The sequence below is a fragment of the Pelodiscus sinensis genome, chromosome 15, assembly GCF_052426305.1.
Source record: "Pelodiscus sinensis isolate ZL-2025 chromosome 15, ASM5242630v1, whole genome shotgun sequence".
Lineage (NCBI taxonomy): Eukaryota > Metazoa > Chordata > Testudines > Trionychidae > Pelodiscus > Pelodiscus sinensis.
The window spans coordinates 34,035,685-34,179,863 of NC_143066.1; the positions used below are offsets into that span (position 1 = coordinate 34,035,685).

At 49.9% G+C, this 144,179-nt stretch overlaps 1 protein-coding gene across 1 annotated transcript; it reads right to left on the reverse strand.

The window, feature by feature from the left end:
* Positions 1 to 28,015: 28,015 nt before the first annotated feature.
* Positions 28,016 to 91,557, reverse strand: LOC102453786 (ATP-sensitive inward rectifier potassium channel 12). The gene is made up of 2 exons (XM_075899693.2): positions 90,698 to 91,557; positions 28,016 to 34,558 (listed from the first exon to the last, which is right to left on the reverse strand). Exons 1-2 carry the CDS (start codon positions 90,707 to 90,709, stop codon positions 33,098 to 33,100), a joined length of 1,473 nt encoding a protein of 490 aa, XP_075755808.1. The 5' UTR covers positions 90,710 to 91,557; the 3' UTR covers positions 28,016 to 33,097.
* Between the last annotated feature and the right edge of the window lie 52,622 nt (positions 91,558 to 144,179).

Below are 144,179 nucleotides of genomic sequence, written 5' to 3' on the forward strand. Positions count from 1 at the left end.
ACGCTGGGGGGAGGGGGAGAGCCGCTTCCTTTCCCTGTGAATATAGCTGTGCCTTAGAGGGTCAGTACATCCCGCCTCACAACTGGTGCTTTCCAGCTGATTAGGCCTCAGTGTCCAGTTCTGGGCACCACATTTCAAGAAAGATGTGGAGAAATTGGAGAAGGTCCAGAGAAGAGCAACAAGAATGATTAAAGGTCTAGAGAACAGGACCTATGAAGGAAGGCTGAAAGAATTGGGCTTGTTTAGCTTGGAAAAGAGAAGACTGAAGGGGGACATGATTGCGGTTTTCAGTTATCTAAAAAGGTGTCACGAGGAGGGAGAAATCTTGTTCTTCTTGGCCTCTGAGGATAGAACAAGAAGCAATGGGCTTAAACTGCAGCAAAGGAGGTTTAGGTTGGACATTAGGAAAAATTTCCTAGCTGTCAGGGTGGTTAAACACTGGAATAAATTGCCCAGGGGGGTTGTGGAGTCTCCATCTCTGCAGATATTTAAGAGTAGGTTAGATAAATGTCTATCAACGATGGTCTAGACCAGGGTTTCCCAACCTATGGGTCGGGACCCAAATATGGGTCGCCATTACATTTCAAAAGGGTCGCCAAGTATCTCCCCAGGTGGCTCTGCCCCCTCGCCTTCCCCCTTTTTTGAATTGCCTTGGGGCACCAAGTCTTCCTGAATTGTCAAAATAGGTCCCCATCTGGAAAAGGTTGGGAACCACTGGTCTAGACAGTAGTGGGTCCTGCCATGAGGGCAGGGGTCTGGACTCGATGACCTCTTGAGGTCCCTTCCAGTCCTAGGATTCTTTGATTCTGTGATGTCACCAAAACCACAGGGAGGATGTGGAACATGAAGAACAGGGTATAAAAGGCCTGAGCAGTAATGAGTGAAGGGCTGTTGACCCTGATCCAGCCTTTCCGCTCTGGGGTGTGAGGTTCCAATCCTCACCCAGGTCACAAGTGAAGTGAATTTGCTGGATCTCATCCTAGCCCTCTGCAGGGATTGTCATTTCCTGGGAACTATATGAGTGTTTGTAATGAGGGTCCATGTCTGCTCAGGAGGAAGCCAGGGCTGAATTAGTAGAGGGATACGATCAGGTGCATTGCCAGATCTGGAAGGGCCTGGTAGCATAGGTGCTCCAGGCCAGGATTGAATCAAGGAGCATGGCAAAGCTGAGGTTCAGGAGGGGCACAGCACTGTACTGAGAGAACGGCATCGAAACCTTCCATGGCATCTGCCCATGCTGCCATTGTGAGGAAAGAGAACAGCGTGGCTTCAGAGTCGGCCCACTGCACCTAGGAGGTGCTGAGTGAATTAACCACTTTTCTCTCTCCTTGTTTACACCAACCGAGAAGTTTGCCTGCCTCCAGGCCTTTCACTAGGTCTCTCAAGCGATCTGTCTCTGGAGGCTGGAGAAGTAGGTGGAGGCAGAAAGAAAAATCCATTTGGGATCCCCCTGATATTTCCAAGGCTGCTGGAGATTAATGTAGAATTATAGAACTAGAAGGGACCTCGAAAGTTCATCTAGTTCAGTCCCCTGCCTTCACCGCAGGACCGAGCACCATCTGGATCAGTGTTTCTCAACCTTTTTTTTATAAAGTACCCCCTTTAAAAAAAATTATAAATACTCCCAGTACGTACAGTTTTCAGACACACAATTTTTTTTTTAACCATTGCAGCACATTTGTTTAAACAATTTAATCATAGCCTGGCGGGCAATTAAATGTTTGGGTGTAAAAAGTACAAAAGTAATAAAGCGCTGTAAAACTTAAAACAAAAATTCAGTTTTCTCCAAATTTCAGTTGTATTGATGTACCCCTGGGTACTCATACCACTGGTTGAGAAACACAGATCTAGATAATCCCTGACAGGTGTCTGTCTAAAGATCTCTGATGATGGAGACCCCACAACCTCCCTAGGCAATTTAGTCCCGTGTTTAACCACCCTGACAATTAGGAAGTTTTTCCTAATGTCCAACCTAAACCTCCCTTGCTGCAATTCAAGCCCATTGCTTCTTGTCCCATCCTCAGAAGTTAAGGAGAGCAATTTTTTCCCCTCCTCGTAACAACCTTTTGCATACTTGACAACTGTTATATCCCCTCTCAGTCTTCTCCAGACTAAACAAATCAATTTTTTTTATTCTTCCTCATTAGTCATGTTTTCTAGGCCTTTAATCATTTTTGTTGTTCTTCTTTGGACTTCCTCCAATTTGTCCACATCTTTCCTGAAATGGGGCACCCAGAACTGGACACAGTACTCCAGTTGAGGCCTAATCAGTGTGGAGTAGCGCAGAAGCATTACTTCCTGTGCCTTGCTGGTATAAGTAGGCATAGCCTCAAAGGGGGAGGATTTGACATACTTTTCTGAGGCAAACTTTCGACTGAGCAACAGAGCAGCCTTGGTTTAACATTGTGAGGTTTTCTCAGGAGCCAGAGAAATTGGTATGGACAGAAACATCAAGTATGCCTACTGCAGGGGTGTCCAAACTTTTTTCAAAGAGGGCCAGATTTGATGAAGTGAACATGCGTGAGGGCCGACCATTTTGCCTGACATTCTTTGAACCATTAAAATTAAATGCAAATTAACTATTTTATGCAAAGTTTATTGCAAACAGCATACTTTTCATTTCGTCACATGGATGACAAATCTAAACAGGTGTTAAATCACTCTGCCTTTCATATCTGAAGGCCAGATGAAAAAAAAAATCCAGGAAGCTGAAATATATGTCAGGAACATTGTAAAGTACATTACATATTATTGGTAATAAAGGTTGTCTGTCAACTTTTAAGTTCAAAAAATATGAACAGGAACATAACACCAAGTATACATGTTGTCCAAATATATTTATAATTGATTTAGACCAACTGACATTAACTGAGATTTTACAATGTATTCATCTCAATACATATGGATTCGTTGGGGGCCATAAAAGATAGATATTGCCAAATTACCCGGGGGGGGGGGGCGTATTAAATCGGAACACGGGCCGCAATTGGCCCGCGGGCCGGACTTTGGACATGCCTGGCCTACTGCCATTGCTCTAGGATGAGTCCCAAGAGACCTGTCATTAGGTCCACTAAAGATGGAAAACCTGGCCCATTCAGATGTGCTTTTCCCCTGTGGACATGACATCATCTATGTGGCCACAAATACTCTTAACTCCCTGTCCCAACATCTATCTTAGGTATTTCTAATGTATTCATCCGTGTAGGATCAAGGCTCTGAGTATTATAATAAGACAAACCATATAGAAACCTGGTGCTTGGTTTCTTGCTCATAGAATCAACATTAAAGCTAGTTAGAAAATGGACATTTTTCCATAGTAAATTTTGACAGAAAGAAAAAATTCATTTTCATCGAAATTTCAGCAGAAAATTTCTATTTCTCTTGGAAAAACCGGAAAAACTTTAGTTTTTGGCAAGTATTTGTAGCTGAAAACAAAAAGTATTGGGGCCAAAACCTGGAGAAAAAAAGCCTACCCAGCTTTTGCCGAACGTATTTGGGTTTTCTGCTTTTCTGAAGAAAAATTGATTATTTCCAAGGTAAGCCTGTGTGAAAATGTTCACTCCATGCAAAACACAGTTTTCTCTCAAAAAATAGTGCAAATGGAAATGTTTGACCATAGTCAGTATGTACTTCCTGCACCCTTGGAGGGCGAGCTATGGTTTCATCAGGGAAGAAAACTGAGAGACACAGCAAGAGGAATATGTCACCCATCAGTCATTCTGAACTAGAATTATCCGCACTAGAACAATGAACTCAGCACAGCCTTTGCCTGCCAGAATGGCTCTGCTGCAGTTTTGTAAGTTGGCGTGGAGAGCAGCCAGGCAACTGTGGGCGATCCTTTCTGAAGCACGCTGCCCTTCCTGATACAGTGTGCTCCCACCAAGGATAGAATTACCAGCAGGGCAGCCCTGGTGTAGTGTGCCTGTCTTTTCAGGGACATAGGAAATTGAGATGGATGCAATCGTTGGCCCATCAAGTCCTTTTCTTTCTTTTGGCAGGACCTGCCCAGACGTGAACTGTCGGGAGCAGGATTTCCTGCTTGATAGACCTCAGTCAGCAATAACTTGTCAATGGCACCTCGATTTGGGTTTCACTTGTCCTATATGTATTAGTGTCACTTTTCCAGCAGACCCCCTGAGTAAGACGTGTGTGGGTGGGGGGCTGGCTCAGCAATCCTGGAAGGGGCGGAGCCAAGCATGGAATGGGCGGGGCTGAGGGCAGCCAGCCCTTAATGCTGCCTGGAGTATGGCGTGCCCCTCTTACTCTTAGCACTGCCCAGAGCACATGGCATGGCACTCCGGCAGCAATTTGAAGGGCCCAGGACTCCAGACCCTGGGGCAATTGCCTTTCCCCCCCCGTTGGAGGGCCTGGCCACTAGGCAGGGCAAATGGATTCCTCAGACCTGGCTTTGACACTGGACCCAGCAGCCACAAATATTTCTGTCTGAGTTTAGTGCTGGGCTGAACCATTTGAACTCAGAGTGGCTGCCTCCACGGAGCCTGGAACCCCATCACAGAGGAGAGGAGGGAACGTTAGGTCAGGGGGGGTGGGTGGGGAGAGGGAATGGAGGAGTGGAGTGCGTAAGTGATGGAACACAAGGGGTTCTGCTGCCCCCCCCCATTTGAAGTGGTTCCCATTGTACACAGGGTTTGCTCTTTGGTTCAGTGTCTCCCAGCACTCCTGGAGGAGCGACTCAGCGAGCAGCGGGTGATGGGAGACTTGGGGTGAAGAGGCAGAGCAGGGATGGGAAGGAGTGGAACAAGGGCAGGAACTGGAGGGAAGAGGCTGAGCAGAGCAGGAAGAGATTGGGACCATCAGGGCAGAACACAGTGGGGCCACAGCTCAGGCATCTGTGCTCTCGAAGGCGGCAGAGCGGTGGTGGGGCCCCAAAGGGAGGTGCACTGCATGCTGTTTGAAGAGGCTTAGCCTTCCCTGGTCTAATATACACCACTGCCCATGCCAGAGATAGTTCGCACTGAGGAAGGAAAGGGGTAAATTAATGACAGGACAATCAACTGGAGTTTGCCTTAGAGCTGGTCTCGTCCCTGGGAAATTCTGACATTTTCCTTCCAAATCAGAATGAGAAGTTGAAGTATCAAAACTTGTTTGCAGAAAGAAACACCCTGAAAAATTTTGATTTGGAAACCGACGTTTGGGTTTTTGACATTTTTGACTGAAACAACCCCCCCCCAAACATTTTCAAATGCACATTTGTCTTTCCAAACTGGTGATTTAAGCCAAAATAGTTCATTTTGCTCCACCACTGCAATGTGGGAAAAAAATGACATTCAAAAGCATTGTCGGTCAAAACGTCAATTCCGATTGTCACTTGGCAATGCAAAATGTGATTTCATTTTGAAACGTCGATTCAAAACAAAAGAAATCTCCATGGGAAATAAAAAAAATAAATGTTCCCTTAGAACCAACAATTTCCGGTGGGAAATCTCAATTCTGAGGAAACAACCTTGGAAAAAAACAATTCTCAGTTGAAAAATGCCAACCCGCTTTGAGCTCACTCAACTCTGGCTGCTCCCGACTTAATGGAGTGCTCGTCACTAGCTGTGAGGTGGGGGCCACTTTGACAAAAACCTTCAGTGGGCGAGCCACCTCAACTACTAACTTAGCACACTGCTTACTACTCCTTAAAGAGGTGATATTACAGAGCCACTTGTGAAACTAAAACCAAGTCTACTTGTACAATACAATGATACGCCTTTTATAAAATAATAACCAGGAAAATATACAGAATTGAAAAGGCACCTAGGCAAGTGAACTTTTTAAGAGCAGGATAAGCACAACAGGATGAGCAAAAGTGTGGGGGATGGGGGCAGGGGTGCAGAAGAGGGCTCATAGCTGGGACAGAGGGTTGGGCTGTGGGAGGAGGTGAAGGCTCTGATTGGCAGTGCAAGCTCTGGGGTGGGCCTGGGGATGAGGAGTTTGTGGTGCAGGCAGGCTGCCCTGGGGCTGGGTCCAGAGCACTCCCTGCAGCTCCCTGCCTGCTGGCAACAGTTAGCTCTGGGGAAAGGGCCTTTTTCCTCTGCTGGCAGGCAGCATGGAGTTCCAGTGGAAGGAAGGGCCCCTCTCTCCTCTCTGACAGCAGGGAGCTCCGGGGCTAGCGGAGAGGCTGCAACCGCACAGCTTAGTGGGAACTGGAGCCGCACTTCGGGTCAATGGGAACCGCCACTCGCTCATGGACCGTACAATGAAGGACACCGATTTAGTGAAAGGCAGTATGACAAAGTTCATGCCACTCCAAAAATCACTCGTGTGCACAGTCCTCAGCTGGTATAAACTGGCTAAGTTCTATTGCCATTCAGTGGAGCTCTGCTGATCTGACCTAGCTGAAGAGCTGCTCTCCCCCGCCCCTCGTTTACAAGGAGGTCTGGTCCCTACAAAGCAGAGTGTGGCAGGACAGGCGTGGGACAACAGTGAAAGGAGGGTGAAGAATGGCACTGGAGCATGAGGAATCAGGAGAGGCGTGGGGGAGGGGGGCAGTATGGCTCTGGAATATTATCCCAGGCTTGCACAGTGAGCAATCACTGGTAAATACCTTCCTTTCCAGGTGGAGGAGACAGCTGGCACTTGGACCCTGAGGCTACGAAAAGGCAGGAGGATGCTTTTCAAAGCCTCTTTAAAATGTAATCAAGGGGTAGGGAGGTGGGGGTGGGGGGCAGCAGGAGGGGAGGAGCAAACACAGTTGTTTTAAGTCCTGTTTGGATAATACGCTCTTCAAAGCAGGGACCCTGTCTTACTCTTTTGGTACCCCCTCCAGTTATAATGAGCAGCTAACATTAGGTGCCAAATACTCTGTTGGATTGGCCTTATTATCCTGCACACTTCCAGGGGGCGGAAGGTGTCAGCTGCATGGCCCCTCTGGTCTCTGTCATTGGTTTCTGTTGTTCTCTGTGGTCCAGTTTCACTTAGAAGAGAGCAGCCTCCGGGACCAGTTACTCCAGGAACCAATAGACCAAAATACTCTGTTCCAAAAGCCGTTGGCCAACAGGGACCAGATGAAAGTTCCAACTGGAATTTCCCCCGGGGCAGGCAGAAGGCACCTGCTGAGCTACTCAGATACAGTCCAGAAGAGGACATAGGGCATGTGCATCTCTGCACCAGGCACATCTCACAAGCCAGCTGTTGCACTCTACATGGACATGCTGTGGACCAACCTGGTGCATTCATCAGTGCAGCAGGAGAGTTTTGTCTTGGGAATCCTCCATGCCACCCACCATGACACAGTCTATGGCCTCAGAGGGGTGCCGTGTTAGTCTGCATCTGCAAAACCAAGGAGTCCCGTGGCACCTTAGAGATTGACCAATTTATTAGGGCATAAACTTTTGTGGGCAAAACCCACTTCATCAGATGAAGTGGAGTGGAAATTACAGAGGCAGGGATATTTATAGATATAGATCTAGATAGTTATAGATAACTCAAACGCAAGCAATTACTTGTTAAGTGTAAGACCGGTGTTTTTACAGTCTATGGGGTCACTCAGTTCATTTATCCCATTGGGATGTGCCCTGCCTTTAGGAAGTCCCAAGAAGTAGAGGGTCGCAGCTGGCTCAGCCAGCCTTGGAGGATGCAGACCTGCCGCATCAAACGTCCCAGAAGAAGGGTTTCTTCTTGCTGAAAAGCTGCTTAGCCGCTTATGGAAACAATAAAAGTAGCATTATCTTCAGTGGCGAGGCAGATGGTTTGGATGATTACTTTGACTCTTAAGCTGGATTTGAGCTACAGATATTTTGATTTTTAGCATTTTTTGGCTGCCCAGACTGCGGCATCATAATCCCCAGATCCAAGTTCCCTATAAATCCAGTTCTCTTTGACTTGGAGCCTCGCCATAGGATGCCCTGCTGGGCACGGCACCAAGATCTGTGTGGCCCTGGGGATGGGTGAGCCTGTAGCAGACTGGTAGGGCTGTGCGTTACGTCCTACCATCACCAAGTGGATAGCCAAGCATGCCCACACTTAGCCTTACACTCAAGGTTGGCCCTTAATTCACACGTGGGTCTTTTGTGTTTGTGACATTCTGCCTTTTCTAGAATTCCGCTTAAGGTTCTACTGGGGCACAATTAATCTGTCCTAAACTGATGGGTGGTGGTGCTGTCAAAGAGCTCTGGCTGAATTTTTCATGCTGGCCTATGGGATCCCTAGAAGAGAAAATGTGCAGGAGTGTTTTGGGATCAAAGGTATTGCATAAATGCACCGGTAGCATTCCCCGAGGCATGAACGGCTGCCTCCATTGTCTTTGAGAAGTGCTTGTTTTAGTCTTTTGTCCCAATCCTTAGGAGGCCTGGACTTCCCCTTGCCATATGAGTGGTGTTCTGAGCTTGAAAAGCTCCTCCTGTCTCCTGCTGATACCATTTAGCTTGTTCTCGCCTTCGCCCCCTCACAGCATCATTATGGCATTGCCTTATGGAGCGATTTTTCCAGAGGAAGTCTTGCTCGTTCAGAACATGGCATTGGGACAGGTTCCCACCAGCCCAGCTCCTCATACACAGCACTGGCTGCTCGGAGATCTATACATTCATTTTAACCTCCAGGCTGCTACCTGGTGAAAGCCCTGATGCGTATAACCTTGAATGCTCAGCTCTAGGCTCTCTTCTCCCCAGAGCACCAGGAGTAGCAAGTTATTAACTGCTCCGAAATACCAGCAGAAGATGGCAGGTGCCAAAGCATTTGTCTCTTGCAGCCCTGCGGCTCTGATGTTCAGGATGACCAAGCACATCTGTATGTAGAATGAAAAACGGGACAGTTTCTACTGCGTTTCAGAGGCCTTAAAAGCACCCGCTCTGAACACCCCAAACTTTGATGGGAGCGGGAAAGGGTGAGTGAGGCTCTTTCAGAATTTGGCTATGGCAAGTGGCCCCTTTCCCTGCAATTCCCTCTCAGATTAACCCCTCCTCTCCCAACATACACATTCTGTGGTCTGAGCCCCGCTCTGTGAAGTGCAGCTGTCGGCAGGGAAAAGCGACTTTGTCAGAACAGGAGCCAACTCTCCCGTTCTCCCCGCAGTGCGCTGGTGGCGACTTTTCTTCACTTTTGCCGGTTAACATGGGCGTTTGCCTTTCCCAGCATTGCTGGCTCAGCTTCAGCCCTGGGAAACTGAGCTGTGTCCATTGCACTCCCGAGGGGAGAGGATGCAGCCCTCAGGGACTCAGCCACCAGTTCACCAAAGGCGTATCAAGCTCATGGCTTGGAAGTTAGGGAGGCCCTGTGGGGCTGACACTGGTAGGCGGGGTGTTTTTGTGGGGAAGTGTGAGGAATGCTGGGATACCTGAGGGGCATCTGGGCCTGACGAGTCCCTGTGTGCCCCCAGAACACCAGCAGATTGCAGTTAATTGCACCAGGATCACACTGAGAATCCTCAGATCCCCCAGCATTCCTGGAGACTCTCTGGGCATGTCTAAACTCAGAAATTATTTCAAAATAACTTATCATATATATAGTAGCCCGATGTCTGTGACTCTGTTATGCTGAAACTCTGGCTGTTCCCTCTGGGCGGCGCTGTTGCCTCCCGCTGTGGCGCTCAGCTGACTCCTGTGCCACTCAGCCGGGCCACGGCGTGGGAGCAAGCAGTGCAAGCAGCCGTTTGGGGTCCACGCTCCCCGTGCATCCCCGACGGAGACAGAGGAGAGCAGAGAAAGAGAGAGAGGAAGGAGGGGGACAAGATAAAGAAAGAGATGGAGAGAGAGGCAGAAGGCGGAGGAGAGCTGAGAGAGAGAGGAGGAGGCAGTAGGAGGAGGAGAAAGAGAGAAAGAGACATGGGGCGAGAGACTGGAGGCTCAGGAGAGAAGACCGACGTGGAGAAGAGACCTGAAAATCCCATCTTATGACGGGCTAATTGGCTAGTTTAAAAATAATAACTCCCAAATTACCAACAGGCAGTCCCCGGGTTACGTACAAGATAGGGACTGTAGGTTTGTTCTTAAGTTGAATCTGTATGTAAGTCGGAACTGGTTCCAGATTCAGCCGCTGCTGAAACTGAGCAGTGGCTGACTACAGGAAGCCGGAGGCAGAGTTGCCCTGCCCTGGGCTTCCTGGAATCAGCCGCTGATCAGTTTCAACAGCGGCTGAATTTGGACGCCTGGGACAGAGCAGCTGAGGCGTTGCCGGGTAGGTCCCCGCAGCGCTGCACCTCAGCGCTGCGGGGACCAACCCGGCAGCACCCCAGCTGCTCTGCCCCAGGTGTCCCCAAGTCAGCCGCTGCTGAAACTGTTCAGCGGCTGATTCCAGGAAGCCAGGGCAGAGCAACTCTGCCTCTGGCTTCCTGTAGTCAGCCGCTGCTCAGTTTCAGCAGCAGCTGACTTGGGGATGCCTGGGGCAGAGCAGCTGGGGTGCTGCCAGGTTGGTCCAGTAGCGCTGAGGAGCGGCGCTGCGGGACCAACCCGGCAGCGCCCCAGCTGCTCTACCCCTGGCATCGTTGGCGAGAAAAGCCTGGTCTGCTGGGGGGGGGGGGTGGACTAGCTGCGCCCTCCCCCCCAGCAGAGCAGGGATACGCGGGTGGCGGGACGCGCCGCGGTCCCACCCGCATCCTCCGGGGCTTTGCACCGCGTCTCCCTGGTCTGCTGGGGGGGCTCCCCCCAGCAGACCAGGGAGACGCGGAGCAAAGCTGCGGAGCATGCGGGCAGCGGGACAGCCCAGACGCGCCGTGGCTGTCCCGCTGCCGGCATGCTCCGAGGCTTTGCTCCCTGTCTCCCTGGTCTGCTGGGGGGGGGGCTCCCCCCACAGCAGACCAGGGAGACGCGGAGCAGCTTTTCTCAGCGTCCCGCTGCTCCCGTCCTCTGGGGCAAGAAAAGCCCCATTCATAACTGCGGATCCGACATAAGTCGGATCCGCGTAACTCGGGGACTGCCTGTATTTCAAAATAGCGTGTCCACACTACAGGGAAGCCTCAAAATTAGTCCAAGGCAGGCTCCCTTAATTACTAAGATGAGGTGGACGCATTACCTCAACTTAGAGCCCTAAGAAGCACTGGGGAGTAATTACTCTGAACAACTCTGGGGAGTAGTTATTTTGAAATAGCAGCAGTGGAGCATCCACACGACCGCTATTTCGAAATAAGCGTTATTCCCTGTGGACAGCAGGAGTTATTATTTCGAAATAACCAGCCCGTTATTTTGAAATAACTGGCTTGTTAGTGTGAACACGCAGCTTATTATTTCAGAATAAGGGTAGCTATTTTGAAATAACTCCCTAGTATAGACCAGGGCCCTAGGACCTACTGTCTATGGCTTTAACCCTTACCGGCAATTAAAGTTAACTGATTGGCTGGGATGTCCAGAAAAGGGTAGTACCATCTACACTACAGAGGTATTTTTCGGAAAAACGGCTGTTTTTCAAAAAAAACCTTCACTTGTGTCCACACTGCAATCACGTTCTTTCGGAAAAAAAATCGAAAGGACAGAGTAGTTTTTCCGACATTGGTAAACCTCTTTCTACGAGGAAGAAGCCTTTTTTTTGAAAGACCTCTTTTGGAAAAAGGTATGTATGGACAGGGAAGAGGGAGTTCTTTCAAAAGAAGAAGAAAGAGGAAAAAGCACAGGTGCCCTGGAGGCCACTCCATCCATAGTAATCACAGCTGAAATGCATTCATTATGGATGCTATCTGTCGAAAAAGCAGAGCGCTTTTTCAATGCGCTTTGGCAGTGTGGACACTCTCTTTGGCTATGTCTAGATTGCAGGCTTCTTTCAAAAGAGGCTCTTTCGAAAGCATCTTTCGAACGAGAAATCCGCTTTTTCGAAAGAGAGCACCCAGCGAGTCTGGATGCTCTCTTTGAAGACGGCCTCTTTACATTGAAAACGCCTTCTTTCGAAAGAGGAACTTTCGAAAAGGCGTTCTTCCTCGTAAATTGAGGTTTACCGCCATCGAAAGAAAAGCCGCGTTCTTTCGAAATAATTTCGAAATAACGCAGCTTGAGTCTGGACGCAGGGGAAGTTCTTTCGAAAAAGGCTACTTTTTTCGAAAGAACCCCTGAGTCTGGACACGGCCTTTCAGAAGAAGTTTTTTCAGAAGATCTCTTCCAGAAAAGCTTCTTCCAAAAGAAGGCTGCAGTCTAGATGTAGCTCCAGTAAGCTATGCTGATGTTCCCCTGGGAACATATGGGGCCAAACTGGTGTGCCATATTCCATGTTTGGGGGCTAGGCATCTAGGGATGAGTGCACCTTGCAAGTCATCTAAGAGAGAGGCACATACACAACAGAGTGTTCTATAAGCCAGTCTGTGTGTTACAGTGTATGGTTAATTACCAGGCCTGTCACGTTGAATAAAGCTCCTCTCCCAACTTGCCGCAGTCAGGGCAGGGGCTGGAGGCAGGTGCGAGTCCCAAGCCTCCCCAAGTCCAGACTTCTGCAGACCCACAGGGCGCTGAGTGCTGCTGCTTTTTCGCCGGAGAGGGAAACCATCCAAACCCAGCCAGGCAGAGGGTCCTGGGCTTCCAGTTGCCTTGGGCAAGAAAACGATTATTGAATCATTTGAATGTGTACAAATGTCTCCGTAATTTAGCAAAGTTCATTAAAATGCCAGCCTCACGCAGGGCATTGTGTTTAACCTTGGTGCTCTCTTAATTACCAGTCTCGTCTTTGCCTGGGGTGATGGGAGATGCAGCATCTGCTGCAGCTGCTTGGGTCGAGTGCCAGCCCGTTTCTGCTGCTTGATTTTTCCTATACCCACTCTGCTTCCCGTGCATTCGGTGGCAGGCCTGGCACATAGTGCCCTGGAATAGCATTAAGGCAGTCTGAGTGCTGATCCCCAGCTGGGACACTGATATATTGAAGGGCCGGGGGCATGTCACTTAGCCTCGCTGTGCCTCAGTTTCCCTGACTGTGGTGAGGCTCAGTTTATTAATATCTGTAAATTACTTTGATACCCTGAGTGGGAAGAAGCTAGAGATGTACGAGTTATGGTTGTAGTTAGTTCCTCCCCAGTTTCAATCTCAAATATACCTGCTCAGCGTCCTCACGCTTTGGGCTCAATCCCGCCAACAGCAGGGGGCTCCAAGAGACCTTGTTTGCATATAAACTCCTTCACTGCATAGGCTGGGGAAGGGTTTTCATGTAGATATCTCCCTCCATGGAGTGCCCACCTCCCTGCAAACTGTCCGCATGGGACCACCACTCCCCACCACCCGGGAGGGGCAATGTGAGCTCGCCTCAGACACTGGCTGGTCCTTTCCTGATCAGCCAACATGTGTGGCTGCAGAGCAACAGAAAGCTCACTGCTCTGGCACCCCATCTCTCTGGAAGCTGAGCCTATGAGCCCTGCGGTGCACCAAACCCTGCCATCTTTGGAAGCCTAAGGTAAGCCAGCACAGCCATGCAAGGGACCCGCCACCTCCCAGCCCCTTTACCCAGCCCCCAACGCCCAAGGGTTTTGGGTCGGTCTCTTAGCCCAGTGCCTGTTGCTGCACTTCCATGGGACAGGTTCACCCCAACCCTGTAATCACACAGCACCTAGGGTCTTCCAGGCAGGCTTCCAGCCCTCTCGCAATCCACCACGAATGTCCCGTTCAGCCTCCAGTTGCCCAGCGGCATCATCTTTCCAGTCAGTAAGGGGCCTGGCACATAGGCCTCTACCCAGGACTGGCCGCTGCTTGGTGCAGTCCCTCAACCAAGACAATGGGGATGGGGGACCTAGCCCGTCACTGCTACCCTGTATTGTTTATGCACCATTGTGCATCTCCCATAGTGAAACAAGCCTAAATGCTCCCCAGCCTGTCATTAAAGCCTTGCTCAGCTCATTGCAGCTCTCAGCTTGGTGGTGCGGTAGGGGCTTCTGCCAAGCAGGACGGCTGAAGCCCCTAAACCCAGCTTGCAGCAGTTGCATCCTGGCTCTCAAAACGGTGAAGACTGGTCGTAATGTGGCTTGGAAGGCCGGTAAGTTTGGTCACCCCTGGCCTGTGGCATCAAATGCCTCCAAGACCAGGACCATGGACAGGAAAGGCTGCTACTGGCGAGAACAAGTGCTCAAGGGGAGCTGCTCCCCAGCTGCTGAAATTGTATCAGCCATCTTCATTCCTGTCCAGAGAGGGGCTGGGACTGAAACACAGGCTGCCAACATGGAATCATAGAACACTAAAACTGGAAGGGGCCTCGAAAGGTCATCAGGTCCCGCCCTGCCCTCACGACTGGACCAAGCGCCAACTAGATCATCCCTGACAGGTGTCTGTCTAACCTGCTCTTAAATATCTCCAGTGATGGAGATTTCGCAATTTATTCCAGTGCTTAACCACTCTGACAGGCAGTTTTTCCTAATGTCCAGCTGTGTGTGTGCATGCGCACACATGCAGGTGTCTGTGCAGTAAAAGAAGAATGGAAGGTTTGCCTCAAACCCCCCTTTCCCCCCCCCCCGACATCTGGGTGGCAGGTGGTGAGCCTATTGGGAATGGTAAATGATTTCTGCTGAATTACTAAAGCAGGTGGGTCATTATCCCACCTGGGAGTGGCTACCTAAACAGCATAGTCCTAGGATGTAGGCTGAGCAAGGAGCAGCTTGGTGCAGGGAGGAGGACTGTGCCAAACTTGATATTATCTTATTAATAATCATAAATATTTGTTAGTGTCTTTGTTAATAAAACTGCCCAGCAGGAAGCAGCTGAGTTCTGACTCTACACCATGTCTGAACCTTATTAGAGTCAGTTGGGATCCTCTGCTCACAAGATAGCAATTTTCAAGTACCTAAAATGTGGTTAGAAGGAGGAGGGAGAAAAATGATTCTCTTTAACTGATGATAGAACAAGAAGCAACGGGCTTAAATTGCAGCAAAGCAGGTGTAGGTTGGACAGTAGGAAAAACTTCCTCCCTGTCAGGGTGGTTAAATACTGGAATAAATTGCCTAGGGAGGTTGTGGAATCTCCATCACTGGAGATATTTAAGAGCAGATTAGACAGACACCTGTCAGGGATGATCTAGAATGGTGCTTGGTCCTGACATGAGCACAGGGGACTAGACTAGATGATCTCTTCCAGTTCTAGTGTTCTATGAAGATGTTATGGGTATTTGGGAAGCTATACAGACAGGCTACGTCTAGACTAAATCCCTTTTTCGTAAAAGAGATGTAAATTAGACGTATCGCAATTGCTAATGAAGCGGGGATTTAAATCTCCCGTGCTTCATTAGCATAAAAATGGCTGCCGCTTTTTTTCAGCACAGAGCTTTGCTAGAGAAAAGCGCCAGTCTAGACGCTGATCTTTTGGAAAATAAAGCCTTTTCCGAAAGATCCGTTATCCCTTATTTCAAGAGGTATAAGGGATCTTTTGGAAAAGGGTTCATTTTCCGAAAGATCAGCGTCTAGACTGGTGCTTTTCCCTGGCAAAGCTCCGTGCCGAAAAAAAGCGGCAGCCATTTTTATGCTAATGAAGCGCGGGAGATTTAAATCCCTGCTTCACTAGCAATTGCGATACCTCTAATTTACATCCCTTTTACGAAAAAGGGATGTAGTCTAGACGTAGGCACAGAGTTTGGGGAGTTTTCCTTTTTTACACGGTGGTCTTTCCGGTGTGGTGTTTTTACAGATGTACATGCAGCAATTTGAATGGGTCAGGGGTATGGCTGATGGATAAGATAGTTTTCATTTAACAAGATGCCGGCTGAATGTCAAGTACTGGAGTGGATCTCAAAGGATCTGTGTTCTGTTCCTGACTGCCATTGTGGATCAAACCCACTCCCCTTCTCTGCATTTTAGTGCCCCCATCTGTAAAATGAGGATAATGAGACCGTTTATAAAGCGTTTTGAGATCATGGATCAAACGTGCTAGAGAAATGTGCAACACTGTGGCTGTATTTTGACCATGTGATGAGCTGGATTTTGACTCTTTTGGAAGCACGTGATAGAATCGGAAGGTGTTTATGCAAGTATTTTTGTAGGCTTTCACACAATGAAATCAACATTATAGTGTTCATTAAAACCAGCGTAGCACCTTTATCTACCAGTACCCAGCCTTCAAACAAAACGCACAGCACCAGGCACTTCATTCATATTAGAATTGGTTTTATTAATTAAATCTCCATAGCATTAAAATAAAACTTCCCAAAAAACAAGGATCATCTTTGTGTTTACATGTACGTCGTAAACCGGGCAAAAGAGGAAGACTTCTACAGAGGTCAAAGGTCAACCAATCATCCCTTTAAGAGAAATAAACATCCATTTTCTCAGGTACAGTCATAAACTTCTGTGCTGGTGGACACTGTGAACCAACAAAGTGGGAGGGTGTTAATGAAAGAGCGTAGAAAGGGAGGAAGGATGGAAACTAAGGGGGATTAAGTGTGGATGCAATTAAAATCTGAGTTCCATAATCATGGACCAGGGTGGGAAAGGGGCTTTCCTGGAGGATGCCCCCACCATAGGTCTGAAGATGTGAAGCAACCCCCTCTCTCTCCTTAAAATAATGAAACACAAAACCAAAACAATAATAATTTAAGGGTAAGGTGAGGGGTAATTTTATGGTACTCTGTGAACCATATTACAGCCGAACCCCTGAATGTCCTTCCAGGGCACGTATATCAGGAGGACCTGACTAGACACAGAGGGCTGACAGCTTCCCTGATGGTTCTAAGGACACTAGAAAACTCAGCTGCAAGAGGTGCCAGCGCTCGTAGAGCCATAGAAGAGGAGAAGGTGCGGAGCAGAGTTTGCAGTGCACAAAACATCCCTAGCGCCAAAGACGCACAACCACGGCCCTTTCCCCGAGGCTCTCCACCCTGCGAGGCTTGGTGACTCATTGCTCCGTTCCGAGGCCAGCAGGAGGAAGGGGACAGCTAGTGGGTGCAATCTGCGGGACGAAGAGATGTTCTCAAGGCCAGGTGGAAGGAGAGAGAAATGAAATGAAAAGCCACTGCTTGCTGGGCAATCTGGAAGCCTATGGAGCGACGGAGACTTGGGATGTGTGCCACAGAGACCATTCCCTTCCCCTCTCCCCTTCGTGGAGGAGTGACTCTATAGCCAATATACAGCAAGTTTAATGCCATGCTTTCTCTAATACAGCCAGTGACAAAAGGTGCCTCATGGCAGCCTTAGCCACAAGGCAACTGAAGTCAAACACTGAAAGAGTGTCCACTTTTCTAATCTTAAGACCTCCCTATCAACCTCCCCTCCCCCACCTTAAAAATTATAGTACCCAAGCAGTGGCATGTAGGACTAAGCTAGTCAGGACCCCGATAGACAGGACAGTTACAAAGTAGAAACATTTTTCTCTTTATAAACAGTTTGCTTAAAAATAAAACAGCCGTTGAGTGCTGCTCGTATGGTCTGATCCTGGAACCTCATCTTTGGTGTGGTTATTTCCCTCACTGCGCCACAACACGCTCTAGTGGTTGGCACACCAGGGAGCGAGGAGCTGCTGAGTTCACATCTCAGCTCTGACACTCATATCCCCCGTGGCCTTGTGCAAATTACTTACTCCTCCCTCCCCCCGCTTCAGTTTCTCTCCTCTGTAAAATGGGGGCTACTTGTCTACCCCACAGGCATGTTGTGAGAATTTATTAGTTGGTGTTTGTAAAGTGCTTGGAAGATGAAAGTGGATCTGAAAGTGCGAAACAGGCAAGGCAAATGCAGATATGCCCGTTAAGAAAAATACAAGGAGAAAACAGCTGTCTGTGCACAGACATTCATTTACCAGCATAACGAACTTGGCAGTTTATATTCTTCCCTTTCTAAAAGGAAAAGCTAAAAACTCGAAAGGGCATTGAGTCCACTTGGCGAAGTAGAGGACAACAATTTACAAGTGACACAGGACCAACATTCTGTCTTCCTCCATGATAACTGAGTGGTGACTATTTCACAGGTCTTCTCTTGCAAGGGACACTGGCAAGGCAAATTTGGCCCAACTTAAATTTTTACAAAACTTAAGACCAGTAGAAATATTTGCATTTTTTTAAAGTATTGAAACAGAGCCAGATGTTATTAACAAAGGAAAGATTCCCCTGCAGGACAGGAGACCCAAACCTTGCAGCCTTTTGCTGATTCGTAGAGATGTATCAGCAAAATGACTAAAAACTGACAAGAAACAAAGTGAAACTGACTTATCTGTTTTCTCTATCCAAGCTACATTAAATGTGAGCGTTGAGCAAAGAATTTAAAAGGTGAGAATTAAATTAGATGTTTAAAAACCTTCCCCCTTGACTAATCCACAGGGCTATTATTGATAGAGAAAAGGGACTTTTTCAAGGAAAAACAATATTGAAGTTTTTACCCTTACAGTGACCCATTAGCAACAAATGCAAGAAAAACCCTTAATTATGTCCCAGTTATACTGAAGTGCTTCTTAACATGGGATGAAGAAATTAAAGCAGCCAGATTTTTATTATCATTGTAAAGAACTCTAGTCACCTGATTTGCCTCTTAAATACACCAGTGCAAATTGAGAGTAACAGCACAGTTGTGCCAGGGTAAAACTAATGCAAAGAAATGGAGACTTAAGCTCTGGCTGTTTTTCTTGACTTTGGTTGTGCAGGCAGAAGGGGAGGAGAGCGAGAGGGAAAAAAAGAAAGACAGAGAGGTTCCACCTTAATGCAAGACGAAAAACCAAATTGACAGCAGAAGCTGAGAGAAGCTGATGAGGTGTTGCTATGGTTACCTCATGTGAGACATGCCTTGAACATCCCAGAGGTATCATACCCTAGGGTAGGTACAAAGAGTCTCACACAACAGGTTGTTCGGGCCTTCTCAGAAGGCATTGCAAATACATAAATAAATAGGGTTGGGGCCCAAAGGAAAGCTCTGGTTCGTGTTCTCCATGAAACATCTGCATCCAGTACTCAAGCAACATTCAACCTGTCTCCAGGCTGGACAAAGGGAGCCAGTCTCAAGGCAAGGAGAAATTCCTGGCCCTCCTGTTCTCCCCTCAAAAGGGCAATGTTACTATTTATATTATTATTTAGCTGAGGACACTTCTGTCAGAGAAATGCTGGTGGTCATATCGCACCGTTCCGCATGCCTGGTGGTTAGGCCAGATTCTTGTCTCAGTCACATACTGGTGCAACCACATGTGTCAGTGGAGTCACTCCAGATTCACACTGGTGTCACTGAGAGAAGTATCCGGCTTTCGCATGCACTCCATCCCCAGCTTCCCTTCCGGGAGGACCAGTGAGGAAATTCAGTCGTGGATTTCCTCATGGGATTCTTTCCACAAAGATTCCCCCCGTCCCTCCAGTTGACCTTGGTCTAGTTGGGGCATTTCCTGAGTGGCTTTGGCTGGTGCATTAATTCCAAGGGTCACAATATGGGCTCGAATGATCATTCCCACAGAAAGAGCGACTGGTTACGAAAATGGAGGTTAAAGCGAACGATCTCCTTGCTGGATTCTGCCATCCTGCCCTGCAGTTCATTGTAGACGCTGAGCTCTCTTGGGTCAGCCTGTTCGTTTTAAACACATGCCTCATCCACTTTCTCAGCCTTTGAGCAAACTGGGCGTGAGAAAAAGCAAGGCAAGATAAGCTGCAGTTTAACCCTTCCCGTCCCAGACCCTGGTGTAAACCCAGGACCATACCTTAGCACAGGAGTGGACAATAAAACTGCAGTGGTTCACCAGTTAGCCCCTGGTAGTCCTCTACTGCTATATTTACCTGCGCCTCCACAGGTACCGGTGATTGCCGATCCCCTTGGCTGGGAATGGCGATCTGTAGTCAGCTGAAGCTGTGATAGGTGCAGGAAAATACAGAGATATGGAGGCCCACTAGGGGATAACCCTGACAGACTGGACCGTCCAGCCTGCGGGCCTGTGTTTACCCACCTCTGCCATAGCAACATGTCCTTGGGAAGTCAGGACTATGGTAAGGTCTATTCCTGGGATCATGAGAGTGTCTTTCACTGGGCATAACCCTCATGTCCTGGAAGTAATATACAATATCAACTGTATTAGCGAGTAATGGTTACTTTGCCTGCCAGCCCTGCTACCAACAACAATATTGATCTGAACGCCAGCCTATCTGAATCTCACTGTGGATGGGAGCCAGAATCCACTGAAGACAACGGAAAGACTCCTGTCTCTGTGCCAGGCTTCTGGGGTCCTTTGTTCTACCTGCACCAAGAGAGGTGCATGAATAAATAGCACCAGGCATCTGAAGCTGGACTGTGATCGAGGCGGAAAGGTGCTTGGGTAAGGTGGTGATTAATAGAAAAGGGATAAAATGTCTCTGCCTAGTCAGCACTTAAGCAGCCAAACAAGCCTTGATTGTTACAAAGGTTTTTCTGGTGGTGTAATAAATAGACCCAAGCTTGCCCTGTAACATCCATTTATAATTTGATCAGCCATGTAATTAGATTCTTAACTCTCAAAACTTGCTGAGGGTTCACTGGATTGAACACAGATGCTTCCTACAAGCATATTTAACAAACCTCAGCATTTATAACAGCTAATTGGCATCTATTTACTTGCTGAGGTCATGGGGCCTGGCAAGTTGGATGTGGTGAAAGAAGCTCTTTTTGTCCACTCACTCCTGAGCGTCAGTTGGGGAACAGGTTGTTTCCTACAGAACAAGGAGCCCATCTTTTTTCAAAGGCTCAGTCTTATCCTTTCCCCCATGTTTTATAAGACATCTACCCTCCCAGGAATATCCGCTAACATCTGTACTGAGAAAACAAAAAAGAACCAGGAAAAAAAAAAAAAAAAAAAAAAAAAGGATTCAGCGAACGTAACGGATCACTTGCTGGAGGATTCTCTGCATGTTGGGGTCTTTAAAGCATCGTTTGAGGACTTCAGTATCTGAGATATAGCTGAGAGGATTATTGCAGGAGTGGGTGGGTGAGATTCTGTGGCCTGCATTGTGCAGGGGGTCAGAGTAGATGATCATAATGGTCCCTTCTTCCCTTAGGCTGTGTCTAGACTGGCAAGTTTTTCCGGAAAATCAGCCGCTTTTCTGGAAAAACTTGCAAGCTGTCTACACTGGCCGCTTGAGTTTCTGGAAAAGCACTGACGATCTACTGTAAAATCATCAGTGCTTTTCCAGAAAAACTATGCTGCTCCCATTCGGGCAAAAGTCTTTTTCCGAAAGACTTTTGCGCAAAAGGGCCAATACTGTTTTCCACAAAAAAGTCCCAATCGCGAAAATGGCGATCGGGGCTTTTTTGCGGAAAAGCGCGTCTAGATTGGCCACGGACGCTTTTCCGCAAAAAGTGCTTTTCCGGAAAAGCATCCTGCCAATCTAGACGCGCTTTTCCAAAAATGCTTTTAACGGAAAACTTTTCCGTTAAAAGCATTTCCAGAAAATCATGCCAGTGTAGATGTAGCCTTAAAGTCTATAAAGTCTATGAATAGCTGCAAAAGATATGCATGGACCTGTCAGTCCCACAACAACCTTTGAACCAAATGTACACACACGCGCACACACACACACATCTGCTGTGGAAATGTGCAACTGAACATGCAAATTGAGTGCCCCTCTCGTTAAACCAACTTCCCTATCTTCTAGGACTCCAAACCAGTGCCTAGATGTGCCGTGATCTAGCTTTTGCCTCTGCTCTCTCTACATTCATCTTTCAACTGGTGCATCCGCCTTGAAAAATGGAGCCTGTGTTTAACCCAGAAATGTAGAATTGAAGGGAAAGGCAAAGCATGTCCTGGCAACTCATTTGCTTCCACAGGTAAGTCACCTCCATACTTCGGAGACACCTGCTGCTCCAACCAGATGCAAGGAGATGTTTGGCTGCAAAAGCATAAGCTTTCCTGGTTCCCATGATCTTACGTATTTGGAGTTACATTTGGATCGTGCAAGTGACTTTGTTATTAATTAAGATTAAATAGCGAAGGACATGTTCAGAGATGGGCCTGAGGGCTCTTGGGAGTGGATGGTTTTGATTGGAGCCTGAAATCTTCTGTTTATCCATAGAACAGGTGCAGCATTGGCAAGAGTTCTGCAAGTGTCTCCCCTTGCGGGATGCAGCCATTTCCTTTACACACATTCTTTCACAGATTAGATCACCTAATCTGAGCCCCTAGCTATCCCAGGACACTACATTTCACCCAGTTACCCATGCACACAGCACATAGTCAATCTGTGGAACTCCTTGCCTGAGGAGGTTTTGAAGGCTAGGACTATAATAGGGTTTAAAAGAGAACTAGATACATTCATGGAGGTTAAGTCCATAAATGGCTGTTAGCCAGTATGAGTAAGGAATGGTGTCCCTAGCCTCTGTTTGTCAGAGGGTGGAGATGGATGGCAGGAGAGAGATCGCTTGGTCATTACCTGCTCGATTCACTCCCTCTGGGACACCTGGCATTGGCCACTGTTGGCAGACAGGGTACTAGGCTGGATGGTCCTTTGGTCTGACCCAGTGTGGCTGTTCTTATGTTCTTATGCACCGAGCCCATTGGCTACAGTTTCTCTTCCAGAAAGACAGTCAGTGTTGACATGAAGACATCCAGAGATGGGGATCCACAACTTCCCTTGGCATCTTTTTCCACTGGGTCTTCACTCTCACTGTTACAAATTTGTGTGGGCTTTCAAATCTGAATGTGTCTGGTTTCCACTGCCAGCCATTGGTTCTCCTGATACTTCTTTCCACTACATTAAAGATCCTTATAGGACCCAGAATTTTCTCCCTAGAAGGTTGGTTAAAGGCTGCCATCACGTCACCTTTCAATCTTCTTTTTAAATAAGCCAAACAATTTGAGTGCTTTGCATCTGTCACGGTAAGGCATTTCCCCCAGCCCTTAAATTTGTATTCTTGGTCTTTTTGCAGAGGTGATCAAAAGGTTGCTGATTGAAGCCAGCTGTTGGCCATGGTCTTTGTGATGCCAAGAATACTCTACTAAGAAACAGAACTGAAACCACCAAACAGCCGTCTAAGGATGTCGACCTCTAGTCTGCTTGGGAAAGACTCTAGATCAACTCAGCAACTACAAAGCCACCTGGCCCCCAAAAAACTCACGTGCAAGAATTAAGAGGAAAACAAGAATGGCTGATTCCGTATTTCTGTGTCTACCATGCAATAAATCTCTGCATGATTTACTTTCTGGCATATTTCCCTCCTGTTGCTAAAAGATCTTGGGAGCTGTCATGTGAGCTCAAGTCTATGCACTGTGTCATCTAACGTCCTTTTGTGGGAGCAGTGCACTTTGAAATTAGCTCCCACTGGAATTCAAGGCCATTTTGGACAAATGATCCCTCAGTGTTACCATGTGAGACAATGAGTATTGTTGCTTTGGAGAGACTTTTGGATAGTGCCATGGACTCTGCTGTCTTTACTGCTGGGCTAGTTTTGTCTTGGCTTGATACGGGTTTCCCAGTCTCCTCTCCGCTTCCTCATCTTTTCCTCTTACTACAAGACCTAGTCTATTGTAGGTTCTCTTGGGTGTGTTTCAGTAGCGTCCCTTTGCTGGCATTGTGCTTCCCTTCTGATTCTTCCTATGTGCCCTTCCCTGTGTCTGCTGAAAGCGAGGGAGAATTTTAACCTCCCAGCATGATGGAAAGAGGAGTTGAGTGAAACTCCTTTCCCTGATGTTTTGTAGGGCCCATTGCTGGTCTCACTTTATTTCTGCAAGGACATGACCTCATTGATATCAAATGAGTTGCTCCTGCCTTTCTAAGAAGCTTTAAAAGCCTAGATCCCCATACCCCGAAAATTATCTCATCCGCTTCCTGTCATCGAAGCTTGACAATGCTCCTTCCCACCCCAAATACAGCCACTTGGAATTTTGCTGGTTCAGTCAAGCCAGGAAGTAGACAGATCTGTGCAGCTCGGGTTGTGTTTCGTGAGCATAAGCAAGCTGACTTTAATCTCTCAGCTGCTCCCTTATGTACTGGATCCAGCACTTCTGAACACCAAGTTTCCAGTAAAAGATCAGTGCTTCAAACAATCCCTGGGCTTTCTGCTCCTACAGAGAGGATACAAGGAGGCTCCCCACAGACGGGCTAAGATTTCTTCCTTCTTTGCTCTTACTGACCTGATGCTCTTCGGGTAAATGCCCTATGAATCAGAATCACTTGCCCCGATCTGTGCTCAATGTCTGACCAAGTTTGCCACACATTCAAATTATGTGTGTGACCAATGATAAGGTAATAAAATATATTTAAAATATGATACAACCAATTTCTTATGATCTTTAAAATATACATCATGACTTAATATATTTTAAATAGATCAAAATTCATTTATTACATATTTAGATTACTTTCTCTATGTTATTTTATATCTTTTGGATACTTTTATATTTATATATATTTAAAAGAACATGAAAACAGACCCGTTATGTTGCATGAAATACACTTTACTTATCTATGTATATTGTTACATATATAGAGCTCTGTGCAGATACATTTGTATCCGTATCCACATCCATATCCACAAAACTGAGCTGTTGATACAGATACAAATTTTGGATAAAGCAGATATCCACAGATGTGTAGGGTTCTAGATAAAAAATTTGTATCCATCTCCGTATCTACAAAAATGAGCTGTGGATATCTGTATCTACGTACATGAATGTGGACGTAAAAGCAGATTTCCATGAGTTTGCAGGGCTCTACATATATATCTCAGATATACGTGCATGAAACACGTCACTAACAGTGCTGGCGGAAACGAGACAGGTACTTCTTTACCCATTGTCTGCAAAAACAATCCTTTGAGAATGGACTTTATCGGCACTTAATTTTGTTCTCCAGGAATCAAATGCTCTCTGGTAACTGACCTACCTGACTATACTGATTCCCCAGTGCCTGATACTTTGTCTACTTAGTGCTTGTCAACACGGTGCGGCAATACGCACTGGTGAGGTGTGAATTCTAAAGCACACCAATGTGTTGCACACTAAATGGCCTGAGTAGATTCTGTGGGTATGCCCTGAAAGTTTCCAAATGTGCATTAACACAGTATTGTTGAACCTGTGTTATCTTAGTGTCCTGGGGGGGGAACATTTGCTGTGTGCCAGCATCACATGTGTCAGTTAGGCTACGTCTAGGCTACATCCCTTTTTTGGAAAAGGGATGTAAATTAGACGTATCGCAATTGCTAATGATTTAAATCTCCCACGCTTCATTAGCATAAAAATGGCTGCCGCTTTTTTTCGGCACAGAGCTTTGTCGGAGAAAAGCGCCAGTCTAGACGTTGATCTTTCGAAAAATAAAGCCTTTTCTGAAAGATCCCTTATCCTTATTTCATAGAGGGATAAGCACTTGCGATACCTCTAATTTACATCCCTTTTACGAAAAAGGGATGTAGTCTAGATGTAGCCTTAGTGTGTAACATGGTGTGATTTACAATTCAGATCCCTCTAGTACGCATTACCACACTGTGTAGACAAGTCCCTACACCTCAACTGCATCCAGGTCAGAATGGTGGGATTGTTCCCTCTCTTTGCACTAGTGAGAGTGACTCCACAGGGCTCAGGTGTGAATCACGGCACTCGAGACTCAGTTCCAGATTCCATTGTCAACTGGAGACCATTAAAGCACCAGCCAAAGGCAGCAAGGTCTGGAGGAAACTTCCACTTGGCTTTTCACACCCAAGCATATGGACAGTGGAGAAACAGCAAAGTCAAAGACAGTGAAGATATTTTCAGAACAGAGGCTCGTGAAATACAACCAGTTCTCTCTGTGCATCACCAATCTGCTCTTTGTCTGAGCAAAACCTCCACAGAGAAGAGGAAAATGATTCATGAGGGACCAAATCAGGCACTGTCGTCATTGACATCAGCTTGAGAAAGCGTAAGGGCTTCAGGAGCTGGCCGTAGGGTCTGATTCACACGTAGGATGTATGCATAGGCATACCCACAGGAATAAGCAATGCACTTAAGCATGCACCTAACTTTAAGCACGTGCTAATGTGCTTTGCCAAACAGGAGACTCAAAGAGGATTCTGCACAAATGGGCCTAAAAGCAAATATCCAGATCTAAATACACCTGACATTTTGGAGAATTTGGGGTTCCCTAGATCAGTGGTTTTCAAACTATGGATCGTGACCCAGTACTGGGTCACACAATGTCAGACACTGGGTCACTTTGCTGGAGGGAGACCCGGTGACAAGTGGGGGTGCTAAGGCAAGTGTCCTGCCTGTCTTGGCACTGTGGATCATGCTGCATCCCAGAGGTGGCCAGCAGCAGGTCTGGCTCGAGGCATGGGGCTCTGTGTGCTGCCCCTATCCTGAGCACCGGCTCCACACTCCCATTGGCCAATTCCCAGCCCATGGGAGCTGGGGAGAATCCGTGCCTGTGGGTGAAAGCAGCATGCAGAGATACTTGTGCACCTCTGCCTAGCAGCCAGATCTGCTGCTGGCTCCTTCCAGGGCACAGTGTGGTCCATGGTGCCAGAAGAGGCAGGAAGCTGCCTTAGAACCCCCGCCGCACCCTTGAGTAGGAGCCACTGGAGGTAAGCACCACGAGCACCAACCCCTGCCCCAGCCCTCAGGCCCCCGACACATCCAGAGCCCCCTCATGCACTCTACACCCCTCATTCCTGGCTCCTCCCACAGCCCACACTCTAGTCAAAAAATAGAATTATGCTGAGTCACGAGCATCTACAATTTCCTTCAACTGAGTCATAAGAAAAATAGTTTGGAAACCACTGCCTTAGATCCAAAGCCCAATCCATATTTCATGGCGGTGGCCAGGTCTACATTAGGCGGCAATGTCGAACTAAGGTACACAACTTCAGCTACGTGAATAGCATAGCTAGAATCAGCGTACCTTAAATCGAATTACCGCAGCACCTCCACTGCTGAGGGTTGGTGGAAGAAACTCTCCCATCACCTGCCCTTACTTTTCTCAGTCTGGTGGAGTACCATAATTGATGGGAGTGCAATCAGCAGTCCTTTTAGTAGGTCTTTACTAGACCCACTAAATCAATCCTTGAGCGATCAATCCCCACAGTGCCAATCCCTTGGAAAGTGTAGACAAGGCTTCAGCTTTAATTCTACAGCTGGACAAGCCACATCCCAGCATCCCTGAATTGCAAGAGGTTTCAGAATTGGTTTTAGGTAGAAATGTGCAGTTGGGGCCTAACTCGGTTATATGTGCTCTTTAAATGCAGCCCTCCAATCAGTGCTCCCTTTTGGCAGTGCAAGGAGAAGAGGCACAACTCTTTTGGTCTTCAGCACAAGTGAAAAGAAAAGAGCAGGGAAGCTTAAAAATAAACACATTTGTTCTGCCTTATTAAAGATAGAAAAGGTGGCTTTGAATTCATCTCCTACAAAAGGTATGAAGGTCAAGCAGGCACCGAATCTCGAAAGGTTACAGGTAAGTGATTGTCCCAGCCTTACAGACTAAGTGCACTAGAGTAAATAAGAAGCAGCTAAGGCGTATCACGACAGTTTCCATTCCCTGGGTGCAAACAGCAGCAGAATTATCCTGTATGCCTGATCATTTGGAGAAAGCTGGGCCAAGTCCCCCAGAAACTAGCCTGGGAGGGAAGGGAGACTTTCTGCCCACCCCGGGTGGGAGTGAAGGGGATTCGATTTCCCCGCATTGCAGGCTGAGCTGCCGTTGTTCCGCAAAGCCTCAGGCTGTAGCTATGTTTGAGGAGGCTCCTGAACCCGGGCCCTTAGAGGCCAGTTTCTGCTTTCACTTATGCAAACTGCTTGACACCACTGAGGCTGCATCAGCAGAAATGGCAGCAGGATCGGGCTCAGCCTGCCCATTAAACGGATTCCTTTCCAAAGCAGCTGTTGCTTATATGAGTTTGCTCTAGTCCTGACTCAGGGGAGGGGAGTTAATTGTATACAGAAGGGCTGGCAGAGAGGATGGGGTGGGTCTTTTCCATCTCTGACGTCAACAATTCTCAGGCTGTGTCTAGAATACACCTCTCTGTCAACAGAGAGATGTAGATAAGGCATATCAAAATGGCTAATGAAGCAGGGATTTAAATATACCGTGCTTCATTAGCATAAACATGGCCACCGCTTTTTTTCTAAATTGAGCTTTTTCTAAAAAAATGGCAGTCTAGACGTGGATCTGTTGAAAATAAATCCTTTTTCGACAGATCTGGTAAACCTTATTTTTTGAGGAATACAGGGGATCTGTCGAAAAAGGGTTTATTTTTGACTGATCTACGTCTAGACTGACTTTTTTTTCCGAAAAAGCTCTGTTTAAAAAAAAAAAGTGGCAGCCATGTTTATGCTAATGAAGAGTGGGATATTTAAATCCCTGCTTCATTAGCAATTCGACGTGCTTGATTTGCATCCCTCTGTCAACAGAGGGATGCAGTCTAGACTGCAGGCTTCTTGCACAAGAAGCTGTTTTCAGAAGAGATTTTCTGCAAAAACTTCTTGCAAAAGAGAGTGTCCACATTGCAAAAGCACATCGACAAAGAGATGCACTTTTTCGAAAGAGAGAGTCCAGACTGCCTGGACGCTATCTCTCATGTAAGCAGTGATTGCTATGGACAGAATGGCCACCAGGGCACCTGTGCTTTTTCCTCTTCCCTCTTCTTCCAAAAAAACTCCCTCTTCCCCATCCATACACGCCATTTTGTGAAAGAGCTCATTCGCAAAAAGGCGTTCTTCCTTGTAGAATGAGGATTACCAATTGCGCAAAAACCCCTCTGCTCCTTTGATTTACTGTTGAAAGAACACATTTGCAGTTGATTATGAAGGTCCCCAACTCATCTCTGAACTCGGGAAATTAAACACAAACAAAATTACCTCACACCCAAAAGAAACACAAAGATCTTGGCAATGCCCGGTCATGTGGAGAATCCTGTTTTGCTTGGCCTGTCAAGAAATCCCTGAGTTGGGCTGAGATTTGTGTGGAGTCCAGGGTGAAGACCACCCGGCCTGAACTTGATGGAGTACCTCTTCACGTGGCAAATTCTGCCCGCTACACCCGTGTAAATCACAGTAACTCCATTTGGTGGCTCCAGACCTATTCCACCTGAGCCCTTCGGTGTGAGGTCACAACTCTTTCAGAGGCCATGCCTTTTAAAGGCAACCACGCCCCCTTCATTAATGGCTTGGCCGCCCCCACTCCTACACGCATGGCTGTCAACAGGTACAATGGACATGAAGAGTGCACTTAGAGTGCCCTTTCGTAGCCTTCTCATTGCATTACAGGCTTTTTGCCGGTCCTCTTTGCAAATGTCAGACTTTGTTTGGCTTATTTTCTTTCTGAATGCTTGTGTTTTGATGTGACACTATTATTTGTTAGCCTAGAGGAAACTGTAGGGACATCCTCATATTGCTCCCTGATAGTTGTAAAAAGCCTGATCAACTATAGCAATCACAGTTAGACAAAAAAAAATTCTATCAATAATGTAACAGCACGTTCCATCTCTAGAACTATACATTATATATAACATTACTCTCCAGAGCTAGCTCTTCACTAGCAAGATGTTTGGGGAAGGGGGCGTGTGAACAAGACTGAGGAAAAGTCTTTGAAATTCAATTCACTAGGGCTGCATGGGTTTCCACAAGCTCGTTCACATCCTCCTATGCAGTAGTTTAAAAATACATATGTATATATTATTCTGATCTCCCAGGTGGGAACTGTACAATTATATAATATTTCTTAAAAGCAATAATTTACGTAAAGACATCTCTATTTTTTCTCTCTTTTCAGTTGTATGTACAAATATTTACCGTGATATAGATTACGAAATGAACCCTACAGCAGCAAAGTTGTGCATCTTTTTTTTTCCCAAAAGAGCCTAAAGCCACCTCAAACAGCATTTTAGAAAAAATAAAAATAAAAATAAATAAATAATACCCACAAGATGGCTGCTTGTCCTCTATCCTTCTTCCTCCCACTCCTGCCCCCTGCATCCTCACCGACGTTGTCCAAGAAGCAGGCACCCAAACTGTCCCTCAAATCAAAGAAAGGAATTTGGGATGGTTCAGCTGGAACCAGGCAGGGAACAGGGTGGGATCACATCTGCCTTTTCTGCCCTAGAAACACAAAAAAGTTATGCCCGGACCATCGGGCTTCCTGGGGAGGTGTGACGATGTCTCTATGCAGACATGCCCATCTCTAGTTGTGTGACCATACAGTCTGGTTGCACAAGGGACAAATTCTCAGCTCCGACCATTTTCAGGGCACTGGACAGACACTGCCCATCCTGCATTGGCAGGCACCGCCACCGAGTTCCCTGGATATCAGTTTTGAAACCTCCAGGAATACGTCCAACCCAAACTGGCAGCCCCTACCCCCTGCAGCATCAGACAGAGACATGTGAAATACTTAATCCTTCCAATCACCCCATGGAAGCGCCCTGATGTTACGGGTGGAACGAGGGAGACCTATTAAGAGACTTGCTCAAGGCCATTTGTCTAGTCCTTTGCAGAGCCGGGATTAGGATTCAGGACGCCCCATGTGCTAAGCCAGCTGGAAATAGTCGCAGCAGTGCTGACATTTGCCAAGGAGAAGCAGATGCTTCCCCGCGCCCCCCCCCCCCCATAGTGCAGGACTGCACATCATTTAGAGGAAGCCAAAAATAAAGTAGCCCCTTAAGAGAGCAGTGTGGAGCTTTCAGCCACTGCTGGAAAGGCAAACGGTTGCTGGAAATGGTGCTAGGACAACGTGGAGGAAAAACTCCCCGGAGAGGGAACCGCTGTGGTTTGGTGACCCCTCCTGTGCTTTTGAGCTCATTGTTACTGTTCAAGCTGCATTCTAGCCAGTGCTTAGAAGGCAGCAGTATGGGAGGACACGTGCCACACGCTGGCTTGGGGAAGATGGGAGTTCTCTCAAGGGACATAGATGATATGAGCACAGGACTAATCCTATCTCCGACACCGGCTCCTTCAATGGCCTTGAGCAAGTCTTTTCGCCTCTCCATGCCACCGAGGACAACAATACTTAACTCCTCCCATGCATGGGAGCAAGCTCTGGTCACTACTGCTTGCAATGCCCTGGAAAGATAACGAGAGCTGAAGGTGGGTAATAAACAAGGACCACATCTCAGGACACCCACTTTCATTCCCTCTTTCACTGATTCAGAAGCTACAGCAAATGACCTGGCTCATGGTTCTGAACAGCCACTGTTAGAGAGAATAAAAGCTGCCCAACCGTGTGTCATAGGCACTATACTGCCACTAGATCTTAGCAGCGGTGAAAGTAACTTAAAATGTCTTACAGGTGCTGTCCTATTGCAACCCGGGTCTCGGCCAGCTCTTTAAATAGCGCCCTGCTGGCTTTTGCTGCAGCTCAGCCAGCTCTTGCCAGAGCTGTGCACCAGAGCGCACCTGCTTCCTTTCACCTCTGGATCTTAGTGTTTCTCCTGTTGCTGAAGTAGCAGGAATCTGTGCTTTTTAGAGCAGGAGATTCTGAGCTCTACACTAGCTGTCCCGGGGAAGTTTGCTACGTAGGAAAGTGACAGCTGGCCACATGAATCTTAGGCCACTGGGACACAGATAATGGTAGGTTACCGGCAATGCTTTCATTCTGATTCGAGATGGATCTTTTCTCTGCACAGTGCTAGAGTGTCCCGATGTCCTTTCCCAGTGGGAACAAAAGCTTCCCTGCAAACACAGGCTTGATCTTTTGTGCCTGGTGGAATAGCAAACAGCTAGGAATCAATAATAGCCTGTAACGTGTGCAGTGTGGGCCCTGTTTATTACATATGATCTGTTCTGTGCTCTTGCCGCATGGCTGCACCCATATGGAGTGACACATGACATGCCGTAAGGCTGGAGGAAGAGCACTTGACTAGAAAGCCATTCAAAGCTGGAATTCTGGTGCCGGGGAAAAGCAGTAGAGAGCTGAACAATTTTGCATCTCTAAGGCATGGGACCCCTGCTCTGAGCACAGACGAGGTTTGAGTCAGCGAAAGTGGTGGTTTGCTTTTTTGGCCTCTGCACATAGTGCTGTCCAATGCCAGCCCAATTCATCAATTAGAAATGTGCTCCAGGGCAGAATACTTGCTCCTACAAGGGAAGGCAACTAACTCATTATAAATTTGGCTCCAGGCAAAAATACCAAACAAAAAAAATATTGCCCATAGGTTTTCATGTTCAAAACAACTGAATTTTTCAGTAGGGTGTGTGTGGATCAGATTGATTGGAAAAAATGGGCAGTCCCTGACTCCTAGAGCTTCCATTCAATTAATTACAAAACTTAAAAATTCTGTATGGTCCCACTGGATATACAGCACCAGCTCCACAGTGGGCATAAATTGACTGCGGTGTGACTCAGAACAGAATGTGTCCTCCTTAGCCACTTAACGGAACCCAGCTGATTTACCCCAAAGGAGCCTCCAGCTCATTTAAACCAAAGGCGCAAAAGACAAAATAGCAGTGCTCAAAGCGCTGACCCAGCAGATACGCACAGCCCCACTCCCCGCCTCCACCAGACATGTTTCCATCGCATGCTAAGGATCGTTATTATGGTTTGTCTATCCCAGAATCTAGCATTCCCTGTTCATGGCTATGTTGCCAGTAATTGTGCTCGGTGCTTTTGCTGGCCCTGGGCTTCAGCCATTCAGTGCTACAAGCTTTGCCCGCCAAAAACCAGGAGGCAGGTCTGGAGTCCGCTGAGCACCCTCACATGACTCATGTGGTTTCCCCATTGCCTTGTTTGTTTAAACAAAAATATTGACTCACGCGTCGAATGTGAGATGATTCTATGAGGATGATGATTGGTAAGCTGTCTCCTGAGCACTAAGTTGACAAAGTAAAACCTCATTTCCCTTCCCCTAAATTAAAAAAAACTTTACGTTACAAGGTTTCAAGTGTTGTTCTTGTGCAAGTGAATCACAACTCCTGCCAGAAATATATATAATTTCTCTGTTCAGTTTAAAACAAAACCAAAACAAAAAAAGAGGATTTGTTTCCTGATATTTCCTCCTTTTGAACCTCTCAAAGCTTGGCTCCATGAAAACGCTTTCATTTCCACGGAGTGAAAGAAAACCAAACCACCATCTCTCTGCGTGCAAAGAAGATACTCCAGCATGGCCCACCCATGGCGTTCCCCCTTATCAGTGCCGCCATATTGAATTTGCTTCTGGTACATTTTCTAATTTGCTTTATCAACACTGGAAGTTCAAAACATGTTGTGGCTGGCTGTGGTTTCCTATCACAGACCGTTCAGTGGTTATTGCAATGAAACTTAAAACTACAAACAATACTAATTTCTCAAGCATTCCTATGGCACTTGCATTGTTCTGCATAATTTGAGCAGGCGGTAGGGGAAAAGATGAGAGGAAAAATACCCTCAGAACAGTTAGCGAAGGGGCCATGGGTCATATTTCTGACTCCCTTCTATACGACCTCTGATCCAGTGCTATCGTGGCCTGGAGCCTGTCAAATTCATGCCTGTTGTCCGGGTTCAGGCCATCCAGACCCCTGCTGTCATCGTCCTCTTCCTCCTCCTCTTCCTCGTCGCGGCTCATGAAGGCAAGCTCATTCTCGTAGCAGAAGGAATTGGTGCTAGGAAGCAGGAATTTGTTCTCCACCAAGTCCTTAGCACTGCAGCGCGGGGTGGATGGCACCTCGTAGGTTTTGTGGAAGTGCGAATAGTCTACTTTGTATTGGTTTTTCTCCTCAAACAAGACGGGTTCGAAGCGGTGACCCCACAGGATCTCGCTTGCCAAGTAGGAGCTCCGCGCTTGTGTTGTCATGGCAGTGGCTTCCACCATCCCTTCAAGGATCACCACAATTTCAAAGTCATCTGTTTCCAGGTCCTGGCGGCTAATTCCAAACAGAGGGCTTTCCTCGTTGATCTCATGAAGAATGGTGATTGGAGACACCAAGAAAATACGGTCCAAGCCTTTGTCAAACCCAACGTCGATGTCTATTTGATCGAGGGGGATATACTCCCCCTCTTCGGTGATTCTGGGCTTAATTAACTGCGCTCTTACATGGGCTTCTACAATGTGGCTTTTTCGAAGGTTCCCAACTCTCCACATCAGGCAGAGTTTCCCATCTCTCATGGCCACGACGGCGTTACGGCTGAAAAGTAATGTCTGGGCCCTTTTCTTGGGCCTGGCCATTTTTGCCATGATTGCCCCAATCATGAACGAGTCGATTATACACCCCACGATGGACTGCACCACCACCACGAAGACGGCTAGCGGGCACTCCTCCGTCACGCAGCGGAATCCATAGCCAATCGTCGTTTGGGTTTCAATGGAGAACAGAAAGGCTGCCACAAAGCCGTTTACTTGAAGAACGCATGGCTTGAAGTCCTCGTCCCCAGCCGGGTTTTCTAGGTCTCCATGGACAAGTGCAATGAGCCAGAAAATCAACCCAAACAGTAGCCAGGACACCAGAAAGGCCAGGGAGAAGAGCAACAACATGTATCGCCAGCGGATGTCGACACACGTTGTGAACATGTCAGCGATGTATCTTTGTGGCTTGTCATCCATGTTGGTGAATTCCACATTGCACTGCCCGTTCTTCTTCACAAACCTGTTCCGACATTTCCTCCGGGTGTGAATCTTACCATTCCCAAAACCGTTGATTCCTGGCATGGTGGTCAACCGCAGCCCGTCTTCCTCGGAGGACACAATGCTGTACGGGTTGACTCTGCCTGTACTCATTCCCGAGTCAAGCATGTAGAGAACGTGAAGGGTCTGACTCCTTCGGATGTTCCCCTCCCCCACCCCGGCCCCCCTCCCCCCCAAATTCTGCGGTTGCAGAAGAGAAGTCCAAGGCTGCAAAGTCTTTGCTGCTACTTCACCAAACAGATCCAGTGAGAGACTCTGCAATGAGAAAACAAAGATACACGTTACCGTTTGGACACAGAACCTGAACGTGACAAAATGGAAGCAAACGTGCAGCGGCACTGTCCCAAACACCACGTGCTCCTCCCCAGCAGTGACTGCATTCTGGTAGTGGGTGAAGTGACTTACTTTATCTCCAAGGGGTCTTCTGGGCCTTACCTAGTGAATTAAGAATGACACTCAGAGATCCAACAGACTGCTTCCTTGTAGTGCCTATGTGAGCACCGTCACTGGGAAGACATATGAGCGTCTAAGCCAGCCAAACAGACAGAGACGGGTCTGCTTGCATGCAGGTTCTGGAGAGAGGCTCTTTCCCTCAGGCACTCTCTGTTTTCACACAGGAGCCTCTGGGGTTAGGGGAGCGGAGAGAGGAAAAGGAGAGGGAAGCACAAAGGCATTTGCCCATCCGTGCACGCAGATATTAATATTAATACATAATATTAATAAATAATCTCTAGCTCATGCTGTTGATCAGTCGATCTCCGAGTGATCTGGAAGGGAAGTCAGCATCGCACCCCTATTGTACAGTTGGGTAGTGAAGTGACTTGCCCAGGTTACCCAGCAGCCTAGACACAGATAGAAGCTGGCTCTCCTGAGGACTAGACTAGTGCAGAGGGGTACTTGAGGAGCTTCCCAGCTCATGGGCCCGGCAGCTCTGGGCCCAGCACCCGCTCCCATGAGGTCAAAGGAATAGGCAGGGAGCTGCCTGCACCTGCCTCGTAGCCCCAGCAATTGCGGGAGGGGGAGTTGCTGGCCCCCACTGACATGCAGGTGGTCTGAGCAGACCTCAGCGAGTCGGTGGGTATTAGCTCCATGGAGCAAAGTCTAATCCTGCCAGGGGCCGAGCGCCTCGATCCCCCAGGGGAGGCAGAGACTGGATCAGGCCCGGGAGGAGCTTGCAAAGTTTGGGGGTGGATGGCTCGTCCGTAAACCAGACAGGCAGCCAGCAATGGGGCAGCACCATTCACAAAATCACTGGGAGCTGTTCGCTCTCCAGCTAATCCGCAACACGGACGTGCCACGCTGGATCAGTGCATGGAGCCACTTAGTGCAGCCCCTGCCCTCGGCAGGGGCCAGGACTGGCTGGGCAGTATTGTACATGGAGGGGGCATCCTTCCTGACACCCCCATTCCCTCCAGGCACCCCAGTGCCCAGCTGGCGCCCTGGGACAGGCACAATGTCCAGGATAGTGTTTCTCTCACAGGGCTGGCTAAAGCAATCGATCCAGTCGATTCCTGCAATCAGTCCTGGTGCCGGGGGATACAGTGTAGCAAGCACACCCTTTCCCATCACATTGCAGGCTGGGGATTGGCCGGCTGGCCCGGCATCATAGTGTAGAGGAGCGGTGCCAGACACAAGCTGCCTGTGGCTACATCGACCCATCTGGCAAGGATACAAGGATTTCCGCTGAAAGGCATTTTGCGGTGTCCAGTTTTGGACCCCAGATTTGCCAAAGAAACACGGCACCATGCCTCTGCCGTGCCATCCACCTGCAGATCCTCAGGGAGCCCACACGGGCTTTTCAGGGGTGGGGAGCAGTTCAGGAATGTGAACAGTAAATGAGAATCACCGGCCACTCAGGAGAGATTCCATCGCCACCCAGCTGACTAGCAGAGCGCCCCCAGCTATGTGTTTTGTTTCAACTGGTGGTGCACATTGACACATGCCTTGGTGCACATAAAATTATTCCACCCATGGATGGAAAAAATCTGCACATGGATGGAAAAGATGAGCGGAAACAGTGAGAACCCTCGCAATGCCGACCGAGGCACCAGAGGAGTGTTATCAAGATGCTTTTTCAAAAAAGAATCTTCCACCTAAATAACAGCACCTAGAGTTTTGCACCTTCCAGAAGTTCTGTTATTACACCTATTGTACAGATGGGGGAAACTAAGGCAGCCACACCAAAGTCACCAAGAGAGCCTGTCAGTGGATGGGATTAGAACCCAGGAGCACCCAAGCCCTATACTTACAACACACCATGGGGAAATCTGACTATGCCACTAAAATAATTCCCTACAATATAACGGTTCTGATATGCCTCTCACTTACACCAGTGTAACTCCAGTGACTTGCCTGTAGCTAATGAACTCCCAGTCTAGCCCTCATGTCCACTAAATTGCAGAGAGACAGTGAGGTCATGTAACTGAGGAGAGAATCTGGCCCAGCATTTTCCTCCTTCACACAGTAAAACAGCACATTGCAGCTTCCATCAGACAGGGAACATGTAATCCCATTCACTGTCTCCCTTCTTGCCTGCGCACTGGGCATGGGATATGGAAAACGTGGGCTAGGAATGCCTGGTCAACCATCCCTATGTAGGGTTAGGTTAGTTACAGAGATAAGAGTATTGCTTCCTGAAAGACAGGCCCACCAGCAGGGGGCAAAGGGAACAATTGCCCCAGGCCTCGGTGATTCAAAAGGACCTGGCCACTGATCCCTTTAAATCGCCACAGGAGCGCTGTGTAGCGTGCTCCAGGCAACTGTGAAGGCTGGGCAAGGCTGAGGGATGACTGCTCGAGCCCCGCCCTTTCTGCCTGAGGCCCCACCTCTTCCTGGAGCACCAGGGTCCTCCCTACTTTGCCCCTGTGGCCTGGGGAGGCTGCCTTGCACTCCTGCTGAAAGATATGTGTTTAATGGCATTACTTAAAAGCTGGCATTCCTCAACCCTGTGAAAGCTGAGTCACCACCCAGGAAAATGAAACCAATCACACCCATATACACACCCTTTAGCACCCTCATGTAGTTTTAAATGCCTACCTAAATGGAGTGGTCACTCAGAGTAGATCAGATAGATTTTCCCAGTCTGAGCTGTCTTCTCTTCACTTACAGGTTGTGATGAGCAGGGAGATAATTAAGGAGGGTGATGTTCAAAGCATCATCATAGGCATCTAAAGCCAGATCTCTACTAGACCCCGAAGGTTGGCTTAAGGTACGCAACTCCATCTGCGTAAATAACATAGCTGAATTAACATACCTTAAACCAATCTTTGTGCCGTCTTCCCAGTGGGAGGCTGATGGGAGCAAGGAGAGCCAAAACCGACTTGGGGTGCCCTCAGCATTCCGTTTAGCAGGTCTTTACTAGACCCCCTAAATGGAACGCCAGAAGATCGATCTCTGGCTCATAAATATAGAAGTGATTACGTTATTACCCACTGAAATGAACATGGTAGCTCACACTACACAGCGACTGCATCAGGCTTTCTTCAGACTGAAGCAGACACCACGTTGGTTGCACCTGGGTCATGTTTTCCAAGTTATTTTCTCAACCATAGCAGCTAGAATTCCTTTTTTTCTAAATGAAAACTGAGTCCCTGGAGAGCAAAGGAGACACTTGTCTGTGCCCCTCAGGGTATGTCTACACTACCCTCCTAATTCGAACTAGGAGGGTAATGTAGGCATACCGCACTTGCAAATGAAGCCCGGGATTTGAATTTCCCGGGCTTCATTTGCATGAAGCCGGCCGGCGCCATTTTTAAATGCCGGCAGTTCGAACCCCGTGCCGCGCGGCTACACGCGGCATGGAGTAGCTAGTTCGGATTAGGCTTCCTAATCCGAACTAGCTGTACTCCTCATTCCACGAGGAGTACAGCTAGTTTGGATTAGGAAGCCTAATCCGAACTAGCTACTCCGTGCCGCGTGTAGCCGCGTGGCACGGGGTTCGAACTGCCGGCATTTAAAAATGGCGCCGGCCGGCTTCATGCAAATGAAGCCCGGGAAATTCAAATCCCGGGCTTCATTTGCAAGTGCGGTATGCCTACATTACCCTCCTAGTTCGAATTAGGAGGGTAGTGTAGACATACCCTCTGTGAGTATGATATGACTCCCCTTGGGGGATACACCCCACACTTTAGGAAATGCTGGAGTAGATACTTGTTATACCAGGCAATAAGGATTTTTACCAACAGGGAATGTCAATTAGGCCAATACATTTAGCTATTGCTGCTCTATTTACTAATCATTTATACATTTCAGAAGCTATGAAAATCATAGAAAACTCCATGCTAAGACTAACAGGCTGTGTCTACACTGGCGCGATCCCGTGCAAAAATGGCCGATCTTGCGCAAAAACTTGCTTCCTGTCTACACTGGCCGCATGTTCTTGCGCAAGTAAACTGATGTTCTAATGTATAAAATCAAGGCTTCTTGCACCAGAACTCTGACGCTCCTGCTCAGGAATAAGCCCTCTTCCAGAAAAGGCCAGTGTAGACAGGCAACATGAATTTGTTGCGCAAGAAAGCCCTATGGTTAAAATGGCCATCAGAGCTTTCTTGCACAAGACAGCGTCTACACTGGCATGGATGCTCTTGCGCAAAAGCACATCTCTTGCGCAAAAGAACATGGCAGTGTAGATGCTCTCTTCCGGGAGAGTTTTTGCAGAACTCTTCCGCAAAAGAGTTTTTTGCGTGAGAACGTGCCAGTGTAGACATAGCCATAGAGAATTGTTAATAACATTTCAGAAAGTGGGCCTGCCAATGTAACAATTTCATGGAAGTCCTGCAATGGAAAATCAGACTCTGTTGTCAACTTCTTCTCAGAAAGAGAAATGGCCTCCAGACAAGCAGGGATAAGCCATTAAAAAATTAGTCAAAGATGCTCATAAAGGGAGGGGAAAAACATCAGGCTGAACAATACCAAGACTTCAGTATTGCAGCTAGTGGTATAATTAAACCACAGCTAAATAAAGGAAAGTAAAATGGATCTGAATTGGGTTTATTATACCAAGTGCCCCCACAGTTCTGATTAGCTGTGGTTAGTACTTTATTTAGCTTGGGTGGTTTTATTTATAAAGGAGATTGAACAAAATGTCCCTGTAAAGTGGATCGCTTTTTACGTTTTGCCATGGGAGCCCCGTGTTTGCACACGTGACGCAGGCAGGGAAATTGATTGTGGCCGTCATTTTTCTAAACGGCTCCGTGCCTGCAGATCAGGGCCAGGTTTTCAAACCAGCAGCTGATCTCTTTTGAAAATCTGGCCTTGTATGTTACCCTGGGAGCTGCTGTGGACGAACACATTCGAAAATCCAGCCACATATTTTGGTACCTAATTGGAAACTGAGCGTTTTTGTCAATTTGGCCCTAGTTTTGGGGAGAGCTGCCACATCTGAGGGATAAGAAAAAACTGGACCTCCAGGAGAATCCAGAGGCTGTAAAACTGGACAGCTGGCAGGGTGTACTCAGCCCCCAAACAGGTTTCCTGGAAGCTGTTATCTCTGATTTTTTTCATGGTGTAAATCCTAATTTCAATGGCGTTACTCCTGGGGAGTAAAGTTAAGCTAATGAGCAGGGGTTTGCCGATTCAGGCCTTCAATTGTAAATTCCTAAAAGCAGTGTCTTTTGCATGGTGCTGAGCTACTGTTAGTGCTCAGGAAATGAAACAGACTCATAATATTAACGCCAAGAGAGAATAAACGTTCGCTCCCTCACAGAGCTATTGAGGTTGAATGCAGAAATGTTTGCTTACAAGTTTAAATCAAGTTATAGACCCACCTTACAGCTCCTTGCTTCTGCCACTTTGCACCAAACACCCTCCTCACCCCCATGGCTGGGCTGAATCCAAGGGTCTCCAACAATCTGCGAACAGTCCCGCTAATTTTATATTTTTGGAACGGGAGCAAATGTTACACTGCACTTATCCTCCAGCGCTGTCGGAGACTGTGTTCAGTGAAAGGAGATCATTAGCTAGGTTTGGCTGAGCCTGCTTAGGGGATTGACTGCCATACCCTGCATTGTATCTACTGGAAGTCGAAGAGGGTTTCTACATTCCTGAGGGCTGGGAATTAGGAAGCCTACAATGAACTTGGCTTCTGACATGGTGGCACCAGCCCTGAGTCTCCTCTCGCTTGCACAGGGGAACAGTAAATCAGAGATAACACTGGTGCACTCGGGGATGTACAAGGGACTTGCCATCCAAGTGCACCCCCTCGTGGCATGACCCAGGGATGCATCAGCACTGCCTCAGTTTCCCCCCATTCTCTTCAGCCCACCTGAACCATAAATGTGGCTTAACTCTTCAGCCAAGACACTGCAAGGAGGCTGGCTGGCCTCAGCTTTCAGCCCCCTTCTTTCCTCATAAAGCTGTAGCAGCCTGTGTTAATGCCCAGCTGCAGGTTCCTGGGTCTCAATCCAGCTGTGCAGAGCCAGGCCCTGCCTCTGACAAAGGGCCACCACTCCACACCCGCCTCTGGACCCACCACACAGGAACAGCCTCTTTGCTCTCCTCCCCAGTCTGTCTTCCTTCCTTTTAGATCCACCTCCCAGTCATGGCATCCTGCTGGTGTAGCAGGATGGGGTTAACTGGGCCCAAGACTGTGCCTTAACTCCTTTCTTTCCGGTGTGGCCGTAGCCCCGAACCCAAAAATGGTTCCTCACCCCGGCATACATCTTGGGTTTGGCTGGAAGCCAGACGCTGCGTCTGGCTGATGCGTTCTGAGTAACTCAACATGGGGAGGAGCAGGAGTGGGAGCCCCCAAGCCACGCGCTGACGGACGAATGAAAGCAGAAAGCAGAGGAGCTGAGAGACAATGGCCAACCTTTGGCAATTAAGATGTGATCCTTCGGCAGCCAGCCAGGGCGCTGCCTACCCCGTGCCAATGGGACTACTTCCACCTGAATAGTTCCCTCCCTCCACCGCTCCGTGTTTGCACACTTCCACTCAATTAATGGCAGATGGGAGCAGGCCAGGCCCCGATGAGCTCAGGAAGATAAATGACTCTCAGCAGGCCATAGGGACAGGCAGGCGCTTCTCCTAGCTAGCGAGGAAGCGGGTTGATTACAGCAGCAACAAGGATAAAACATAATCCCGGGCGCGAGCAGCTCCTCGCTGTGTGTCGCTCTGCCCTCCCCGCGCTCCAGCAAAGGGCTCTGGCTCGCCCGGCCTATCACAGGAGCTGCGCACCCAAGAACCAGGATTGAATTATCCCCCCAGCAGCCCTGTGTGGCAGGGGAATGCAGAGACACGGGGGGAACTAAAGATGTTTAGAGGTAGCTCTACTCCCAGGATGGAAGCGCGACTGGAATTCCATTAGGCGCCTATCGGTATCTATAGGCACTTCAACAAATACCTTTAAAAATCTGAGCCTTAGTGGTCTGCCCAGGTCACCGCAATCTGGCAGACATGGTGTCAGAGCTGGTCCTCACTCTGAGACTCCGAGTGCAGAAGGTGGGGGGCCCACGAGAGACCTTAAAAATATACCTTGCCTCTACAGGATCTGCTTACAGAAACTCCCTAGAGTCACAAATGCACTGACTTTTGGGGGGTAGCTGCCACCATCAAAGGGTTTTATCCCTAAAAACAGGGGGCGGACACTTGAATCCCCCTCAGGGGTACCCCAAGCTCGTTTACCACAAGAGAGCTTGAAAAACAAAAGAAGAGAAAAACAAACTCCCGTCTCCGGTGCTGGCCAGCACTCCTCCTATCCATCACACATGGAAATTGGACCCAGCTCTTCTGAATCCCAGGCCAACACCCTAACCACTACACCATCCTTCCTCTTGCTGGCCCATTGCCAATACCCCAGAATGTCACTTCAGCTCTACCCCTCTTCAGCCCCCTGGAAATACATGGCGTGGAATTACCACCGTGGCTCTGGACTGGGGTGGCCGCTACGACATTTGGATTCCTCCAGAATTGTCTGCAGCAATGGGTTCATAAAAGATCAACAAAAACGATTAGGAGTATGGAGCAGCTGCCATAATAAGGAGAAACTTAAAAAACAACAAATCGTCTGCCAGCACTTTAAAGACTAACAAAACAAGTAGGTGGTATCATGAGCTTTCGTGGGCACAGCCCACTTCTTCAGATGACGGGAGTGTGGGAAGTCCAGAACCAAGAGTAATTAAGGGAAGGGGGAGAGGGGAGGAAAAAAATTGGAGGGGGCAGGGAAGAAGACATTGGGTAGATAAGTTTCAAAGGGATAGCCGAGCCAGTCTGTAACAGGAAAAACTTAAAAACGGCAGGGTTTTGCCTACGAAAGCACCGCCCAGAGGGAACAACCAGCATTTCAGGCAACAGCGCCGCCCAGAGGGAACAGCCAGCATTTCAGGCAACAGCGCGGCCCAGAGGGAACAGCCAGCATTTCAGGCAACAGCGCGGCCCAGAGGGAACAGCCAGCATTTCAGGAAACAGCGCCGCCCAGAGGGAACAGCCAGCATTTCAGGAAACAGCGCCGCCCAGAGGGAACAGCCAGCATTTCAGGAAACAGCGCCGCCCAGAGGGAACAGCCAGGATTTCGGCGTTACAGACTCTCAGACACTGGGCTACTATATATATGATAAGGAAAAACTAATAAGACCGGGACATTTCATCTTAGAAAAGAGGAGACTCAGGGGGGATATGATAGAGGGCTATAAAATCATGGCTGGTGTGGAGAAGGTAAATAAGGAAAAGTTATTTACTTGCTCCCATAACACAAGAACAAGGGGGCATCAAGTGAAATGAACAGGTAGAAGGTTTAAAATGAACAAAACAAAGTATTTCTTCATTTGGCGCACAGTCAACCTGTGGAACTCCTTGCCAGAGGATGTTGTGAAGACAAGGATTTTAACAGGGTTCAGAAAAGAGCTAGATAAATTCATGAAGAATAGGCCCATAAATGGCTATTAGCCAGGATGGGTAGGAATGATGTCACTGGCCTCTGTTTGTCAGAAACTGGGAATGGGAGACAGGGGAGGGATCACCTGATGATTGCCTGCTCTGTTCATTCCCTCTTGGGCACCTGGCATTGGCCACTGTCAGCAGACAGGACACTGGGCTAGATGGCCCTTTGGTCTCACCCAGTATGGCCATTCTGATGTTGACAAGCTCAGCAGATAAGTCAGTTACCCAAAAGGGTTGGTGTTTGTTCCAAGACCAGCTAGCCCTCCTGCTCCATCCTTACTACAGCTCCCCGGCACTTAGCTAGTGCCTTTCCACCTCTGCCAGGGGTGAGCGTTTCTACCCCCATTTCACAGGCAGGGCCACTGACCAACTTGCCCACGGGCACACTGCAAACCAGCGGCTAGGAACGGACACTAGGTCTCCTGATCAAGCCTCTTGCGTAAATCACAAACTGCCCAACTGGCTGTTTTCCTCTGGATGGGGCAGGAGGAAAGTTACACCTGAGATACCCCTCCTGCTCGCAGATGCGGCTTGGGCGCGGCAGGGCCTTGGCTCTGTCCCCACCAGGCACTTTGAAAAGCCTTTCACTAGGCAGGAAACCCGTCTGTTCCCTCCGCCCGCAGCCCCACTGCTCGCTGTGCTCAGAGGCTGCATTCGAGCACAGAGGGAGAGCGGATGGCGGGACGGGAGCAGACACCAGCGGCGGAGTACATGTCTGAAATCAGCCGGAGCAGAGGCGGGGCGGGGGTGTGTGGGCAGGGCTAGTAGGAACAGCTGTGCTCTCTAGAGTTGCTGAAGCACAGGGGAAATGTCCCTACATTAGCCTTTTGCTGGGATGTTTTCACATAGGCTGCTGGGACGAGATTTCATAGAATCATAGAATCCCAGGGCTGGAAGAGACCTCAGGAGTCGAGTTCAGCCTCCTGCCCAAAGCAGGACCAATCCCAACTCAATCAACCCAGCCAGGGCTTTGTCCAGCCAGACTTAAAAAACCTCTAGGGATGGAGATTCCACCCCCTCCCTAGGTAACTCATTCCAGTGCTTCCCCACCCTCCTAGGGAAATAGTTTTTCCTAATATCCAACCTAACCCTCCCCCACTGCAACTTGAGACCATTGCTCCTTGTTCTGCCATCTGTCACCACTGAGAACAGCCTCTCTCCATCCTCTTTGGAACCTCCCTTCAGGAAGTTGAAGGCTGCCATCAAATCTCCCCCCTCACTCTTCTATCAAATCCCCCCCCCCCCGCTTCTCTTCTGCAGACTAAACAAACCCAAATCCCTCAGTCTCTCCTCATAAGTCATGCGCTCCAGCCCCCTAATCATTATGGTTGCCCTTCGCTAGACCCTCTCCAATGCATCCACATCCTTTCAATAGGAGGGCCCTAGAACCGGACACAGTACTCCAGGGCTACGTCTAGACTGGAATGATTTTCCGGAAATGCTTTTAACGGAAAAGTTTTCCGTTAAAAGCATTTTCAGAACAGAGCGTCTAGATTGGCATAGACACTTTTCCACTAAAGCACTTTTTGCGGAAAAGCATCCGTGCCAATCTAGACGCGCTTTTCCGGAAAAAAGCCCCGATCGCCATTTTCGCAATCGGGGCTTTTTTGCGGAAAACAAATCTGAGCTGTCTACACTGGCCCTTTTGCGCAAAAGTTTTGCCCAAAAGGACTTTTGCTCGAATGGGAGCAGCATAGTATTTCCGCAAGAAACACTGACAATCTTACATGAGATCGTCAGTGCTTTTGTGGAAATTCAAGTGGCCAGTGTAGACAGCTGGCAAGTTTTTCTGGAAAAGTGGCTGATTTTCCGGAAAAACTGGCCAGTCTAGACACAGCCCAGGTGTGGCCTCACCAATGCCCAATAAAGGGGAATGATCACGTTAGTGGTGCCCATCTCCCACAAACCCACCTAGCTCCCCATTTGATCTGAGTGGGGTGTCCCTTGCCCCACACTGGCTGGCTGCCTACGCCACATGCAAGATCCCAAAACGATGCCACAAGAAGGGCCAGGGGACAGAAGGAGATTAGCTAATACCCACTGCTGCTGACAGCCTGTTAAAAGTAAGGGCTCCCTTCTCTGCTCCGGGTCCCAACACTGCGTAGCCATGGTTACCCATCCCAGGGCACCCCTCGGCTCTGCTTGCAGGCCAGGAGAGACACAGGGAGTTTTAATTGAATTTCTAGATTATCCCCGAGAGGAGTAATCGCCTTAAACTCAACCGCTTGTCAATTCCCTGAACCTACTGTCCTTGTGCCGGGGAAGGGATTTAGCCTGGGGGAGGGGAGATTTCCCAGCTGGGCAATGCCACCAGTGACCAGTCCTCTAGGATTCAGGCCTGAGGCAAGGCTCAGCAAAAGCAGCGTCTTTGCCTGGAAGAAAGGTTCCATTCCTGGAGGTCCCAGATCTTAATAGGGAGTTAATGCTTTGCAGCTGTGCTCTTCCCAGGGGATTTGCCAGCTGATGGCTCGGGGAGGCAGCTCTTGTTAATTTCACTGGTAACCAGGGTTGCTCCACACCTGCAGCTCAGACCAGGCGAGAATGGCACCTGGGAGAAGGGTTGTTCTGGTTTCAGGAGGTAATTAGTCACCTGCTCTGTGCTGTCCCTACAGCCCTTTGGGGTGTTGTCAGGCATCAAGTAAGGAACAGGCCCTGGTCTAGGCTGAGCTCCATGTTCCAGAAAGAGCAAGGTCTCCCCTAAATCCAGGACCTGCCCCGCATGGATTCAATCTGTTCAATAACAAAATAAAAGAGGATTCAAAAAACCTGAGCAGGCCAGTTCTAGGTAGATCAGCCCCTTTCCTGGATGGAAAAGAAAACCTGGTTGCACAGAAATCCCTGCCATGCCCAGTTGCAGGAAAACACCATATATGGAAGGGTCCGTCTGCAGACACTGTGACCTCCCGGATCAACGGCAAGACTAGAACACAGTCCCCTCCCCATCAGCTAGATCGGCGGTTTTCAAACTTTTTTTCTCATGACCCAGCTGAAGAAAATCATTGATGCTTCTGACCCAAAATAATTTGACTAGGGTGGGGGCTCCGGCGTGGGGCTGAGGGTGAGAGGTTTGGGGCATAGGAGGAGGCGGCTCCGGCTTTGGGGAGGGTCTGGGTTGGGGTAGGAGGAGCTTTCCTAAAACGGCTCCCAGTCAGCAGTGCCGCGGGGGTGTGAAGGCAGCTTCCTGCCTCTCCTGCACCCTCGAAGCAGCCAGCAGCAGGTTCCCAGCCAATGAGAGTGCAGAACTAGTGCTCGGGGCGGGAGCAGTGCACGGAGACCTGTGCGCTCTCCCCCCCACCCAGGAGCTGGGCCTGCTGCCTACCGCCCCGGGGCACAGCACAGTCTGTGGTGCCAGGACAGGCAGGGAGCTGCCTTAGCATCCCCGCTGATCTCCCTGCAGCAACAAGACCCAGTGCCTGACATTGCACGCCCCTCGTTTGAAAGCCACAGAGCTAGAGAGCCTGTGCAAGGTTCATCGCTATTAGGGTTCTCAGCTGGGAAGGGACACGCTCACCCTGACCCTGGGCAGTGCAATGTTTCTCAGCTGGCGGGTCGCCCTGTTTGGCGACCAGCAAGGCCACAAGATGTTGGAAATGTCCTAATCTGAAGCAAAGCAATTCTTGTGCTCCCGCTCCCGGGGCACCTTTCCTCTGCCCCCCATCCACCGGTCCACACCCACTCACAAATCAGGGCTAAGCCTGCCCAGTTGATTTGCGGGTGGGTGTGGACCGGTGGATGGGGGGCAGGGGAAAGGTGCCCCGGGAGCAGGAGCACAAGAGTTGCTTTGCTTCAGATTAGGACATTTCCAACATCTCATGGCCTTGCTGATCGCCAAACAGGGCGACCCGCCAGCTGAGAAACATTGCACTGCCCAGGGTCAGGGTGAGCGCGTGCCTCACGGCATGGAAGTGGGGCATTTTCCCTCTTCAGCCAGGCACGTGGATAACAGCCTCAGGGAGGATTCTGCTCCAGGCCTTTGGTTCCCGGCCTTCGTAAGCAGATTTGTTCTGTGTCCGTCAGCGTTCGGGGCTGGTTCCCATTCCACCCCCCAGCCTCATTCCACCCCCCAGCCTCATCTCTGGGGGCGACTGTCTGTCTGGTGATCTGTGGTCCGACCACCCCCCAGTTCCTTCCCTCTCCAGGCATAGCTAAATCATGTGCCGGGGCACCGGGCTAGTTTGAGGCTGCCTCTGCTTTCTGGGGTATCACAGATAGAGGAGCTGTAGCACGTGGCCTTCCCTGCTTTCTGCTCATTTCCACTGCACGCTGCCTTTGGCTGGCCTCAGTGGCCTTCTCATCCATGTGTCCCTCCAGCCCTGGGTCTGAAATAGCTGCCTGAGTTCCCTCTTTGCTCTCCACCATCGGTCACTGGATTGGCTGGTGTCATTGCCCAAGGCCTTGGAAACGCTCCCGGAATTGACGCGGGTTCTCATCAGAGGACAGTTTGTTCCGCTTCTGCACGTGGAGGGACTTCCCAGAACCCTGCTGAAACTCATGCTCTGCCCTTTTGGTGCCCCTACCTTCCTATTCCCGAGGGGATCTGCAGGCAGCTACAGAACACCGGGAAAGCAACGGGAAAGGCAGGAGAAAAGGCCAAATAGCTCCATGTCAGTTTTATCCCTTGCAGAGAATGGGATGCCTCGAGCAGGGTGATGGCACAGGACCGTGATGGAGTCAGCCATCCAACATCATCAAATGACTGAGCAGCAGCGGCACCCAGAATCCAAACAAAGCTGCAGATCAATGGGGCTAAACTCATCTCAAAGATTCTGTGCCGTGAATATTGCCAGCCCCTCTGGGATTGGATTAAACGGGTGGAGGCAAAAGTCCCAAGCAGAAGTTGGGAGCTGAAGTTGCTATTGCAGTGCAGGGACAAAGCTCTTCCAATGCACCCCACTCCTGCACCTCAGCACCCTCTGCTGTTCCAGGCCTGCCAATGCACCCCACTCCTGCACCTCAGCACCCCCTGCTGTTGCAACTCTGTCATTGCACCCCACTCCTGTACTGTAGCACTTCCTGTTGGTGCAGTTCTGCCAATGCACCTCCACTACCGCACTGCAGCACCTCCTGTTGGTGCAGTTCTGCCAATGCACCCTCACTCCAGCTCTGCAGTGCCCCCTGCTGTCCCAGACCTGCCAATGCACCCCACTCCAACACTGCTGCATCCCCCGCTGTTCTAGTCCTAACTGCTGCCAGTTAGTGAACTTAGTGATCCTCTTTCCTTTTTCAAAGGCAGTGAATTCTATGTAAGGCCACCCTGTCTGAAAGAGCCTGGTTAGTTTTGTTCCAACCCAATGGTTTAGGCACTAACTTAGGACACCTGGGTTCAAGTCTCCTGCTCTGCCTGTGTAACCTCAGGTATGTCATTTTGCTGCTCTGTGCCTCGGTTTCTCCATCTGTACAATGGGAATGGGCTCACAGGGGTTTAGTGGGATGTGAAAATTGAAAATCCTTTTGTGCGCTGCTGATGAAAGCACAGTTTGACAGTGAGGTACTTTACTTGTTTGTTTCATGCCCATTCTCGCCACACTTAAAAATATGTGAAGAAATGGGACTTGCACTTTCTGAAAACGCAACCAGTGGGCAGAGCCCATGCCTGGAAAATGTCATCTTGAACGCTGAGTGCTTCACAAAGTTACCATGCGTGCAAAGAGAACGGGCACGTCTGTAAGGGAAAGTGACTGCCAGCCGTAGTGGGTGGAGCAGAGAGCAGACTGTGGCTGGGCAAGGCAACACACTGTGCTGCAGACACAAAATGCAGGTGCAGTCAGAAAGGGGGATGCTTAGTTAGCCCCAAGATTCAGCATGAGGTAGCAGTACCACCAATGAGTGATGGCAAATTGCTACCTCCCTAAGGTCCAGCCTATGGGGAGAGACGCTCAGTGGTTTGAGTATTGGCCTGCTAAACCCAGGGTTGTAAGCTTAATCCTTGAGGAGGGCCATTTAAGGATCTGGGGTAAATCTGTCAGAGATGGTACTTGGTCCTGCTGTGAGGGTAGGGAACTGGACTGGGTGACTTCTCAAGGTCCCTTTCAGCTCTAGGAGATAGGTAGGTATTGCATGACCCTGTTCCTGGAGCTCAACCCTCCCAAAAGCATTCTTCCCCACTCCCTCCCAATGCCCTTTCCCTCCCCAAAGGAAGGGAGAAGCTGAAATGAGATCAACCTGTTATTCTCCCAGGCGCAGGGAAGGCATCTGCACCCTCTTTTAGACCTCTAGAGCCACAAGGAGGTTCAAATCCCAGCATAGTTCGCTCATTGTATAGATCAGGACCTCAACACCGTGGCCCCTAGAGTCCTGGAAAATTATGTGCAATGTAGGTTGTAAGCTGTTTGGGGGAAGGGATCCACTTTTGGGTCTGTGTTTGTGCAGCACCTGGCACAATGGGGGACTTGTTCCATGACTCAGTTTCCTATGGTTTAGCAGTTTGTCCCTGCTACAGCCACAATTAAGGTTCCTATATTGCATTCTAGAGGGCCCAGGTTGGATCCTAAGTGCTACAAAATGGTATCTGTTGGCGTTACTCTGCCAGTTTCCCATGCTTGGCCATGTCTTCAGTTGGGGGAAGATGGACGCTGCCATGATCGATCTTCTGGAGTTTGATTTAGCAGGTCTAGTAAAGACCACTAAATCAAACTCAAAGAGTGCCCCCATTAGCAGGTATTCCTGCTCCTGCGAGGAATAAGGGAAGTCAAAGGGAGTGTTTGCTCCCATTGGCCTCCCACTGTGGGGTTAGTGAGGAAATTTTTAAGGTATGTCAACTCCAGCAACATAATTAATATAGCTGGAGTCACTTATCTTAATTCGACCTTCCCCTTTAGTGTAGACCTAGCCTAAGAGGATGGATTTTTTAATTGGCCACATGCAAAGGAGTTAGGGCACCAGGAGGCAATAGATTTGCCAAGTTGTCAGAACAGGGGATGATGCAAACCCTGTGACTAGTGCTCTCTCTAATTTTTTCCAGACACATGTGGAATAAATTTTATATGCACTAGGCATGTGTGGATGTGCACCACCAGTCGAAACACCCGCTGCTGGCTGTGGCTGCTGTGCTAATCAGCAGGGCAGCATTTGAATTTCTCTTGGGCGGCCACCCAAGTGCTCAGCTTACAGGGAACACTATGACCATACCCCTGCTCTCTAGCTTGCCTGAGGAAAGGCCAGAGACTAAATGCTGCTGCTAGTTCTCACTCAAGGTACACCGTAGAGAAAGAAAGGAAGAGCAAGCATGTTCAAGTACAGGCCAAACCAACCGGTCAGTTTTGGAACCAGTTCTGTTCAATATCTTCATCAACAAGTTAATAAGTGTACTCTCCAACATCTAAGTTTGCAGATGATACCAAACTGGGAGGGGTTGCAAGTGCTTTGCCGGACAGGATCATGATTCAAAATCATCTTGTCAAACTGGAGAAATGGTCTGAGGCAGGATGAAGTTTAATAAGGACAAATGCAAAGTGTTCCACTTAGGAAGAAACAATCAGTTTCACACATACTGCATGGGACAGGTCTGTCTAGGAAGGAGTACTGCAGAAAGGGATCTAGGGGTCACAGTGGACCACAAGCTAAATATGAGTCAACAATGCGACATTGCTACAAAAAACAAACACAAAAAACCCCCATGATTCTGGGATGCATTAACAGGAGTGTTGTGAGCAAGACACGAGAAGTGATTCTTCTGCTCTACTCTGTGCGGATTAGGCTTCAATTGGAGTATTGTGTCTAGTTCTGGGCACTACAGTTCAAGAAAGATGTGGAGAAATTGGAGAGGATCCAGAGAAGAGAAATAAAAATTATTAAAGGCCTGGAAAACATGACCTAGGAGGGAAGACTAAAAGAATCAGGTTTGTTTAGTTTGGAAAAGAGAAGACTTAGAGGGAACATGATAGCAGCTTTCAAGTACCTAAAAGAGTGTTTCAAGGAGGAGGGAGAAAAGTTATTCTCCTTGAACTCGGAAGATAGGACAAGAAGCGATGGGCTTAAATTGCAGCAAGGAAGGTGTAGGTTGGACATTAGGAAAAAACTTCCAAACTGTCAGGGTGGTTAAACACTGGAATAAATTGCCTAGGGAGGTTGTGGACTCTCCATCACTGGAGATATTTAAGAGCAGATTAGATAGACACCTGTCAGGGATGATCTAGATGGTGCTTGGTCCTGACATGAGGGCAGTGGACTCGATTTGATGATCTGCCGAGGTCCTTTCCAGTTCTAGGGTTCTAGCCATCTGTGATTCTATAATCCAACATTGACAGTCCCCTTCTGAGGTTCTGTAGCCAAGATCAAGAGCTGAATTGCCCAGTCCAGCTGAGCAGCAAGTCTCCTGGAGCTTCTGGCCTGGACTGAAGCAGAATGCTCAAGGGATTCAGAGACCCACGGACATTAAAGCCCAAAGGGACCAGGTGCAAGGAGGGGCCCCACACGCAGCACACTGAAGAGGAGGGGAAATTTACACCTCCCCCCATGACAGCTTATTAGCTACTTTCCAAGAATTACCTGCAACTTTGACCCAGCGGTAGCAGGATGGAAAAGACTCCCTGGAAGACTTAAAACATGATGGCTGGATGGAATCGACAGAGACCCATCCCTCACAAGCATCCTGCCCCGTAACAAGCCAGGTTTGGCTCTGGACAGAGCATCACGGAGGTGCCTCATGAGCTGTTCAAGAGAACTAGCCGCTCCAGTGCCCAGACTGGGGCTGTGCACACCTTGGCCTTAGATGAGGATCGAGCCCTTTGAATCTGGGATTTAATGGCCATTTGGGCTGTGAGGAGAGACAAAGCACCAGGAATTTCCCCTCACTTTGCATGGGGGAGGGGTCACCCCAATCCTTTTCAGGGGCTCACTTCCTTCGCTGTTTAAAAATGTGGCAGCCAAAACACAGAATGAAGGGCCACCGTCCCACAAATCGTTGCAGGGTGATGCTGCCACTGCTGCTGAGGAAATTTCATGCACTGTGCAAACCCCCCATCCAACCCATGGGACCTGCCAGCCCTGGCTGGGAACCCTCAATGCACCTGTAACTCTCCGCAAGTTCCCTTCCTCTCGCTCACCCCAGCATAAACTGAGCTCCCCTTGGCAGGGTGAACCCTCCTCCCCGGGGCGATGTGCCAGGCCAGGCAGTTGCCGCTTCATTGCTGCGCCTGGTTGTTATGAAAAGAGCTTTGCTGGGTTGGCTCGTGGCAGGAGCTGGGAAGATCTGGGCTCCATCCTGCCCCCGGATCATATCCGCCTCATTTTATTGACACAGCGGAACATTTCCTGAAGGAGGGGGCGGGGCGGGGTATTAGCGAGTTCAAGCCAAGAGGAACTGCTTTATCGGATGGTTTTATTGCTTAACGAGGGGAGTTACATAACTCCGGGGCTTGCGCTCCCCCCTCTGGGACCAAGCAATTAATCCTTCCTAATTCACTGCCCTCGGCGACCTGCAGCTGGAAAGAACGCCAGGCAATGCAACTCACTACCAGCTACACCAGGCCCTGGCCAGGGGTTCTGGGGACACCTCCAGCAGGAAAAAGCAAGATCTCTTTCATGCCTACAAAGCCCACCCAGCTAGACGGGCTCTCATTCTAAAGTGTGCTAAGAACTCGGATTCATGTCACTGGTAGCACATAGTCATTCTACCATAACCATGCCCAAAAGAGCAACCATGGGCAGTGGATGAAAGTCCATCCGGGGAAGGCAAACCCCAGCCCTGCCCTGCCCTGTCCCGCTCCTGGAGCCAAGCCCTGCCCACCCCCAACCCAATACTTCCTGGCCACATGGAAGGTTAGGCTTTCAGTAGCCGGGAAAGTTGGCCCTAGCCTTCCCCAGGGAAGCCCTCAGCCTTTGGCAGTCGGGCATGTAGGCAGTTTTGGGAAGGCTGTGCCTTCCCTTGCCTACATTACCAGCCGCCCATGAGAGCAACCCTACAATAACAAATCTGTGTGCACACCCATGAGAACAGCCTTCCAGCAGCAGTCGAACCAGTGCCAAATACTCTCGATTCCTGCTTGCGATTCCCTTGTTTATGCATCTGAGGATTAAATTAGCCCTTCCGATCCCCTTCCTCAAATCTTTTTCAGAATCACAGCTTCCTAGCAACATTGCGCTCTAGTCTTTTTCTTCTGTGGGAGGATTTTTTCCGCACACGTGCAGAATAAATTTTATGTGCACCAAGGCATGTGCACCATCAGTAGAAACAAAAAACTTAGCTGTGGGCATTCTGCAACTCAGCTGGGCAGCATTTGAATCTCCTGAGCAGTTCCCACACATGCCCAGCTTATAGGGAACTCTGCTTCCCAGGATAGAGTCCCCTGGCCTCTAAGTAAAACCTACATATTCTTTGTTTCTAGGTATATACATATACAGCTACCCTAATTAAAACATGTTCTATTGGCTTGCATGCTGCTTGCCAAATGATCCAGATCGCTATGCATCAGGGACCTGCCCTCTGCATTACTCACCACTTCCCCCCATTTTTGTGTCATCTGCAAACTATATCAAACTATGGCTAAAAAAGTTTAATAGCTTAGAATCAGGAATGGATCTTTAAACATGCTGCAAACACACCTGCTTTATGATAATTTCCTGTTTATGATTACATTTTGAGACCTGTCAGCTAGTCAGCTTTTAATCGGTTTAATGTGGGCTATGTTAATTTGACATTGTTCTAGCTTTTTAAATCAAAATATCATGTGATACCAAGTCAAAGGCCTTTCAGAAGTCTGTCACCTTAACTCCATTTCTTTTATCAACCAAACTTGTAATCTCACAAGAAAAAGAAATCAAGTTAGTTTGAAAGGGACTATTTTCCATAAACCCAGGCTGATTGGCATTGATTATTTTACCCTCTTTATTTCGTTATTAATCAAATTGTGGAGCAGCTGCTCCATTATCTTGCCTGGAATTGATATGAGACTGACAGGCCTATCTGGTCACCCTGTTTACCCTTTTAAAAATATTGATACAACATTCGCTTTCTTTGAGTCTTTCCTAGTTTTCCAAGACTTATTGAAAAATCAGCATCAATGGTCCAATGAGTTCTTCAGCCAACTCTTTTAAAATGCTTGAATGTGAGTTATTAAGACTTGCTGATTTAAACGTGTCTTAACTTAGCAGCTACTGTTGAACCTCCTCCCAAGATGCCAGTGGAATGGAAAGAATGTTATCCTATGGTAAGACTTCATCATAGGCTTTCTTTCCAAATACAGAACAGAAATATTTACTCAACACGTCTGCCTTTTCGGCGCTGTTATAGATAATTCTGGTAAGGAACCAATATCATTGTTGGGTTTATTTCTGTTCTTTTGACCTGACTCGTGGCCTGTGTGCAGGCCACGACCTCACACAACCTCCCAAGTTGGTGTCGGGCAATGAAATTCTAATGTTTGGAAAATTCCTGCTGCTGTTGTACCATCATCGCATCGCACCCTATACATACATACACACACACAGTGTATCTAAAGTACAATGTGCCAGCACACAGGGAGCTGACTCAGGTTTCCATAGCGATGATCAAACACTAATGCTCTGAGGACTCATTCTAGAAATGTTTCATTTTAATCCAGACTCCACAAGCCAGTAACAAGGCTTGAGAAGCCCCGGAGAGACCTGCCTTGGTGTCCTAGCTGCTCAGTCCTACCCCAGACCTTCTGACCACTACCAGCCTGACCAGGGCCTCTCACCACAGACACCAACTGCCCCCATCGCCATAGCTAGTCCCCTCTATTTCCACACCCAGCACTATCTCTGGCCTTCCCCCTCCTCCCCGCCCCCCAGCCATAAAACCAGTGATGGCTTCCTCTCCCAACAACCTCCTTTGCCTCAGCTCCCTCACCTTCCCCATACACCTTCTGCCCTGCCCCACAAGGACCCACAATGCCCTGCCCCATAAGGACCCCACCCAACCCGCCCTCCACCTCAGGGTGGCGTGAGTTACTCACTTCCCCAACTTTGGCCAAAGTGACAGAGTAGCAGAGATGCTCCTCTGGAGGTTTGATCACCACGGCAACCTGAAGCAGCCGTCTCTAGGAGGCCAGCTTTTTGCCTTTCACTCAGTTTGGTGATGCAGGGACTCACAGAGCTGCGATAGCAGTGCTCTAAAGCAGTGTTTCCCAACCTTTTTTTTATAAAGTACCCCTTTTTCAAACCAAAAATTATAAGTACCCCCAGTACTTACAGTTTTCAGACACACTATTTTTTTTCTACCATTGCAACACATTTGTTTGAACAACTTAATCGTAGCCAAGCGGGTGATGAAATTTTTGGGTGTAAAAAGTACAAAAATAATAAAGTGCTGTAAGACTTAAAACAAAAATTCAGTTTTCTACAAATTTCAGTTGATGTACACCCCAGACTTCTCTCGAGTACCCCTAAGAGTACTCGTACCACTGGTTAAGAAATACTGGTCTAAAGACTCAAGAAGAGAAACAAACAAAAAAAACCCAAAAGGCAAGAGAAACTTTTGGTCATACTCTGAAACTGCCGCCAGATAAGTCGCCCATTCCTACTAATAAGTCGTCCATTCCGACCCAACTGGGAGCCAACCAACCACACAGTATTAAAAACCCTTAAGTACAATCACTTGCTCCTGGCAGTATTTAGATGAGGCGTTAGAATCAACACTACCACTGCAGGACAGAAGGCTGGTGGTAAAGTGAGTTCTGATACAATCATCTCACCAAGTGCTATATACTATTTGTAAAAACAAACACACAGAAATCCTGCCACTTAACCAGGGGATCCAACTTGGTTAGTGGTTTCAGGCAGTGGCTTCTTTCTGATAAATTTCTCATTCTGAAAAAGGTTTTGGAGGAAAACAAAAGTTTGAAATGGTGGTCCCCCTTCGACCTGTTTGCAACACACATTTCCTTAGAATCACAGAATCATAAAATACTAAGACTGGAAGGGACCTCGAGAGGTCATCGAGTCCAGTCCCCTGCCCTCATGGCAGGACCAAATACTGTCTAGACCATGCCTGATAGACATTTATCTAACCTGCTCTTAAATATCTCCAGAGATGGAGAATCCACAACCTCCCTGGGCAATTTATTCCAGTGTTTAACCACCCTGACAATTAGGAACTTTTTCCTAATGTCCAGCCTAAACCTCCCATGCTGCAGTTTAAGCCCATTGCTTCTTGTTCTATCCCCAGAGGCTAAGATGAACAAGTTTTCTCCCTCCTCATGACACCCTTTTAGGTACCTGAAAATGGCTATCATGTCCCCCCTCAATCTTCTCTTTTCTAAACTAAACAAACCGTTTGTTTGTTTGTTTGTTTGTTTGTTTGTTTGTTTGTTTGTTTGTAACAACTTTTCAGCTAGAAATTTGAGCTAGGGATAGTTTAATTATTTTTAATTAAAAAGGTTGAACTCAAAACAAAACACTTCAAATTTCCACAAGGAAACTTTTCACTTGACCCGAACTGAATTTTTATGTATTTACTTCGGATTCTCAGTAGGCAACGTTGTTTTGAGAGAGTGACTTTTGGGCCCATTTCAGAAATTCTTCTCAGAAGTTTTCCGAGGCTGAGAAAATCATTTCCCATGCAGCAGCAGCCATGGCGGGCGCGAGGACAGCTTGCCCTGCCAATGCTTTGCTCTGTGGAGGACAAAGCCTGCGTCTCCAGAACTTCCAAAGCCACCCTTTCCCCCAGCATCCTTCCCCGTGTATGCCTGGCTAGTGGAGCTCTTCTCAATGGGCTGAGCCAGTGCAAGAGGGCGAGAGAGACCAGGGATCTGGCACCGCTTTGCTTTTCAGCGAGACGGCCGCTGTCAGCAGGCGGCTCCAACCTGCCAGTTCCAATTTAAAACATTCCCTGCTCAATTACAAAGACAATTTGCAGTTTGCACGTGGGCGAGACGCTGTCCTCACTGTGGGGGCACTCGGCAGGCTGTGCTGTGGATGGGGAGGGAAGCATTTCACAGGGAGCCTGGGGCCAAATGGATCAGGGCCCAGGGACGGGGGCGGGGGGGACTGGGCGCCCTAGAACACAGGAACAGCCCTGTGTGGGCTGGGGGCATGGGCTATATAGCCTGGGTGAGACTTCTTATCTCATCTCTCTGCAACTTCTGCAGGAATTGCTCTTCTCGTGGTGGGGTCTTGGAAGCTGATTCCTCTCATACCAGAGGGATTTTGTTTTTTTGACAGAGGGGCTGATTTCCACTCCACTGATCTAGAAATGTATGATACAGAAATACGCTGTAAGAGAAAAGGAGCAGGAATCTCCTCAGGCTACTGGGTTTCCCTGTCTCCCCATCTTCGGATGTATGGATGGAAGTTGCTCAATGACTCGGGATGTGGGCAAAGCCCAGAACAGTGTGAGAAGGATCAGCTGGTGGTTGGAGCACTGAGGGGGGAGGTGGGTTCTATTCCTAGCTCTACTGGTGACTTTGGGCAAGTTGAGCCCTGCTCTGTGCCTCAGTTTCCCCAGCAGGGATAACAGCACTGGCCTGCCTCATGGAGTTAACCAGTGTTGTAGGGGAGGAGCATTGGCTAAGGGCAGGCTGTCCTTAGGAAAGGCTGCTGGTTTCAGAGTACGTCTACACTACAGAGGAAGATCGAAGCTGTCAATGCTAGTAACCCTGCTTTCATGAGGAGTAAGAGAAGTCGAAGGAAGAGTGTTCTTCCTTTGACTTCCTGCAGTGTTAAGCCGAGTTAAGCTGCTTCGACTTCAGCTTCACAATTAACGTAGCTGAAGTTGGGTATCTTAATTCGACTCTGTCCCATCGTGTAGTGTCTCTCACCCAGAGAGAGCACAGCAGCTCTTCCTGAAGAGCTTCCCCCCACACACACACCCCATTTGCAGCGTGAATTTTTAGCATGAAGAAAGGACTGGGCCCGAGAAGCAGCAGCCTGGGAATTCCAGTCCCAGGCCATGCAGCTGTGGCTGTTGCACCCTGCGAGTTTGTACACGCACTTGTGGGCTGCAGTCAAACATTTACGTCAGCCATCAAGGAGCCACGTGGCTGGCACTGTGGTGCCAGGATACTCGGCGGCAGGCAGGGGCAGGTCAGGGGGCAGGTTGCGAACAGGCAATGATTCTCTGTGGCGTTCCCCTGCTTCTCCTCCCTGGTTCTCCCCTGCTTCTCCTCCCAGAGAGGCTGGCTGGGGAGCTGTGGGAAGGACAATCCCTCCAGCTCCAGTAGATAAACACAGATGTCTCCTGAAATGCTGCAGCCACGCTCAGCAAAACGGGGCCAGCTTGCTCCTCCCCCGCCCTCAAGGATGCTTGGGAAGCTGGTTGTCATTGTAGGGGCTGGGGGTGGCTTCTACCTGAGGGACATTAGGATCTCCAGGAGAGCTATCCGGGGTGGTCCCCTAGGCCTAGCTGCTGTTCTCTGCATTGCCGGATGGGAGATCCCTGTTTAGGTCTCAGTCTAGTTTCTTGCTCCAGGGGCTAGCAGCCTTATGAAGCCAGCGTGCATCAAAACCAGGCACCCAGGCAGAGCTTAGCCAGGACTCTCATGAGCAACTCCTCTAGTCAAATAAAGGGCCGTGTTAGCCGCTGCAGCTCGTCCGAGGCTGAGTGGAGGCATGCAGATGAGCGGGAGGGAAACAGAGGAAGGAATGAGGAGAGGTGGCGGCACAAGCAAAGCAAAAGGCAGATGGGAGTGAGCACCCTGTCCACTGCAAGCACTGTCACTGATCTGCCGCGTAGCTGTCGCATGCATTTGTTCCTCCTGCATGTCTCTGGGCACACACGCTCCTGACCGGCTGTGCTGTGCGTTCTACCTGTACCATGCAATTCCATTGGCTGCATGGGCAGCAGTCCAATTCCCCAATCTATGCCCTGCCTATGCACAGGCGGCCGTGATTGCTGCAGGCTTTTCCTTCTGTGCTGTCCATCCCTGAGATTGGGGGAAGGCTCCTCTCCTTTGCTTATCGGGTCCTTGGAGTCCTTTCCTGCAGCAGCTGAAAAAAATTGCCAGTTTCCCCACCCGGTCATCGACAATTAAACACTTTCACTCAAAACAAATCTAGCAGTGCCAGTTGGTGCAGTGTCCCTGTGCCTGTGAACCACAGAATGAGACCCCCGTGGCCACCCTCCAGAGAGAAGGGCTTGCGTGGAGCATACAGAAACAGCGACTGCCTCCCGCCTGGCTGGCCAGCAGAAGTAGAACTGCGCTTTGAAACTCTCACCACAGGGCCCCTCGCCAGCGGGCTGGAACGAGCCCTTGGCCACAGGGGACGTCAAACTCTCGCAGCTTTTCTGCACACAAACTGGGAAAGAACTGGGAGCTGCCGTTCCCAAACACAGAGGCTGGGGTCATGGAAGCGAGAGGAGATTCGTCCGCTGCCGTTCTAGCATTAGGGCTTGCAACCCAGCGAGGCTGTAGCCACGGCACAGCGGCACGATGCTCTGTCTAGCAGAGGGCAGTGGCGATGCAGACAAGCCAACCAGTCAATTACAGTGCCTGGGAGAGGTTAAAAACAGACTCCCCAGGCAGCTGCCGAGGGGAGACACATACACAGAACACCTGGCATCTATGGAAAGCGGCAAACAGGCAGTTTGGAGGAGAGCTCTTCAAGCAATGCAGCGCCCGCCCCTCCTCGCCGCACATGCAATCTGTTCCCTGTCAGAGCACACAGGGAGCTGGGTACAGCCGCCGGCCCTGGGCAAGGAGCATACACCCATGCTGACGTGACCCACTGCTGCAGCTCTTCTTTCAGCAGGCCTGTAGGCCAACTTGTCCTTGCTCCTGCTGGTTCTAGTCCAGCCCGATGCATGTACATGGCTGGCCAGAATCTGGGCCTACGTCCCAAAGAATGGAAAGCAACAGAGGGGAATATAGAAGAGTGTTATTCCGCTACCAGAGAGCCTGATCTGTAGGCTGGTACTGAGCTCCCACCGTTCCCGCTGAAGCCTATTACTACCCTGCAAGATTGGGCTTCTACTTATACCAATCCCTTGCTGCTAACAAAGTCTTCTCCAGCTAGCAATGAACTTATTCCTGAGGGAAGTCCCTGAGGTCCAAAATAGAACACACAGGCCCAAGTCAATGTTAGAGCCAGTTCCACTGGTCCAAATCCCAACCCTCTGAGAGCTGAGGCATTTTCAGTGTCACATGATAATTGACAAAGAATAGACGCTCCAGGGTTCTGCTTTGTCCCCATCCCTCCCCATCATAACCAAAGCAGCTCTTAGACAGAGACAAAACAAGTAAATACGGTCATGGTGGAGCCAAGATGTTCTGTGATTGAAACAATTATTCTGGAGTCTCTGGAGCAACGCCAGGAAAGAAGGTGGCTGCCTGAGACTTAGAAAGATTTTTTTTGAACCTAGGAAAATGAAATAGCGGGCAACAAATTTCTCCCCATGCCCTGCCCCTCCGGCCCTTCCCCAAGCAGCGCAAGGAAGAAGCTGAAAGCCAGCACTCCCAAAAGCAGAGAAGTATATCCAAATGGTGAAAAGCTGGTGGGGGTTATATGGGGTTGAAGGAAGAGATCCTAGAGGTGCTTCAAAATTTGATGAGACTTTAATGAAGTGAGCAGAGCTGGTTGCAAAATGGAGTTTCCATCACTCGGGAAATTCCAAATTTTGGGTTTGTCTCCAATGAGGGATGAAAAGTCCAAAATTATGGCTTTTTTAAACAAATGAAATATTCAGAACATACTTTCTTTTGAACATATTGCTAAGAGTGAAATTATTATATTAATTATATTATAGTATATTATTAGTCAAAATAATGATGCTGAAATTAAATGTTCAGATAATTCCCTGCCGTTTTTGACGCAATCAGTATGTTCGCATGAAATGGTTCATTTTTGCAAAATGAGCATTTTCCAATTGTAAACTTCCATCAGAAAGTTTTTAACCAGCTGTAATAAGGCGTGAATAGCCACCGGCCAGATTCTGATGGCCCCATGTACTGTGACTAGCACCTTCCTCCATGATTACTCCCACTGATATCAAATGGAAACCGGAGCCCCAGTGGAGTTAGTCATTATTGCTCGGCCTGAATAAGGGGATCAGAATTATGCCTTTGGCTTTCACCCTGTTATAAATAACCCGATACAAAGGAAACAAATGATCTTTAGCAAACAAAAATCATTAGCTGCAAAAAACCCAATTCTGACACTGTTCTCAGGCTGAGCAGCATCATTGATTCCAAGGGGGCTACATGCTGGCACCCAGCATGGGCTAAACATAACAGAATCTGGCCCAGAGTTTGCATTTCTTCAAAGAGCATGTGGCACTGATCAAGAGGCAGAGTCTGGGCAGTGTTAACAATGTCTAATGTGTATGCAGCAAGAGCTCAAGGAGCATCATTCATCCTAAGTCATTAAAAGGCACCCACAGGGAGTCAAATTAACAGGAAGTTTCCAGGAGAGCCAGCGTATTATTGTCCAAGCACAGAGAATTCTACGTCATTTCCATTCTGTCCTCCCAACACAGATGAAGCCTTTGTGTCAATTCCTAGGGAAGAGGAGAGTCACAAACAGAATCACAGTCAATTCATAGGTTCCATGTTATGCAAACTGGAGTTAATTACAAAGTGTGCATCTGTCTCTGGCGCAGCAATACACAAGTTAAAGGCCAAGCACAGCTCTTGGATGGGTGGCCCCAGGGAGAACTGTGTATGGGCATGAGAGGTAACATCTGACTCCATGCAAAGATTAGAGTTCAGAATCTACAGTCCTCACTAGAGCCCTTGGGATGAGGTATCAGCTGCTCAGACCAAGGCTCTGGCCCTAAAAGCACATGTCCTCAGCAAAGAAACACCCAAGGGAGACCCAGAGAAATGCGCGGAGCTCACGCACATGCTTAGAGTTTTGCTGTGACTGTAGACCAGCGATGGGCAACCTAGGCTAATGAGCGGGCCGCATGAGTGTCCCTCCTTCATCTCAGTGGGTCACAAGATTGTCGTAACCAAGACAGTTTTGCTAATTGCGCTCGCGTACCTAGAACTGGCAGGGTGTGCCAGCTGAACTGTAGCAGCGCTTTGTTTGGATGCACAGGGAGAGCCTGACTCTCACAGCCAACGTTGTGTGCAATCAACATGCACCTCACTCCACGTACGCTTCCTTTTCATGCGTGTCACTTTAGTAAGACTGGTAGGGAAAAAATACACGGGCAGAAACCTGTCTGGCAACCCTGCGCACAGGCAATGGTGAACAAAATGTCTCGTGGGCCCCACACAGAACCCCATACATGACCCTCAGGCTGCAGGTTTCCCTCTACTGTTGTAGGCAAAGCAAGAGGTGGTGCATGAAATGCACTGATCCCAGGAAGCTCGGAGACTCAGACATGCACCTCTGATGCACAATTCTCACCCTGCTTCCTAGGGGGATGGGCGAGGGAGAGGGGGCAGCAATTTGCAGCTGGCCTATGTCAGTCCAGCTTCTCTGCCCAGCGAGTAGGGGCAAGAGACAAGGCTCTGTCCAGTCTCCACACAGTTTCTTCCCTGTCTCCACCCCCTCTCTGCCCACCTGCTTCTAGGAGAGTGCTGCATACTCTACGTCAGGCATGTCCAAAGTCCGGCCCGCGGGCCAACTGCGGCCCGTGTTCCGGTTTAATACGGCCCCACAGGTAATTTGCAATATCTATCTTTTATGGCCCCCAACGAATCCATATGTATTGAGATGAATACATTGTAAAATCTCAGTTAATGTCAGTTGGTCTAAATCAGTTATAAATATATTTGGACACAACATATATACTTGGTGTTATGTTCCTGTTCATATTTTTTGAACTTAAAAGTTGACAGACAACCTTTATTACCAATAATATGTAATGTACTTTACAATGTTCCTGACATATTTCAGCTTCCTGGATTTTTTTTTCATCTGGCCTTCAGATATGAAAGGCAGAGTGATTTAACACCTGTTTAGATTTGTCATCCATGTGACGAAATGAAAAGTATGCCGTTTGCAATAAACTTTGCATAAAATAGTTAATTTGCATTTAATTTTAATGATTCAAAGAATGTCAGGCAAAATGGTCGGCCCTCACGCATGTTCACTTCATCAAATCTGGCCCTCTTTGAAAAAAGTTTGGACACCCCTGCTCTACGTGAATGTAGGCATAGACCCACCTACTCCTAAATGCCAAAACCCAAAGTCTGGGTAGCAGGCATAGAGCCCTAAGATGGAACATAGGCAGGGTAGCCATCCAAAGAGCAGCCCAACGACTAACAGACACGTAAGAGGAAGCCTATCATGGGAACTGTACAGTTCCCGGTTCCATGCTCCTTTTTCAAAACATATTCCAATATACCAGCACCCCTGCAGGACCTGCATTCCCGCGCATCCTTCTTGGATGGTTGAAGAATGAGACAAATGCAACCAGACTGAGAACCAATAGCACAAGCAGGCTTGCCTGGGAGTGGCTTATTGTGTGATCGATATCTAGCATGCAGGAAACCTTCCATAATGCAATAGAAAATTACAGAGCAACCCATATGTAAGGCCAGTGTTACTCACAATCTGTAAACTCAGAAAAACAGCAGGAAAAATAGCCTTTATCCTATCATAAAGATGGATTGCAAAATCTTAGCAAATGTAATAGACAGCAGGTCATAACCCATGAGGCTGGAGTGATTCACCCTAATCAGGTAAGATGTATTCAAACTAGACTATTATTTATCGCATAGAAGAACTTGAAGCAAGCAGGCCAGAATTTTCTCCACTGATCAGTGGATAGCTATTAACCCTAAGGAAAGAGATTCCAAGGGTTAAGTGAGCAAAATAGCAGCAGTGTGCCCTGCTTAGAAGGCAGCATTCCTTCCGGCAGTTCTTACAGCTCTGGCTCTAGACTAATGAATTCAAGAGACAACAACAATTTCAGACACACTTCTTCTCTGACCCTTTTTACTAGTGTTACTACAAGTAGCACCACAGACAATGGTAACTGTGAGGGATTTAAAAGGAAAATATTGTTTTCTGTTATTTCAGATGGTATCTCTGACATCAGTGGAAAGTCAGTTTCCCTGGTTCCCTTGCATAATCCATCAATTAGTCAGTTTCCCTTTTTACTCGTGGGGAATTTATTATTGAAGTTGAGCAACTAATGTAGAACCAATCATTCATGTGACAAATTTTTTCTTTCTTTCTTTTTTGTGTGTGTGCATGCTCTTGAATTCCTTGCGAGCCAACCACAATTTTCTCGAAAGATATTCTGAACTGAACATTATTTACTGGATATCTTTGGACCTTTGGGAGATGTCTATGGTGAGTGTTTGATCTTTGAAATTCCATGCTGAGCATGATTTGATCAGGATAGCTGACATGTTTCTGATACCTGATGAGATAAGCTCAAAGTCTTAGAATCTGGTATCCGGTGTGACTATTTGGGTTTATTATTAATTATGATGATGATGATGATGATTTTATTTTGTATAGTGGTTGTGTGCATGGGAGGCCCAACCCTGCACCAGGATCCCACTATACTAGGTGCCACATAAACACTGCACAAACAGACACTACCTGTCCGAATTTTCTTCACTAATCACTTAACCTTCAGTGTTCCTATAAACATTCCTGCCTGGCAAACTCGCTTGGTAGAATATTCAGAGGGGAGTGGGCAAAGGCAGAGCAAACTGGCTTTGAAATCCCAAGCCCTATTTGTGGCATTACGATTTGATATTTGCCCTGCTCTGATGATCCTCTGCTGAATATGGTGGAGACTTCACATGGCACCTTAGCTTCCCTCCCCGCAACCTAAGACAGAGGACAAAATTCATCCCTGTGCTGAGAACAAGGCCTATACAGTACTTGTGCATCACTTAAGCCCTCTTTGGAGGACTGCCTGCTGACTCTTTGCACAATGGTCAGTTTCGCCCAGAAATACTTTTTCCAAGGACACAAGAAAAGCTGGCTCTGTACCCGGAGGGAACGGCAAACCCAATGAGATTTGAATCAAACTTTGCAATAGACAGCATGCAAGTGGGTTTGAAATTAAAGCCAGGATCTCCTCGGCCCACGGGGTGGATCAGTGATCATGTCGCACTCATGGTCAGTAGCTGGCCGCAGCCAGGCAAGCTGATGATCCAACCAGCCGATTAAATTCAGCGGTGAATCTTGGTCATGTGCCACCTGCGGCACATTGTGCATATACTATGAAGAAGTGTTCCTAAAGACAGTGGCACGTGCCCTGTGCCTCTCACACAAGCAAAGAACTCAAAACACTTCCTCTTGCTACTGAAGTCTCCAAATCTCTGGGGATTCTTTGAAACGCAAGTCAGAAAAAGCTGATGGAGGCAAGTCCCCACGTTCTCCCCTTGCCTCCATTCAGCTTTCTAGGTGAGATTGTCATTGGGTACAGGAGGAAAACAATTAACTTGAGTGACCCTGTAGTGCCAGGAGCAAGCTGCTAAGTTAGTGGCAGCGGCATGGGCTGCATTCACAGCTTCCCACCAGAAAGGACTCTCAGGTCTGCTCCTGCCCCGTTCTGTTGACATTATCATGAATTTACATGCTGCAGGCCACAGACCAGATGAATCTGGGGAGCTGGGACAGAAACTGTGTTAATTCAACTTCAAGCATGCAGGCCCCTGCAGCTTGAGCTGAAGGAGATCTTCTGTAGGTGGCAGCAGTAGTAGAACCCTTATCCTCTGGATGGAACAACCCCTGGCCAGTTCATCGTCATACACACGTTGCAACATCAGCTGCTGCTGGATCCGGCTCTTGTGCTTTGCTCCTTCTCAATACTCTTGTTCCCTGGCTCACTCCGATCTAATAGGCTTTGGGTGGCAAAGAGTAGCTTGCAGGGGCCTGTTCAGGCATCTAGCGCTGGTCTGGCAAGTTGCAGGATATTTTCTCCACAAATTCGTGGCCCTTCGGCTGCACTCAGGAGCGGCCCTAGATGATCTGCTGGCAATTGGTGCCGTAGGCGAAACATGCGATCGGCACCCCGCCTCCAAAGCCCTCAACGGCCATCATCTTGGTGCCCTAGGCGACTGCCTAGTTCGCCTGTATGGATGGGCCACCACTGTCTGCACTGGGTACGTCTAAACTACATGCCTCTGTCGCCACAAGGAATAACGGGGCTGCCGACAAAGGGCTTTGATGTCAACAGGGGGAACGTCCAGACTAGTGCGCGAGCCGACAAACAGCTGATCAGCTGTTTGTCGGCTCAGCGCGGCAGCCATGTAAATGTAAATGAAGCCGCGCTCATTTAAATCGCGGCTTCATTTGCCTTTGCTGATCTGTCTAATTTACATGCCTCTGCCGACAGAGGCATGTAGTCTAGACACAGCCACTGTGTCTCCTCTGCTGAGATCACGCTGACCTTTCAGTTCCGCTTTGCAGGCTTGCCACAAATATCCCCGGCATTAGCTGAGAGGTTAAAGAGAGAGGAACTTCCCTACACCAATTCCCTGAGGCGCTCAGGTGAGCGAGCCTACCCCCAGCCTCTAGCAGAGCAGGTCTGGGGACTGCCTAACCCCACCTAATCCAGGTAGCCACTCAGCCTTCCCCTCCCCACCATTGGGAGAAGGCCAGAGGGCTCTCGTGTCAGCCTGGAGGATGCTTGTCCTTGGCAGAGAACCTCTTAGGTGAGGTTCTCTCACCCTCCCTCCGGCCATATGTCTCCTGGGGAGAAGACCTTTCAGCAGAGACATGAAGCGAGACCAGGAGATCCCTCCTGTTGCCTGGCGGAGGAGAAATAGGGGTGAGAAGAGGCAATGGCGGTGGGACCCAAAGGGGTGAGAGCTCCTGGGAGCTGCAGGCAGTTCTCAGGGGGCTTGAGGGCAGAGCTGGAGAGGGATTCTGCTGCAATGCTGTCGTTAGGATAGTTCCTGAGAGAGTGCTGTGTAAACCACCATGACCCCTCCGTCCCAGTGCTTTCTCTCTCGCCTGTTAGGGCTTCTAACTAACAACAGATTGCTCCTTTCCCTATTCAAACCCCAATTCATTGGCGGTGAGGGGCTTTACCGCAATTTACAGATAGGGGAAACTGAGGCACATGCCTGCAGCCCACTGGCAGAGCTCGGGCGAGGACTGGGGTGTTCCTATAGCCCAACAGGATGGCCATCCCTCAGAGCATGCTTGCCCTTCTCTTACTGCCCTGTGATGTATGTATAGAGACACTGCCTAAATCTGACGAGGCATCTTCCTGTGGGACCAGTTTAATGAGGTGGGCATGGCCCATTGATCAGACCTGCAGAGGCACCAGAGAATGGAAGGAAAGCCGGGCAGTGCCTTCCTCTCTCGGCCATTGCCAATACTTCTCTGAGAACTCATCCTCGGCCCCCGCATTCGTTCTCCAGTCAGTCACTCGCCTGCATGGCCAGTGAGAAGTCTGTGTGAGCAAACTGAACAATCACTTTGCCTCCCTAGGAATGCCTAGGTGCCTGCCCTGCTGCGGCCGGCTGCTCTCCATCTAGTCCCTCAGATCTAGGTACTCATGTCACAAAAAGCAAGCCATCATCCCACAGCCATTCATTCAGTGCTGCCTTTGACAGCAGACTGGGGGGAGGGCCATGGACCACCCTGGGCCACTAGGCCTGAATTCCCCTCATCCATAAGGAGCAGGTGTTGTTATAAAGAAACACCTGGTTTGGGAGCTGCTGCAGCCAACTCCTTAAAAAGGGGTGATTTCCTCGGTTGTACAGGCAAAATTCGTCCGGTTTTATTTGCGAATTGGTGACGATCCCCTCCCGGTGCAAAGGCTCTAGAAACGAATGTTCACAGAGAACAAAAGGGAACATTTAATGCCCTACGGAAGCAGGAAGGGCCATTCTTAGAGCGGTTCCAGGTGACTGAGCTCGGAGCTCCATTAGTCTTTGTTGGAAACCCACCAACCTCTCGTCTTGCACTGAATTGCTTTCTCTTTTCATTGCATAATTCCACTTTCTCTAGAGAACTGAGCCGGTGGCAACACATTTTCTCCAGCATTATAAATCTCCTGCAAAGAATTTTTTTCTTTTTAATCCATCAGATGAGAGTTGCTGTATTGCTCATGAACCAGGGGGAGAAAGGGGAGAAGAGGAAGGGAAGGGAATCTAACCTCCAAACTCACCCCACTTCCAAAAGAAACCCACAGCCTGATCTCAGGTGCCTCTCCCAAGTTCATTAAATCTCCCAGTTTGCTTGTGGGTGTTTGACAGAGAGCTGCTTCTCAGTTGACAAAATGATTACAGGGTTTTGAGACAATAAGTTGCATGCATATTCCTCCCTGCATTTCAAACAGGATCCGGTGGCTAAAACAGCTGCACTTTCAGGGGTTGCAATGGTGTGTGTATGCAGAGGGCGGGGCGGGGGGGGGGGGGGGGGGAGGAATGGAAGAAGGAGGCAAATGAAGAAAGAAGTAGTGTTACCTGCTTGAAAAGAATTGTGTGTGAGCATGCATCAGTGGGGTATGTGTAGGCAACTGAGGATGTGCATGTGATTGTATCGGTGAGCAAGTGGCTAGAGAAAAGGCGATGCTTTAATGCATGTGGGGCCAGCAGAGATGTAGTGATCTCTTAGTGAGAGCATCAGTCTTAAGTGAGACTAAGGGCGTGTGGGTCTGAATGTACCAGTGTGTGGCTATAGGAGAGCAAAGATCTGAGTATGTGAGGGCAACAAAGTACGTGTGTGTGTGAGAGTGAGAGTGTGTGCGTGTGTGTGTGGGGGGGTGTATTCCTTATCACAATATAAAAAGCAAATCATATATTTGGAGCAAGACATTCAGCAACTAGTGAGCTCGCCCAAATGCCTGGAGACAGCGGGTGGTGGGAGAGGGGAGGATCACTTTGAATCCAAACTCAATCTGTTGGAGAAAACTTGGCCCACTGCTCCGTGAGCTGGAAATAGAAGCCATGTGAGTGAGCATGTGCAGCGCTGTCTGCGGCCTCGGGGAAAGAGCTTCCTTCCTGTTGTGTGGAGAGGGACACGCTCCATTGCACGGTACGTTGGCCCCCCCCCCCCCTTCATTTGTTTGTAGGCCTGACCCATGGTGGTATTGGAACAACGCTAGCAATATCCAGCTTCAGCCTGAGCTGCAATAGGCCCGGGGACATGACATTTGGCTGCAGATCCAGCCAGACGGTACCACACCATTCAGCAGAAAAGGACCTGGGGATTACAGTGGATGAGAGGCTGGATATGAGTCAACACATCCAAGAAGCCAAGAAGGCTAATGGCATATTAGGGTGCGTTAGGAGGAGCATTGCCAGCAGATCTAGAGAAGTGATTATTCCCCTTTATTCTGCACTGATGAGGCCACATCTGGAGTCCTGCATCCAGTTCTGGGCCTTCCATTACAGAAAGGAGAGGGTCCCGTGGAAGGCAACAAAAATTATTAGGGGGCTGAAGCACATGACCTACCAGGAGAGGCTAAAGGATTTGGGCTTGTTTAGTCTGCAGAAGAGAAGAGTGAGGGGGGATTTGGTAGCAGCCGCCCTGAAGAGGGGTTCCAAAGAGGATGGAGAGAGGCTGTTCTCAGTGGTGACAAATGGCAGAACGAGGAGCAATGGTCTCAAGTTGCAGTGGGGGAAGTCTAGTTTGGCCTAGGAGGGCGGTGAAGCACTGGGATGGGTTACCTAGGGAGGGGGTGGAGTCTCCATCCCTAGAGGTTTTTAAGTCCCGGCTTGACAAAGCCCTGGCTGGGATGATTTAGGCGGGGTTGGTCTTGCTTTGATCAGGGGGTTGGACTCAATGACTCCTGAGGTCTCTTCCAGCTCTAGGATTCTATGAACATTGGGCAGGTTGGACCCTTGTAGACATAGCTGAAACTTGGTGAATTTCAGCTCAGGAGAGGAGTTTGAATTCCGGAGAAATGAGCACAAGTAGACATCCACACACATGTATACCCACACGGGGCAGATATAGTCATGCACGTGGAAATGCATGGGTAACCCACACCCCTGCTGGGTGTGATGTATTGTCCCATTTAGTGGCACCGAGGCCACTTACTATGAGAATAATGAGTCCGCTCTATAGTGTTAGCTGGCAGCCAGCTGGCTTTTAGCTGGCTTTTAACGTGGTACAGACTCATGCACTAAGCTCCAGAGGTCCCAGGTTTGATTCTGCATGTCGGCATTACACACGCATACACGCACATACACAGAGATGAACACACAGACGCAGCATTTGGGATTGTTCAGCTTCTTGAGGTCCATCTCTAAGTTGTCGCTGTGTTCCTGTAGGAAGGAAAGTGGAACGGAACCCTCAGGCCTGCTCACAGATTTGAATGTAGATCAGCTGATATGGCCAAATCTATCACATCCGGTATGTTTAACCTGACAACACAGCGCCATACACATGAGATGAATACCGGGCTGACTTTGGTGGGCCTGGACAGGTCTGAAACAGCTCACTGATCACTGCTTTCCCCTTCATGATTCTTTGTGAATTCACAGTGGGACTATAAAGACAATTTTATGATACATGCCGCAGATCTGTCCATGCTGTTATCATCTGTAAACACTATTAGCTGCCAGGTTCAGTACTTTATTAAAGACAGGCAGCTGGTTCAGCCTACATGCTAAATCCAGCCTTGACTCAGACACAGGCTCCAGCTGCATGCCCAGCCAGACAGCAGAGCTATTACAGCCAGAGCTGTTACTATTAACAAGTATTTGGATGGCGACTGGCATATTCATGAAGATGCTTGTGAATTCCCAACATTTATCCCCAAATGATAACGGGCCAGAAAAATTCATCCCGGAAAGTGAGTTCTTCATTCTTGATTTTTTAGCATTCATTAGTAGTTGTTCTTTGGTTTCTAGAGTTTTCATCATCCAATCGGGAAGTGGATCCAACATCATGTGACTTAGGATAACTGACCTATCCTGCACTGGCAATAATAAATAGTGGACAATTGAAGCGAACAGGCTGAAAAAATGTGGTGAATACTTAGGACAAACAGAAATCATTGCAAGAATGAGGATCAGCCCAAGAACAGAACAAAGGGCTGAATTCTCAATAAATGCATTGGTCATCGAAACTTCTTGTTGTGCAATCAGCTAACAGCTTATGCTTCCTCCTAAACAGGCACCACCAACACAGGAACCAGGCCTATGTCTTCCAGCAGTGCTCCTGATCTGCATGTGGGCCAGTTCACTCGTTAATTCCGTGGGAAATACACCAAAGTGACAGGTGGTAAGAGAGGGAAATGTGAATATTCCTGATTTCTGAAAATGAGTAGCCAAGTGCAGTTGACATGGGAACTAGTAATGGACCTGCCACGTGTAACAGGCCAAACAATGCAAGGGAGAATAGATGTAGAATGGGCAGTTGATGGCAATTTGTGAATCCAAATGGTGCTTTGCTATTGAGGAAGGCAAGCTAATGACAACTTCCACCAACAGGATTTCTAGCTGCATGGCCAAGTGCAGAATTTCACAGTGCCACACATATTTTTTGCACTGCCTTGTAGCTATCTTATGGTGATGCGCTTGGCATAACTATTGGAACAGTTATTTTTCCACTGGACCATCATTTTTTGCTGAAGGGCCGGACAAGGATTTATTTCAAACTAGAGCTGGGATGGCATTGTTATCCCTCAAATAAACATAATACCCCACATTTCAGCCCTGTTATGACAACACTTTAGAGCAGGAATTTTAGGACCAGAATGTGCAGAAGATATTGGCTACAAACCATGTGTGGATCTATTTCGTGCATCGATCAAATGCACAAAATAGATGTGTGGATCTATTTCGTGCATCGATCAAATGCACAAAATAGATGCGTAGATCTATTTCGTGCATTGATCTTGTGTAGATCTATTTCGTGCATCGATCAAATGCAGCTTCCAAATCCATTGAAATACATAATGTTCAATGGATGCTGCTGAGAATGGTGCAAGAGGTGTCTCTTCCCAAAAGCCTTCTGGAACAAAACTAGAGCCATTCTCCCTGGAAGAAAGCCACCATGGCTGATTCAGATGATCTATTGAGCCTTTTGTATCTGCAATTTACATATTGTCACAGTTAATTCTCTCCAATCCTTTTCTAAATCCCCAAGTTATCATTTGCCTGCCACCCCCAATGCTTGTAAAAAAAAAGTCACAAGTGATCAGGGCCTTGGTTGTACATGTCACCCAAATGATGGTGCTTCCAGCAGCACAGTGTCCAGTAGACTGCAGCAGCATTCAAAGTCAGCTGCAAAGAACCTTGGCCCATTGTGCTCAGCACTGCCATCACTCTGCAAGAGACAGTCCTCACCCTGGAGTGTTTCCAGTCCAAACAGACAAGGCGGGATGGAGACCAGAGGCACAGCGAGACAAAGTCACTTGCCCAAAGTCATGCAGCAGGTTAGAGCTGGGCAATGCTTTTTTTGTAAAGAAAAAAAAAGGGGTGCTGGTACTCCAGGGAAAAAGTTGTTGAGAGAAAAAAAAAAAAGACAGGGTGGGGCCGACATTACCCTTTTAAGAGATGCAGCCCCTTTAACATATACGGCCCAGCTAACTGTTGGACACTTGTATACAGAGGTGCCGGTACACTCCATTCTTTCCTGATAAGCTCTGACAGGAGGTGCCAGTACTGCGTGCAGGGCAGTACTGTCACAAAAAAAGCACTGGAGCGGGGAATAAAACCCATCACCAGGTTCTCCAGCTGCTGCCTTAGCCATTATCCCATACTGTCCCCCTACTCATTGCTGGGAGATTGGCTAAGTCATGTCTCAGAGAGGAGAAAGTGCCACCTGTTCAATCAACACCACTTCCTAAAGCAGCTCCCTCGAAAATCTCCCAAACACGGCTCTAGCCCATGAGTTCTGAAGGAGCCAATGATGGCCCAAAGGGGAATGGCTGCATCTAGGAAGGGTAGGAGTAAAAAGTAGACAGCCAAATTCATCCTCATCCTCACCCTGCACCGTGGAGAATTTCCGCTACTCTGACTACAGTACATCCCAGATTTTATCTCCTCTCACCTGCCCTAATCCTCCAGCAATGCTAGCTTCATGTCCCCCTTTCATTTCCTCTTTCCCATCCCATCTCCCCAGCTTCTGCTCTGCCAGCCCCATAAAAGAACTTCCTGCCCTTCCTCATTCCAATTCCTCCTAACAGCACACAAATACTAACCCGCTAACCAATCGAACCCCCTTCTACCTTCACATTAGCTTACCTGCTAGTTAACCTTACACCCCATCCCTGAATCTCTCACCTTATCTGTCCCCGCCAATATAAATCTCTGTTCAATGGGTAAGACATTCTCCACTGGGCCTAATCTACACAGGAACCTAGGGTACGTCTAGACTACAGGCTTTTGTCGACCAAAGTTTTGTCGACAGATACTGTCGACAAAACTTCTGTCGACAAAGAGCGTCTACACTACATTCAGTTCTGTCGACAAAGCAAGCTGCTTTGTCGACATGGTAGTGTAGACGCAAAGGACAGTTTACATGCAATAACACCTTCTGTCAACAGAAACTCTGTCGACAGAAGGCGTTATGCCTCGTAAAATGAGGTTTACCAGCGTCGACATAACGTCGACAGAACTCAGCGGTAGTGTAGACGCAGGTATAGTTTTGTCGACAAAACTCTGTAGTCTAGACACACCCCTAGTGTGCTACAGTGGGCAGCAAAGGCAATTAGTCCTTTAGCTCCATCTGTAGTGGCCCTTAGTGCTAGAAGTCCCAGGTTCAATCCCTAATGATGACCAAGAAATGGTGTATTATATAAAATGCCCAGGCTGTTTGTGTTTGTGTCATCCTCAGTGCAGAGCGCATCCACATTGCTTCACAAATAATTAATAATAATTAACGAGCAGGGGACCAGTGCGCTGTGCCAGATTTTGCTAATGAGTGAGCAAACACAACTGAAAAAGCAAACACAAAGCCTCCCAAAACATGCTTTGTCCATTGATTTTAACCAGCAGAGTTTGGCGTCACTTACTGATGGGAACTCGCTATGCCCAGTGTTAGCAAATGGACGCCGCAGGTTTGGTGAAGGAAGGGCTGCTTAGTCCCAGGAGATCACACGGTCGCATCTGCTACTCAACGCTTGTGAAGGGGCAGGAAGACAGCACCCATTTGTTATAGGAATTATAAAGTGGGTAGGTAAGCCACACGCGCTGGAGTCTAGCGGTCTTTAGCAAATGATGCTGAGCCATCCCTGGAGCATGGAATAACAAAGCACATTCTGCCGTGTGCACACTGATATTTCTGTCTCTCTCTTTCTCACACACACTCCATGCAATATCTTTCTACCGATAGATATGATCGCGCAGAGTCAAACTCCCCAATTTTCTCCCTGCCCTTATTAGACTCCACCATCTGGGACAACACTACTTATTTGTCTGATTATGGCACCGATCCATATAATTAACTACAAAAAAGGCAACAGCTCGTTACACAACAGCCTTTGCTGTGACTCCTCTCCACAGCAATGAACGTGGCAGAATAACCGGGGGCGCTGGGGGTGGAGGGATGGATCCTGCTCGCCTCCCTTTGTAAGATCCACATGACTGGAGAGCTTTTGACAGTCATACATTCCCTGTTTTCCCCTTGGCAACTTAGGATCTGGTCCAAGAGGGGTGCCGTGCACCGTCACCACCTGTGTTAATGCCACTCGGTTGAGGGTTATCAGCATCTCCTAGGTTCCGATCGTTCCCTCCACACACACAAAGGACCCCGTAAGAAACAGGGACGTTTCGCCCAGATTGCCACCATATAGAACAAGTTTCTCCAAAAAAGAAAGAGAGGTTTTTTTGCTCACACGTTCTCTCCCTGACACATTCCATTGTCAGAAAAATCAATACAGCTTTTATCTCTCTCTTTCTCTCTCTGTCACAGGTTTTTTTTTCCTACCACCCATCACTGTAGTGGCTGGGTCCCTTCCACATAAACTAGATCAGGAATGGGGGGGGGGGAGGGATTCATAGAGTCTCTAGGCCTTCTCTATTATTGGGTTATAGAAACTCTGAGTGGGTAGGGTTCCGTCTTATGTCATAGATTAGTAGAGTTTCAGGCCAGCAGGGAACATTGGACCTTGATATCTCCTGGACTAGTTTGGTCTCCTGGATATCATGCCTATCAAATTTCTCCATTATCCCTTTATTTAAACCAGTAATTTCTGTTGTCTCTTTGAGAAACACATCCAGTCCTGATCTGAAGGTTCCAAGAGGCAAGGAAGCCACCAATACCCCTCCATATGTATAATTTCTCCTTCAATTTCATACCGAATACATTGCCCTGAGGTTTTATATTTTGATACACAGCCCTGCTGCAGAATCCTTCAACTGGGAGGTTAGCTCCAGGGGTCAAAGTCTGCATTTTAACTTCATTCACAGTGCAACTACGGTGTAACTATAGTCTCCAATGCATTGCCAGATGCGACCTTTAATGCATGGATTCATAGCTGACAGATATGTGACAGCCCCAGCGTGAAATAAGTTGCAGGGGTTTCAAGCCAGCAGTGGACAGTTATCCGAGCGTGGAACCAACAGACCTGGGTCATTGGCAGGAGGGATTGCACCTGTGACTTTAGGGGCTAAAGCCATGTGCCTCTATCACATGAGCTAAAAGCCAACTGGCTCTCTGCTAAAGCTGTAGAGCAGACTTCATTCCCTTGTCAGTGGTCTCAGTGCCACTGGGTTACATACTTCCCTCAGCTGAGAAACAAGGGCACCAATTATGAGGTGATAGGGTGTGTACTAGCCCCCTCGCCTGAGTTTGAACCCCTGGATTTCATACTTCAGGTCTGCTTAAAGCCCATGTCTTGACTCTAGAGGCAGTTCTTAAATGCAACAGAGTTTGAGCTGCTTGCAGCTTTGCCTTTGGGGCAGGGAGTTTGTTATAAAAAGAGGGAGGCAGGTGATTAAGAATAACAAAAGGCTGGGCATTCCAGCAACTGAAGGATCGTTAGATCATCATGAAAACATTGCCGGGTACTCCATTAACAAGATGGGAAGGAGAGAAGAGTAGGGACGAGTGTTGTGTGGCAGGGATCTGCATTTGGACCACTGCTGTTAAACTTCTCATAAATGTTCTTGAAAAAGAGGTAAACAGAGACTAATCCAAAGATGACTGTGAAGAGTTACAGAGGGATCTCACAAAAATGGGTGATTAGGCAACACAAGGGCAGATGGAATTCAGTATTGATAAGTGCAAAGTAGTGCACGTGGAAAAATATAATCCTAACTATAGATACAAAAATGATGGGGTCTAAAATAGCTGTTACCACTCAGGAAAGAGATGTTGGAATCCTCGTGGATAGTTCCCTGAAAACATCTGCTCAATGAGTAGTAGCAATCTAAAAACTAAAAAGCTAACAGAATATTGGGAATCATTAGGAAAGGAATAGAGATGACAAAATGTCATATTGCCTCTATATAAAGTCACTGTATGCCCACGTCTTGAATACGATGTGCAGATCTGGTCACCCCATCTCAGAAAGATATATTGGATTTGGAAAAGGTACAGAAAGGGGAACAGAAATTATTGGAGGTAAAGAACAGCTTCCATATCAGGAGAAATTAACAAGAGTGGGGCTTTTTAGCTTGGAAAAGAAATGATTAAAGGGTAGGGGGATATGTGAGAGGTCTAGAAAATCATGAATGGTGGGGAAAAAAATGAATAAGGAAATGTTATTCATTCCTTCACTAACATAAGAGGCTGACCCAATTAAATGTATAGGCAGCAGATTTCAAACAAACAAAACAGGGGACATGGGATGGAGCATGATGATTGCCTCTTCTGTTTATTCCTTCGGAAGCACCTGGGATTGGCCACTGTTGGAAGAAAGGATACAGCACTAGAAGGACCATTGGTCTGACCAGTATGGCCATTCTGATGTTTTTATAGAAAGCTGAAATGTATCTGCTCCCTGCTGTAACCCACTAGATGCCACTCCTCTTCCAGAGCTGAGATAGAGCCCAGGAGTCCTGACGGGGTCTCTCCCTCGCCACAGAGTTAGTAACAAAGTAAGACTGTATATTACATTTGTAAAGCTAACCAGTGTCCCTTAAGCGACTTACCACAAAATGTCAGAATATGTTAGTGTTAGAGCTGAGTGGGTCTAATATTTATTTAATTTTCTTTCATATAGGAATTAGATACAGTGCTCCTGCCAGCTAATGGCTAAGTTGTCTGCCCCCAAAAAGTAAAGTTTTCCAGTGCCTTAGTAGCCCCTGGATAGAGATGATGTGTGTGGGGGAAAGATGGGGTTGGCTCCCCCTCATTTGGTGCTTGGCTTATACTGAGCATGCTCAGTAACACTGCTGAAGCCGCTGTCCTCAGTCTGGCCCAATCATGCTCTCATTCTTTTCCCCCTACCCCCATCATGACATTGCCTCCTCCTCCCCCACCAAAATCTGAAATGGTGCCCCTGCTGAAAAGTGTGTTCTGAGACCCCACAGCAATTCATCCAACCTGGGTCATTAGCAGGGTGGGATTGAACCTGCCACTTTAGGGGCAGGCCCGCAGACAGGGGGACAAAGTGGGCAGTTGCACGGGGGCCTCGCTGGAGCCCCAGACCCCTTTGCATTGCCACAAGAGCGCCGCTTTGCCACCCCATGAGGCTCTTAGGGCTGGGCAGGGCCCCAGCGACGTGCTCTGGGCAGCGCTAAGGGCTGACTGTCCTCAGCCCCGCCCCTTCTTCCCAGGCTCCACCCCTTCTGGGGGTATAGAGCTGCGCCTCCCCACACCTAGCCCTTGGGCCCACGGTGCCTGTCGGCCCCATTGATTAGGAGCTAAAGTCACGTGTCTCTACAGCATGAGCTAAAAGCCAGCTGGCTCTCAGCTCAGGCTGTAGTGCAGAGTTCACTCCCTTGTGAGTGGTGTAAGTGCCTCTGGGTTACATTTCCAAAACCACCACAGAAGGCCGACAGCCGCATGGGCCATGGAGTCAGCCCTCCACTGTCATTTTTAAAGGTGGGTCCATAGGCTGAACCTTAATTGCAGGTTGCTCTGTACACATCATCCTCCCAGCTGTGCCCACCCTTTTCATCAGCCCTTTTGACTATATTGATAACTGAAGAGCATGTACTGGGTGGATGTGGTGTTTCGGGAGAGAGGTCCTGCATCTGGCATGGGCTGCTGACTTTTGACCTGGATCTTAGCAGGAAGACACTCCAGCCACCCCAGAAAACTTAGCCCCCATGCCTCTGAGTGAGTAGGTGTGTGGGGAATTCCCTAATAGCACAGACAATGCTATTAGAAATTAAACTGGTCAGGGCTGGGAAGTCCATAATCTGGGAGTCTTAGGGTACATCTAGACTACCGCAGAGTTCTGTCGACAGAAGGTGTTATGCCTCATAAAATGAGGTATACCAGCGTCGACAAAACTGCTGAGTTCTGTCGACGTTATGTCGACAGAACTCAGCGGTAGTGTAGATGCTGGTATAGTTTTGTCGACAAAAGTCCACTTTTGTCGACAAAACTAGGTAGTCTAGACACACCCTTAGAATCAGAGAATCACCAAATACTAGAACTAGGAGGAACCTTGAGAGGTCACCAAGTCCAGTCTCTTGCAGTCGCGGCAGGACTATGCACCATTTAGACCACTCATGGCAAGTGTTTGTCTAACCTGCTCTAAAAAATCTCCAATAATGGAGATTCCACAATCTCCCTCAGCAATTTATTCCAGTGTTTGACCACTCTGACAGTTCGGAAGATTTTCCTAATGTCCAACATAAACCTCCCTTGCTGTAGTTTAAGCTCATTGCTTCTTGTCCTATCCTCAAAGGTCAAGGAGAACAATTTTTCTCCCTCCTCCTTCTAACAATCTTTTAGGTACTTGAACGCTGTTATGTCTCCTTCTCAGTCTTCTCTTTTCCAGACTAAACAAACCCAATTCTTTCAGTCTTCCCTCATAACTCATGTTTTCTAGACTTTTAATCATTTTGACTACTCTTCTGGCCCCTCTCCAATTTCTCCACATCTTTCCTGAATGTGGCACCCAGAATTGGACACTATACTCCAGTTGAAGCCTAATCAGCACACAGTAGAGCAGAAGAGTGACTTCTTGTGTCTTGCTCACAACACTCCTGTTAATACAGCCCAGAATGCAACTTGCTTTTTTTGCAACAATGTCACACTGGCTGTGTCTAGACTGGCATGATTTTCTGGAAATGCTTTTAACAGAAAAGTTTTCCGTTAAAAGCATTTTCGGAAAAGAGCGTCTAGATTGGCACGGATGCTTTTCCGCAAAAGCACTTTTTGCGGAAAAGCATCCATGGCCAATCTAGACGCGCTTTTGCACAAAAAAGCCCAGATCGCCATTTTCGCAATCAGGGCTTTTTTGCGCAAAACAAATCTCAGCTGTCTACACTGGCCCTTTTGCGCAAAAGTTTTGTGCAAAAGGGACTTTTGCCCGAACGGGAGCAGCATAGTATTTCTGCAAGAAACACTGATTTCTTACAGTAGGAAGTCAGTGCTTTTGCGGAAATTCAAGTGGCCAGTGTAGACAGCTGGCAAGTGTTTCCAGAAAAGCAGCTGATTTTCCGGAAAAACTGGCCAGTCTAGACACAGCCACTGTGAATCATATTTAGCTGATGGTCCACTCTGACCCCTAGATCTCTTTCTGTGTTACTCCTTCCTGGACAGTCACTTCCCATTTTATACGAGTGCGACTGATTGTCCCTCCCTCAGTGGAGCACTTTGCATTCGTCCTTATTGAATTTGCCTCCGACCATTTCTCCAAGTGCGTCCAGATCATTTGCAAAGATCTGAGCCAGCTCGGAGAAGGAAGCTGCTATTGAAACCTTTACCTGGCATTTGTTTTGACTGTTTATATCTAGCAGTGTCCCAAAGAAGATTCTCCAATGAAGTGATTTTCCACACCAACCGAGTAGAGATTATTAGATCATGGGAGTCTTTGTTCATTGCCTGTTCACTCTAGAGAACACTTGCTCGATAAGAAGACAGCGGCATGCACCACAGGTAGGGGAGAAGGAGTCTAGCGTGTTCCTCTGGGGCGCTTTCCAGGTGGACACCACGCTGACGTGACAGCATTTCCTGCTGGCCAGCTCCTGGGTTGGGAGCAGCCATTACTATGGAGGAGTTAAGCTCCTTGGAAGAAGAGAAGAGGAAGGATTAGCAATGCAGAGAAGGAGAAATGACTTTTCTATTTGAAGAGCTGCGTGAGCAGGCGTGTGGGCAACAAGGGTGTCCCTCCCAAGCGTTGCTCTCCCCTTCTCTGGGATGCTGCCCTCTGTGCGTTCTTAGGGCATCGTATTAGCCAAGAAAAGCAAGGGCTGGGAGCTGTGAATGAGTGAGACACAAAGCAGGCAGGGATCGAGAGAGCTACTCAGCAACACCCCCAGAACCCTGCCAGCGTGACTCAGCCGCCACCTGCAACACTCCCACCTATGCCACTCCTGACCTTTCAGTCCCCTCCCACACCTGTGCCTATTCACCTCACTCCTGACGCGCAAGGCACCTCGCTGTGTGCTGGTTCAGGGTTTGTGACTCGGTCGCTCCCTCATGGCTGACCCACTAACGTGAGAATAAGGAACCCACTGCTACTGCCAGTGGAGGGGAGCGCTCCTTTAGCTCAAGGGGGTCGCTGAGCCGGAGGTCCGAGGCGCTGTCCCGATCTAGGCATTTGATGGGTGTGTCTGTATCTAGGCAACACCCGGATTTATAATGTGGAGTCCCACTCAGCTCAGCTCAGGCACCTTCTATGTGAGGACCACCGAGAGTACAGCCCTCTGCCCCATTGGGAGGAACGAAAAAGGGAAAGGTGGGACAAGAGGAGGGTGGGGGAGGAGCTGCCTGACACATGGTACCAGGGGAGGAAACGGGAAAGGTGGCATGTCACACGGCTGTGCGAGGCTGGAGACTTCTTGGCTTTTCACGTTTTGAACATCTATCCAAGCGGGAGCCACACTAGGACTGGCTAGAGCCAGGAGCAGTGCGGGCGGGCAGTGTTAGGCCAGGCTCCCACTCACAGCTCCAGCAATTGCCCTTCTGCCCTGCTCCAGAGAACACCGGGCTATTCCCACCCATACCTAGTCCTCTGCTAGTGCCCCTGGGACCTCCTCCCCCACAAGGCCCCACCTGTCCCAAGAGGCATGATGCACAAGGCGTGATGAGCAGCTGAGCCAGCACGCTAAGATGCACAGGGGTATTGCGCCCTGACAAACGCCCATCAAGAATACCCCTGCAGCTACCCAACCGCCTTCCCTGTTGATCTGGGACCACTTGGAACTCATGTGAGCAGATAGGAGAGAAGTTAAAATGAGCCAGCCCTTGGTGGCTCGTCATACCTGTGCCTTCTCCTAGAGGACATCTTGTGTGATCACATCTCAGCTTTAAAATGAAATAGAAGGCCCTGGCCCTGAGGAGGGCAAAGAAAACCTCGAACATGGGCACTGAGTGTAACAGAGGAGGTGGGGTTTGCCTGAGTCTGCACCCAGGGCCAGCTTGAGCACGACACATGCCTGGCTCCGCCCCCGGGCGCACGGAGCATGCACAGCTCCTCCCGCCTGTGTGCTGCGCACCTTACAGCTGCAATCGGGCGTGCGGCACCCTCTAAGGGCATCGCGCAGCCCCTGGCCCCGGGTGCACACCCCTTACAGCTGCCAACAGGCGCCCCCCATAGGTTGGCGCCCCGAGCAGCTGCCCGGCTAACCCCGCCCCTTAATACGGCCCTGTCTGCACCTTGCCTGGACCAATGATGCTGAGAGCCCCTCTCCATTTCAAGGGGCGTCGATTCTGAAACCTCCTGTAAAAAGTTTTCATGTCAGCATCACTCGCTAGCTCAGCACTGATGAAAGCACAGCAGAAAAGGAGAGCCATTGTGAACAGCACCGCATTTTGGCACAGGTTAGAGTTTGGTTTGTGAGTTTTCTTTTTTTCACTCCCTCCTTGACTTCTAGTCTAATGTATTAACTCCCTGGACCACCTAGTGCACATGTTGGAGTTTCACAGCCACAGATGAATAGGTATTTTTGTTGTAACTCTGTACCAGAGACCAGCGGGAGTTCAGTAAATAGACTGAAGTGTAATCCAGTCACTACAGGCTGGATTCTCTTCTCTCTGGCAGCTAGTTTACCCCAGTCGGATTCCATTGGGCCACTATGGCCCTGCACCTTGTGTACATTTATACACCAGTGCACTGCGAGTGTGCAATGCTGCCAGAAAAATCTTCCAGCTCCTTGCAGCACCCCTGATAGTTTGGGCCTGAATCTACACCGCTTGGCAGCAGAAGAACATAAGAATGGCCATACCAGGTCAGACCAAAGGTCCATCCAGTCCTCCAACAGTGGCTAATGCCAGGTGCCCCAGAGGGAATGAACAGAACAGCGAATCATCAAGTGATCCATCATCCCCTGACGCCCATTCCTAGCTTCTGACAAACGGAGGCTAGGGACACCATCCCTGCTCATCCTGGCTAATAGCCATTGATGGATTTATCCTCCATGAATTTATCTAGCTCTTTCCAGAAACTTCTTATAATCTTGGACTTCGTGACATCCTCTGGCAGGGAGTTCCACAAGTTGATTGTGTTTTGTGTGAAGAAATACTTCCTTTTGCTTGTTTCAAGCCTGCTATCTATTAATTTCATTTGGTGACCCCTAGTTCTTGTGTTATGGGAGCAAGAAAATAACTTTTCCTTATTTACTTTCTCTACACCAGTCATGATTTTATAGCTTTCTATCAAAGCCCACCTGTTATGACAACTTCCTGTTCTGGGGGAATTTCCTGCCTGCTTCAAGTTGCCAGGCAGCAGAGAATCACGCCCTAGGTCTGTACCACTGTGTCTATTCATGTCTGTGTTACTGCCTGTCCCATAATAAGTATTGATAAAGTTCTGACTGACAAAATTTAAACACAAACTTTACTGGTGTGAGTGCTGATCACTTTCACACCTCCAGGTTCACCCTCAGGGCTCTGAGCTCTTCTCCTGATAACATGGTCCCTTTCTGCAATCTGGGTGCCAGCAAACCCTGGCACTGTGGCCTCTCTCGACTCTCTGCAGTGCTGCAGAGAGGTGACCCCTTTTCCCCACAGAAGATGGTCAGCGAGCGATGCGGGGGAGGGGAGTTCAGTGGACACATCCATGGCTGAGCTGGAATGACTGCCCAAGCTCCCTGCAAAGTCCCTACACGGTGCAGGTAAGATTTGGAGGCGTAAATACTCCTTGGAACAGCATGGAATTCCCGTCCAAAATCCTGAGGCAATTACATAAGAACATAAGAATGGCCGTACTGGGTCAGACCAAAGGTCCATCTAGCCCAGTATCCTGTCTGCCGACAGTGGCCAGCACCAGGTGCCCCAGAGAGGGTGGACTGAAGACAGTGATCAAGCGATTTGTCTCCTGCCATCCCTCTCCAGCCTCTGACAAACAGAGGCCAAGGACACCATTTTATCCCCTGGCTAACAGCCTTTTATGGACCTAACCTCGATGAAATTATCTAGCTTCTCTTTAAACTCTATTATAGTCCTAGCCTTCACAGCCTCTTCTAGCAAGGAGTTCCACAGGTTGACTACACGCTGTGTGAAGAAGAACTTTCTTTTATTAGTTTTAAACCTGCTACCTATTAATTTCATTTGGTGTCCTCTAGTTCTTCTATTTAGGGAGCTAATAAATAACTTTTCTTTATCGGCCCTCTGCACACCACTCATGATTTTATAGACCTCTATCATATCCCCCCTCAGTCTCCTCTTTTCTAAACTGAAAAGTCCCAGTCGCTTTAACCTCTCCTCATATGGGACCCCTTCCAAACCCCTAATCATTTCAGTTGCCCTTTTCTGAACCCTTTCCAAGGCCAAAATATCTTTTATGAGGTGAGGAGACCACATCTGTACACAGTATTCAAGATGTGGGCATACCATAGTTTTATAAAGGGGCAGTAAGATATTCTGGGTCTTATTTTTTATCCCTTTCTTAATAATTCCTAGCATCCTATTTGCCTAATTTGCTGACTATTCCTGTCACGGCCTTGCTGGCCGCCTCTGTGTTCCTGACACCCTGGCTCTCCGCGCGGCAGAAGCCTGGTCAACACACTCCATGCAAGACACCACGCCCCTGCCCCTGCAAGCGGGCGGCATCATCAGGGAGTAGGCACAGAGTCAAGGCAGGATGGCAGTCACGGGGGCTGAGTCACAGCCCCGGGCAGAGAGGGAGCAGAAATGGAACAGGCAGAGCCACAACCGCAGAGAACATGCAGCTGTAGCACAGCCCAGCTCGCCGAGAGCTTGAGTCCTGGCACTTCCCCCCCCCCCAGGAGGAGTTTGTCATGGGTGCCTGCCCCCCTTCCCATTCAACTGTTTCTCTGGAGCATGTAAATCAGGAAAGGGGCAGGAGAGAGCCAGCTGCAGGGCTCCCTGCAAACAGGAAGGGAAAGATGTTGAGCCGGGCAGTGGGATGGGCCCATGAACCAGGCAGCTGGGACGTTTTAGCAACATGCCCCGACTTCTGAGGCTGGCGCAGGCTGAGGATCAAACCCGTCCTGGCATCTCTAGGCTCTGCTAGAGGCGCTGCCCTGGAGTGCTGGGCTGTGACCCCTCGACCTCCCAAGCACATGCATGTGACCAGTGTTTCTCTGAGCTGCAGCTCGCTGCCTTCCTACACTGCCTCAGGGCCATCTCAGGGCTTGGCCCCGCTCCATGCACCGGTCGTTATGAAATGCTGCATTAAACCCAGCTCTTCTCCCCCTCCTCCCCGCTTGCCTTTTTGCACGGCCCTCTGCCCCACCCTTTCCAAGCCCTGCAAAGCCGGGCCAGGCCACAGGCTGGGAAGGGGCACAGGTGTGTCCCCGCCACTTAAGTCAGAGCATTCGTAATTACTCCCCTGGCATCAGGCCAGGCCACAAGCATCAGCTGGATCCAAACATTTTCTGAGCCATCCTGGCTCTCTCCCGGGCACAGCACAAAGCAACAGGTGGAGGAGGCTGCTTATGCCGCTTCCCTCTCTCTGTGTTGGGGGCAGGCAGCAGCTGCTGCTGAGATTTCAGGCCTCAGCAGGTCATAAACCATATAGCAAAGTTCAAGACTTGGATTTCCTTACAGGCCACGTGGCCAAGGTGCATCTCAGATCTCACGCCAGGGAGAGGGCTCCACTGCTCACCCCACTCCCGTCTGATTCTTGACTCTGTCCCTGGCAGGGGTGCAACTCCTGCCCCCTACTGCCTTTCTGCCTCTGTTTCCCTCTCTGTAGAATGGGCATCCATTCCCCCTGGGAAGGGTTAACTCATCTTTGTTAATTACAAGCAAGGGCCTTGGACAAAGCTCTTCCCTGGACTCATGAATGTTGCATTTAGCTAGTGCCTGTCGGGGAGGATCTCAGAGCACTTTTCACCCCCATCTTCATCAGGGGCTCACAGAGCTCCAGTGATTTCTTCTCCCCGGGTGTCAAAGCGTGTGAGTGGCAGGGCAGGGAGTGGACCTCAGGAGCCCTAGTTTCGGACTAGCTACTCAAATCACTAGACAAACATCCCTATGAACATACCAGGCTCCCCCAACCCCCCGTCAAATCCAGGGAAACGCGGTCGAGACTGCAGCTCTCCCTTTACCATGCCCAGCCTGAGCGCAGCAGATGCTGCAGCACGTACATTATGTAAGAAGAGCTGGCTTCCCAGGGCCTGGGGGACACAGGTTGCCACCCATGCTGGAACGGAGGAGGCAGCCTGATTTCCAGGGACTGAGCCGGGTTCTTGCAGAACAGCACTGAATCTCAGACTGGCTCAGGGTATGTCATGCAGCGGACGTCCCTGGCAGAGTCCAGGATGCACTGTGCAGCAGATAGCTGGATTTCCAGTTTGCAACCTCCGGGAGCAGCTTTTCCCCCAGAGAGCAGAATCTTGAAGGTGGCAAGTGACATTGGCCGTGCTTAGAGGAGGTTATTACTGGAGTACACTGTGGGCAAGTGGGGGCAGCTGGCCCTTCCCCCAGGTCCTCTCTGTTCAGCTGAGTCAGCTAACCCCTCACTTTACCATTGCACCAATGTCTCGACACAGTTAAAGAGCCAGGGCTGTCTCACCTGGGTGTGAGGTAACTCACGGAGCAGGGAGCAGCTAGCCCCTTGGGTCAAGGCACTGCCTTCCCCCCCCCCCCCCCCAGCTGTGTCAGACAGCTAGACAACACTCCAGAAGCTGCAAAGCAGCAAGAGGAATGTGGTCTAGTGGCCCAGACGCAGGACCGGGCGCCAGGAACGACTGGGTTCTAACCCTGGTGCCTGCTCCAGTCCTGGCCATGGTACCCTCCCTGGCCTGGGCTCAGCCGGATTGCAGCCCTGCCGGAGGAGGTAGCTGGTCTGACATTCAGCACTCAAGGACCAAAGGGTGAGGGATGCTTCTGAGTTGCCCAGACAGATGCGTGGCGGGTGGTTTGGTTTGAAACTGGGCAGGTCCCCCAGCTGTGGCTTGTCCCCTGTGGACACATGCTCCTTGCCCCCAGCGGGGCAGAACCAGGCTCACTGCTCTATCAGGCAGCAGTACATGGGGCTGCAATTGCTGCACCTTCCAGCCCGTTGTACTGCCCACGGCAGGAGAAAGAGCTGTCAGGGCCTGCCTGCGGTTACACTGCACGGGCAGGTGAATGTCACCAGGGCACAGGCACAGCTGGCAGACACCTGCCTGCAGCGCACTCCTTCCCAGGGCACCCACGCACCTGGAGACGGAGCATGAATGCAGGGGAGGAGGGGTCTTCACTTGCCATCAGGAGACTTCTGTCTTTCCAGAGTGCAATGCAAAAGGTCCGTGGCCTCTCAGATCTGCTGCCACTCCACAGTGGAGCGACGCCAGGCTGCACGGAGCCTGAACTGGGCTCCACAGCTCTACCTGGCCCTGTAAGAGCTAAAAGCACGACAAAAAGAATCCTTCCAAAGCAACGGAATAGCCTGAGGTTCATGCCTCTCCTCTTCCGCCCTCTTCCTCTCTGGACACCTTTGGTCTCTGTCTGCTCATTTCTGGGCTGGGGTCCAAGAAGGTCAAAATAATAATCCCAGGGATATCTTTGAAGTATCGATAACTAACGGAGTAATACTAATCATTCAGGGGAAAGCCGAAACATTCATGCCTAGGCACTTGGACAGTGATTCCTACCTGGGGATCTCAGAGCACTTCACAAACACTAATTCATTGGGCATCCCTGACCTGCCGGGAAGTGGAAATAATCACCCCTGTTTTTACCAGTGGGGAAACTGAGGCACAGGGCGGCTATCTGGCATGCCCATGGTCACCAAGAGAGCAGCTAGCAGAGCTGAATATAAAAGGCAGGTGCCCCGACTGTCTCTTGCTCTAACCACCACACCATGCTGCCTTTCGTCTAGCAGCGGCCCCGTGCTCCGGGTGGATTTCAGGCTGGGAAGAGGCAGGTGAGACTGAGGCCTAGAAATGGTCTCCCCAGCCCCTCAGGCTAAGCATTGGCTCGCTAATGGCTGGGCTACAACCAGCTCTCTTTGCTCCTTGTCTTTCTGGACCTTCGCTCTGCAGTGACAACAGCTGGGTCCTCACCAACAGGCTGGGAGGCGTGTCCTCTTCTAGTGCAGGGAACCCCACCTGGGTGGCTGATCCAGCACAGGCGGGTCAGAGAAAGGGCGTGTGGGGTGAGGCTGGAGTAAGGCATCGAGGGCTCCGGAGTAGGGAGAGGGACATTTGCAAAGGCAGGTGTCTCTGCTTTTGCCAGAACATCCCCTGCCCTGTCGCAGCTGACAGCCACTGAAGTCATTAAAAGTCAAAGGAGCTCTCTGCCACCCCGGAGATGCCCGGTCCCACCCCGCTCCATGCCCACTCCCTGATGAGGATGGTGGGGCAGGGCTGTCCTTGTACCTGTTAGACGACCGGTGGTGCGTGGCCGGCCACAAGAGACACTGCACAGCAAAACACAGCCAGCCACACCAAGCTCTCTCTGCTCACAGAGGCATTTTGGGACCCGGGTCCTATCTCCTACTGTGGGCACAATAACAGACACAAACCAACCTGTTTTCTTCCTTCCCTTCCTATCCAACCGCAGAGCCAGGACACTAGCTATGGGCAAGACAGGCTTGCTCCTGAAGTGCGGGGTTTATCACACACACTGTAAAACCAACGCGAAGGCCTTAGCCCAAAAGCCGACGCAGGAGAGCTAGCGATGGGGCTGCGCCCCAGTCCTCTGGCTCCAAACGCCCTGCCCCTGCTCCAAATCCTTTCTCTTCTGCGATTCCTTTTCCTTGCACGCTGGACACACTCCCCGAAGTGTCCAGAAACACAGCCAGCCTCCAGGCGTAGAGAGGTGAAAAACTCCACGATGTCCCTTCGAGAAAGAGGTCACCTCTCTCTCCTTGTTTTGCTCCCCAACCTGGCATTCTGCCAATACACAACACCTGTCATCCCGAGGGGGGATTTCAATGCACTCCACCAAATAGGGTCAGCACCACCCTAGGTGGGGAAACTGAGGGATAAACAGATTAAGCGATTTTCCCAAGGTCATGCACAGCCAGTCGCTGGCGGAGTGGCATCTAGAACAGATGCTGAGCCCTACCCATTGGACCATGCTGCCTTCCTTGCTTATGTAAGGACTCTGCTATGCACTCATTCCACTAGTAAAAATTTCACTGAGCAGAGAAAAGAAGGGATAGAATATTCACTGCAAACACTGCCCTTTTTAATGACAAAACTTTTCCTTGGTATCCCTAGGTACATGCCATAAACACATGCTTGGTATCTACAGCTCATAACTATATATACACACTCCATACCCACACACTAGTCAGCATGACAGCACCTAATTCTTAAACTCTGCATGGAGTTTCATACATTTACTTACAAGCTGATCTCCAGAGGTGCTGGAAGTAAGGGTGCAGGGAGGGGGTAGGTTGCATTATATAGAGGATTTACAGTTTGAGTCAATGTTTCCCCACCGTACAAATTGTTTCAGCACCACTGGGACCAGCTTTTAACTTCTGCTCCGCTAAAGTTGCTGCCAGCTGTTTAAGCACCCGACCAGCTAAGGCGACAGCAGACAACCTGCGAGTGAGTCTTTCATTCTGTGCCATTTTCAGACCCCTCTGACATGTGCTGGAGTGTCCCTCTTAAAGTGGGCACGTTTCTTCCCAGGAAATGCGACGTGATCCAGTGTCCATTGTGTTCTGTGAGGGGAAGGAGACACCACCGCCCCCCTCTCCTCCCCGCCCAGGTGGAAACTATCCTATTCCTCCCGGATCATTTAAAAAAAACACAGCTGAGTGCCTGCGTGAACGGCTCCCTTGGAAAAAGGCGAACAGAGATCACATTGTGTTGAAAAATGTGTCATCGCATTGGAGGCAAAAAAAAAAAAGGGGGGGGGGATAATGCCTCTAAGAGGATGCGATGTTTTATTAATCACGTGTGTATATTTAATGTATATTTTGTTGATCACCCTGGCCTGAGGCGTATGGAAGGAAGAGAGAGGTCGTGTGTGTGTGTTGTGTTGTGTGTTTTCGAAATGAGAGGAACCTCACCTGTGCTGAGGACTTCAAAGGGAAGTGCCAGTGGAAAGTTTTCCATGCGGAGGGAAGGAGTGTAACAGGAGGAAAATGAGTACTTATACATTTTGATGGTGTGATCTCTATAGCTGCCTGCCAACAGAACATGCATCACAGTGGCATCTATTAACACCCCCATCTGGACTATGCCCCCACTAAAGCCAGGAGGTGTTTACATGTTGATATAATCTGACATCAGGGGGGTTTTTTGAGCGGGAGGGGGGTGTTTTATGCGATTACTTTTGTTCCCAGAATGCTTGTCCCACCTGAACCTTAAACCATCAGAGATGGGCATTTGCCAATCATCCCCCACACTTTAGAAAAAGGTGGCTAACTAAGAATCCAGACCCAAACTTCCCAGCCCTGGGCACTTGCACCAACTCCTTCTAAAAGCCAGAACTAAACAATACTAGCAAACAGCCACGCGATCACCGCTCTTTCTAAGAACCGACATCCAAAATAGATCCTTAATCTGCAGCTACCTCTACAAAACAGGTGGTTTGAAATCGGAATGGAGAGGGGGGAAGAAAAACAAAACCTGTGTTGCGATCACACTCCCGCTGCATAACAGTCTTGGACTCAGTGCTGCTCAACACACTCCATTTTCCTTCGAGTGTTGTTTGGTCTATAATTAAGAGTGATTTCTAAAAATACAGGCAATTCTGATCCACGGAGCAAAAAAGATGTGAGGGTGCTAATTGGAGACGCTAGTCTAGAAAGTCCTATTTTCAGAATAATGTTACTACCTTGTTCTTCGCCCAGAGACGATACTATTTGCGTGGTGCCAGGGCTTTTTCTCTGCCTTTTGGAAAAAGTGGCTGGGGGCTTCATAATGTCTCTTTGCAAGTCACTGGCGCGGACACAGTGTCATCCCAACAACACAGCTGACAAACAGAGGCGAGGTGGGAAGTTTCAAAGCAGCAGCAGCAGCAGCAGCAGCAGCAAAAGACAAAGTTTGCAAGGTCAGGCTCACCAACTCCGCCGCAAAGAGCCCCGAGCGAGGAGGGACAACGAGCAAACCAAGCTAGGAATCAGCCCAACATTTCTTCTTTGCTGGGGGGGAGGAAGGGGACAGACAATCCGCACCACTGGCTCCAGCAACCTTTGCAAAGCGATTAGGGACCCATGCAGCCCACCGGGGCCGGGGCTGGCGAGCTGGTGAGGTCCAGCAAAACTTCCCTCCCCCGTGGCTAGACCAACACACCCAGCGAGGGCTGCAGGAGGGGGTGCTTGAGTGACTAGGGTTAGGCAGAGCTACCCGACGGGGTGTTGCTAGCGCGCTCGCTTACCTCCCCGTGCATCGAGAGCCCCCACGCCCCGATCCTGCGCTGGAAGTCCTGGCCAGTGGGCTGGGAAGGGACCCCAGATCGCCGCCGCCCTGGGCCACGATTGGCGCAGGCAGAGAACCAATGACTCCATTCCAGCCGCCAAAACCCTTCTGCTGCCCCTCCGCAGAGCCAGCCGCGAGGCGTTTCAAACCGAGGTGGTGTCCCCCGCCGGCAAACCCCCGGCCCCCCGGAGATCCCGACGCAGGTGCACGGAGCTTCCCGCTCCTCCTGGCCCCCAGGAGCCGTCGCCCCCCCAGGGGCCCGGGAGGTAGGCGGGGGGACCCATCACCGGGCCAGTCTCAGCGCGTCTCCTGGTGGGCTCCGCTGCGCTGCGCTCCGGTGCTGCGCGCTGTGCAGTGGGCAGGGGCCAGCCAGGCGCAGGCTCGGCGGGGAGGGTGTGGGCTTCCCCCCGCTGCCGCTAGCGGATCCTGCGCCCGCGCCGCTGCATGCCGGGCTCGCCAGCCTGTGCCCGGGGGGTGCCGCCCAGGCTCCCCCCCCCCCACGCCCTCCTCCGCCGGCGGCCGCTACTCCAGCTCTGGCCCTCGAGCCCCGCCGTCCGCGGCAGCTCCCTGCCCCGCTCCCTGCCCCGCTGGCTTCCGCTCGCCTCCCCGTCCTGGCCCGGGCTGCGGGGAAGCAACAGCCGGGCCTGGCATTCCTTGACGCCGGGTCCTCTGAAGCCGCCTGGCGGGGGCTTCTCCCAGCTCGCCGCCCGTCCCCGTAGCGTCTGGGCGCCGGGCGCCTAACACCGCTGGCGAGCGCCGCGTCCCGAGTGGGTTGGCCGGAGTCTCTGGCGCTGCTCGAGGAGTGGATCCCGGGCGGGGGGGGAGGGAGGTTTGATGGCTTTATCCCCCCCCCCCTGCCGGGGCGGTGGGGGCTGAGTGCTCCCCGAGGTTACGGAGGAGGGGGCTGCTGGGTTGTGCGAGGTGGGTTACGCTGAGGTCCCGGGGAAAGGCCCGCAGGACGGGGGAGTCAGGCCAGCGCTCCCCGGCTGGGTTCCACACGCGGGCGGGTTCCGATCCCAGAGGGGTTTTGAACCGCCTTTTGATTTGTCTGACCTGCCCTGGGCTCGGGTCTCTTCCCCTCCAGATCTTTAGTGACGACTTGCGACACTTTACAGGTAATTTTGCAAATTCAGACTCGCCCCCCCCCCTCAAATACCCAATGAAATGGGGAACCCTCCCCCTTCCAGCTCCTTGCCTGGCACCCCACGCCCTGGGCCGAACCCCCTCTTCTTTGCCTGTCCCCTGGATTTGAAAGCCAGGAGGGGAGAGACCAGTCTAACCCCCCCCCCCCCACCTGCTGTACCACGCCTAGGAATAGAGCCCAGCCATCGACTTTCACCCCGACATTCCTGCACTGAGCCCATTCAGTGGCTTTCCTTCCCCCTCCATCTCATTTCCATCTGAATTCACTTTCCTTGGATTTGTACTCCCCTCCACCATTTCCCACCCCAACCCCTCCCAGCCTTTCCACTGCACACCCCTGTGTGCCCCAGCTCAATGACATTCCATGGGGGTTCAGCATCGCCCTCAGCACCAGCTAGTCGTGCAAGGTGCAAAGTGGCTACACACCTGTCACCGGTGGGGTATTCTCTCATCCTCTCCCCAGGAAGGGGCCTGTGAACCGGAGAGCCGGGTTTGGGCAGCAGGTTTCCCAGTTTGTCTTTAATAGTCATGTATTTATGCAAGAGAAGGCAGGGTCTCAGAAATGCACCTTGAGCAGAAGGTGCTAGGTGTCTTTCTCTTCTTCCCTTTTATTTCTCCCCATGGACTTTCCCCAGACTCAACAGCTGCCTATTTACTTGCCCCATTTACTATGAGATGGGGGGCATTATACACACTGGTAGCCCCTTGGCATGGCCTGCTCAGCTCTGCATCTCTCCCTCTTTTCACTCCCCCAATTCATGCCCAGGAACTAACCCCAAAGTCAGATAATAGTAAAGGTTTCCTTGGTAAAACACTTTAAGAACTCTGGATGAAAAGCACCCTATGGGCGTGATCCAAAGTGCATTGAAGCCAATGGGAGTCTATTGCTTTAATGGGCACTGGCTCATTCTAATAAGATCTAAATATTATTAAGTGATTGAATTCAAGGGGAGGTTAGCCGAGGCGGAGGCTGTAGGTTTTGCTGCCTAATAATTTGCAGCAATAGATTTGAAATAAGAACACAACTGACATGACATGAACTATATGATGATGAGAGACTAGGTGGGTGGGGTAATAGCTTTTATTGGACCAGCTGGTAGGTGAGAGAGACACACTTTTGAGCTACACAGAGCTCTTCTTCAGGTACAACTTATGTACATTTTATGTACCTTATGTGTGCGTGCAATTTCAGTTCTAGAACTGTGGGATCCTGCCAGTCACTTTGTGGCTACTGCTATCGCAAACTAACCACACTCAATCGGCCAAATTGCCACATGTGGCTAGTGGCTAGCATGTTGGACACCACTGTCCTAGAAGGACTGATAATTGCTAAGTAATTTAAATTTCAGCATGAATAATTACGATCATTATTGCGCTGTATGAAGGATTATTAGGGTTATATTAATAATAATAATATAATTGGTAGAGGGCTTGAATTCAAACAGTTCTGAACTAGGAGGATTTTAAAAATCTAGATCTGTCTGTGTTTGGAGCATGTCTCTCATCTCTTGTGCTCAATCTGCTCTCAAACCTTTTTTTGTATCCATTTAACAGTCTCAGTTAGGGCGATGATTTTCTACCAACACAGTTAAATCGATACAATCTGGAGGGCGGATGCAATTGCACAGCTGTAAAGACTCCTTACACACATAGAATTTAGTCCCTATCCTGTGGGAATAAAGGATGCTGTTATGTTCCGAGTTACAGCGCTTCGACTTATGCCATCATTTTCAGGAACCAATTAGGTGATAAATCCAAGGACTGCCTCTATTAGCATCTTTATGCTGCTATAACTGCACACAGGCTAGAGAGGACTGAGCTGCTTTAGCTGTCCTGCAATGCAGCTTCTGTGTGTAGACAAGGCCTGAGTGATGCTGACGATGTTGCGTAGCCCACCGAAGTCAATAGGGTGGAATCCAAAGTATAATCTGGCGTGGGCTCTGTAATCTGGAGGGAAGTGAGACCCTATTCCCAACAGGAACACATTTATCAAATGAACCATCATCTCCCCCAGCCCAGTTACTCTTTCCCCATTTCCCTGGACGTGTTTATTCCCCCTTCCCCCGAGGTACAACACAAAAGTCCCCGCATTCGCAGCCGACTGTTTCACTCTTTCACTTTAACAATAAATATAATTATGTGGCTGAGCAGCATGGAAATTGGCTACAGGACTCTAAACGATTAGGTCGAAGAGCTGGCTGCTGCCCAAGGCCTGGTGGAGAGAAATCTAGAGTGACGGGAGGGGGGGGGGGCGGGGGAAGAGGAGGGGTGGCAAGAAAAAAAGCAACCCCTGGCTCCATATTACCCAACCCTTTTAAGATTTTATTCTCTGCTCTCATCATATTATTGCTTCCTTCCCCCTCACCCCCACCCCGCAACAAGCTGGGCCAGGCTCTCGGCTGGGTCTCTTGATAGCACTTTAAGGCTGTTAGAGCAGGACGTTTCTCCGGCTGAGCGACAATCAATAGAATCCTTGGACTTTTTCTCTGATGTAACGAGACACCCTTTCAGCTGCACTCAGGAAAGCAAGGGGAGTGCTCAGCTACTGCGTGAGGCTCCTGGTGGCCTCAAGTTACCCCTAGTCTGTGGGCCCCTTGGGATGCTGGGGAGTGGCTGGTGGATAACTTCCAGGGATATGCGGATAGCAGGTTCCCGCCCTGCAGCACAAATGGGTTAAAGGCACATGGCAAAGCCAGCGCGAGCCGGGCAGAAGAGATCAAAGGGGACCCGATCTTCTCTCTTTTTCCGCCTTCGCCCGAGGATTGCAACAGCCTCCCGCCCTGGCCCAGGAGCGTGGCTGTGCTTCCTGCTCTGGCAGTGGAGACCACAGGAAAGGTCCAGGATTCCTCTGATCGTGTGACGTCAGTGAAAGTCTTTTCATCGACTTCCGTCGGTGTTCGTTCAGGCCTGCTTTGAGCTGTGTACCAGGATGCCCCTCCCCACCGCATTGGGGGTACAGCTCCCAAGAGCGCCCGCTCCCCCTGGGTGCTGGGGACACTGCTCCCACTGGATGCAGCTCCCAGGAACTCCGGATACAACTCTCAGAAGTTCCCATGCCCTGTGGATGCTGCCAGAAGTCTGCTCTGATTGCCCTGGTTTCCCAGGGACTCCCTCTTCTCACAGTGACGGTGCCAGGCCTTCGTACCCACTAGCCTGGGAAGCTCCTTCCAGGAGCTAGATAAACTCCTGGCAGTTAGGTCCATCAATGGCTATTAGCCAGGACTGGTGGGAACGGTGTCCCTAGCCTCTGTTTGTCAGCGGTTGGAAATGGATGACAGTAGAGTCATCACATGATGATTACCTGTTCTTCTCACTCCTTCTGGGACATCTGACATTGGCCACCGTCTGCAGACAGGACAATGGGCTGGATGGGCCTTGGGTCTGACCCAGTGTGGTCATTCTTATGTTCTCCCGTTCAAGACCCCAGCTCTGTGAATGGACACGCATACCAGCTAATTGGATGCCAACTGAGATTTGCTCCTGTCTCGGGGCCCTAATGAACCTTTCCTTCAGCCACAAGAGTCCCTCTGGCCCTCATATACAAGGCGCTTAGTGCATCTTAGCCCACAAACCTATTGTGCGGCTCCTAACAGGTAAAAGCAGCCAGCCTGGCTGGTTACAGGGACCATGGCTGATCACGGCAGCTGCTGATGGTTCTGCAGCCAACAAGTGTGTGGCCAGCGAGCCCCCTGCATCCTCATCCGTGTGCAGGAAGATTCAGCAGTGAGCAGTGTCTCTGGAAACTGGGCAGGGTTCGGTGTCCTTCTCCTCCCCCCACCACTCCCTAGGGGCAACACCACGTGCTCAGAACCATTCCACCGTCAGCCTCACCCTAGCCTTGAAGGGTGGCCTGGAAGGCTGGATCTCTCTCTCCTAGGTACCCCTGGGGATGGGGCAGATGGATTAATGCACTGGCCTGAGATCCGGTTCCAGGGAGAGGCAGGTCACAGGTGTAATGAATTTGGTGGGACCCAGCCACACTACAGCAAAAGACAGTTGGATTGACAGGGCGGGCCCCAGTCTGCAACAGGCGAATGCAACAGTGCAGCTGGCCTGTGTACCAGGAAAGCAACAGCCATGGTGCTGGAGACGAGCCACATCCTAGATCAGGCCCTTTCCTGCCTCTTGGCTGGCTTTGGCCAGTGCTGTCTCCTCTCCCTGCCTTGAGCAGGGAAAACAACCCATTTAAAGGCAGCAAGAGAGGGATAGGCTTCATCAGGCCATAAGGTTCCTTATTGCCCAGTCTCTGCTGTGAGATGCCCAGGATGGCTTCATCTGGCTGCATCCAGGGGTGAGTGATGCCTTGCACTGGCCCCCCTTCACAGGCAGCCTGTATAGTGCAGCAAGCCAGCACACAGCCAGCACGGCTAATTTCATAAAGATGAATGGCCCGCCTGGAGGGCTGCTGCCTATAAATCCTGCGCTGGCATTGCACTATTGTCACAGAGACCAGGGGAGCAGCGGGGACAAAAAAACTGTGACCAGTTGCTCCGGCTACCCAGGTGCTGTGGGTTGACAAAGGGGACAGCTGCTCATTGGTGGGTCGGCTCCCTGGGTCACCAGCCTCCTGGGCAGCAGCAGGTGCATGTGGGCGAACCCACTCCAGGAAGGGAGGGAGCGCTTAGGGAAGGAGGTTGGAAGCGATCAGAGGCGCTAGAGCCCCAGGCCATTCTGGAAAGAGGCAGGATAGTCCAAATCGGCTTTCACTTTCTTTGGAGGAGTCCCCTGCTGCTGTCACTTCCTTCCCCCTTCCCTGGCTAGAGAGTCAGGCCGCTTTCTCCCTCCCCTCGGGGGCTCAGTGTGTGGCATCCAGAGAGCTGGTGGCCTAGATGTTCTTTGACATAGGAGCGGAGAACACAAGTCACCCGGCCGCTGGGCCGACCCTAATGCGGGGCTTTCACACAGAGCCCAGTGCTCTCCCCACCACAGCCCTGCCGTACGACACAACAAGGAGGGGACTGGCCAGTTGCTGCCACCCAAAACACGTCCCTCGCCGGGCCATCAACAGCAGCAAGCTGCCTGCTCCTAGGGCCTTGCTGCCCACCCCAGGAGCTCCCAAAGGTGCTGACACCCGTACAGCGGGGGTGCAGCCCTGGATTTTCAGCACGTGGCTACAAAACAGTTTGTAGAAGGTGCTTGGATGGCGCTGGAGACTGAGTCGTCTGCTTATGCAAGGAAAGGACGGTAATCTAGCATGTCTCCCCTTAGGCAGGTGTCAGCAGTGTAGGCCTCTCATGCCAGAGCTAAAGCACTCAGCTGTCCTAACCAGGGCCAAATTTAGGGGGGGGGGGCTACCCAGGCAGCTGCCCGGGTGCCAACCTATGGGGGGCACCTGATGGCAGCTGTAAGGGCGCCGTGCGGCACCCCTAAGAGCTGCCATCAGGCACCGCACGGTGCCCCTTAGAGCTGCCATCAGGCACCGCACGGTGCCCCTTAGAGCTGCCATCAGGCACCGCACGGTGCCCCATAGAGCTGCCATCAGACACTGCACGGTGCCCCTTAGAGCTGCCATCAGACACTGCACGGTGCCCCTTAGAGCTGCCATCAGGCACCGCATGGTGCCCCATAGAGCTGCCATCAGGTTCCACGCGCTTGATTGCAGGTGCGCAGCTTGACTGTCAGGTGCGCAGCGCACCGGTGGGCAGGGCCATGCATGCACCGTGCGCCTGGGGGCAGAGCCGCTCATGCGTCGTGTGCTCGCTGCCCGGGGCGCAGGCATGGCTCGAGCTGGCCCTGCTCCTAACTGAGCCTGTAGCAGGCTCTTCAGCCGTTAGCCACCATTCGCGCAGAACAGAACGCCACACGGAGCCGGTACCTACAGCCCAGTGTGGCCAGATCTCGCTACGTCTCGGCGAGGGACAGAATTTCAGCTCTGGTTGGCTGCCCTCTCATTGCCCTGCCACATGGGGCTGGGTGGCCATTCTTGGCTCCTGCAGAGGCAGGGTTCCCCTCTGGAGCAGGTGGTGTTCTCATAGTCCAGCAGCTCTCTCCCCCTCTGTCTGCCCAGTTTGTCCTGTCCCCCCGATGGCCAGGTATCTGGGGCAAGTTTTAATGAGTGAGTGGCAATGAGACCTCTTATTCTGGGGCTAAGTTGCAACTCCCAGAGCAGAGAGCCAAGCCAAACCACCATGGAACAGAACAGTCTTCGGTGGGGTCAGGAAGTCAAAGGAAGACTGTCTCAGGCCTGTTGGGAGGTCTGGGACATGGCTGATGTGGGGGGTGAGAGCTCCTGCATTGGAGGGAGGGGCAGTGATAGTCATATGCACACGTGGCAGAGATCAAAAGACAGACCAAACGCCACAGGCCTTTGAACCGTGGGGCATGAATAGTGAGCGTCACTGGTAACACACCCAGCCCTGACCAGCGGCACCCTTGGTAGATGTGCCATGTAGTTTCCATGATCTATTCAACGCTCAGCCTCTTTGCAGACAGCCAACAGTGAAGCAGGGTAAGGACACTTGGGACACCTGTCCACAGGGAACTGGGCTGAGACCCACCAAACTCATTGCACGTAGACCACCAAAGAATTCTCTGCTAGTAAAGAGTCGGTCCCTGCTCACTTGGGTGGGTAGCCTAGAGAGGAAGGGTTCTCTGTGCCATTCCTCACCCCCACACCATCCAAGTCCCCTCTCCAGAGGCCTGGCAATTCTGCCACACACTCCCAGGTCCTGTCGTCCTCCATGGCACCCCAGGGCGTCTGAGGCTGGTTCCTGTGGCGGGGCCAGGCCTCACGTTGGTGCAGGGAGCGGGCGCCTTGGGGGCTGACACAGCTTCGCTGCACAATCAGAATAATGAACATTACAAGCGAGGGGAAATAAGCTCTCATCTATCAAAGTTAAAAATAGATGCAATGTGTGCTATTAATGCCCACGGCTCTGACTCTCCAGCCAAGCTGCCTCTGTTGCACAGGCGCTCCATGCGCAGAGGTGAAGGGGATGCCAGTTACTGGTGGAGGGGCGGGGTACTCCTTTTCGCTCCTGACCTCTGTCCAAAGACAAGCCCCCGTGGAATGGAAAAGATCATCTACCATCTGCTGCTCCTCCTCCCAAGGCTGCCGTGGTGCAGTGAGCTGTGTGGGCCACAAGGTGGCCTGGCACGTTGGTTGGCTCTCGATTTCCAAGTGCTGAGCTCTGACAGAATTTTAGGAGGGCAGCCAGGAGAGCCTGGCAGTTCATAGCCCCTGGCTCCTCTGGGCCTGGCAGTTCATAGCCCCTGGCTCCTCTGGGCCTGGCAGTTCATAGGCCCTGGCACCTCTGGGCCTGGCAGTTCATAGCCCCTGGCTCCTCTGGGCCTCGCAGTTCATAGGCCCTGGCACCTCTGGGCCTCGCAGTTCATAGCCCCTGGCTCCTCTGGACCTGGCAGTTCATGGCCCCTGGTACCTCTGGGCCTTGCAGTTCATGGCCCCTGGCTCCTCTGGACCTGGCAGTTCATGGCCCCTGGCTCCTCTGGGCCTCGCAGTTCATAGCCCCTGGTACCTCTGGGCCTCGCAGTTCATAGCCCCTGGCACCTCTGGGCTTGTTGTGTCACTTATGAAAGTTTGAAAAAAACCACCTGCTTGAGTCCCAGTACAAATTAAGCACCGGAGAGCATCTTGTGTCCCATGTGTGTCCCCGCATGCACTGCATCTGGCATCACACATTGCTTTCGGGGTCAGTCTCTGCTTTGGCTATATCCAGGACATGGACAGGTTCTTCTGCAGTGAAGGCTTCCTAGGAGCAGGGCTGCAGCAGGCAGAGTGCAGTGACTCTGGTAGTTTCTTGAGGTTCTTTTCCAGTCACCCTAAGGGAATGGAACCCTGGGAATTCGTGTGCTCATGGGGCTCGACTCCACCTCCCACTGCTTTTACAGAGAGTGGGGGAGAGCTGCTTTTAGAATAGACTTTCCAGAAACAGAGCACACACCAGGACCATGCCAAGTGGTTAGAACTGTTAGACTAAGGGCCAGGACCTGTCAGCCTTACTCACCTTGTGTAGTAGCTGCATTCACCAGCAGAACGGCTCCTTTTAATGGGAAGCACAAAACACTCAGTGGGGAGGGGCAGAGCCAGAGCCAGGCAGGCCCCAAGAAACCACATTATTCAAAGTGTAATTAAACCCTCCTCCCCAGCATATGGCATCCCCATTGCTCCTGAGGCTAGAGATAATCACCGGAGCATATGGCAAATTATGAACTTTTTATCCCCATCCTTGAGCAGCAGTGATCAGGTGGGGGTGGGGGAAGTATTGGTACTTTCCCAAACATCAAGAAGAGATGCCACTTGTGCAGCTCTTCCTACTACAGTTCTCTCGCTTCTAGCCAGTTTTGATCACCAGGGGAACCAGTTAACGATGCTGACATTTAAATGATCATTTCTGGGCTCTGAAGTTAACACCCATTGACATGAATGGAGTCATTCGCACTGCTCAGCTATTATTTCAGGCTCTCTGCAAATGTAGGCAGAAACCTTTGAACTAGTTTCACTCGCTACACATTATGAAGGTTTTCTTCCCGTCCAGAACAGCTAGAGACTAATTTAAAAATGAATGGAAGCTGAGATTCTGGAGAACAAGATGAGACCCTGAAAGAAAGTGCCACCAAAACTGGGGAGCAGTTTCTTATTTAAGCAGCTCTAACTGACACCTCTTGTGTCTTCGGTCCACCCTTTCTGGGGCACCTAGTGGTGGCCACTGTCGGCAGACAGGATCCTGGGCTAGATGGACCTTTGGTCTGATCCAGTACGGCCGTTCTTACGTTCTTATGGCTTCCTATTGGAGTCAGGGGTTGCCTGGTTTATACCAGGCTGGTAAAACTTACGATTAATGGTCTCTTTGGGCATGATTGTTCCACTCCTTACAGCATAGTCTAGTCAGTGCTTTGTTGAGTCCAGTTTGAAATGCCTGAAGTGACAGGGTGTCTCTTGGGAGACAGTTCTCTGTTCCTTTCTTAGGAGTGGGGAGAGCAAGTGCTCCCATGAATTTGGGTCCACTGTGTAGCCATCACAGCCATCCTGCTAAAGATCCAGCAGTGGCCAGAGCCAATGGACAATGGGATCCACCAGGCCTGGGGGCTGGCCCCTTGAGTTACCACGATGGAGATCAAACCCTGTTTCCGCAGGGAATGGTATGAGGAACCCCTACAGAGGAATCAGTTCTGAGATTCCCTCACCCTCCCAGGGGAAGGGATGAGCTGGTTTGCTGTTGGAAGCAATGCCTCTGATCCTTGTTGGTGAAAGGAGTTAGAATCATAGAATCAGAATAATAGGACTGGAAGGGACCTCGAGAGGTCATCAAGTCCAGCCCCCCGCCCTCAAGGCAGGATCTACACCATCCCTGACAGATGTCTATCTAACCTGTTCTTAAATATCTCCAGAGAGGGAGATTCCACCACCTCCCTTGGCAATTTATTCCAATATTTGACAGCGAATCATTATTTCTAATTCCTCAGCCTGTTTCTTTTGTGCTCTTCACAGCCCTTTGGGTGCACTCGGTTTCCTCATTTCCCCTGGCACAGTCAGCTTAGAAATGACAACGCACAATAGGTGGCATGGGTACAGCCCAGGGTCAGCTGGGCAGTTTGTGCCGAGTGATTGCTTTTCTTTCCCAATCGCCCATTGTCTGTGGAGACCGCGAGATCACATGACTGTGGAGACTAAGGTAGGTGGGAGCTTCCATTCTTTCAGTTTCAGAACACAAGAACAACGGGGTGCTCAATGAAATTACAGAGCAGAAAATTCAAAGGAGACACGTTTTGCACACAGCGTGTGACGTGACAGTGGAATTCAGTGCCACGGGATGTCACTGAGGCCACGAGTGTAGCAAAACCCTAAAAGAATTGAACATTTTTATGAATAACCAAAGTATCCAAAGTTACCGTAATTAGAGGCACAAATGTAGAAGGAATGTTTAACCCCCCTCATCGGGGCTTGAGCATTCAATATCTGATTATGAGACTGGGCTATGACCTAATGCAGGAAGAGGGACTTGTCTAACACCCGCTACTGGGGGTTTCTTACTCTTTCCTCTGTAGTATCCGGTACTTGCCACTGTCAGAGACCGGTTGCGGCCGTGGTTCTCAACCCACAGCCCACAGGCCGCTTGTGGCCCAATCAGCACACATCTGAGGCACATGTGACCATCTCTGCAGTTCAGTCTGCAGGAGCGAAGAGTGAGGGGGGGATTTGATAGCAGCCTTCAACCTCCTGAAGGGAGGTTCCAAAGAGGATGGAGAGAGGCTGTTCTCAGTAGTGACAGATGGCAGAACAAGGAGCAATGGTCTCAAGTTGTGGTGGGAGAGGTGCAGGTTGGATATTAGGAAAAACTATTTCACTAGGAGGGTGGTGAAGCACTGGAATGGGTTACCTAGGGAAGTAGTGGAGTCTCCATCCCTAGAGGTGTTTAAGTCTCGGCTTGACAAAGCCCAGGCTGGGTTGATTTAGTTGGGATTGGTCCTGTCTAGAGCAGGGGGCTGGACTTGATGACCTTCTGGGGTCTCTTCCAGCTCTATGGTTCTATGCTCTCAGGGCCATACAGATAGCTTATATATTGTGTAGATACCTATGCATGATACCTATGCAGCTCACAGTGGTAAATAGGCTGAGAATCACTGGGCAATGGGGTTGGATGGACCATGGATCTGAACCTGTCTGGCAGTTCCAATATGCCTATGGATCAGTGGTGGACAACGAGACCACTATATGTGGACCATGAGACCACACCGCTGCACCTCTAGAGCCCTTCAGTGTAAACACTCCAGTTTCAGGAGGGGAATCTCCCATCGCTGTAGGAAATCCAGATCCCGACAAGGCCATAGCTTACACTGTCTACACAGGGCCTAAGGTCGTCACAGCTGCATCGGGAGTATGAATTTGTCACACCCCTGAGCAATGTAGCTGGGTCAGTGTAATTTTCTGTATGTATGTGTACAGTGCCTAATATAATGGGGTCTCTAGACACTTTCATAAAATGAATTAAAAACCACAAGGAGCTGACAAGAAAAGCCGCAAGAAGGGAGCAGAAAACTCCTTTTTAAAAAGAACAGCTATAACTTTATATGTCATGGTCTGTGTCTGTACAGCACCTCGCCCAATGCAGTCCCTATTGATGATGGGCCTTCTAGGGCAGGGGAGGGAAATAAGTGGCCTGCGAGCTAGACGCACCCCACCAGAGGTGAACCCTGGCAAACAACGTCTGGTCCACAGGCTGCTTATTGTTCACCCCTATTCTAGGGGCTACTACAATCAGTTCAGAATAATTTCAGGCCATGGTGATTAGAGGCTGCTGGGCCAGAAAAGAGATTCTGTGCAAATCCATTTTAAAAATCAATAAAATATCTAAATAAATCCATTCAGACTGCTGGTGCCCCTTTTCCTGTGCATGTGATTCACGATGCCATGCCAGCCCAGCTGGGACAACATGACGAGAGTCTGACAGATGGGGGGACCCGGTTATTTTAATGCAGAACAGTCTTACGGCATGCAAGCCAAAAGGATGCGTTTCTAACCAAGCTCCAGCTTTCTGCCTGTCACCCAGCCTCCTGTATCCTGCCTCATGTTCCTCTGTACCTCTGTTCTCATCTCCCAGCATCCCGTCACTAGGTCCCCCGCAGACCCCTCGCCTCACTGCTCTCAGAAACTCCTCCCCCCTCTCATGGGTTCTACCATGCTGCTCTCTGGAGGGTACGTTTACACTGCACACTTATTTCGAAATAAGCTATTCCTGAAGCAATACTCCAAAATAGCTTATTTCGAAATAGCACGTCTACACTACAGGGAAGCCTCAAAATTTGTCCGATATGGATGTGCTACCTCAATTTAAGGAGGCACTGGGGAGAATGGCCCTGGGAAGGAGCTATTTTGAATCAGCAGCAGTGGAGCGTCCACACTACCGCTATTTCAAAATTCGGAATAGGCATTATTCCTCGTGGAATGAGGTTTGCAGAAGTCAGAATAAGCCGTCCACTATTTCAAATTTATTTCGAAATTACGGAATTGCTGTGTAGACGCTCACATTGTTATTTCGGAATAACGGCCCTTATTCCGAAATAACACTGCTGTGTAGAAGCACCCTATGGGTCCAGTCCTGCATGGTGAAGTCAATGGGCTGTTTGCTTTTAGCTTCAGAGGGAGCCAGAGCCAGGCCTGGGCTCCCTCTGAAACAGTTTTAATTCAACCCTGAACAGAAGGCGTAGGTACAGTTGACAGCCTTCCCGGATTGTCCCGGGGGTTCCAGGAACGAAAGATTAATTGTTCATTAAATTTAGTCATGGGATGAAACCTCCAGGAACTTATCCAAGCCAAACCGGCAACCCCTAGGCCTAAGCTAACTCCCTTTGTTGTATCTTGCGTCTATTGGTTTTGCTCATCCTCAGTACTCCAATAAGGAGGGGTTATTATAATCAGTATTTGTACCAGGGTAGCATCTAGAGGCCAGGGCCCCACTGTGCTTGGAGAGGCACAATTGCAGCCTCCCTTCTCTGCTTTGTTCACCCCCGCAGCATTGCTCATTTCATCTCAGCCTCGGCCTTCTGCTTTCCATGATGTGGCAGTGCCGGATAGCCCCAGCACTGCCAATGTCACCGCACATTGATGGTCACCCTCCCTGCTCTCGTTATCTCACTCCCTGTGTCTTCTTCTAGGTCAAACATTCAGAGAATGGGATGCAGCCACCAAGTTCATGTGCATTGGTGACCTAACCCAACCTGGAACCTGGGTCTCAGGAAGGGAAAAGTTAGTTCTGACCATTCATCCCGGCTGCCCCCACCCTGGAAATATTGTGGACACCAATGTAACTGCAAAGCAAATGTAGGACAGGAGCTAGGAATAGCGGGAAGCGAGGAGCTCATCTGCTACCATTGAGCCTCTCTTTATTGGGGGGTGGGAGGGGCGGGATTTTGTTCAGCTGAAAGGGCTTGCAACCAATGTAGGGATTTTCTGGACCTACTGCCCGAGCTTTATGCCAACCCCAGGTCATGCCAGTGGGGCTCAGAGTGGCCTGCAAAAGTGGACTCTCTGGCTATGTCTACACTACAGAGTTTTTGCGGAAAAACAGCTGTTTTACTGCAAAAATTCGCCGAATGTCCACACCTCGAGCACAAAAAGATCGAAGCAGCAGAGGGGTTTTTGTGATGTAGCTATTCCTCTTTCTGCAAGGGAGAACTCTTGCGCAAAAAGGTGTGTAGGGTCGGGGAACAGGAGATTTTTGTGGTGTAGCTATTCCTCTTTCTACAAGGGAGAACTCTTGCGCAAAAAGGTGTGTAGGGTCGGGGAACAGGAGATTTTTGCGCAAAAAGAGGCAATTGAAGAAAGCACAGGTGCCCTGGTGGCCATTCTGTAAATATCAATCAGAGTTTTCTTTTGAGAGAGCGTCCATGCAGTCCAGATGCTCTCTTGCGCAAAAGTGCATCGCTTTTTCGATGCGCTTTTGCAGTGTGGACGCACTCTTGCACAAAAAGCCTCTTCTGGTTTGAGAGTTTCTCTGCTCATCGCTACCCATTGCAACCTCGAGGCACCTCACAGGCCCTTTGCTTGGTACGGCGCTGAACACTGCTGTCCTGGCGACCTCTGTTCAAATCCTGACTGGATCATAAGCGCTATGAGTTTGGTAGTTCTCAGCCTATTTCAGAGAGCAGGTGTTTGTCTGCTGCATCAAACCATCCCAGATTTGGACAGAGTCACTTTGGGAGCCTTTTGTCACTTGGGATAGCAAGGGTCAGGACTACACAGGCAAGCCCAGGATGAGCATAGCAGGGCAACTCTCTCCTTCCTCTCCTGTGTTTGTTTCATCCTCCCAATAAGTCTTGACTTTTAGGGTACGTCTAGACTACATGCCTCTGGTGACAGAGGCATGTAGATTAGACTACCCGGCATAGGAAAATGAAGCAGCGATTTAAATAATCATCCCAGGAAGCATACCTGGGAGGTCGACAAATGCCTTTGATGTCAACCAAGGAGCGTCCAGACTACCGTGCTGAGCCGACAAACAGCTGATCGGCTCAGTGTGGCAGCCATGTAAATTTAAATGAAGCGGTGATTATTTAAATCGCCGCTTCATTTTCCTATGCCGGGTAGTCTAATCTACATGCCTCTGTCGCCAGAGGCATATAGCCTAGACGTACCCTTAGAGCGTAAGCTCTTCCGGGAGCAAAGACTGTCATTTCCTAGAGCCTATACAAGACCCAGTACAATGAGTGGCTCAACCCTAGTCCAAGGGATTTAGGTGCGGTTGTGCTCAACATTGCAACACCTACCTGCTTTAGGAGCCTCCACCTCTTTTTCTAAAGGGATCTAGGCACTTTGGAGCTTACAGGCTCCAAAGTGCCTTCATCCCATTGGCTGTGCCCACCCCTTGCATTCCGAACAGACAAAAATGCCAAAAGGTGGGAGGGGAAACAAAGGCACTGCTAGGGACAGGGGCTTGCTCACGGTCACACAAAGGCAGAAGCAAGAACAGAACAGGCCCTTGGAGGCTCAGCTCACGAGATCTCGCGGCTTCCTGTCACCATCCAGCCGTGCAGTAATGCCACAGAACTGGCTGCTGTTGGGGACTGTAGTCCCCCGAGCACAGCAGTGCAAAAGTCCTTACATAAAAGTCCTTCGGGTGCCAGTCCCATGGCCACTAGACTGGGCAGCAGCTGCTCTGCAGTTGAAGCCCACGCTGTGTTGAGCAAACATCTCCTAATCAGCACACTGGCTCCTTGACAATGAGACCTCAGGTGATACAGTAGATCTTATGTAACCAGCCCTGGCTTGGAACCAGAGAACAGCCATGCCAGGGCCAGCTCCTTCCTAAAGGAAACAGGCAGGCGAGATGGGACCTGGGGAAGGCTGCAAGTTCCGGGCAGTTGGTGCTGTGCATCCAAACAGACACATTTTGATCCTCATAGGGAATCTGCGTTTGTTTCGCAGGAGAGTACTACCTCTCCATGCATGGCCAGATTAAGACCTTTAGAGGCCCTAAGGACTGAAAAGATTATGGTGCCCCCCCCCCATATGTAATTCAAAATAAAAACAATACTATACCGTAAAATACAATTTTATTTTTCGAAATGACACAAAACTGACATGTCTGCTGAAATTAAAATAGCGTCTTTCTAGATTTTCTGATTGCAAAATTCTGGAGAAGTTCATCAAAGCTGACTCGACGAAGCATGCCCACTTCCCTACACAATAGGGAAAGTGAATCAAGTCTGTCCTGACACATTGTTGTTCTCTGAGGGTTTTTTGTTCTTTTCAGCTGAGAAAAAGAGCGTTCTGCAGAGTTCTGATTTTTCCCATGATGACGACTTCGATGCTTTTTTTTGAAATATCAAACATCAAATTTTTTCCAAAAAAAATTCTCTTTTTTTTTTTTTGTGCCGCTGCTTTGCTGGTGCCCTAAGCACGTGCTTAGCCTGCCTATTGGGTAATCCAGCCCTGTTTCCATGGCAGTCATGGAGCAAGCAGCCCCTCCACTGGACATGCCTGGTGCTAGTAAGACAGAGAGGGGCAGACCCTCCATCCAGGGAGCGCCCAAAAAACGCCAGGCATCCTCCGCCTACACCAACAGTTCCCTCGCCCCCGAAGACTGCCCAACCTCTGTGGGGCAGAACTGAGGGTCCTTCGTCAGTCCACGCTCCCATTAACCTCAGTGTTGCTCCCAAAACTCCTCCCTGGAGTCTAGGGTTTAGTAACCCCCAAAAGTGAGGCTAGGTGGATCCCAGCTTAGAAGCAGAAGAGCAAATACTGTGCTGCCGCCGCCTATTGCAGTTCTCTGGGTACGTGTGTAACTTTTAATTGTCAGTGATAGATTTCCCCCCCGCAGGTGGGGGATGGAAATTGAAGCTGACATTGAGCTTGCAGATATTTATTTTTCCTCTGACACGTTCCCTTTGGACCCTCAGTGCATTTTGCAGGGGGAGGGGTTGGAAAAAGCTGGTAAAAAAGCTAAGGTGGTAAATGCCTCCGCTGTGCTTGAATAGACAGGTCATTTATCAAGGCTTGCCCTGGGAAAACACTGGAGAGTCAGCCAGGGGTCTCTGGGCAATGCCAGGTCTTTACAGTCAGGGCACTTGCTCAAGTATAGCCCCAAACTTCCTGGCGGATGGCCTGTGTGTGAGGCAAGTTTGCTGGGCTTCTCCTCTGCCCCATACACAGGTGACCCCAGAGCAAACATGGCCCCTGCATTTGACACCGGGCCTTAGCAGAGAAGCCAGGCTCTGGAATGCACGGAGGCCTGAACAAACCGCATCCCCACGGAGGTCAAGAAGATCAAAGGGCACTGGTGAGGGGCCCAGCGAAGCCAGTCAGTTCTCCAGAGACAAGACTTCTGGTACCAGAGCTGTTATGGCTCTCAGGATGCACCATGAACCTCACCACACCTGGTACCTGCTGCTGAAGAACAAAGAGGAGAGTTACACATTAATATGAACGGGTTCTCCATGTAATGCTGACAGACAGCCCCCTGTCAGCTGTGGATAGAATCAAGCCTAGGACCTCTGGAGTTTAGTGCATGAACTTCTACCGCCTGAGCTAACAGCCAGCTGATCATTAGCTAAGACTGTAGAGCAGACTCTCTTGCTGTAAGTGCTACTGGATGGGACAGGGCACCACACCCAGCAGGTGGGTGGGTCACACACAAAGTAGATGGAACGTGGAATAGCAGGGAAACACCCGCACCGCCGAGAAAGCCCAACATGTATTACTTTTCCAGAGAGGAAAGAGAAGAGTCCTTGTGGGACCTTTGTTTGTTGATGGGAAGGTTCACGAGCCCTAGAATTTGGCAAGAGTCAGAGACATGGCCCGTGGAAGGACTCTAATTTTTTTCCATCCATGTGCAGAATGAATTTTGTTATCTGCACTGAGGCATGTGCAGATGTGCACCACCATTAGAAACACATGTGGTGCTGTGCATTTGAATCTCTCCCGGGTGGTCACCCAAGCACTCGGCTTACAGGGAACACTGCTTCTGAGTCCTGCCACATCACGGGAAAGCCTCTGGCTCACTTGCTGGCTCCCAAACAGTTCAAGGTACATACAGAGCATCAGCTTGGATACCTACACCCCACATGTCTGTGTTCGCGGTGGAATTGGAAGGAGCAAGCGAAATCTAGGCAGCCACAAATGGCTGAATATGAAAGGCAACTGGGTGTGTGTAGGCTTATGTGCACACAGGCTATATGTGTATCTGCACTGTGCATTCAGCACACGCAATCCATTGAGACAAAAAGGAGACAGTACAGATCCGGTACACTCCTCCTGAGTCCTGACCGCCTCAGCAGCACCGATCTCCTTTTGCACTGCTGAATGTGCTGACTTCTAGACCAGTGCTAGGAGGCTCTGCCTGCAGGGACTCCCGGCTGATACGCGCAGAGCTTGCTGTTCTCAGCCTGCTCTCTCCCTTCCGCTCCCTGCCCCACAGCACTTTGCTTATCGGCTGTTTCTCTGCCTCACTCTCCAGCCTGCCATAGGGCTGCCAACTTTCTAACTGCACAAAACGGAGAAACACCCCTGCTCTGCCCCTGTCCCTCCCCTTCCCCAAGGCCATGCCCCTTTTCCAAGACCCCGCCCCCCACTTGCTCTCACCCCCCTCTATCGCTCGCTCTCCCCCATCCTCGCTCACTTTCACTGGAGTAGCAGGGGGTTCGGGTACGGTGGGAGGATGAGGGCTCTGCCTGGGGTGTGGGCTCTCGGGCGGGGCTGGGGATGAGGAATTTGGGATGCAGCTGGGGGCTTCAGGCAGAACAGAGGGTTGAGGTGTAGGGGGTGAGGGCTCCAGTTGGGGGTGTTGGCTCTGGGGTGGATGGGGCTGGAGATGTGAGTTTTGGAGTATAGGAGATGGCTCTGGGATGGGCAAGGATTAGTTAGTTGCAGGATGTGGGTTCTGGGAGGGAAATTCAGGCTGGGGCAGTGAGTTGGAGCGTGTGGCCCTGGCAATTACTGCAGCTCCCGGAAATAGCTGCCAGTTCCCTGTGGCCCATAGGCACATAGTGGGTGGACAGGAAGGCTCCATTTGCTGCCCACAAGTGCCACCCCTGCAGCTCCCATTGGTCACGGTTCCTGGCCAATGGGAGCTACGAGAGCAGTACTTGTGGGGGTGGGAAGCAGCATGCAGAGCCATCCTGGCTGCCCCTGAACCTAAGGGGTGCAGGGATTCGGCAGCTGTTTCCAGGAGCCATGCAAAGCCAGAGCCTACCTTAAGCTGCCTTACAAGGTCCCATGCCATCCATCGGCTGTGCTGACTGGAGCCGCCAGGGTCCCTTGTCGACGGGGCATTCCAGCCAAAAACGAGACGCCTGGCAAGCCTAACCCACCAACTTTCCTGCACCCACGTTTCGCAGCTCCCTGCTGCCCCCAAGCCAGCAGAATTGGCCCTGTGTGGGACACAGCTGTGTGGTGACTCGCCAGGCAGCATGGCTGACTCAGGGATTGGCAGGGTCTTTGACAGCACCACGTCCCGGGAGATAAAAGCCGACTTGTCTCCTTTCCTGGGCCTCTGGCTGGAAAGCGAGAGCTTCAGATGAGACTCGACCTCTCACTTCAGTCTGGCCGGGGCCCTTTCCTGAATTGTAGCCACTGCCACTCGGACCCTGCATTTTACAAGTGGCATTTCACACCATTGTTCTGCGCTAAAAAAAGCAACAAGACTTACTTGCACCAGCCCTGGATCTGGAGCCTAGGATCAAAGTTAAGCTGGCGGGGAGAACCGATCTACCCCAGTGAGAATGGCATCACAGCTATTGTCCCCCCAGCCTTAGAGGAACAGGCTGCATCCAAGCCCTGGGCTTAGGCACAAAATAGAGCTAGCCAGCCCTGCGGGGATGGAGAATTTTGGTCTTTGTAATCAGATAATCACTGCAGATTTGAGAGGAGAGAATCAGCAAATATTTGTGATGTCATGTTATTGGAAAGGCCCCGTGTCCTGCTGTGCTCTCGGCTCCTGTGCTCCCGAGATACTGTAAGTAGACATACCAAGGCTACTGTTTCCAGTGGCAGATCTAGGCTACTTTGTGTGGGATATTTTAGCTCTGATGATTTCCCCTTCTCTCCTTCCAGGAACACAGCATCTCAAACCCAGCCGTGCAAAGGACGTGATGAATCAGGTTTGGACAAGATCCAAGACTGGTTGTTCTCATCAAGGGTTTGCCCCCGTGATTATGATCATAATTTCCTTCACTTTGCTGTTTACCAGGTGTGAGTCGGAAGCTGTCCTCTGGCCCAGCAATGACAGCATTTGAGTAGTGCTGGATTGTACAACCCACTCCCTTGGGCACATTACATAGGTAGCCAGAAAGAAGGGTGAGTGAGCCCTGATCTACACAAGGACTTTATTTCGATAACCCCTCCCTCCCACCAGATCGAATTTATAAGCAGAGTGTCCGGACTACCAAGCCTGTTATTTCAAAATAACGGGCTGCATAATTTGAAATCTGAACTCCTGCTTTTCATCAGGAGTAACACTAATTTTGAAATAGTAATTGTGAAATAACGGTAGTGCGGATACTCCAGTGCTGCTAGTTTGCAATAATTACTGCCCAGAGTAATTTGAACTAATTACTCCCCAGTGCTCCCAGGGGCTATAAGGCCGAGATAGCACATCCACATTAACAGAGCCTGCCTCAGACTAATTTTGAGGCTTTCCCATAGTATGGACTTGCTAGTTCGAATTTGTTAAATCAGAAGTTATTAACTCAAATTTAGTAATTTTGAAATACTTTCCTATGTAGACCTGGCCTCAATGTTTTAGAAGGGAAGGTACAATATGCAAGATATTCACTGTGTTCATCCCTCCAAGAAACTGTCTTTAATTAGGGGCAGGTAACAAACACCGTTCCTGTTACTTTCCTCTTGCTACTGATGGATCATACTGAACACAGCATCTATCCACTGGTGATATGATTCACAGGGTCAAGAACAGCAGGGCAGTTGCTGGCCTTCATCAACCTCAAATGACAGGAATGCTCAGAATCAGGAATGGAAGACCAGCCAAGCCCTGAGGTAGCTGGGAAAAGGAGGAGGCAGGTCAAGAAAGATTTTGCTAATGGAAAGGGGAGGTTGCGTAGAGCCAGTAATGTTGATGTTGTGCTGATACAGTCAGGCCGGTCTGAGCAGGCTTTGTACATGCAGAAGCGACATTCCTCCCATCACTGCGTTCAGATCACATTTCTAAAGGAATTTGCCGTGGATATGCTGGTATTCACTGTGTTCACTGTGCACAAATATTAGAGAGAGAAAGTTTCTAGGTAGGAGCGTTCAGCAACACACCGGCTCTAAGTGAATGCTTAGAGAGCATTTTCGGGCCATGAATTTGGAGCACACAGGTGTAAATATTTATCCCAGAAACATGATTCTTGTAAGCTTTAGGGTGGCAAGAACCATCCTTTTGCTCTGTGTCTGCACAGCACCTAGCACAGTGGTCCATGACGAGGTCTCTTAGATGCTATCACAATTCACATAAATAACAATCCCAAATGTTACATTCATCCATGCAACTAGAATGAGACCTTGGGAGTCCACAAAAACAAACAAGCGCAGTTTGAATTTCCAATCTCAGCTCCTTTACAATGAAGTGTTTGCAAACAAAATTGACGGTCACCATGGGAAAAAATTCAAATTTTGAAATTCAAAATTTGAAGCTTGAGAACTCCCATTTCTCCCCTTGATTTTTAACCAAACTATTATACTGGATAACGTTTTTAAATTAAATAAAAAAGAGATGTATGAGATCATTTCTGTGCACTCTCTCCCTGGCTCGTTTTACAACTGGTTCTAGTACAGGCCAAGAATTAATCCCAGAAACTGTGATCATTTGGAATGCTGAAAAAAATTAAGAAAATCCCAAATTGTCTAGGAGCAACTTGTGGACAGGAAAACGAGGCAAAATCTGTTGAATAAACAAACTGCCCATTCCAAATTTTGAGCCTCACTGTGATGTGAGTTATTCTAAGTATGCTAGGTGACGCTAGCACACTCTTTGCCACAGTGGTGGATGTAGTGGTTATGGTGGCATAGTAGATGCCTTTGTTGCAAAAATGTCTCAACGTGGCCGTGTTCAGACTCAGGGGTTTTTTCGGGAAAAGTAGCCTTTTCCCGAAAAAACTTCCCCTGCGTCCAGACTCAAGCCGCGTTCTTTGAAAATTATTTCGAAAGAACGCGGCTTTTCTTTCGATGGCGGTAAACCTCAATTTACGAGGAAGAACGCCTTCTTTCGAAAGTTCCTCTTTCGAAAGAAGGCGTTCTTCAATGTAAAGAGGCCGTCTTCGAAAGAGAGCATCCAGACTCGCTGGGTGCTCTCTTTCGAAAAAGCGGATTTCTCTTTCGAAAGATCCGCCTGCAGTCTAGACGCGATCTTTCGAAAGAGGCTCTTTCGAAAGAAGCCTGCAGTCTAGACATAGCCCGTGTGGGCAAGCTGGTAGCAATCACATATGTAGTTTGTGTACACACACGCACACAGGAGAAAAGTATACGGTACAGTACATAAAGAATGGAGTATATAAAGTATATAGTACAGTATGAATGTCTTTTTAGCCTGCAAATAGAATTCTTCCAGACAAAATGTAACAGATTTTTCCTGGGAGGTGCTTGTTCATTAATTCTAGCATTTCTTTGAAGGCTGTACAAGATTCTTTTCAGAGCTCCTTGATTCTGTATGCAGACTGGCCAAAACCATAAAGAGAAAGAAACATGCAAAGTACTCTCCGCCGGTATATGTGCTGGTTTTATCCCCGTAACATATACCATGTGCTCATGTCTCCTAACAAAGGTGGCTTCTTGTTGGGGAGCTGTACTTCTTAGGACCCATACAACATCTCTCTCCCAGGAGGTCCTCCATCTCTGCTCTAGGAGGGGAAAGCTACAAAACTCAATGCTTAACAATGCAGCTGGGAGGAGGCTAGCAGAGTGATTGAATTTTTATCTGGCCCTCAAACACACCCAAATGTATTTGACATAGAAATGAGACTTAGTCACAGTGAGGCATTTGAGGTTAGAGCTAGTTGCAAAAACTTTGACTGAGCCATATTCTGTTGGAATATGCAGTTCCCTCAAAATCAAAACCATTCACAAACTCAGGTCACTTTCACCGGAATTTCATTTGGAAATGGGAGGAAAAAGTTCTGACAAAGTGAAAATGTTCCGTTCATGGGCCCATGTGAACATTTTCAGAATGAAATGGTTGGATTTGTCTATTTGAGACAACTTTTCATTTGAACTGCTGTATATTTCCATGACACACTATCTATTATCTACAAACAAAATGTAAAAAGTCAACACTGAAACTGATCAATGTTTCCACTTGGCCCAGCCCACTTTCTTTTCTCGGAATCTTCTTTCCTGGATCATATCCCACTGTGACCCTGAAAGAAATCACATTTTGAAGTCCCCACATGCTTTGTAACACGGAACTTTCTTTCTCCACACACCTTTGCTTCATGGGTGCTAGAACTAGCAGTGTTGGGGGGGTAGGGGGAGGGAGGAGGAGGAGGGTGCTGCAGCACCCCCTGACTTGAAGGGGTTTCCACTATATGCAGGGTTTACTGTTTGGTTCAGTGACTCCCAGCATCCCCCTATAAAAATTGTTCCAGCCCTCCAGCTTTGCTTGGGATCCTGACTCAGTCTGCAGTGTCTTGTGATGAACCAACCGCCATCTTCATCCCATGTGCCTGTTTTCTTAATTCCTCTTGAACTGGGATCAGAGCAAGGAGCCCTGTCCAAACCCAGCAGGGTTCCCTGGGGTCAGATCCTGCAGGAGCCGGGAGCCAGCTCAAACCCTATTGACTTCACTGCAAACCGAACAGTCCCAGGGCTGCTAGGAGCAAGGATAGGTAAGTAAGCACTTACATCGATGCTGCTTGGTACAGGTAACCACAGAGAGACCATTTCAAGCAGCTAGCATCAAGCAGCACATGAATAATCCTAGTGGCTGAGAACTGCACAGCCAAATTTGCCTCTGACAATTTCAAACAGCAAGGATCGTGGTTCAAGTTGCAGGAAGAAAGGCTGCATCCCCCACCCAAATTGCTGTCTGTTCATTGTCCTCCCAGGATCTGTTCCATACAGGATTCTCTGGGTTCTCTCCTGTATCTCAGGCTTCATTAGATAATGATGTATATTTTCATTGCAGGGGAGCCACGAGGCCAGGACCGCAGTGTGCCAGGCAGTGTATAAATCCAGAACCAAGAGGTGATGCATGTCCCAAAGACCTTGCATGTTAGGGGAGTAGCTGTGGTCAGGCTGTTAAAATAACTGATTGCAGCAAACGGAGGTTTATTAAAAGCGTGGTGCAGAGGAGTACAGCAATAGAACACCGGATACATTCATTCCAGGGACTTGTCTTGGCAACCCAGCAATGTCCCTGTCCCAAGTGGGTGGAGCAATATCTCCGGGGCCCCATATAGTATTTAGTGCCTGCTGCGTAAGGCACCAGACCAGTGGGCACAGATTCCATTTACAGATCGGAAATTTCAAGGGGTGGATCCTAGGGGTGGCATGCTCAGCTTGGATGGAGGGAGAAGTGTCTTCTCATCAACTGGGCCCTAATCCCGAAATCCAGCCCTTTCCATGTGGCAACTATTGATTGGAGGCGGGGGAGGGGGAAGAAGGAATCATACAGAATGCAGTGGTTTACAGACAAACACATAAACATTTATCGCGTCTTTACTGACTGCCCCAGACTCTGAAACCCTGCCCAGTGCAGAGAAAGACCCTGCCTTATCTGCTAAAGCAGTGGTTCCCAAACTTTTCAGCATCACGTCCCCCCCTTTCTGATTTTTGAAAAACCCTCATGCCCCCCTCCAAAAAAAACCTTGTTGAGCAAAAAAGGAACTGAGCAGGGCAGCAAAACTTAATGGGGGGGGGGGGCTGGGTCGCCTCGTGCCTCCCCCTGGAATTTCTTCACACCCCCTCAGGGGGGCACGCCCCCCCAGTTTGGGAACCCATGTTCTAAAAGGTGCTGCATACCTGAGCAGACAGCAAAGCTTTTTAAGCTGTGTCCATGCAGTTCCCACGGGCTACACAAAAGCCACCGATAATCTGTTTGTTTAATAACAAAGCCACCAGGAACAAGGAGCTTCTCAGATCCGCTAATTATCTCCCCTTCCTAGCTCTTGTTAACTATCTGCTTTATGTTTAACATATGCAAATTAATTGAAAGAACACTTCACTTTAACGGAAGTTTGGGAAGAAATGCCACTTACTCTGAACCTGCTGGTACTAGGCTATATGTAGGTCAAATATTTCCATAGTCAGCCAGCTAATCCTTCCATGTACAGCATTACGGTATTTGTACTACTCGGTATTTATTCCCTTCTAACCTTAGGGGAGAAAGAAATCACTTCCTGAATTGATGGGCTTGTATTTCTGCCAAAGTCCCGCACGGCACACGGATAGCTCAGGAAGACGAGCTGTGGCTGAACAGGGAAATGCATCTCATCATTGCTCCATTTGCTGCATTTTGATTGTGTGCACAGACACTGCTACAGGTTATAAGCCATGGACCGGACTCTCCACTGGTATAAATCAGTGGGGATTCACTGAAATGGATTTATACCAGGCTTGGTCCCATGGGAATATACACACACACACACACACACACACACACACACACACACATAGATGTGTTTCACATACATTCCACTTTCTTTGTTCTCTTTGTATTACCCTGTAGTAGACCCCAGATAAGGAATTCATATAATGGGGTATTTTGCACAGATACCTCACGCTTCAGCCTTGAGGTTCCCTAAAGCACTTTCCAAAGTCACTCTATTCATGGGGTTTACACCACCAGCCACTGAAATGCAGCCACCTCTAACCTGCAGTGCAGCAACCACTCACAGCACTTAAAACCACTTAGGCAAGGAGAAGAGTAGCAAATCCCATTGAGACTTCAGGAGGAATTTAACATAAGAATGGCCACACTGGGTCAGGCCTCTGTTCCAGTTAGCCCAGTAGCCCATCCTCTAACAGTGGCCAGTGCCATGTACATCAGACAGCATGAACAGAACAGGGCAACTTATCAATTGGTCCATTTCCTGTCATCCGGTCCCAGCTTCTAGCAGTCAATTTAGAATGGCAGAGTCCTTATCAATGCTGGAATTTGGCCTACACTCTGGAGCAGAGGTCAAGACTCCTGGACAGGGGCAGAGGAGAGTGCCGCGGGGCCCAGGGCAGAGCTGCGGGGCCCTGGGCAGCAAAATGTTGCGGGGCCCCCCCCTTTGACACAGCGCATGCACCGTAGTGCCATGGCGCATGCGCGGGGCCTCGGGTAGCGTGGGACCCGGGGCAGCCGCCCCACTCGCCCTGCCCTAAATCCACCGCTGCTCCTGGGTTCTTTCCTCAAATCTGTCAGATATTTGTGGTGTGGCCTTCGGTTTGTCATTTTACCTCCCACTGCCTCAGTCTTCCCAGATCTGGAAAATGGGAATAATACTTGTCCGACTTCTGGAAGTGTTGCTTGGCCCTACGGGGCAGTGTAACCCACACACTTTGGCCATGTCTACACTCTTGGCTTCTTGCGTGAGTTATATGCAAATGAGGCTAAGTGTGGAATATCGCCGAGCCTCATTTGCATAGCTAATGAGCCGCCATTTTTGCAGAAGAGGCTCTTGCACCAGAAGGAGCTGTCTACACTGCCCCTTCTTGTGCACCGAAAACCCTCTTGCGCAATGCCGTTCTTCCTGAAAATAATCAGCGTAATGGCATTGCGCAAGAGGGTTTTTGTTGCTCAAGAAGGGGCAGTGTAGTCAGCTCCTTCTGGTGCAAGAGCCTCTTCTACAAAAATGGCGACTCATTAGCTATGGAAATGAGGCTTGGTGATATTCCATGCTTAGCCTCATTTGCATATTACTTGCACAAGAGTGTAGACATAGCCCTAGTGTGGTTACTGAGCAATGCAAATGGTACCTAGACCACAGCAACAGTTAAGATCAAGAGACCTATACAGCATGGGCTGGGAGCCAGCTGGCTTTTAGCTCAGAGCGTAGAGGCTCCTATACTCCGTTCCAGAGATCCCAGGTTCAAATCTGCCTGGCAGTGATTACAGCAGCACTTGCAAAACAGAATGTAGCCTGCTCATTCCACTAGCAGAGTGTTGTTGCCCCTGAGTGCCTGACCTCCCCCGTGCTCCAGGAATAGGGAGCCTGGAGCCACCTGCCTGTCCTGTGCAGTGGGGAGGGGCTTCCCTGCCTCCCCATGGTCAGTGGGGGGGGGGAGAGATTTGGAGGTGGCTTGGCTCCTATGGGGGGGTAGAGTGGGGCTGGAGGCTTGCCTTCCCTACCTCTAGCTCTGCCCCACCATCCATGACTTTGGCATATTCTTCAGGAGGGTTCTGAAAGCCAAGAGGGGCCATGTGCAAAGTGTAGGAGATGCTCTTTGTATTGTATTGAATCAGTGGTGATGTGGTGGAATTCCTTTCTTCCTTGGGTCCCCACTGGGCATGTAAATACCTTCCAACACCGGGCATGTAAATACCTTCCAACACCAGTTACAAAAGTTACAAAAGTGCCATGTGAATGCTTGTTCTCACTTTCAGGTAACAGGTAACATTGTAAATAAGAAGCGGGCAGCATTATCTCCTTTAAGCATAAACAAATTTATTTGTCTGAGCAACTGGCTGAACAATGAGTAGGACTGAGTGGACTTATAGGCACTGTTTCACATTTTGTTCTTGAGTGCAGTTATGTAAAAAAAATTACATTTGCAAGTTGCGCTTTCATGATAAAGAGAGTGCATTACAGAACTTATCGGAGGTGAATTGAAAAATACTATTTTTGTTTATCTGTTTTACAGTGCAAACATTTGTAATGAAAATAATAATTTAAAATGAGCACTGTACACTTTGTAGTCTGCATTTAATAGCAATCTATAGCTTAAAAGGTAGAAAAAACAACCAAAATATTGATAATAAATCTAAACTGGTATTCTGTGGTTAACAGCACGATTAAAACTGCATTTAATCATAACAATTTTTAAAATCTAGTTAATTGTTTTTTAATTAATCACTTGAGTTAACGGTGATTAACAGCCTATACAAGGAGCAGGGGCTGTTATGGCATTTTATCAGTCAAAAGTCTGAATCATCACAGTGCTAATCCAGACCTACATCTGCATGGGATTCATAGTTAGCTTTAGGAGCTGGGTTGTGGCGTTCTGGTAATGTCAATGAGCAGTCAGTAGAGCTCCGTGAGTGTACTGAGAATTGTAACAGAGAAGGGACCTGTGGAAAGTGTTACTGAACAAAGCAGCTTATTCTCACTCATGAATTAAAAGGCTGTTTAGCTTGAGCCAGGGCATTGGTTTTTGTTCTGTATTTAGCAGGCACACTGGAGCAGGACGCTCAGCACAAATAAATAATAACATCTGCATTTATCATCCATAACTTTATATACACACAGGATGGGTCATGTTCTGCCCTCGTTGTCACCGGCGTAAATCCACTGGCTATGCTGAATCTTTGATGCGGGAATTAGGAGTAGGGGGGTGGAGGGCAATGCTGCAGCACTCCCAGGTTTTGCACCCAGCTTCCCCCACACTTCTGGCCTGACCCCACTGCTGGTTCTGCCAACTCTGGGTCCATCCTGGGACAGCGAGGGCTTCCAACTCTCCCGGATTCAACAGACAGGATGCAGTTTGCAGCAATGGAGTCAGGTGCATCTGGTCCAGGAGAGTGGGCAACCCGATCACAGCTGGTTTAAAAGGGGGTGCAGCTCAGCTCCCCCACCCCAAAAATAGCCACTGATTGATTTTCAGGTAACACATATCCCCCTATCTCCAGAAATACCACTCTCTAGCAAGGAGATTCTGTATGCCAGAATCTGTGCACAAATGACCCAGTTTCTCTGCATAGCCCTGAAATGAAAGGCAAGGTTATTCCAGGGAAGAGGTGACCCTCACTCAAACAAGGGAACTCCATACCCTGGGGAAAGAGAGGCGGGTTTGTCTGTCTCTTTCTTTTGCCTGCCAGAAGTGCAGTGAGGGACAAAGGCTCTGGGTGTTGTGGGTGGAAAAGAGCCCAGTTTATCAAACAGGAAGAGCTATCCTGGCTGACTTGTAAAGGAAGCTGATGCAACAAGGAGCGCTTTGCCTCCAGAACAGTGCAGAACTGTGAGACGGATCAGAAGAGAGATCTCCCAGAACAGGGCCCTGGCCTGTGCAGAGCTGGGAGCATTGTGAGAGTTGGATTCAGACAGTGTGAATATGGAGGCAACAACAGGCGGATAGTAACGAGCGTTCCCGCTAAACTTTTCCATCCGTGCGCAGATTTTTCCAACCAGGTGCAGAATACATTTCTACGTGCACTGAGGCATGTGCAAAGGGGCACCACCAATAGAGACACAAAACCGAGCAGTGGGGGCGCTGCTAGTCTGCGGGGCAGCATTGGAACCTCTCCTGAGCGGCTGCACAAGCACCCGGCTTACAGGGACCACGACTGTAAACCCAAGCTCACAGGAGGCTGCGGAGCATTGTCTGTGCTACACGGGTTCACTCTACCTAGATAAACCACTGCAACAGCCACCCCATACCAGAGCGTGTCAGCACCTCACAACCTGCAGCGCCTTTCTCCCCACCTAGGGTTGCCAAATGGTTTCAGCAAAAATACCAACCCTCCCCCCAAAAGAAAACAACGGAGAAAAAATTCTGGGGGGGGGGGGAGGAAGAGAGGGGAGACCAAACTTGTTGAGCAAAAAAAAAGGACCCCAAGAGTTATTAAGCAAAAAAAATAAATAAATAAAAACAGCATGCCCCCTTTAATTGCATGCAGAGTTAGAATAGGGATAGGAGGAGGAGAAGTTGAGCACTAAGACCCAGGGAAGGCATTGCTTCCCCTTGCTCAGGTCTTGAGGTTTTTTGCCGGTGGCCATCTTGTTTTTTTGATCGAGCCAGAAGGGAGCTTCCCTGCGGAACCAGGTAAGCAGGGGGCCGGGGCCCAGGGGGTGTCCGGTGGCTGAGCCCAATTGCTGAGTGTGTCGTAGGGTTGCCAGGTGTCTGGTATTTTTGCCTCCTGGCTGGGAAAAAACCAGAAAATACCAGACATTCCAGGTGTCCGGTATTTTCTGAATTTTTTACTGGACAGGAGGCGAAAATATCGGACTGTCCAGGTCAATACCAGACACCTGGCAACCCTATCCCCACCGCACCGCTGCTCTTCTCCTCTTTCACACATGGGGAGCAGCTACGCTGAGTGACTTGGCCAAGCTCGCTCCAAGCCTGATGCAGAGCGAAGCCCTTAGCTGAGGTTTCCCAAGTGCCAGATGGGTACCCTACTCACTGCCCCATTCTGAGGATAGGGAGCAGTGATTCTCAGCCTATGTACCATTGTAGGCTGCCTAGGTAGCCTGCAAAGTGTTATGTGGGCTGCATCCAGTACCACCTATATGGCCCTGAGGATGCCACGTGGGCTGCAGCTCTGTGCTGATTGGGCCACAGATTGAGCGCCACTGATCTGGAGCAATGTTCCCTCTAATCTTTTCCATCTACGAGCAGCTTTTTTCATCTGTGGGCGGAATAAATTTGTCTATGTGCACCGAGGCATGCACAAATGTGCACCACCAATAGAAACACAAAACCTCGCTGGGGGCGCTCTGCTAGTCAGCTGGGCAGCACTGGAATCTCTCCTGCGCAGCCGCACAAGTGCCCAGCTTACAGGGAACACTGATATGGTGTCCAATCCTGGTTTAGATGACAGGACATTTGGAAAGGACCGTTTTTGCTGCAGTACAGACAGCAGACAAACACACAGGGACTTCATGCTTTCCGGGCCTGGCCCACTCCAATCGCAGCAACCGCATCATTTTCCCACGCTGAACTTTCAGTTGATGCTGATGTACCAAGAGGTAACGTGCAATTGACATGCACCCTGCAACGCTCTATGAATGAACCACCTGCCAAGTGACCCTATGGCCTCCATTCAGGGAGGCCACATTAAAATAGCTTGGGGGAAAACAGCCACATCTGTCCTAGAACAGATCGCATCTTTGCAGACTCCTACACGCCATACACAGGAGCTGTCAGTAACACCCACCCGCCTGGCCCAGTGGGACAACACAAAGAAGTAACCAGGCTACTGATATTATTGCAAACTTAATTCAGAGATGGATGTAAGTGGTTCACAGGCACAAAGGAACTAACAGGAAAGGGAGTGATTTACCATTAACAGCTGTACTGTCGTGGGAAAACGGGAACGAGGGGGAGGAAAGGCCTAAAAACTCAATCATTGCCCGCACTTTTATAACCCGCCCTATTGTTCCGATCCAGTGCTTTTCGTCTGGTGCTCTCCCAGCGCTGTACAAAAGAGGGGAGCCTCAGTAGATTGTCGTTTACAATGCAGTCTAGCGTCTCTACTTATCCCCATAACTAATCCTGCATTCATTTTCCGCGTCTCCTTTTCTTGCCTATCACGTCCACCCTCTGGCATCCGTGCCGTAAGAAAATAACTTCGGCTTGCAAGTCTTGATTCTGTTTGCTGTGGATGCAAAATCAGTAATGGACTAAAGCGGTATCGTGTCTATTCCCGCTAGGTTGGCAGCCAGCAAAGGATTTGCAGCATGTTTGGGGAAACACGGGAGCAGGTTTTTCCATCGAGTTGTCCCCAGGGGCGCTCTGTGCTCCACCCCCCCTTCATGGCCCTCAAAGGTGGAGGTCTGCTCCACCTCTTCAGTGCACCTCCCCTACTCCCCAAGTGTGCTATGCACCTTGGCACTCAACAGGTTAATCCCACTGCTCTCCCCAAAGATGCTGATTATTCAGCATGTGAAGTAGCCCCGGGGTCCCACTGGGATGATTATCCGCCTGGTGAGCGATTCATCCCATCCCAGCGCCATTAGTTACAAAACAGAGAGAAAGGTTTAAAGCTCTTTTGCTTGAACATGTTCGCTAGCCCCTTTAGGGAACGCCTGGTGTGTCAGAGCAGCTAATCTCTGCAAATCACTTTCATTCCCTCTTGCTCTGGGTTTTCCTATTTAATCAACTTCATCTTTATTCATGAGGTGCGGTACTGCGCTAGGAAACAACTGGGTTCCAAGCAGCAGGCTCTGGGAAAGGAAGTGGGGAGAGACTTTACCTTAGCCTCAGCCAAGCGCCCAAGGTCCTGAAGAATTTTAGCGAGGAGCCTGCCAGAGCCGATCTCACAGCAAGCGGAAGGGCAAAGTGCCTGCATACAGTGGGAAGCACAAAGCACGCGGATGGTGGCTTTCATCAACGCATCTGTTGCCATAGTCAACCAGCGCGGTTCCTGCTCCCCTCAGCTTCCTGACAAAGACAGTTACAAAAATTCTTTGTTTTAAGAAAAATAAATTAAAATAAAGGGACCAAAGAAAGAACAAGCGGCAAGTGGCACAAAGGGAAGACTGAATGGAGCTCTAATAAGAGGTCAGCAAGAGAAACAGGGCAGGAGGGAGGACGGCCCTAACAACTGGAGCACAGGTCGGGCCTTCTAGGTGCTGTCGCTGGGTGGCTTCCCCTAGTCTGGTGAAACAGTTTTAAGAGCCTGTCTAAAGGGGCCGTGCGGGGCTAAATTCAGGAAGAAAGGGGCTATGGGGTTATTATTGCTCTGTGGGCAAAAGCCAACCTCTAACACAGCCTGAGACATGGGGGCCATTTTCCACTCGTCCAGCAAGGCTTTCCTTGGAGATACACAGGAGAGACACCCGCCAGAAGCAGCTTCTACGGAGCCCGTCAGCTGTGTGCAGCAGTCTGTAAAATTCAAAGACTTGTCCAGTCTGCTCAACAAACCCCTCAGGAGGTGCGAGCGGCTGAAGGAATAGATCAAACCCAAAGAGGGAGAAGGTTTCAGTAGGACAGTCTGGGGTTTCCAACATGCTTTCCAGGAAGGAAGTGGGGATTAAATCAAACTCCCTGGGACCAGAACCGGCCCGAGCCATTCACACGCCCTGGGAGAGCGGCCCCGTCCCTGGGTACGTGGTGCATGCGTGACCCCGCCCCCAGGCACGCGGCACACCATCTTGAGACCTCCTGGGCTCTGATTTGATACCATTTGTAATAAAATCTGCAGTGATACGCAGCTGTGATTTAAAACATGCAGTGGCAGCCCAGGGCTTTCCACAGTCAGGTTACGTCTAGACTGCAGGCTGCTTTCGGAAGAAGCTTTTCTGGAAGAGATATTCCAAAAAAACTTCTTCTGAAAGAGAGCGTCCACACAGCAAATGCGCATCAAAAAAGCAATTTGCTTTTTTGAAGATAGTGGCCATACTGAATGGACGCTCTCTTGCATTTCAGCTGTGATTACTATGGGCCGAGTGGCCACCAGGGCACCTGTGCTTTTTCCTCTTTCCTTTTCTTGTGAAAGAACTCCCTCTTCCCCGTCCACACATGCCTTTTTCTGAAAGAGCTCTTTCGGAAAAAGGCTTCTTCCTCATAGAAAGAGGTTTACCAATGTCGGAAAAACCTCTCTGTTCTTCTGATTTTTTTTCAAAAGAACGCGATTGCAGTGTGGACGTAAGTGAAGTTTTTTTCGGAAAAACAATCGTTTTTCCGAAAAAATTCTGTAGTGTAGACTTAGCCTAAGTGTCAAACCGAGATCTGCCTACAACCTGGTTTCATTCTCTGCGACAAGTGGTTTAGGAGTTGCCCAATGTCCCACCAGACAAAAACACGGTGGCAAGGAATTTGCAGCATTGTCCCGAAGACCAAACGACACAGGAAATCAGCAGCACCCTTTGGAAAGCGCTCCAAAGCGGCCTCTCCAGGACGAGAGTTGCCAGATGGTCTCCCCAAAAATACCGGACACGCGTTATTTCTGTTGAGCAAAAAAAAAAAAAAAAAAAAAGGCAGACACTTCCCCCAAACCACTTTACACCCCCTCCTCCCCCCACCCAGTTCTGACGTGCCCAGAGGAGCGATCGCAACCACGGACTCCCAGACAGGGAGGCAGGGCCACAGTCGGTGCTGGGAGCTTGTGATTGCACAGAAGGCTGGAGAGGGTGGGGGGGAATGGCTGGGACTCCCCGCCCCCACCCCTGCCCCCGCCCCCGCCAGGCTTCTGCGCAATCACAGACTTGTAGTGCCGGTCATGGCCCCACCTCCCAGCCACTCCCCCTGCCCACGCCAGGCTTCCGTCAGAGAATACCGGACATTGCACGTGTCCGGTATTTTCTGATTTTTTTTACCGGACAGTGAGCGCAAATACCGGATGCCTGGCAACCTTAAATTCTAGCATGTTTGTGGAGACCTGCCCCTGAGATGGGAACTGGTTTAGGGGGTTCCCTCTGCAGGGTTTACACAAGCCGACATGCTTTGGAAGTGAGGTCTGGCTTCCACACGCGTGCTGGGCAACGCGTGTCGTCTTGGGACCCCAGAGTCGTCATACAAACTGATAAGAACTAGATCATTTCACCCAGGGAAAGTGGTCCATACAGCCCCTCGGGCCTTTTCTAATCCCTGGGAGAGCAGATTATTGCCTTTACAAGGAAGCGTGCCATGGCCTACCACCTGAAAGCAGCTGCTGCACGGGGTTAGCTATCAAGAGGCTGGCACTGGGGACTCTGTGTACCTCTGCTGGGATGGGCCACGCTTCCCAGCAGCCAGGAGAACTCAGACTTACGTCACAGTTTCCTCATCCCCCAGTAAACGGGCTCTTCTCAAATCATTGCACAAAACGCCTCGTGTAACCCAACACTCAGAGACTCCTCGAGTCCGAGCACACCTCCTAGCCAGATGTTGCTCCATGAAATACAGTTCTGGACCTCACTGGGATGCTCTAACCCCCTAAGGGTCCTGACATGCACGCCTCAGTTCAAACACATGGGGGGAAAAGACTGTGGAAATCTAGAGGGACTTGAGATGACAAGCAGACCTCTGGAACTTAAAGAGAAGCTACATAATTTCATGGAGGTTAGGTCCATAAAAGGCTGTTAACCAGGGGATAGAATTGGTGTCCCTGGCCTCTGTTTGTCAGAGGCTGGAGAAGGATAGCAGGAGACAAATCGCTTGATCATTGTCTTCGGTCCACCCTCTCTGGGACACCTGGTGCTGGCCACTGTCAGCAGACAGGATACTGGGTTAGATGGATCTTTGGTCTGATCCAGTACAGCCGTTCTTATGTTCTTATGAACTTGTCATCCACAACATGGATCCACCTCACAGGGATGCTACTGGTAGTGTTGCCAAGCCCTGGGTCTAATCAGGAGCAGGCAGGAAAGATGTGGGAGGGGGAAAGGATGATCTTGTGTTTCAGCCAGCATGCAGGGGGTCCAAGGTCTGTTCTTGGCTTTGCCACTGGTTCATTGGATGTCCTTGGGCAAGTCATTTAACCCCTCTGTGCCCCACTTCCCCTTCTTGACAACTGTGCTTCCTTCCATTGCCGGGTGTGGGGGGCAAGGCTAAGGCCTCATCCCTGTCTGTAATGTGCAGTGGTATCCACACATGAAAACATACTGAGGCCCCCAACCTTACAGGACAACAACCCCGCCAGCTACTCTATGTCCAACAGAAGCTCCCTGAGACGGAGCCACATGCTCAGTGAATGCCTGTGGACAGGGCCCAAGCATAATATTTTTATGCCCAATACAAACTTGTAACACAGGCCCCTGGGCCCCAGTAAAGTGAACCCCCTCCCCCACGTGGGGGCCCTACTTATGGACTCCATCCTGCCTGGCAGTGCCCTCTGCATGGCCTGGTTTCTCCGTTATCACCCTGCTTAATAATTGACGCACCATTGTAGAGGCATTAAAGTTCTAGTGCCTGACATGTTCTGAATTAGCAGAGGGAACAGGAGCTGGTCTGATGCTGCCTCTAATCACAGGCCATTAAGATCCCTGTGGGAGCAGACCCAGACCTGCCTTTCTAAGCCTTCCTTTTACCCCCGAAGATTAGCTGAGACTTCTCCAGATGGGGCCAAGCTCGTCCATAGAGCAAGCATTTATAGAGCTTTTCTGTACGGAGCACGTGGGGCCCTTTCCAGAGAAAGGGGTACAGTAAAACCTGTGTTTTCCAGCACACTCAGGGATTAGGGCGTTCCGATTATCTAAAAATTCCAGTTATCTGAGGGTCCCATCAACCTAGGAAAAACCCATGGACAATAATAGTAAAACTCAAGTTTTAATATTGGTCGTTTTGTAGTGTGAGGCAGTTGGTCTCACATTTCTATTTTGAGTTAAAGATGATTAGTACTTCTTAAGTAAAAAATTGCTAAGCCAGTCATGGTAAACCAAGCCAGGCCTGTGCGCCTGAAGATGTGACAGTCTTGTGGCTGGGGGCAATGCTGGTTAACAAAGTTTTCTGGTTAATAGAGTGCCGGATAACAAAGCTTTCACTGTATTAAGCAGAGACGGGAGAATGTATCCTCTTTCCGCTGGCTCCGCCCCCTCCTCATTGCCCCTGCATCTCTGAGCCACACTGTGCCTCCCTTCCAAGAGGAATGACCCCCAGGGAGGCCTAATTCTCATTTAGGACAAAGGCCTAATTAAAAGCAGTGCCTGAACTGCTCCCCACTCTCCCAGGCTGAGCATGCCTGCTGCGCTGCTGGCTGTACCCCATGCTTCTTACTGCACCAACTCCAAAGGTTGGACATCAATGGACATCCCGGGTATGTCTACACTGCAGAGTTTTTTCAGCAAAAACTTCACTTTCATCCATACTGCAATCGCGTTCTTTTTGGGGAAAAATGGAAAGAACAGAGGGGTTTTTCTGACATTGGGAAACCTCTTTCTGTGAGGAAGAAGCCTTTTTCCGAAAAAGGTCTTTTGGAAAAAGGCGTGTGTGGACAGGGAAGAGGGAGTTCTTTCGCAAGAAGAGGAAAAAGCACAGGTGTCCTGGTGGCCTCTCCGTCCATAGTAATCACAGCTGAAATGTGAGATAGCGTCCATTCAGTGTGGACGCTATCTTTCAAAAAAGCAGATCGCTTTTTCGATGTGCTTTTGCTGTGCAGACACTCTCTTTCAGAAGAAGTTTTTTCAGAAGATCTCGTCCAGAAAAGCTTCCTCCAAAAGAAGCCTGCAGTCTAGACATAGCCCCAGGGAATGGGTTAAATCCACGTAGGATGGACAGATTCCCAGTGACATCAAACCTCACCCATGTGCCTCACTTTCCATATCCCGGGCTCTGCTCTAGGTTCTCCCTGCCCACCTGACCGGGGGTTCACCCACCACAGATACACCAGCCAAGATCAGCTCCACCCTCAGCATGGCAGGGTTGTAGGTTTATTCCCCACCTTCCAAAACAGCCCTTGTGCTGCAAGCTGCAACCTTAACCAATCCACCATCCAGCCTCGCACACTTAGGCTTTGTCTACACTGCTAAGGTTAAAGCAAAGCGTGGTCACGGCCCCAGTGCTCTCCCACTGCTGTAAATGAACCACCTCGGGGACGGGAGAAGCTAGCAGTACTGAGGGCGCGGGGCCCAACACTGGGAGCCCACTTCCACTGGCGTTTTACAGCACGGTAACTTGCTGCGCCCGGATGGGCCGGGACTGCTTTTTCACTCCGCTGAGTGAGCAAGTGACAGCGCCGTAAAGTGGCAGTGTAGACAAGCCCTTAGTCACACCCCTTCTATTTCACCCCGGGCGTTTCTCCTGCATTCTCTCCTCTCTGTCGCCAGGCTCTGAGAAATATTAACTCCAGCACATCTAACACCCACCAGCACTAGTGTGGGTCCGTGGATCATTCACCTACCCCCACAGGTTATTTTGTTGCTCAGCACTCCCCTACCTTCCTGGGAATTCCTCTCTCTCTCTGTATGTATATATATAACCCTCCCACACACTGCTTGCCTCAGCTGAGCTGTTCTTTCATAAGGCTCGGCTGGGGAAACCCCTCCCCTCTCTATGCCCTATCAGGTTTTTACATCAATTAAGCTAATTGTGCGATCACCAGGTCATCAGCTGTGCAAATCGGCACAACACTGTTAATTTCCATGCAGCTAGCAGGCTGAGTCACACCACCCAAGGATCTAGCGGATTTCAGCTACATGGGTTACGTGGACACTGTGGCTGGGTGAACAGACACTCACAGGCTCCGCTCCGGCTGCCATGCTAAAAATAGCAGTGTGGATATTGCAGCAGGGGCTAGCCACTCAAGCACTGGCCCAGCAGGTCTGGCGGGTTTACGTGCATCCAGAGTTTTGCCCTTTGAATCTCTCCTTTCCAATAGCTTCCCCCCTGCCCAAATTTCTGTTCTCTTTACTCAAGGGGAAGGAGAGCTGGCCTCAGTTCCCGAGCTTCCCCGGGTCGGAGAATTGCAGCCCTCTGAAATGGGAAAGCAGCAGCAGACCTGGCCATGCCCATGCTGAGCTATAGGAATGGTTTCTCTGGAGCTTTGACAAGTCCCGCCATGGGGGAATTTGTCACAGTCCCTCTGGGAGATTGTCCCATCCTCCACCCCGTTGAGAAGCGTTTCCCGACAGCCAGCCCAGCTTTCCAGTGCGTAACGTAGCCTGGCTACTTGTTAGACACTCTTGGCTGACCCTAAGTAGTTCATCTCCTTCATTGGCCTCTGCCTTTCGCAGGGGCGAGAGGATGGGGCTACGATTAAGAGTGGGGCCATCTGGGTACTCTACTTGGTGTTGCTATTGATTTCCTGTAGCCTGGCCTATGCTAGTAAAATCACCCGTTTGCAGCAGCCACCGGTCAATGGGTACAACTGAACATGGGTGTTTCCCTGGACAAAGGGTACTTGGCACCATTTCCCAAGCCACAGTTAAAACCAGCTTAGAGCCTGGGGCAACCTGACCCGGGATCCTGAGCGAAATGGTTTTGACACATGCTGTCTGTTTATTAGAAAATGGCCATTACCTGGAGAGAAGCAGTTTCTACCCGATAAAGCCAAGAGGACAGAGATCCACACCTAGGTCACTTCCCCAGCCAAGGGAACCCGTAGCTTGGCTCCTGGGACTCCCACAATAAGCTGTTCACACCAGGACCCAACCTACTTTTGTTCCCTGCCTGCTGCTAGCAATGAGCTCCTGAGTAACACAGGGATGAATGAGGGAGGAAGTCCTCATAGCCTAAGGAAGTCTGGGTACTCTAGACTACATGGCTCCGTCAACGGAACCATGTAGATGAGTTTACTAGACATAGGAAAATGAAGCGGCGATTTAAATAATAAACAGCTGCGCTGATCAGCTGTTTGGCGGCACATCATGGTGGTCTGGAGGCGCCGCAGTCGAAACCCTTGTCGACCGCTCCATTATGCCTCGTGAAATGAGATTTACCGGAGTGGTTGACAAAGGCTTCCCTTGTCGACCGCGACGCATCCAGACCACCCGCTGTGCCGCCAAACAGCTGATCGGCACAGCGCGGCAGCCATTTTGATGTAAATGAAGCGGCGATTATTTAAATCACCCCTTCATTTTCCTATGTCTAGTAAACTCATCTACATGGCTCCGTCGACGGAGCCACGTAGTCTAGACATACCCTCTTCTGAGTGGTCATAGCTCTAGGTCAGGGATAGGCAACCTAGGCTAGTGAGTGAGTGAGTGGCCCTCCTTTCTCTCCTTGGGCCGCAAGATTGTCCTAACCAAGATGGTCTCCCCAGATAGGGGAGTTTTGCTAATTACACTTGGGGGGTGTTGATTGAATTGTAGCAGCGCTTTGATTGGATGCAGAGGAAGGGCGCGGCTCTCGCAGTCAATGCTGCATGCAATCAGCAGGCACCTCACTTCACGTGCGCTTCTTCACATGCGTGTCACCTTAGTAATACCAGTAGGAAAAAAGTAAGTGGATGAAAATAGCAGAATCTGGCAACAGTAAACACAATGTCTCATGGGCCACACACAGAACCCCAATAGGCCGTATGCAGTCCACAAGCCGGAGGCTGCCCACCCCTGCCCTAGGGAAACTGACCCAAAACGAGACAGAGAACAAATTGCTGGGCTCCTGGCTTCCTTTTCTTGACTAATCTGGCAACAACCAGGCACCTGCAACAAAAGTGAAGCATGTGTGATGATTTTCTTCAGCATCAATGCACGCGCCTGTTGAGCAAGAGCCTGGCTTGTTGCCTACGCACAGAAAGAAAGGCCAGGTTGTAAAAGGAACAGACACTTGCCAGCGTAAGGTATGAGCCTCCAAAGGTGGCGCCGGCCAGGGCATCTTAACTCCCTGGGCTCGCTGCATCCATGTGCCCCTGTGTGTGGAAATGCTGAGGAGGGAGGCAGTCTCATAAGCAGTGAGGGGACCGTCAAATCCAGGGGGCTTGATTCTCTTAGGTGCCGTGGAGAAGTCTGGAATCACTGCTTGGAAATCACGACCGGCGCGGGAGGGGAGACTCAAGCACAGTGCTTGGGACCGGAGCTGTTCTTAATCCATGGTGTCTGTGCCCCTTATCACCAGGCCCGCCAACAAGTGGGGGGCAAAGGGGTCAGTTGCTTTGGGGCCTGGTGATTTAAAGGAACCCAGTGCTCCCCTGGGTCCTTTAAATCTCCGCTGGAGCGCTGTGCCACATGCTTCAGGCAGTGCTTAGGGCTAGGGGCTGGGCCCAGCCCTGTGCTTCGGGTGGTACTAGGGGATAGCACAGCACTGGGGGCCGGCTGGATCAGCCCCGCCCCTTGCGGGAGACGTTCCCCACACATACACTTTGCCCGGGGGCTCCTGCTTAGCCCTGGCTATTCATGCGCATTTACTTGCTCACATTTCTGTGTGGGAGAACAGCATGCTCCCACCGGGCATCGATCACTTCCAAGAGGCAGGCTGGTCCTATGGTTAAGGTAGCTGAGCAGGCCGGCGTTCAATGCCTGACTCTGACACTGACTTTGTGTGTGACCTTGGGCATGTCATTTTCCCCTCTGTCTGATCTCCTGTCTTGTCTAATGCGAGTGTAAGCCCCTCCGGGCAGGCATCACCCCTCGCTTGATGTTTGTACAGCGCAAAGGGCCCCCCAACTCAGGCAAGGCCTCTCCGTACTGCTAAGCTAATAACGACTGATCTTTTCAGACATGACCAGTGATTTGGGGCTGAAAGAGACGGCTGAAAGAGGCGTGACCTTTCAGAAGTGATGGTCACCCACCTTCTGAAAATCAGAGCCAGAGAGGGACTCAGGGCTGAGCACTTAAAAATGGAGGCGCCTCAAAAGGACGCGTGGCTTTTGGAAATGTCGGCCAACACGTCCCCCTCTGAGCTAGCTGTCTGGCCAGGCAGGGACGTGGGCGGCAGGGGAGGATGCGGCTTTCTGCAGCGATTTCTCAGAGACACTGCCTGCCAGCGGTATTCGATAAGAGATCAGCAGGTGGCTGGGAAGAAGGGATCTGAAAGGAGGCCGTGGCACTAGAGCGGAGCTCTCAGCAGTTCACACTCCGCAGGGGATAGAGCAAGAGCAAACATTATTCTTCTGCTACGTGAAATGAATGCGAGTGCAAGGCTGCTGGCTGGAAAGACAGGTCTCTAGCCACAGAACGGAAACAGCATAGGTTTGCCACTCAAACTGCCTTGATCAAAGGTTTGCACACTCTTGTGCAAAGGTTACAAGTGCTTCCCCTCCACCCCCCCACACATACATATACGTGTGCTCTTGGTTCCGGGTGTGAGACGTTACCTGGATATGGAACATCACACACATGCTGGATTCTTCTGTTTCTCCCAACGGGGCGGGGCGATGTACCATGGGAGCGCTCTTTGGGCTGAGTCGTGTTAGTCTTGTAAGCATCGCTCCTGAGCCAATAAATATTGCACAAGCTTTGGTCTTCAGGCATCACAAAGGCAGACGGGGATGGTGACTGAGGACTCAGGCAGATTCCTGATGGAGATTCAGTGGAGACTCGTTCTCCTCATGCAGATGCAACCCTTCCCCAAATCCTTGTCATGGACCCTAGCTGGCCCTATTGGAACACGTACCAAGCACCTAGATGTGACTCAGTCTGCACACTGGGGGCCCACTGTTCATTGATACTTACCCCCCCACACACACACACTTTTGCTGCCACAGTGACAGTGTAAACGAGAACCAGGACCACTGTGGTCAAACAGCTGGGAGCCCCATTTAGTCTGAGCTCACGGCTCATGCAAGCCAGCTGTTGTGCCTTCTCCGACTGCAGGAGGCCACAGTTCACGCCTTTCCTCCCCTTGGAGGAGGGAGAGGTTGTGTCCCATGTTCCCCCAGGTTTGCCTCTTTCTAAAGAGCAGTCCTGCCTTTTGCATGGCGCCTCCTGCTTTGCCTGTGTTCTTTTCAAAAGCCACGAAAAAGCCCCCTGCTCTCTGAGATGCAAATGCTGCAGCCGGAATGTCTGGCCTGCAGGTTTCTCTTGTTCCCTGGATGGGCAGCCATGCTTCTTTGTAATGAAAGAGCTCCCAGGGCTCAAGCAATTGTCTTACATCATGACGCAGCCCAGAGGTGCCAGGACCTATGAAGTGCCCAGCCCAGAGGTGCCAGGCCTATGAAGTGCCCAGCCCAGCGATGCCAGGGCCTATGAAGTGCCCAGCCCAGAGATGCCAGGGCCTATGAAGTGCCCAGCCCAGAGGTGCCAGGCCTATGAAGTGCCCAGTCCAGAGATGCCAGGGCCTATGAAGTGCCCAGCCCAGAGATGCCAGGCATATGAAGCGCCCAGCCCAGAGGTGCCAGGCCGATGAAGCGCCCAGCCCAGAGGTGCCAGGGCCAATGAAGTGCCCATCCCAGAGGTTCCAGGCCTATGAAGTGCCCAGCCCAGAGGTGCCAGGCCTATGAAGTGCCCAGCATTGAGGTGCCGGGGCTCAGCCCTGCTACACATTAAGCATCGAGTGACAGGCACCCCTTGCCCTTTGCTGGAGCTGTACTAAGCAGCCTGTCTCAGATCTGCCAGCCAGCTGCTTGCCCCAGATTCAGGCGCGTGCCGCTGCTTTTGTCAGGGGAACAGATTTGTCAGAGGCTTCGTCCCTGGCAACATTCATACCCTGGAAATGTGACTCTGTTCCTGTCTGGCAGATTTATGGAGGGCCCCAGGGCCAGACTGCAGCAGCAGGGTAGGTGCCGTCTGTCCTTCCGCCTCCTTCTCACAGTGCTGGGAGGCATGAAGTGAGTGGCCAGGGACAGACAGCTGTCCCTCGCTGGGCGAGCTTGGCCGGCTCTCCCTGCTGCCCTAGGGGAGCCACCTGGGACAATGGGTTAGTAAGAGACACCCTTGGAAGCCCTTTCCTTGGCAGGCAGGGGATTGCAGCAGGAGACAGAGCCTGGCGGGCTGCAAGCTCCCTGGTTTATATCTAGCACTGTCAGGCCATTCGCTAGGTGTAGCCGGGTTCCCAGAGGACCTGAGTCCCCGTCAAACAACATCCAGTGACACTGGGTGGCAACCTGCTTGGCCTTCCACATTGAAGACTCTCCCCAACCTTGGTGAGTATCCTCCGGTATAAGCCTGGGGCACAGGGGCAGGAGAGCATGAGCAGCTTGTTCTGTGTTGCCTTACGCTGCCTGCTCTGGGGCTATATGGAGCCCTTCGAGCTCCAGAACCGTGAGTTTGGCACCTCGTACCCTCTGGTCTCTTGAGGTATGTCTACACTACCCCGCTAGTTCGAAATAGGGTGGCTAATGTAGGCATCCGAAGTTGCAAATGAAGCCCGGGATTTGAATTTCCCGGGCTTCATTTGCATCTTGCCAGGCGCCACCATTTTTAAATCCCAGCTAGTTCGGACTCCGTGCCCGCGGCTACACGCGGCACGGACTAGGTAGTTCGGATTAGGCTTCCACGAGGAGTACAGCTGGTTCAGAATAGGAGGGAAAAACTCAGGGTAAACTGGGCAGTGGCCCTAACTTATCCTGCGTCAGAGTCATGCCGAGTCTCAGTGCTGGGGGAGGGCCGGACAAAGATTCTCTGTCCATTTCTCCCCCCTTATCCCACCACAGAGAAATGGGGCACCTGCTGGGACAAATGGCGTCTCTACCCCCCAATCTCAGCAGGGAACCAGTTACTCGAATCAGTCCAGGTTGGGACGGGGTGTTTAAAAGTCTCTGCTTTTGCTCTACTCCCCCCCCCTCCAAAAAAACCCACAGGGCCATGAGCCACTCACACTGATGTTGTTTGAGAAGCAAATGGGATGCCCCATTCTGTGCATGTTTAATTCTTTCACGGACACAGTTTATCGCTGGCTATTGGCGTGCCCCAGGGAGCATTCTGGGGACAATGGGATCAGCTGAGCAGTGATCTTGGGGACCTGGATCCAGAGTGGAACTATCCCAATGTTTGGGGTGTTCTGACCCCAGGGTTTGGTTCAGATGCGTCTCCACCTTTCGGGTCTTATTGTCACAGCTTCCCTTCTCTTGTTCAGCTCAGGCTAGTTCTCAATCCGCCAACGGACTTTGGGAATGAGCCGAAGTTCCTCTCACTGTTCAGAAGTTGGGCCAGAATTGCACCAGGTCTTAGCTCCCAACTGGGCCCCTAAATGTAACCCAGAAGTACGGAGACCACTGAGAAAGGGAGAGCAAAGTCTGCTCTACAGCCTTAGCTAAGAGCCAGTTGGCTTTTAGCTCATGCAGTAGAGGCTCATGCAATGCCAGATTGACACCCAAACTGAATAAAATACAGTTTAGGGTCTCAGATTATGAGGAGTCTCTAAATACAAAAAATGACTCATTTTTAGTTGCATCCTTGCCTATGTACCGGTTGATATACAAATATAAAACTTTATTATTTCTATTTTTGCTGTCCTTTCTGTTAGAATAATACTCATTTTTTGGCAATGCGCCGGGGCCTCTTAAACGTGACATGGTTTAGGGCCTCGGCATGTCTTAATCCAGCCCTATCATGGCTTTCACCCCCTAAGGCCCCAAATTCAATCCCACTGCCCACAACCAGACATTTGAGAAGCAGGGTTTGTTGGCTTTACGTAAGTAAGCGCCAGATTTTCAAAAGCTGCCACCAGGATGCTGAAAAGCAGGTGTTGAGTCCTTTAGAGAAGCAGGCCCATAATGTCTAACCAGGAGTCTGGTGCTCTTCATTGGCAGCTAGTGTCTGCAGGGCTTTGGTTATTCAGAACGAAACCCAGTGGTGGGAACATGGGTAGCTAGGAGAACAGATCAGCTACGCCTGCCTAGCTTTTGTGAGCTACATGCTGCACTGAGCTGGCTGTCATTCCACTGTAATATTATTGCAAGTTGATGGGTATTTTATCATTGCCCATGCCTTGCTTTCCTCTCCTCCACCCCTTCCCATCCATTCCCTCATTTCTGTTCTTCCCACTTGAAATAACACTCGCTGTTGTCAAAGCGCACTTCCAGTCCTGGCCCTTTAAAATTGTTCCCTGTTTTGCAGGAGATTTTCTGCTTTGGCAGGTCAATTCCATTGACGAGCAATGAGTCCCCATTAAAGGAACACTCTTCTGTCTGCGGGACAAGAGGAATTTTATGGGGACAGTTCTATAGAGTCTGGAAAACATTCATAAACATGGCATGGTGGAGGTTCCATATTTAGTCTCTCTGGACCTGTTCCAAAACCCACAGACGGCAAAGGACAGACTCCCATGGTCTTCTCTGAGCTTTGAATCAAGCCCACTATGAATTCCTCAGCAAATCAGTGCAGTTCACAGGTCACAAGATGATTTTCTAAACACTCTGGCTGCAAACTCCACCTGGGATCTGAGACAGCAAAGGCTATTCAGAGCTTCACTTCCAAATTTGCTGAGGATGCACAAGCCAGAGATAGATTGAGGCCTTGCTGGAGTGGTTCTGCAGGGCTAACAGGAGCACAAAAAAAAAAAAAAAAAAAAAAAGTTGTTTGCGTCAGTGAAAAAGAGCTGACGTGACTTGGGAAGACGTGGATGCACATATGTGGTGAGGCAGAAATTGCCATTTCTTAAACTGTTACTTTTCTGGTCTCAGTGGCACTTTCGTTATCATATGCACAGGCGCTAGCAGTGTGCTGGACACATTGATTTCATTTCTGGCAACTTCCCTGCCACACACCAGTGGTTTGAAATCCCTCCTGCCCCCCATCACAGAGACACTGGTGCTCCTAGCAGCCCCTTGAGATGGAAAAAAACATTGTAGCCAGCTAATGTTACAAATTGGTGGCCAGCAGTGCTTTTTCTGTTTAAAAAAAAAAAAAAAGTGCTGGTATTCCAGGGTAAAAAGTTGTTGAGAAAAAAAAAGCGGGGTGGGGCTGCATTGCCCTTTTAAGAGACACAACCCCTTTAAGACACGTGGCTCAGTGGACTGTCGGATATTTGCATACAGAGGTGCTGGTACGCTCTGTTCTTTCCAGGTAAGCTCTCACTGGAGGTGCTGGTACTGCGTACCGGGCAATACCATCACAAAAAATGCACTGGTGGCCAGTGGTCATAGAATCATAGAATCATAGAATAATAGGACTGGAAGGGACCTTGAGAGGTCATCGAGTCCAGCCCCCTGCCCTCAAGGCAGGACCAAGCTCCGTCTACACCATCCCTGACAGATGTCTATCTAACCTGTTCTTAAATATCTCCAGAGAGGGAGATTTCACCACCTCCCTTGGCAATTTATTCCAATATTTGACCACCCTGACAGTTAGGAATTTTTTCCTAATGTCCAATCTAAACCTCCCCTGCTGCACTTTAAGCCCATTACTCCTTGTCCTGTCCTCAGAAACCAAGAGGAACAAATTTTCGCCTTCCTCCTTGTGACACCCTTTTAGATATTTGAAAACCGCTATCATGTCCCCCCTTAATCTTCTTTTTTCCAAACTAAACAAGCCCAGTTCATGAAGCCTGGCTTCATAGGTCATGTTCTCTAAACCTTTAATCATTCTTGTCGCTCTTCTCTGTACCCTTTCCAATTTCTCCACATCTTTCTTGAAATGTGGTGCCCAGAACTGGACACAGTACTCCAGCTGAGGCCTAACTAGTGCAGAATAGAACGGCAGAATGACTTCACGAGTTTTGCTTACAACACACCTGGAGAGCCAAATATAAAAGCATGGGGAGGCGAGAACAGGGCAACTCAAAGCAGATCTGAAGGCAGCCATTGCATTCGTTGTGGGAACAGAGTCAACAATGCAAGCCCAGGAGAGGATGGTATGCCTTTCTAGGTTGCAAGAGGGACATTTTCAAAAGTACCTAGGAGATTTAGAAGCACAAGTCCCACTGAAAGTCTGTAGGACTTCTGTTCCTAAATCCCTTAGACATTTGAAAGCTTCCCCCGGAGTCTCACAGATGAATGCATTATTACTAGTGTGTGACACGCAGAGGAGTATGGCTGATGGCGTGGCAGGATCGCTGCTTGTAAAGGTGTGTACGTGAATACAACTGTGTGCCAGGCTGCATGCCTGAGAATATCTGTGTGTTTCCAGGTGCTGGTATACGCAGGGATGGAAGCGGTCACACAGCACTTGAAGGGGAGTTTGTGAGCGTGAAGAAGAGGCCTCTTTTGCAGGGGAACATGGAGAACAACGCTCCCTGGTTTTGGCGGGGCCTCTCCAGGGGAACAAGTAAAAACAAGTGAACTTACAGAAATTCAAGGAGACAAATGCGGCGGACGGAACGAGAGCTTGTCACTAGTGCTTAGTACCAGTGGGCACAAAGAGGTACCAAGCAGCCAGGGGCGATGGCTGTGGCAGGGGAGGGGCTGGGACCAACTGGATTGTCAGCGGCAATAACCAGCCAAGGGGGGGCTCCACAAAGCAAGGTGAAGTGAAGAAAGCAGCTGGGGGAAGTGGCCAAAGCAATAGCAGGACACGGGGGCTGCAGGCAGGAGGGCTGAGAGGCCCGGCAGAGCGCGGGAAGCACAGCATGTGCACGGGCAAAAAGCAAGCTACCCTTCCAGGGACAGTAGCCCTGACAGCAAACGGAACGGGGGGTATGAACCCTTTAACATGCAGGGGGGCGGCCCCAAAACGGGGAAGGGGAATGAGGAACTGCTGTAATCTGTTCCCCGTTTTTGGCCAAGATTTGTCTTGCCCCACCCAGCATCGTCAGGGCCCGTTAGTGTCGCTAGCTCAAGCGACAAGCTATGGAGCCTTCTGCCTCTTGGTCACTGATGCTCCCATGCGATAGCTGCCAAGAGATGCAGCCGGACCATCGGATAGTGGCCCAGTGGCCTCTGCAAAATGCACAGAAGGTTCCAGTCCCGGCCCCAGGGGTTTACCCCCCCAAATGCAGTTGAGTGTTAATTGGCACCCGCCTTGGTGCTGAAAGGAATGCATGGATGGGAGGCCTGTACCACCTGCTGAATTCAGCGGGGTTGCCTGGGTCGAGCTGAGTGCAGAATCGGGCCCTTCTACAGCCATTCTTTCAAAGTCAAGGACACAACCACTGGGGGGGGGAGGGCGTATGGATGGGCCATTCGCCCTATTGCCTCTTGGGTTTCCGGGCCTGCTGATGGGGGAGGAAGGGGAAAGAGGGAAGTTTCCCCCCTTGCCTGGTGATTTCAAAGGGGCCCAGGGCTCCCCTTCACTGCTACCATGGCAAAGATGGTGGCCAGAGCCCCCGATCCTTTAAATTGCCGCTGGAGCTCAGCTCTACGTGCTACTTGCAGCTCTGGGGGCTGGGGCATAGGGGCCGCCACCCTCCCCAGCCCCGCCCCTTCTGCCCAAGGCCCCACCCCTTCCAGGAGCACAGCGCTGGTCCCTCTGCACCTGGCCCAGGGGCCCACAGCGGCTGTCAGCTCTCCTATGTGCTGCACTCACTCTGTGCAGCCCCTATGCCTGCTGGGGCTGTCACTCGGACACCAGGTGCCGGCAGGCCCAGATTATGAAGGAGGCTTTAGGGACCGAGGCTTTGGGATGCAGCCACTAAAGCCCCTGAGTGCCACATGCCTGGCCGGCTGTGCCTGGCGGAGAAGGGGGTGTGAAGGCTGCAGCCACATCCCTGGGAGCCAGGAGAAGCCCTGTCCCTGCACTCGCCTGCAGGCTTTTCCCCTGCTGCTCCCATTGGCCACAATTCCTGGCCAATGGGAATGGTGGGGGGCAGCACTTGCAAGTGGGGGGCAGCACAGAACCACCTGTTATGCCCCCCCCCACACTAAACAGCAGCTGTACCAGATAAGCACCCCAATCGCATGTCCCCTCCCTCACTACCAGACTCCTACCCTCAGCCCCCTTCCACACCCTCCCTCCCTCCCAGGTCCCGCACCGCACTCCTGCACCCTGCTCCTGCTCCTGCTCCTGAAGAAGAGCTGGCGTGGGGTGGGGGGAGAGGGAGTGCAGTGGCGGTGGCCGGGGGGAGCGGGAAGCAGAGCTGGGGAGGGAGAGGGAGTGCAGTGGTGGTGGCCGGGAGGAAGGGGGAGCGGGAAGCAGAGCTGGGGGGGGGCGGGGAGAGGGAGTGCAGTGGTGGTGGCCGGGAGGAAGGGGAAGCGGGAAGCAGAGCTGGTGGGGGGCGGGGAGAGGGAGTGCAGTGGTGGTGGCCGGGAGGAAGGGGGAGCGGGAAGCAGAGCTGGGGGGGGAGAGGTGCAGCGGTGCTGTCAGGGGTAGACAAGGAAGAGGAACAGGCCGGTGGAAAGCAAAGCTGGGGGGCTGCAGTGGGGATGGCCGGGGAAGATCAGGAGGGCAAGTGAGGGAGAACCAGCCGGCCGGGAAGGGGGGGGTGAGCAAATTGGCCAGTGGGGAGCAGGACTGACCTGGGCACTTGCTGCCTGTCCCGCGCAGGCTCCCAGCAATGCACGAGTGAGGAGGAGACTTCCCCTCCTCCTCACATTCAACCAACTGAGGGCTCCCGGGGGCAATCGTGCCCTTGCCTCCCAGCTGGGACTCCCAGCCGCTCCCCCGCCCACGCCAGGCTTCTGTCCTGTGCGCAGCTGGAAAAATCAGAAAATACCAGACATTGCACATGTCCGGTATTTTCTGATTTATTTTACTGGACAGAGCGAGCAAATACCGTACTGTCTGGTATAATACTGAACACCTGGAACCCCTAGCCCCAGGCTCCCAGAAGAGTTAATCTGGCCCTGGGCAGCAGCACTTAGTACAGTCAGGCTACTAGCTGCCTTGGGGTGTGAAACAGGGTTCATGGAGGCCAGCTCAGGTGTTTGCTATATTAACGCTTTTCTACGCTCCCTATAAGCTCTACCTGGCCTATGCCTCTTTCATATTTGCACTGGTTAGGAATTAATGTGTCGTGCTCTTGGCTGGCAGGTCGTATGCCAGGAATCTGGGAAGGGTAAAAGCCCAGACCTAGGTTAATTAAGACAGGGATAAATTCTCCTCTCCCTGTGAAGTCATCTCATCTGCACTCGCTCACTCAGATTCCATGGCCCTGCCCCTCGCTCACCCCAGCGTCCAGCAGAAGTGGCTCCGGGAAACTCAGCTGAGTTGCACGGGGGTGAAATTGGGATACGTGGGAGAACAGAGCCCAGGTTTCCTGCTTTTGCAGGCTCTGTTCAGCTCAGAAGGGCGAACTTAATGCTCGTTCATTTTGTTTTATTTGGGCTTCGGCGCTGAACCAGGATCTTTACGTTGCCTTCTCAGTGGCCACCTTTTGGTTGGCTGAAAAGACCGTGATCTCTTGCCTTTCTGTCGCAGAATACGGTTCATTAGTCTCAATGACTTCACTGCTCGAAGAGCTGTCCTGTCAAATCTTGGTCCTGAGCACCATGTCTCCTACAGTGCTGGGTGGGGAGCTTCAATCTCACCAAACCTGCAGCGGACAAGAGGCTGACATCCTGACTCCATGTTCTGCGGACGCCCCACGCCACCCCCGCTTCCCCGCTGAATCCTGCAGCGGCCTGCACAGAGGGCTCGAAATAAACTCAGGATGTCAGGATGATAAAGCCGCGTCGGGCTCTCGGGAGGCCGACTCGGCAGCCAGAGCAGCCCCCGTAATTAATGGCACTGCTGAGCGCTTCCCAGCCGGGCTATGAATAAAACATTCCATCCGAGGGACCCAAAGTTTGAAAAATCTCTTGTTCTCTTAATTATATTTGAAGGAACAATGTGCATTTATTATTTTCTCTTTCTACTTAATCAGGGGAGTGATATCTGGTCTTGGGTCCTCAGCACATTCTTACTGATGGATGCCGTAGCATCTGCTCGTAGGACCATTCCTTAGTTGCCCAGAGCCACAACATGCTGCAGGTAGTTTCAGGCAATACACTCACGCCCCACTCTCTCACCTCCCTCTGAGGAAGCAGCAGCCTCTGCATTGTTACAGGCAGGCAAGGGTGCTTGGAGGGGCATAGCTGCCGTCAATAAACCTTGGTGAAACTCAGATTTCAAGGTGCTTCCTTAGTAACAACCCACCCAGGGCTTGCATCTCAGATCCTGCCATGGGTGCATCGCCCTACATAGTCTCCCTTCGCACCCCACACAAAGCGTGTTGGACCGGAGTAGAAGTGCATCCAAGAACAGCCTTTAGCCCACGGGATGGTTATTTCCTACCTTCTCCAGGCATCTCCATCCCAGATTAACATCCCAAACTCTATACATGTGGAGAAGCCAGCGGTGAAAGTAACTGCACATTTCTTACAAATTCTGTCATCTTGCAACCCGTGTCCCTGCTATCTTTTTAAATAGCTCCCTGCTGGCTTTTGCTGCAGCTCAGCCAGCTCTTGCCGGCACTGCACCCCAGGGTTCATCTGCTTGCTTTCAACTCTGGGAGGAGCCCACTACTGAATGCACTTGGGTGGGTACAGCAAAGCCTGAAAACGGTATGCACAAGTTGTCCTTATTTTTGCCACGTCATGGTGCAGCTCTGATGCCCTCTTTCCATCCTGGCCTCATCCTAGTCTAACTCCTCTCTCCACACTCGCTTTCAGGCACAAGGGTGATCTGGGCATGGACATGGGTGCACAAACAAGGATCCGCAAACAACTCCTATTGCTAGCAAGAGCCGGCTGTGGGGGCAGTAGAAGCAGCTTGCTCCCCCCAGCCTGAGGCTTCTCAAGGCTGCCACTTTTATAAAAAGGAGGAAAGTGAAATTCAGGATGAAGAAGTTGGAGCAGCCCCTCATTTTATATGTGGATTATTTCTCTCCCACACGTAAGCCTTGGAGCCTACACTTGGGCTGTGTCCAGACTCCATGCCTCCGTCGACGGAGGCATGTAGATTAGCCAGATCGGAAGAGGGAAATGAAGCCGCGATTAAAATAATCGCGGCTTCATTTAAATTTAAATGGCTGCCCCGATCTGCCGATCAGCTGTTTGTCGGCAGATCGGGAGAGTCTGGACGCGATGCCCCGACAAAGAAGCCTTTCTTCATCGACACAGGTAAACCTGGTTTCACGAGGCTTACCTGTGTCGATGAAGAAAGGCTTCTTTGTCGGGGCATCGCGTCCAGACTCTCCCGATCTGCCGACAAACAGCTGATCGGCAGATCGGGGCAGCCATTTAAATTTAAATGAAGCCGCGATTATTTTAATCGCGGCTTCATTTCCCTCTTCCGATCTGGCTAATCTACATGCCTCCGTCGACGGAGGCATGGAGTCTGGACACAGCCTTGAAGACTACCCAGAAACCACAGCAGGGGCAATGTCTGGCAACAACAATAGTGCTCCTTGATTTGCATTGGCTTCTGTTTCACTTCCAGGCCTTTAAATCCCTACTGGAGCACCATGTGTTCCATGTGGCTCTGAGCGCTGGGGTAGGGGGGCACTGCGCTCTGGGTGGCGCTAAGGAGTGGCTGGTCCTGGCCCCGCCCCTTCTCCCAAGGCCCCACCCCTCCTGAGAGTACAGAGCTGGGCTCCGCCCACCGTGCCCAGGAGCCTGCGGAGGCTGTCAGCTCTCCTGATCAGCCACCCACAAATCCAGTGCCTTGCCCACACCTCCCCAGTTCAATTCACCAGGCTGGATCTCTCTTGCAGCAGGACACGTCAGGTGGGGTCCATGAAGCCTCCACAGTTGTTGGTCACATCCACTCTCATTCCATGTGCCAAGATGTGGAACATGAGCAGGTAGGTGCAAAGATTTTGCCCCTGTTAAATAAATAAAGCTCTAGCCAACCCAGCACCTGTTGAGACAGATAGTTCAGTCTCAATAATCAGTGCTCCCATTGGCTTTGAAAGGAATTCTCCTGGGACTAGCCCCACCTACCTGCACCAGCAACACTGACATGAAGAGAGGTTAAAGCGACTGGGGCTTTTCAGTTTAGAAAAGAGGAGACTGAGGGGGGATATGATAGAGGTCTATAAAATCATGAGTGGTGTGGAGAGGGTGAATAAAGAAAAGTTATTTATTAGTTCCCATAATAGAAGAACTAGAGGACACCAAATGAAGTTAATGGGTAGCAGGTTTAAAACTAATAAAATAAAATTCTTCTTCACACAGCATGTAGTCAACCTGTGGAACTCCTTGCTAGAGGAGGCTGTGAAGGCTAGGACTATAATAGAATTTAAAGAGAAGCTAGATAATTTCATGGAGGTTAGGTCCATAAAAGGCTATTAGCCAGGGGATAGAAATGGTGTCCCTGGCCTCTGTTTGTCGAAGGATGGCAGGAGACAAATCGCTTGATCATTGTCTTCAGTCCACTCCCTCCAGGGCACCTGGTGCTGGCCACTGTCGGCAGACAGGATACTGGGCTAGATGGACCTTTGGTCTGACCCAGTACGG